General features: G+C 46.3%; 4 protein-coding genes across 6 annotated transcripts; 1 reads left to right on the top strand and 3 right to left on the bottom strand.

Moving 5' to 3' along the window:
• Window positions 1-14,842: 14,842 nt before the first annotated feature.
• On the bottom strand, window positions 14,843-18,858 carry Znf22 (zinc finger protein 22). Its single transcript, XM_028864042.1, has 2 exons — window positions 18,779-18,858; window positions 14,843-17,100 (listed from the first exon to the last, which is right to left on the bottom strand). Exon 2 carries the CDS (start codon window positions 17,011-17,013, stop codon window positions 16,297-16,299), a length of 717 nt encoding a protein of 238 aa, XP_028719875.1. The 5' UTR covers window positions 17,014-17,100; window positions 18,779-18,858; the 3' UTR covers window positions 14,843-16,296.
• Window positions 18,859-36,490: 17,632 nt separating this feature from the next.
• On the bottom strand, window positions 36,491-74,669 carry Rassf4 (Ras association domain family member 4). 3 transcript variants are annotated; one of them, XM_028864043.2, is made up of 12 exons: window positions 74,561-74,669; window positions 60,332-60,425; window positions 59,051-59,126; window positions 47,109-47,251; window positions 45,384-45,475; window positions 44,605-44,762; window positions 41,350-41,451; window positions 41,068-41,119; window positions 39,956-40,077; window positions 39,123-39,220; window positions 37,904-37,960; window positions 36,491-37,407 (listed from the first exon to the last, which is right to left on the bottom strand). In XM_028864043.2, exons 2-12 carry the CDS (start codon window positions 60,391-60,393, stop codon window positions 37,308-37,310), a joined length of 1,062 nt encoding a protein of 353 aa, XP_028719876.1. In that variant the 5' UTR covers window positions 60,394-60,425; window positions 74,561-74,669; the 3' UTR covers window positions 36,491-37,307. The 3 variants fall into 3 exon arrangements, 2 of the variants coding, with proteins under 2 accessions (XP_028719876.1, XP_028719877.1); XR_005091189.1 differs by having other exon boundaries at window positions 37,323-37,407; window positions 37,797-37,960; XM_028864044.2 differs by having other exon boundaries at window positions 36,491-37,960.
• On the top strand, window positions 51,362-53,504 carry Depp1 (DEPP1 autophagy regulator). Its single transcript, XM_028864046.2, has 2 exons — window positions 51,362-51,619; window positions 52,437-53,504. The coding sequence occupies exon 2, from the start codon at window positions 52,439-52,441 to the stop codon at window positions 53,054-53,056; it is 618 nt and encodes a 205-aa protein (XP_028719879.1). The 5' UTR covers window positions 51,362-51,619; window positions 52,437-52,438; the 3' UTR covers window positions 53,057-53,504.
• Window positions 74,670-87,308: 12,639 nt separating the features above from the next.
• Window positions 87,309-110,619, bottom strand: Tmem72 (transmembrane protein 72). Its single transcript, XM_028864089.2, has 5 exons — window positions 110,223-110,619; window positions 96,286-96,352; window positions 95,281-95,352; window positions 93,635-93,774; window positions 87,309-92,304 (listed from the first exon to the last, which is right to left on the bottom strand). Exons 1-5 carry the CDS (start codon window positions 110,290-110,292, stop codon window positions 91,823-91,825), a joined length of 831 nt encoding a protein of 276 aa, XP_028719922.1. The 5' UTR covers window positions 110,293-110,619; the 3' UTR covers window positions 87,309-91,822.
• Window positions 110,620-143,643: the final 33,024 nt, after the last annotated feature.

Below are 143,643 nucleotides of genomic sequence, written 5' to 3'. Positions count from 1 at the left end.
TAGCATGGTCAGGCTTGTCACAGCAATATCTTTCTCCTTGGTACCAATTTCTGTCTTAGTCATCATTCTATTGCTGTGAAGAGACTACATGATCAAAGTAACTTTATTTATTTGTTTTTTTTTATTCTATTTATTTGTTTATTTTTTCAAGACAGGGTTTCTCTGTGTAGTTTTGGTGCCTGTCCTGGATCCCGCTCTGTAGACCAGGCTGGCCTCAAACTCACAGAGATCCACCTGACTCTGCCTCCCAAGTGCTGGGATTAAAGGCATGCACCACCACTGCCCAGCTCCAAAGCAACTTGTATAAAGGAAAACATTTAATTGGAGACTTGCTTACAATTTCAGAGGTTTAGTCTATATTATCATCATGGCAGGGAGCATTGGGACACACATGGAGCTGGAGCAGTAGCTCGGGGCTATATCCTGATCTACAGGCTAAGAGAGGGGGAGGGGCTAGGCCTTAAATCCTCAAATCCCACCTCCAGTGACACACTTCTTCCAATATATCCACATCTATTCCAACAAAGAAAAACCTTCTAACCCTTGAAGTCCTTTCAAATAGTTTTACTCCCTGGTAACTAAGCATTCAAATATATAAGTCTAGGGGGGCATGCTTATTCAAACCACCACATACCATATATATGAGTCATAGACAATAGAAAAATTAAGCTGGTAATTACTTGGAACCTTCATTCCTGATAGATGGCTTTCATAGTGCTAGAAAGTTCTGTGCATGCTACTGGGAGAGAAAAATCATTGGTGGCCTTACCCAATTATGAATCCTGTGAGCTACAGTAGCAACCTACTTGATAAGATATGCCCACTGGTGCAAGTGAGACACACCTGTTATGGGAGTACCCAACCACTTTCTGATCGGCTTAAAGCCCACTCCATAAGAGAGCATGTATACCTCGTAGCATATCTGGGCTAAAGATCCATGGTTGGCCAGGTCATAGGCCCTAGGGGAGAACCTAGTATTAGTTTTCTGCCAAATGGACTTAGTAATAAACTGTCTCCTGAAGTCTTACCTAAATAGCTCTTTATTGCTGCATCTCTCAATCCTTATCAGAAAATCTTTCAGTAGTAAGTAGATGGTAGCTCATGTTGATCAGTCAGAATGGAAGTATGTGGAGTGCTTAGTTCTAGTCTCAGGGGTCATCCAGAAAGGGGGCAGAAATATTGTAAGATCCAGACATAGTCAACATCTGCAGTGAAACAATATCTGATGGACATATCACACACATAAACCAACAGCAGATGTGACTTCATGCTCAAGACTTACACAAGATCAGGCCAGCCAAATTCATGGATGTGGAGGGACTCATGAAGCCCCACCCCTATCTGAGAAACTTTTGGTAATTGATGGCTGCTGGTTGAGGAAAAGTTCGTTTTCTTCAGTGATGAAGACTACCAGAGACTACTCATATTCTAGTAGATGGTTCTATATCAATGCACATGCTAGCAGAACTAAGTGGACTCAGGGGGTTTAAAAGGATGAGAGGGTAAAGTGGCGGAGGGATAGGGGATGAACTGGGGATACAGATTTGGTTAGGATACAATATATGCAAGTAAGAAATTTTCAAGCAAAAAGAAAAAAATCACAAAAATAAAGTTGAGTAAAATAAGTCAGATGTATAAAACCATCCATATCTTAGAAGTTATACAAATTTCAAAAATGCCAAAAGCAATCTATGATGTTAGAAATTAGGACAGTATTCATCTTTGAGTGTGTAGTTACTACTGTTAATGGAAAGCAGAATGTTGATATGAGTCCTAAAAAGTACAGACACCATGCAATGACATAGACATACATGGTCAGCATACACTATCACAGACCACTAGGAGTGAAGTCTGAATAAAGAGGAAGATTACATGGTTTGATCTACTTAATGGTTGTTAGCTGGCATAATTATTAATCTTGCTCCTCTCAAAAGTCCTAGTTAAATAATAAATTATTCAGTTATTCTACCACATACCAAATGATTCAGAAAAGACAAGACAGTGATTGTCAGCATGATTCATAAAATAGCTCCAGTAACGCCAACAAATTAGAAGGAAAAGAGGGTTAGTTCAGAGCTCCACTTGGGATCATGAACTCTATCCTCTAAAATTATTTGTAAGTGAAAGGGTTTTTTGTTTGTTGTTTGTTTCGGCATTTCTTGGGTGAAAGCTAATTTTAGTTGAGATAATGATTAAGTCTCAAAATAACCTTCATAACAGGACTGCTTATATTATAGTGGCTATGAAGTTAAATTTACACGTGAATATTTAATTTACTTTGGATAACTTGCATTGTAAGTGGTAAAGTAAATGGAATACACACACACACACACACACACACACACACACACACACACCTGTATTTCTGGAAGGATAAGTAAAGGAAATAAGAACAAAAAAGAAGGGAATTCATTACCATAATTTGGAAAGCAGAACCTGAAGCAAGAATTTTAATGTAAGGCACAAATAAATGAAAGACATTCATTTCATATGTACAGACTGGCATGGTTGGTTTAGCAATGTTCCTCCATGTTAATCCACAAATTAATGCCATCAGTTATCACTGTAATCAATGGAAAGCAACCCTAAGAGGAGATTCTTTTTTTATAATTAAGAAATTTTTTATTCATTTTACATACCAACCACAGATACCCCTCTCTTCCCTCCTTCTGCTCCCCCAGCTTTCCCCCACTCAACCCATCCCCCATTCCCTCCTCTGGCAAGGTAAGGCCTCCCATGGGGAGTCAGCAGAGCCTGGTACATTTAATTGAGGCAGGTCCAAGCTGCTCCCCTGCATCAAGGCTGTGCAAGGTGTCCCACCACAGGTAGCGGGCTCCAAAAAGCCAGCTCATGCTAGTTGGTGGTGGCACGCGCCTTTAGTCCCAGCACTTGGGAGGCAGAGCCAGGTGGATCTCTGCTAGTTTGAGGCCAGCCTGGTCTACAGAGCGAGATCCAGGACAGGCACCAAAAACTACATGGATAAACCCTGTCTAGAAAAAACAAAAAACAAACAATAAACAAACAAACCAAAAAGCCAGCTCATGCACCAGGGATAGATCCTGATAGATCCTGCCAGGGGGGCCCTTAAACAAATCAAGCTACACAACTGTCTCACTTATGCAGAGGACCTAGTCCAGTCCTATGGAGGCTCTGCAGCTGTTGGTCTAAAGTTCATGAATTCCCACTAGCTTGGTTTGGTTGTCTATGTAGGTTTCCTCATCATGATCTTCATGCTCCTCACTCATAGAATCCCTCTTTTCTCTTTAAGACTGAACTCCTGGATCTTGACCTGGTGATTGGCTGTGGATCTCTGCATCTGCTTCCATCAGTTACTGGGTGAAGGCTCTAGCTTCTCTGGAGATGTGGGTGGTACTCTGGCTATCCTTTGCTTTATATCTAGTAATCACTTATGAGTGAGTACATACCATGTTTGTCCTTCTGAGTCTGGGTTACCTCAGTCAGGATGATATTTTCTAGTTCCATCCATTTGCCGGCAAATTTCATGATGTCATTGTTTTCCTCGGCTGAGTAGTACTCCATTGTGTATATGTACCCCATTTTCTTTGTCCATTCTTCAGTTGAGGGGCATCTAGGCTGTTTCCAGGTTCTGGCTGTTACGAACAGTGCTGCTGAGAACACAGCTGAGCAAGTGTCCTTGTGACATATGATTGATCAAGTTCTAGCACTAAATGCCTACATTAAAAACCTTGAGAAGCTCATGTTAATAGCTTAATGACACACTTGAAGGGTTTAGAAAAACAAGGAGAAAAAAACATCCACAAAGAGATGATAAGAAGAAAAAAATCAAACTCAGGCTATAATTAATAAACTAGAAACAAACAAAAATAGAAAACAATACAAAAAATCCCTGAAACAAATACTATGTTCTTTAAAAAAAAACAAAACAACAAAAAAAAACAAGATTTGCAAAACTATAGCCAAATTACCCAAAAAGTCTCAATAAAATACTTGCAAAGGAAATTTAAGAACACATCACAATATTCTCCACCATCATCACATTAGCTTCATCCTAGAGATACATATGTGGTTTAACACATGTAAATTTCTAAGCACCACCTGCAGCCTAAACAGACTAAAAGACCAAAAATAGAATTATCTCATTAGATGCAGAAAAGGCCTTTGACAAAATCCAACATCCCTTTATGGTAAAAGTCCTAGAGACACTATGGATATGAGAGACACATCTCAACACAATAAAAGGAATTTACAACAACCCAGAGCTAACATTATTCTAAGTGTAGAGAAACTCAAAGCATTTCCACTAATAGAACAATACCAGGTTGTCTAGTCTCTCAATACCTATTCAGTATAGTGCTTTAAATCTTATCTGGGGCAATAAGACAATTGAAGGAAATAAAGGAGAGATACAAATAGAAAAGGAAGAAGTCAAAGAATTCTTATCACAGAAATTATGGTTTTATACACCAAAGACCGTAAAGACTTCACAGGAAACTTCTACAGAAGATAAATACTTTCAGCAAAGTAGCAGAATACAAAATACAAAATGACACACAAAAATCAGTAGCTTTCCTAGACACAGATGACAAATATACTGAGAAATGAAGAAAGGAAAATGGCTGGGCAGTGGTGGCACACACCTTTAATCCCAGCACTCATGAGGCAGTGGCAGGCGGATCTGAGTTCCAGGCCAGCTTGGTCTACAGTGCAAGTTCCAGGATAGCCAGGGCTACACAGAGAAACCCTGTCTTGAAAAACCAAAAAATAAAAGTGGGGGGGTAGAATTTCATAATATCCTTAAAATTATATTTCAAGAACTCTAACCAAGCAAGCAAAAGACTTATATAATAAAAACTTGAAGCCATTAAAGAAAGAAATTGAAGAGGACATTAAAGATGGGAAGACTGCCCATGTTTACGGATCAGTAGAATTGCTATTGTGAAAATGGCCCCCTTACTATAAGTAGTCTACAGATTCAGTGCAACCTCCATAAAAATTCAAACACAATTCACACAACTTGAAAAAAAATCTTAAACTTCATGTGGAAATTTGAAAACCTCGGTTAGCTAAAACAACCCTGAATAGTAGAAGAACTGCAGAGAAAACACCATCCCAGATATCAAGATGTGTTACAGAGTTATAGCAATAAAAACAGCACGGTATTGACATGAAAACATATTGATTAATGGAATAGAATGGAAGAGTGGTATATAACTCCACATACCTATGGACACCTGATTCTTGACCCAAAAAGCCACAAAACACCCGGGAGAAAAGATAGCATCTTCAAGAAATGGTACTGACTAAATTGGGTAGCCATATGTAGAAGAAAGAAAATAGATCCATATCTCACAGCCTGCACAAAACTCAACTCCAAATGAATCAAGAACTTCAATGTAAAGACATGAACCCCTGAATCTGATAGTGGAGAAAGTAGGGAATATGCTTGAACTCATTGGCACAAGAAAGAACTTCCTGAACAAGACCTGCTCCGTTGTTACCCTTTATTGCTGTGATAAAACACCACGATGAAGGTGACTTATAAAAGGAAGGGTTTATTTGGGGCTTACAGCTCCAGAGGAACAGGTGCCTGTGGCCATCATGGCAGGCAGCACAGCAGCATGAAGACAGGCATGGTGCTGGAGTAGCAGCTGAGAGCTCACATTCAGAGCCACAAACAGGAAACAGAGTGCATAATGGGAATGGTAGGAGTATGTTGAAATCTTTAGTCAGTCCCCAGTGATACATCTCCTCCAACAAAGTCACACCTCTAAATTCTTCCCAAAGGATTACGCCAACTGGGGACCAAGTACTAAAATATATGTGTCTATGGGGGCCATTCTCATTCAAACCACCACCCCTGGGCAGTACAAGCATTACCAGCAATAGTTAATAAATGGTAGGTTCACCAAGTCCATTGGAAGGCCACAGATCCATAATTATGGATAGCACAGATTATACTTCATGTTTTTTTAAAGACAAAATTAGATGAGCAGAGAAGGGAGATGGATCAGAAGTGGAGTGGGGGATGAATATGATTAAAATACATTGTACAAACTTCTCTAAGGACTCATGAGAAAGAGGGACTATACACCAGGACCAAATGATACATACTTTTGCAAACAGATGCATTTGTGAAGTGTTTTTTAGCGTTACTTATAGAGAAAAGTGGAGTTTTACTAGGAAGATGTTATTTGGGGTCACAGCTAAGAGATTCATGCTGCTAGAACCAGTAGGCAGAGAGGGAAATGGAGGCTTTTATCACTGTCCACCCATCACACATAGAGTGTATGCTTTGCTTATCTTATCTACTCTGTCCTGCAATTTGGTGCAATGATAAGTTGTTTTTCACACAAAGGAAAATCATAATCTAATTGGTACTAACAACACACACTTCTTGCTCATTATACCATGTCTAGCCAATTACTAACTTCCCACTTGTAGTGCCTCTAAACTTTGGGCATCAGTATCACCTGGAGGGATGTGAAATCATAGGTTGCTTGGTTAAAACCCAAGAGTTTATTTGTCTATATATGGCCCCTAAGAAAGCACATTTAAAACCATTTCCTACGTGAGAAATAGCTACTGACCATAGAGAGCTTGTGCTCAATTTCGTATTCCTTCGGCACTCATTTCAGTCCTCTGAAGTATAAACCAGCCTTTCAAGAAGATTAGCCATGAGGGAAACGAGGCTGAAGAATTAATAAAAGTCTTATGTTCAGGGACAAGGCAGGGTATAAACAAATCAACATACAAGTAAAAGCTGTAACTGAGTGCTTACTCAAGTGGGGATGCTTGCAGGAAGTGTATTTTGGAATCATGAGACAGAGGAGAGGAAGGAGCCCACTTATTTGTCTGTTTCATGCCAACTATTTCTGAAAACCATGAACAGTTAGCAGTAATTGCAATAGAATATTTTAAGGAGGCAATGCCATTCTCTGGGGCTTCCCAAAATCCCATCACAGACTGTTTCACCTCCTAGTCACTACAGTGTGGTAACTCATTGGATAATTAATCCCATGGGAGCTAATTTACATTGCTTAGTTTGACTTGGAAATGTTTTCTGTGAAACACACACCTTTGGGAAATCATAAAATTTTGCTCTCATCATCTTGCCTGTACCCCAAGTAATTAGAGAGGAGATGTAGTTACTAGGTGTTCCTAAAGGATCTTAGTGAATCTAACCTTTGACCTCAGGATAGGTCTATCTGAGACAGGTATAACATATAAGTATTTGAAACTACACTATTAGTAATAGCTAGTATAATATATACAGGCTATTGCAGTTCTATATATGATGAACACTACATGATATAGTGTATATTGAATGTTAGGTCTTCACTGAGGAGGAAGGAGAGAAAGGGCACATCAGAGGAGTACAAAATTAAGTTCCAATTCTAATATTGGGTGCAGGAAAATGGTGTAAATAAAGAGCAAATGAGTAATTGCAGAGCTAGTATCAGGAAATATGGGGAAAAAACATTCTACCCCATTTCTGGATGCAGCTATGAAATGGAATATATGGAGTGGCTACTAAAGCTTTTGAAAATAAAAAACAGTATCAAAAAAAACAGTATTAGGGAGTTTGGGAATAATACCAGAATAAGAAACACTGCCAGCTCAACTGTAAGTTGATTATGGTTTCATCCTGCCCAAGGACTGGATGTGGGCACAAACAGGAGCAGGAAGAAAGAGACCTGAGACCCGTTTCTCTGCTGCAGCACAGTAAAGGGGGAGCACCAGGAAGTTTATGTGCCGAGAACCTGTGATGAGATAACACCTCAGGAAAGAGACCACATTAAAAATTATAAATAGTGCCATCATGCATGATTCAATAGAGAGGTCGAAGCTGATGAGAATAATATTATTAAGACACAAACAGTATTGTACTCTTTCCTCTAGGTCAACTAGGTCTCAGCTATGCCAAGAATGCACTTCATGGTTGACTGACTTAAGAACCACTTCTGCAACTCAGTTGTTTCAAATTGGGCCTAAAGAGTTTATTGGGACTAATTTCTAGATGTCTGTCATTTACCCCCCAACACACACACACTTCCAACATGGGATCAAACTAGACCAACTGAGATGGATCCCATCCTGGCCCTGTGGGACAATGGACAAGAAACCATGTAAGATGGCTAACCATCAATATCTTCAGAGACAAGGGGAGACGTCATCAGAATTGAAATAGTCATGCTGGGCATGGAAGCTCTTCCTGTACTGGAAGCTGAAGCATGGGGTTATAAGCTTAAGGACTGGGGAGGGACTGGGCTTGAGACCTTGTCTCACACGAATGAGATGGAGCTGCTTGTGCCAGCTCTTCCGAAAGCAAGCGAAACCCAAGAGGTTATAGAAAAATGGTTCTTCTACACAGCTACCTGACACTAACTAAATACTCAAACCTTGGTCCCTTCTTGCATCTGGTCACTCCTTGCATTCTATTATGTTTCAGATACAGACATGTTCCATCTCAAGACTGGGGTGTTACGACACAGTAGAGACCTGTAGCTGGCCTGATAGAAATGAAGATAGTCTGAAGACACACATGTGCTCCCAGTCTGGTTATTTAAACAGTGGAGCCCAAGAAATAAGAATTGCCCAAGGAATCTCATGCTGGGAGAAGGGAAACGTATTCACTAGAGAGTGAATATGCCTCTCAGAAAGATTTCACATAGTTCTAATAACTTTTCGGAACACATAGCATGGTTTCACTGAAGCCTAGAAGATGATGGAGAGCAGAGGGTAGGACCACATTTTGACCAGGAATGCTTAGATGCATATGTCCCTGCCCTCCATTTAAAGTAATTAGAGTTTCAGAATTTCATATACGCATATAATGTGCTTTGATCAAATGCACATCGTAGGGGTGGTTGTCTGTGCCTCACCCCTGAAGCACCACCCATAGTAGGCAGCAGGTAACTGCTAGGTACCTGCCCCTGCCCGGGGTGTGGCCAAGACGGGGACCCCTTAAGACCTGAGATGCATGCTTGCTCACTCTCTCTTGGCTACCTTGTGATCCTGGATGCTGGATGCTGGGCTGCAGACCAAGTCAGAGTTTTCCTGAGAACCACGTTGGACTGCGCCTCACCTCTCCTAGATCCCGTAACTGACCCCTTTGCTTGCTGTAAGTTTACCCAAAATAAACTTCTTTTGACTATCAGATAAACTATATGGAATTGCCTCATTAATTTCTATTATAGCACATCTCATCTCTCCCCTCCAGTTTCTCCCTATACCTCCACCACTATTCCCTTCTAATTTCATATTGTTGTCATCTTCTTCCTCTTCTCCTCTTCTTCTCCTCCTCCCCCTCCTCCCCCTGCTCCTGCTCCTCCTCCTCTTCTTCTCCTTCTCATCCTCCTCTTCCTCTTTTTAAATTTTCCTTTTATTTTATTTTACAATATAATTTACATATTATATTGTACATATCAGCCACAGATTCCCTTGTTCTTCCCCCTCTCCCTCTTTTAAAGCACAGAATCCACCGAGATCTGCCAGTGTGTGTTTAGGTGTAGCGCCATCTACTGTAGCATAGGCATCCTTGCAGGGGGGCAAATCCTTTAAGAAAGTTGGCTCTGTCTCCCAGAAAACATCAAGTGACAAGGCTCCTCAGCTAAGAGTAGGACTTCGTGACCATCTCCCTCCTTCACACTGGGATTATTTTTTATTTGATCTTGCTCAGGTTTTGTGCATGCTTTCACAACCACTGTGAGTTCCTATAAGCAAGTGCACTGTTGTGTAAGTTAAATACCACTGTGTATTTGTGTGTTTGAGTCCATGAATGCACATTTAAGCTATGTAAGAAAGCAGCGAGAGGGGCCTCTTGCAAAGCAGGAAGGAAGGCAGGATTCACTAGAAGCCAATACTGCTGAAGCTTTGGACTTGAGCTTTTCTCCTCCAGAATCACAAGAACATCAATTTCTATTGTTTAGTAGAAAGTCTGATATTTTAGCACTGCAAGATATATGGCATTTTTGCATATCTAATATATACAACTGGCCCATTAATGTTCCAAATATTAATTCCATTACTCAATATCTTTTGGCCTCTGGGCACTTGGGCACAAGCACACACACACACACACACACACACACACACACACACACACACACACACACACAAATACATAAGTAAATTTTTTAAAGTACCAGAAAATGGTAAAAAACAAAACAAAACAGAATTTCTAATATTTTAATCCTGTTGCATCAGTCCAAGACTTACTTATACACCGCTGTATTACACATCATAGGAACTTACATGCCAGACAATGTCTATTTACAGCCACTGATGTTACTTTTTAAAAGTTTTATTTATTCGTCTCTCATACCATATATCCTGACTGCAGCTTCCCCTCTTGCCACTCTTCCCAGCTGTCCCTCCCACCTCCCCTCACCCCTAGATCCACCTCACCCCTAGATCTACTCCTCTAATCCAGGCCTCTCAGGGTCATCAAAGGAACATGGCACAAGATGCAATAAGACTAAGCACAAATCCTGTATCAAGGCTGGGCGAGGCAACCCAGTGGTAGGGAAAGAAGCCCAAAAGCAGGCAAAAGAGTCAGAGATACCCACACTGTCAGGAGTCCCCCCAAAACACCAAGTCAACAACTATAATATATATGCAGAGGACCTAGTGCAGTCCCATGTAGGCTCCATGATTGCTACTTCAGTCTCTGTGAGACTCCATGAGCCATACTTAGTTGATGCCTTGGGCCATGCTGTCCAGGTGTCCTCAACTCTTCTGGTTCCCACAATTCCTCCTCCTCCTCTTCTGTTGGATATCTAGATCTCTGAGGGGAGGAACCCAGTGAAGATCTCCAACCTAGGCTCTCTCTCTCTCTGACTAATGTTTGTCTGAGGGTCTCTGCATCTGCTCCTATCAACTGCTGGAGGAAGCCTCTCTGATGATGACTGGACTAGGCATCGATCTGTGAGTATAGCAGAATATCATTAGGAATCATTTTATTTGTTTGTTTGTTTTGGCCAGTTGTGTTTGGTTCTACCCCAGGTCTCAGGGCTGTCCAGCCTCCAGTTCCTAGTCATCCAGGCAGTGTCAGGCATGGGTTCCCTCTCATGGCATGGGCTGCCTCAAATTGGACAGTCATTGGTTGGCCCTCCCACAAGTTCTGAACCACCATTGCCCCAGCGCATCTTACACTGTATCAGGCTCTGTATCCTCCATTAATAGGAGGCCTTGGTAGGGTCACACTCATAAATTCCATGGATTTTCTACTGTATGAGGTCTCCACATCACCCCCTAAATGCCATGCAATTTCAGTCCTTTCTCCAGTCCTCTCTCCCTGCATCCTCCACGACGTGATCCCTCCTATTCCCATTCCCACCTGCCCCCAGTCCAACCACAAAACCTATTCTATTTCCCCTTCCCAGGGAGATCCATTTGTCTCCCCCCTCCCCCCATAGCCCTCCTTGTTACTTAGTCTCTGGGTCTGTGGATTGTAGCATAGTTATCATTTACTTAAGAGCTATTATCCACTTAGGAGTGAGTACATACCATGTTTGTCTTTCTGGGTCTGCGTTTACCTCACACAGGATAATTTTTTTCTAGTTCTCTCCATTTGCCAGCAAATTGCATGATGTAATTTTTTTTTTAGCTGCTAATACTCTGTTGTGTGAGGTAACACATTTTCTTTATCCACACTTCTGTTGAGGGATACACTGTTACTTAAAAAATGTTTCACACTTATTTGTGTATGGGGGGGGCATGTGTAAAGAAGACAATTATGGGAGTCTGTTCTCTCCTTCCATTATGTGGTTCTAAGGACAAAATTCAGGTGGTCAAATATTGGGGTGAGCACATTTACCTAATGAGCCATCTTGTCAGTCCCCCAACATTTTGTATAAAATGTTTCAAAATGCAAATTTATCTATGGTATTTAAAACACTCCAACAAACCACAGCAACAACAAAACAGTTCTCTGCATCCCAGACTGGTCTCAAACTACCTATTTAGCCAAAAGTGACCTTGACCTTCCTGCCTGGGATTACAGTGCTGGGATTCTAGACACGCCACACTTTTTACAGTTTGTGTGGTGCAGAGGAATGACCACTGCACCAACTGGTCACTATCTTGGCCCTCTAAGGATTTTCTAAGGTTAAAATTCAATGTACAGTGTAACTATTAACTCTGTGTCTAAAGCAACTAGCCTTTACAATGTTATTCTGCTCTTAGAAACATTTATATAAATGAATTATCTTAGAAAAGATTTTATTACTCATTAAAGTAATTGCTGTTTTATGCTAATTTTGCCAGGCTTTTGACAACTTAGTATAACTTATCTTAAAAGTTAGTGCATTTAACACCATTTAATACTATAGGTACCTGTGACTGGAAATGTATATCTGAGCTTGATATTATATGGGAGTCTGCAGAATTAAAGACATGTAGTGAAGGTAAAGTGACCCACATTCCCTTTTATACAACAGGCTTGTCTGGATTTTCAACATGGAAAATAGACAGTGGAATTCTTTTGACTTTTTTTTTGAGACAGGATTTCACATATACTGGGCTGGCCTCAAATTCCTCATGTAGCCATGGGTGACCTTGAGATTCTCTTCTCCTGCTTCCTTGAGATTACAGGTGTGCAGCCAGTACTTAAGACACTGTTCTTTTTAATTAGTTCCATTTGGAGAGAGAGACAGAGACAGAGAGACAGAGCGAGACAGAGAGACAGAGAACCTGCCATTTGGCTGTCCTGCCCACGTCTATTTGCCTTATTTTGGTTTTTTACATGAGGCCACCTGGAGATAAGAAATTTGTGTGAAATTTGTGTGTGTATCACTAGCACCGTTCCCTAATTTGTAACAGTCCTAAGGTTTAGTGCTATAGATTTTGGATTTATCGTCTTAGTAAGTCAAAGACTAAGTTTTGCTTCAAAAGTAGAAAGTAAATATGTAAAGGACTTCTGGGTAGTTCTGTGTAATGATGCTGTAGCTGCTGACTCCTTTATACGCTCATGTGTTCTACAAGCCTTCTACGATACCAAGCTTAGGACTCTACCAAGCTGGTGTCCTCTGAACTAGAACTGTTAGTAATAACAATACCCAGGTTTCTGTTCATGTGTTAATTCAAACTAGTTTTCTTTTTTCTTTTTTTGGTTTTTCGAGACAGGGTTTCTCTGTGTAGCTTTGCGCCTTTCCTGGAGCTCACTTGGTAGCCCAGGTTGGCCTCAAACTCACAGAGATCCGCCTGGCTCTGCCTCCCAAGTGCTGGGATTAAAGGCGTGCGCCACCACCGCCCAGCCAAACTAGTTTTCTTAAATATTTTTCTTGTTGTGTTTTATATGCTCCCTGTAAAACTGTGTAACTGCTGTCTGTTGATATTCTGTACAAGTACAACTTCTTTCAAAAGAACTCAACAGTATTTTTTTTTTTTATTTTTTTGAGTTGTAGGAAATTACACACAGGACAGAACTGAATTTAACAAGAGGCTCCAGGTAGACTTGGCCTGGCAGCCCTATCTGCATACCTCTGACATTTGAATACCTCTAGGTGCTTGAATTCGGCATTAATTCATTAGCATCTGTTACTGTTCCACATGTGACCGGACAGACTAACCAAGGTGGGTCTCAAACTATGTGACGATTATCACTGATGTCTTCAGAGTAAAGTGTTTGGGAATGGTGGTCACGCTGGGCCTGGCAGCACTTATGTGTACTTCCGGCACTTGGACGGCTTAAGCAGGAGGATGAATTTAAGGCTGACCTGGGCTTCACACCAAGACCCTCTCAGCACCAACGGAGAGGGAGTCAGTGGTGCAGTCCTTCCAGACGTTATGAAGGCAGCCCCGCTGCACGGGTGCCTCAGGCTCCTAAACTCCATTCCTATTTCTACCCTGCTTCTGCCCTTTGTTTCAGGCCAAGCCACTCTTAACTCCACGCCTTCCTCACTGGACAGAAAACATTTTGGGCACACTTAAAACACCACAGAAAACAGAAACAAAACCTCTGGAGCTTTTCTTATTTTCCCAATAAAGTATGAGGTAGAGGAGTCTGGTGGCGCTTGGTATGTGGCTCAGTGATAAAGCACTCCCCTAACATGCCCTAGGCCACTGGGTCAGAGGAGGAAGATGTCTGCGGTAGGACCAAAACTGTGCTGGCGGACACCGGACCCTGGAAACTCAGCAGAACACAGGGGTTGGGCAGCACACGTTTTACACAATGAATCTATATTCTCGGAGGTGATACCTACTAAACTCACACTAATTTCTATTAGTCTATTTCCTTATTAATTTTACAGTTGTGATCTTTCAATTTTATTAGTTTCTAAAAAGAAACACGAGATAGACTGGTTACCAGAGAAGACTCATAAATCACTGTCTTTGATGCCCACTAGCTTCAGGGGTTTCAGAACACCTGCAAAACAAACTACAGTAAGCATAGGTAGATCTACTGGAGTGTCAGCTATCAAAACTAATAGAAAGGCCTTACTGTTGTAGGAACCACACGGTTGGCAAAAATCAGAGTGGACAAGTCACAGGACGTAAGGAAATGGTGTGAATTTCCCCCACAGAAGCTACCTCAGACACAAACCTCTGACAGATGCTCAACGGGCCCCATGGCCGTGCTCCTGCTACAGTGACTTGCCTCTAACAGGATGTCAAGGATCAAGTCTTCTGTAAAAGATGACTGCAATAGCCTTCCACTTCCAAGACGTTTTGGCTATCCTCTTGGATGTAACTACTGTCCCCAGGTCACATGCCATGGCTGTCCACTCACATGCATGGGGGCAGGAAGCAGGTGAAATTCAGATCTAAGGAAATGGAAATGAGCACAAGAGTCTCCTAAAAGCTTTGATTTGTTTTCTAACTTCCTGAAACAATTTCTCAAAAGAAAAAGAGAAGATAGTAGTATGCAAAAATATCTCATTCTTTATTTTTAAGGATAATTGCCATTAATACAGGAAGAACTGAGATTATAAAAATCAGAAAAACATTAGCATTCAATGAACAAAAATTTGAGCTCAAGGCTGATCAGGAATGTATGTTTGGCATTGTTCTGATGGAAGAAGGATGTATGCTAGTCTTCTTAAACAGCTGCTATAGAGTAAAAAAGTTAAATTCTAACAGGGCTACAGTACACTGGCCAGTATCTTGTGGACAAATATCTGTTTCAGACAGTCAGTGTTATTCAAAGTGCAGTCTATGACATCGTAGTTCTTCAGGCAGAAGCAAGCTGAGGCTTTCTTGGTAAAACACAATTTATTCATGCAGGCGCTGTGTGTAAGAGAACACGGGAATGCCAAGAGGCCATTGGCATGATGTGATGTCAACCCAACCCATCAAGAAAGCAAGTGACAGCGCAATGACGCCATCACAAATGGTCAGGGACAGGAGGTCTGTGGTTTCTCCTTCTGGAGTCTTCAGAATCTCTAGGAGTGCTGGCAAACAAAATAAAACAAACAAAAACCAAAAGGAAAGCCACATGGGGACCTTTGAACCCTCTAGTCATACAGTAGAAGGGAAGAAACAAACATAAATGGCTGTCATTAAAGTCTTCCAACACTACAACTGACTACTATTTGTCCCCAAACAACACAATGACGTTTGGAGAAAAAGGGAGAGAACTGGAGATCATTATGTTAAGCAAAGGAAGAAGCCAGACTCAAGAAAATAACTGAATACATTTTCTCTTGCTTACAAAATCTAGGGTAAACATTTTCAGTGAAAAGGGAGCTGCCTGGGAGGAAGAAAATCAGAAGGGGGTGGAGAGGGTAACAAGGGCGGATACGATCAAAGCACATCATGTAGCTACATCATACACACTGAAGAAAATGAAACTCATGACTTCATACAATATACACTAACACAAAAGAAAAAAATCTATGAACTTGAATGCATTTTATGTCAAATACTGAGTCAACACTTACACTAATGGTTAATAAACTACAAAACATTAAAAAAAAAAAACAAAACCCAAAATATAGTCTGTCCCAGAACTTAAAAACTCATTCCTTTTTCTTTAATGATTTTGTCTACAGAAATTCCCAAAAACAGTAATCATTAGCATACTTGTAAATCATGAAAACATGATGTTTTTTATCAAAACATAGGGAAAGAATTTCAACTGAGGTCAAGGATTATATTCTCACCAAACATATTTTTCAGTTCTTTGTGCTCCATGTCACATAGCTTTATGTATTTTTTTTTTTTTTTTTAAAGAAACGAGGGCAGCTGGACTCAGAGCTTCAGCCCAATGCTCTGAAACTCCTCAAGTCTCCATGCTAGGGAAGGACCTGGTATCTAAGTGCTCTACTATAAAGCATCCTCATTCTTAAGAGAGAGCGCACTTGCCTCCATCTTTCACTTTTTCTTTTTAAAAAGACCTGAAGCGGCACCCTTTACCTGGCGGCGCCCAGCCACTGCCTTCCTTCCTTTACCGGCTTTCCAGGACACTGGGTGAGTTTTCGCCCTGGCATTTTTGCCCCTTTTGTGTGGCAGCTTCTTTTCTTTGTGCACCTTCATGTGCTGCCTCAGATGAGAGCTCTGGCTGAAACACTTGTCACACTCCTCACACTGGTAGGGCTTCTCTCCCGTGTGGGTTCTCTGGTGCTGGATGAGGTGGGAACTCTGGCTGAAGCACCTGCCACACTCATCACAGCAGTAGGGCTTCTCTCCCGTGTGGATCCTCTGGTGCTGAATGAGATTTGAGCTCTGTTTGAACCTTTCTCCACACTCATCACACTTATAGGGCTTTTCCCCAGTGTGGATCCGCCGATGCTGAATGAGGTTGGAACTCTGAAAGAAACTTTTCCCACAATCAGCACATTTATGGGATTTCTTCCCTGTGTGGATCTTCTGGTGCTGAAAAAGAGTGGAGCTCTGACTGAAGCTCTTAGAACATCTCGTGCATTTGTAAGGCTTCTCATCCACGTTTCTTCTCCGTCTACTCAAGCCTGAGTCGAATCGAATGGTCATCCCCCATTTCTGCGGCTGGCGAGATGTCTTACGCTTGTTCTCATAGGCTTTGCCTTGGCCTGAGCTTCGAGAAATACCCCCTTTAGGCTTTCCTAACCTCATGGTGAATAGCCAAATGTATTGTCAAGAGATTCTGCTGTCTTCCCGAACTAAGCTCTCATATCCTAGAGGAACGCAACTCAAAATTTTCTGCATGTAGAAAAAAAGAAAAAGAAAAATACAGATCAACTCAACCTTAACACCTCTTCAATCTATCAAATTGCATCCATATTTAAATCAAAGCACACCTAATACAAATAAAACAAATGCAATTTTAAGAGGCAAATACTTGTCAGATAACTATAACTCCACAAGTTAAACTTAATAAATATCATCATCAATTTGCAGTTTTACTGTGTTGGGACAGGCAAAAGAAAGGATGAAGAAAAACGTCAATGTGTTAGGGAGCAGCAACAGAGAGTATATTGAAGGACTGGAAAGTACAAACAAGATAAAGTCTCAATGGGAAAAGAAAACTAACTCCAAAAGACCATAAAACTTCCTGCCATAGAGTAGTACTTCGTTTCAGTGTTGACTGCTAAATTTCTCATTTAATGGCAGTCACCTAAGACGTTCAAATTCAAAAGGAATGACATACACTACTCTCCCACAGATTCCTACTTATTGTTACTTGTTTGGCTATTTCTGTCGATGACAACCTAGCACACTGTGTTAAAGATGGCAGCTCCTCTGTAAAAGAATTGAAAGTAAGTATTAGGTGAGAAAAATCTGAAGAAATGCTTCGCTCTTCTTTTCCTAGGCTGCACTGAGCCAAGAAAGAAGACAAGACTCTAAGTGTTCAGTTCATTTTATTTACATACACTTAAGGGTGTCTGGTGGGAGGAGCTGGGGTTGCAGAGCAAAACCTTTGTTATCTTGGCTTAGAAAGCCTACTTGCAAGTCAGTAATTAATTGTCCTGAGTTTCCTTGCATACAAGCATATGAAGTAAGTAAATAAAAACACAAATGACATTTTTTTTTCTGTTTTTTTTCTCTTCATTTTGTTGTATAATAACTCTCCAAACGTTAAGAGTGTGCAGGACTTTTTCTGGGTGTTTAATAATTTTATCTCCTGTAGTTGCAGTAACAGAAGGAGCTGCAAATAACACAAAGTGAGAACAATCACAGCCGGTTAACTGTCTCAGTCATGTACAGACCACCCATTGCACAGGAGACACTGTGTGCGGTACACGCTACTCAACAGCTATAATGGAATTCACACATTTTAAGCACATCTTTTTACATGCTGAGGAAGTCACAAATGATTGGAAACTGATGGATTATGAAATCTACCTTATGATTATGAAGTAATCATAATTACAGGTAGCCTGTGTGTGCGATCTTATTTTTAAGGGTTTTGTACAGCTTTATGCCGTCATCTCCGTTTGTGGGTTTGTAAACACAGGCACAAAGCTAGTTTGCACACCCATCCCAACCCAGGAGCCGCCTCCGGGGCCTGTTAGCTCAGTGGCAGAACTAGGGGTCCATCGGCCCCTCCTCCAACACCAAGTCCGGTGTTCTGAATTCCCCAGGAGAGAGGCTCTGTAAAGCTGGGTGATGGAGCCCGGGTGCCGGGAACCTGTCTAGCCGGTATGCACCTGCTTCCTCACCCATCTGTGAGCGCAACAAAGCGTCCACCGGCTCCCTGGAAGTCGCTCACAATGGCCCGGGGCCGCCTAAGCATCCCTACAAGGGAGTCTTTCTCCGCGACAAGCGGAGGAGTCCTGGCCGAGGCTGACCCCAGGCCCGGGCCGCTCGCTGGGCTCCGAGCCCCGCACAGCCCCACCCGACACCCGCCCAGGCCGACCCACAGCCCGGCTGCACTCACCGCGCAGGCCGCCACGGTGCTCGCCTCGCGCCTCGCCCGCCGGAAGTGCGGGCTGTTAGCGGCGCTGCCGGCCGCTCTAGGAAGAGGCGGAGAGACACTCTATGGTCCCCCGGCCCGCAACCCCCCTCCCCCCACACACCCGAGTGCTGCGGATTCTTCCGGTGCTTCTTTTGTATTCCTCTCCCACCACTCGGAAGGCCGAGTCCCGGACCGCACGGCCTGTTACCTGCTCTCTCTCTTTGTAGTCCGATCGACCTACACAGAAACTGGCATTTGTTAGATTTTTTTTTTTCAAGCCAGCCTGCCTAACTTGTAAATTGCATTCTTAACACTGAGTATCTAGTATTGAGAAATAACATCAGCCTGAGGTATTATAGTCATGTTTTTCATGGGTCGCTTTCTATCACCAAAAGGCCCTGTGAATGGGAATTTCTAGAAGGCATTGTCTGCAGAGGCTGACTGATTAAAACTACAGTGGTGAAGAGAGATGGGGATGATGCAGGTCCAGAGCATAATTACTATTTATCATGGGCTGCGTTTAGCCCTTTACACATCCATTCCTTGCCCAGCTCTGTGGAAGTACGTGGAACATCCTGACAGATAAAATACCTTTGGAATGTGTTACACAAACTTCATTCTCCAATCAAAAGGCTAAGAACGCTATCCGATAACATCTACAGCTGAGGTTTCTCCACGGGGCTGTAACCCATCTCTGATGTTTCCACAAATGTATTTCCTTTCACGAAACTAGTTGCAGGTTGGCACGTAGAATTTGGGTGATCTCAAAGTTTGACTCCTGGCCACTTCTTCCTTTTGTTGCTGACTACCAAAGTCTACCAATCAAAAGCCCCCTTTGGTTCATAACATTGGTAAATGTTATTTATGCCTTTGAAGTGAGAGCCCGTGGTTTTGCTTCGGCCACTCCTATTAGTAGGAAACAAATACATTGTTTACTGGACAGGAACCTCAGCTTGGAGAGGAAGTTTGTTCACGTTCACACTGTGAGAGAACAGCCTGGTTTGGAAGGCCCTTGTTTACCTCCTCCCCTGAGAAGTCCTTCCAATCTAAAGACTTCAGATTCATCACCTGTGCTTCAGACTCCCTCACTGGCGACCTCAGGCTGATCTTGAAAGGACCAGTGTGGGCTCAGGACCAAGTTCTCAGCAAAAAGGAGATTTATTTGCCCTGGAGAGGCAAAGGATGGGGGATAAGAGACAAAGACAGAGGGCAAGGGAGAAGGGAAGGGGACAAGAGAAGGGGGAGGAGTATTTGTCCCTGAGGGGAACAAAGGACTGCCTCTGGATAAAGAGGAGACAGATGTGGCCCACAGGAAAATGGCAGCTTATAACCCTAAAGGGGAAAGCCCCATGTTAGGATGAGGTGTTTAATTTTGATTGGACATGTTAATTGGGTGAGCCAAAGGGGGCTTTTGATAGCTGGACTTCAATACTTTGATAGCTGGACCTTGCTAGTCAGCCTCAGGAGGTGGAAGTGGCCAAATACGAAGGGACACTAGCCCACTGGAGCATGTGGCTCTGGCAGACTTTGCCCTTCTCCCATCCCCTCTGCCTTGCTAAAAATCCATTCAATTACATTCCTGAAGCTAGCCACCAAGGTCTGTTCCTTTATTTGGCCAATTCTTCCTCTTGTTGCTGACTACCAAAGTCTACCAATCAAAAGCCCCCTTTGGTTCACCAAATTAACATGCCCAATTAAAATTAAACACCTCATCCTAACACAGGCTTCCCTTTTACCTTTATAAACCTCCATGTGCCATGTCTGTCTCCTCGCTATCCAGAGACAGTCCTTTGTCCCTCTGGGACAAACACCTCTCCCGGTTTTTGCCCCTTCCCTTCTCCCTCAACCCGTCTCCCTTACCACCCCATCCTAGCCCATCCTAGCACAGACCTCCTCTTCTTCTCCTCTTAAAATCACACCTGCAAGGTCATTTACTGCTGTTTTCTGCCTGAGTCAGGAAGCAGCCACCTTTTTTCTTCCCCGCTTAATAAAGGATCTCTCTGTGAAAACAGGTGTTTGGGTATGGTTTGTGCCTAATCCAGGGTCTGGGAGGAAGTCCCTGTTAGAATTCCTAGCCATTCCCCCAGCTACATGACCGCAAGAGCACTGTCCAGGAGCCAGGCAAGGTGCTTAGTCATCCCAGGGCCTTATGGACGTACTATGTAACCTGTGTGCTGTGTGATCACATAATCTATGTGCATGCGTGGAATAGCTACGTAAGTCCATATGTGCATGTGCAGGGGGAACCTATAAAAGTGGGTTCTACCTATTCCTTTCCTCTCTTCCTGCATGGTCTCCATCGGCCTACGCACAACACTTCTGTTTCCTTCTCTTAATTAACTCTTGTAGTGGGTTTCATTGTGCCTTGTGGCTTCTCTTGCATGGTAAACAGCTTAATAAATAACATTGTGCAGCTTAATAAATAACAGAACCACTTCTGAATAGACCTTGGTGGCTAGCTTTAGGGATGTAATCTAATGGTCTTTTTAGCAAGGCAGAGGGGATGGGGGAGAAGGGCAAGGCTTGCCAGAACCATGTTTGCCGTGCTCAAGCTGGCTATAGTACCTTCAGATCCTATGTCTGTAAATGCAAGTTACCACATTTACACACAGTTACCACACAGAAGCCACACCTTCCACTGCACCTGCTGGAGGGCTGGTCAGATAAGTGAACTTCAACAGTTATAGAGAGTTTGCAATGTTGCAGGTCCAGAGCCCAGTTATAACATTTTGGGGGGTATCTTCAGCCCCCTAAATAACCATTCCTCTGCCTACCTCTGACAGAGTAGCATCCTGTGACTAATAGATAAAATATTTGGGGATATGCTAATTTAACAAAACATATTTTCAAAAAACCAAAAGTCCAAGAGTCTTCAGATGGTACTGGGGCCTGCCCCTGATGTTTCTCCACATTCCTGTAACACCCCCCATCCCCCGCCATGTTTCCACTAATTTGTTTCAAAGTGCCTTCATTTATGACTTTCTTTGTTCTGTTACCAAAAGCATCATGAAACTGCTCCCATGTTAGAACATGAGCTTTGGAGTAACCTTAAATCTGTTTTCCAGGTCATGGTCATTTATATTTGTCTCCAGAATAGACTCTCTTGTCCCCTTTGAGGAGAGAGCTATTTTTTCATTAACAGATGCAACATCCCAGAACTTCAGGCTCATGCATCCAGTTGGCTAACTGCGTGGGTCCCCATTTGAATGTTGAATGGTATGACAAATCGAACACGCCCATCCTCAATAGTCTTCAGCCATGCCATGGTTTCAGCTGCTCAAACCCAAATCCTCAATGTTATTGGTATTACTTTCCCCTCCCTGCTCTAAACTTACATACAACCCTCCTGTTACCATCCAGGGGGCTCAGTCGGATTCATTTTTCCTCACCAATTAAAGAATTAAAAGGCAGCAAAGAGATCTCAGACATAACAGGAAGCAACAAAAAAGGTTCAAAAAACCACTTTAGTGTGTGTGTGTGTGTGTGTGTGTGTGTGTGTGTGTGTGTGTGTGTGAGAGAGAGAGAGAGAGAGAGAGAGAGAGAGAGAGAGAGAGAGAGAGAGAGGAGGTGTACAGAGAGAAAGACTCTCCACAAGGCAGAAGGGGGATTCAGAAACCAAAATCCATGTTCCTCATATACGGCTGGAGTTTTTAAGTGTTTTGAGTTGCCTGGGTTGGGTTCCTCTCTCCTCATACAAGTTGACACAAAGCTAGAGTCATTTGAGAAGAGGGACTCTCAGTTGAGAACCCCCCCCCCCAAGATCTGTCTGTAGGCAGGTCTGTAGGACATTTTCTCAATTAATGGTTAATGTGGGTGGACCCAGCTCACTGTAGGTGATGGCACCGCTGGGCAGGTGGCTCTGAGGTACATAAGGTCACAGGCTGAGGGAGCTGTGGGGAGGAAGCCAGCAAACAGCACTTCTCCATTAGTCCCTGTGTCTAGGTTCCTGCCCTGCCTGGGTTCCTGCTGTGACCTCCCTCCCCCTCCCCCATAATGGATGTTACCTGGAAGTGTAAGATTAAATAAAACCTTTACTTCCCAAGTTACTTTCTATTATAGTGTTTATCACAAAAATAGAAACTCTAAGACAGTCAGTTTAGACAGAGAAAGGGGAATTGATAGACCCATGGCTATAAGTAAGCATGCTCAAGATTGGCTTTGAACATATCTGAAGTGTAGCTGGAAGGTTTCTCTGGTCCCACCCAGCCCCACGGTCCCATGTTTCTCTGTCCCACCTGGCCCTGCAGCCACTTATAAAATAATCATTCAGAGGTTTATATTTGTTATTTATTAAGTGACACTGTTTACCATGCAAGAGAAGCCATGAGGCACAACAAAACCCACTATAAGAGTTTATTAAGGGAAGGGAATAGAAAGGGTGTGCATAGGCCTATGGAATGACCGCACAGGAAGAGAGAGAAGGAATAGGTGGAACCCACTTTTATGGGTCTCACACACACACATATGCACATATGCACATATGGGCTTATATAGCTATGCCACGCATGTGTATAGATTACATTGTAGTGATATTTTCATTATACTGAATTGTGATTTTATTTGTATGTTAATAAATAAAGTTTTCCTGGAGATCAGAGGTCATTAGTGAGCCAGGAATAGAAGTCAGGTGGTGGTAGCCCACACCCTTAATCTGATCACATGGCAGGCAGAGTCTCTGTGAGGACACAGATAGGCGCGGTGACCCTTGAGTCTTTAATCCCAGCATCAACCATAGAGACCAGGAGGTCTGTATAGACAGGCAGTGATGAGGAAGTCATGTGGTTAGGCTTAGAGCCAATGAGAAGGCAGAACAGGAAAGCAATAAAACACAAGAGACACAGGAAGATTGGCCAGTAGCTAGGCAGGAAGTATAGGTCTCTCTCTGAGGGGTCTCTCTCTGAGGGGAAGGATGGCAGTGAGTGGCAAGATAAGGTGACCTTGGCTCTTCGCTAGTGCTCGGATCTCTTGGGCTTTTAACTCTGTATTTGGCTCTGTGTTTCTTACTTAATAAGACTGTTTAGAATTTCATCTACATTACGTGATCACTCAGTGCACAGATTATGTAGGACATAAAGCCCTAAGATGACTTAGCATCTTGCCTGGATACTGGACAGTGCATGTGTGATTATGTAGCTGGGGGAGTGACTAGGAATTCTAACAGTATTAATTACCAATTGTATGGCTGCCTATGGCAGGTTTTCGCTAGCTAGCTATTATAACTTAACCCATTTCTACTAATCTATAAGCTGCCACATGGCCGTGGCATTATCGGTCTAATGGCATCTTACTGCTCCTTTGGCAGCAGCTGGCATCTCTCTTTCCTTTCTTTTATTCTGAAGAGACTCGATGACCAAGGCAACTCTTTTTTGTTTTGTTTGGTGCTGTGGGATGTTCTGTATGTCAAATGTGTTGCTCTGATTGGTTAATAAATAAAACACAGGTTGGCCAGGAGCTAGGCAGGAAGTATAGGTGGGACTAACAGAGAGGAGAATTGAGAGAACAGGAAGGCAGAGAGAGACACTGCCAGCCACCACCATGACAAGTGAGATGTAAAGTACCAGTAAGCCACGAGCCACATGGCAACTTACAGACTAATAGAAATGGGTTAATTTAAGATATAAGAACAGTTAACAAGAAGCCTGAGCCATTAGGCCAAACAGTTTAAATAATATAAGCGTCTGTGTGTTATTTTATAAGTGGGTTGTCGGACTGCTGGGGCTTGGTGAGACCGGGAGAGAAAATTCTATAGCTACAGTTTGGTTTTTTTGTTTGTTTGTTTTGTTTTGTTTTTTTGAGACATGGTTTCTCTCTGTGTATTCCTGGCTGTGCTGTCCTGGAACTCACTCTGTAGCCCAGGCTGGCCTTGAATTCATAGAGATCCGCCTGCCTCTGCCTCCCCAGTGCTTGGATTAAAGGCATGTGCCACCACTGCCTGGCACTAAGGCAACTCTTATAAAGGAAAAACATTGTTTTTAGTGCCGGCTTACAATTGCAGAGGTTTAGTCCATTATAATCATGACTGGAAGCATGGCAGTGTACAAAAAGACATGGTGCTGGAGAAGAAGCTAAGAGCCCTACATCTGGATCTGCAGGCAGCAGGAAATGAACTGACTTGAGCTTCTGAGGCCTCAAAGCCCACACCCTAGTGACACACTTCCTCCAACAAAGCTACAACTACTCCATCAAGGCCACACCTACTAATAGACCAAGTATTGAAACACATGAGTCTATGAGGGCCATTCCTATTCAAACCAACAGACTCTGCACATTGCCCCGTTTCTGTTTATGTGGCAGGTCCCTTGTTCAATTGAAAAGAGGTGGAGTTTCCATTCAGCTGGGTGGAATGGACCAAGGAGTCTTGGAGAACCAAGAAGAGAAAGAGTGCCCGGAAGGGAAGAGGCGGTGGGAGAGGTCCAGTGGCTTTTTCAAGCCAGGAAGAGGTGGCTGTAGGGTTTTTCGGCAGTAGCTTGTGACCCACCTCAGGTTTTTATCTTGTATTCTGTTCTTTAGTTTTATAATAAAAAATTGAAAGAAACCAGTATCACCTGGCACCCAATTTCTGGCTTTGCTGTCCAAGCGCATGTTAATATTCTGATCCGCCCCTTGAAATCCCACCTCTTGGCACTGCCTTGCATCCTGGTGTAAAAGCCTCTTTTTAAGGAAAAACTCTGCCCCTTCCTCTCTCTCGTTTGCTTTCCTCCCACAAGGTGCATGCCCCTCTTGCCTCTCCCCTCCTCCAAATAAAACTCTTCACTGAGTGCTGTCTGCATGGCATCTCTGTCTCTCACCCACCGTGGGGCACCTTGGCTCTACCCGCTGGGACCTTCCCTATACAATAAATCATAACAGTGCGTCCACCTGCCATGCCACTCTGCAGTCTGGTGGAGGGTGCACACCTTTCCCCAGCTTTCCTGCCTTCGGGGGTTTTCTGAACCCCTCTCCAGACTGCCAATCCAGGCAGCTCAGCTCACTTTGAGCAGGAGACCTGTTTGTGGCTTGGCACATCGCGGCCGTGGTTACCAAGTCACTGGCAGTTGGCAGGCAAGTCAAGGTGATTGTAATATAGCCAAGCCTCTTAGGCGAATTCTACCTGGCGTTCACAAACACCAGGGTAGGGGCTAGCCCAGCTGCTTGGCCGAACCTACCCAACGCAGGCTCCTCAACAGGGGTCACCACTGTGTGGGCACTGCCAGAGCTGAGTCAGGGCAGCTTCCCTGCACCTGGATCTGCCACTGCTTCCTTGGTGCCGTGCCTGCTCCACCTGCTGGTCCAAAATCGTCACTACAGCTAAATACCTTCACACAACTCTCGCCTCCAGGGAAGACCACAGCCCAACCCTCTAAGGAGCAGCATCACAACAGGTAAGATACTTGGGAGCTGTTAAACTACTAGGCTATTAAATAAATAAACAAAAAAATAAAACAAACAAATAATTTTTTAAAAAGTAAAAGAGTAAGGGGAAAGGACAATCTTAAAGCCTTTCCCATGTTAAAAGTTGTAAATATCACAATGCAGGGAATTAGGACCCTCTTCACTGTTATCATGGACAGGATGCAAATAGGAATCAAGGAGATAAACAACTTAGCTGGGATCCATACTGCTGTGGAATAGTCCTCTTGTACACTGTAAATATTTGTCACTCGTCGGCAGGAACTGACCTACTCTGGTGATGGGATGGCCAGGCACCCTGTTAGTTGTGCCATAAACCCCATCCAAGGAAGGTCTGAGGAATCTGGATGCAGACATCCACAGCTGGGCCCCTGGTGGAGCACTGGGATTCTAATTAGTGAGAAAGAAGAGGGTTTATATGAGCGAGAATTGTTGAAGCCAAGGTTGGATAAAGCACAGGGACAAATAACCAAATGAATGGAAGCACAGGATCTATGAACCAAAGGCTGAGGGGCCCCCAACTGGATCAGGCCCCCTGAATGGGTGAGACAGTCATTTGGCTTGATCTGTTTGGGAGGCAGCTGTGTGTTGGTGCCGGGTCCTGGGCTGGTTGCATGAGTTGGCTGTTTGAATCCTGGGACCTATGCAGGGACGCTTGGCTCAGTCTGGGAGGGGGGACTGGACCTGGCTGGACTGAGTCTACCAGGTCAATCCCGGTCCTCGGGGAGACCTTGATCTGGAGGAGGTGGGAATGAGGGGTGGGGTGGGGGGAGGGGAGGGGGGCGAGAGTGGGAGAACAGGGGAATCTGTGGCTATTATGTTGAACTAAATGATGTTGTAAAATAAATTTACTAAAAAATAAAAAAAAAGAAAAAAGAAAAAAAATATTTGTCACTCGAATTGGTTTAATAAAATGCTGACTGGCTGGTAGCCAGGCAGAAAGTACAGGTAGGGTGACCAAATTAAGAATTCTGGGAAGAAGAAGGGCAGAGTCAGGAGTTGCCAGCCAGGTACAGAGGGAGCAAGATAAGAATGCCGTACTGAGAAAAAGTACCAAGCCATGTGGCTAGACATAGATAAGAATTATAGGTTAATTTAAGAGTAAGAGCTAGTTAATAATAAGCCTGAGCTACCAGCTGAGCATTTATAATTAATATAATCCTTTGTGTGCTAATTTGAGAAGCAGCTGCTATGTATTTGGGAGTTGCTGGCAGGACAGAAACTTCTACCTTCAGATTCAATGTCGGTCATAATTATTATCACTTTAATTCATATTTTATCCTTAAAAGAATGGCTTGATAACTATGCCAAAAATGAGAAGCTGACTGATAAGATTCAAGCTCTAGGAAAGGCTACTACTGGAAATATGCCAACCTTACAAATCATTACTAAGGAAAATAATACAATTTTGACCAATAAGGTAAAAGCTTAAAAATATGTACTGACAAAGAGAATAAAAAGATGACTGATAATATACAAACCTTAGAAAAACTTACCATTCAAAAGATACAAGCCTTAGAAAAAGCCACTACTGAAAATATGCAAGCCCTACAAATAATTACTGAAGAAAATAATACCATTTTGACTGATAAGTTAAAAGCCTTAGAAAAATACATTAAAACAGATAATAAAAGTATTCAGACACAGACAGAAGAATTTAGAGGAGAACCAACCTCACCATTACACTATGAAATTAGAGAGGCACAGTCCAAGGTTATTAGAAAAGCAGCGTTAATTTATCCAGTTACCATTCAAGAACAGCCACCAGATGATAGGCATCCCCAAGGCTATTCAGAACTTAACTGGGATCCTATAGAAATGTTAGATTTGAAGAGACTTAGGAAGCAATAGTTTCATATGTTATACATTTACCTTTTGTGAAGCAGATGTTAAATTCATGGGCCACTTGGAACAAAATTATTCCGCAAGCCTGGGAAGATTTAGTTACAGCAGTGTTGGAATTTAAGCCTCAGTTACAGTGGACGACCTGGCAGAGGGGTGAAGCTAGGGCAGTTGGACAGCAAGGTAGGGTTGGAAGTTATGAGATTTCCCAAGACCAAATCCTTGGTGAGGGCTGCTGTGGATATCACTCTGTATAAATAAGATGCTGATTGGCCAGTAGCCAGGCAGGAAGTATAGGCGGGACAAGCCAAGAAGAGAATTCTGGGAACAGGAAGGCTGAGTCAGGAGATGCTGCCAGCCACTGCCGTGACAAACAACATATAAAGATACTGGTAAGCCACAAGCCATGTGGCAATTTATAGATTAATAGAAATGGGTTAATTTAAGATAGAAGAACTAGATAGCAAGAAGCCTACCATGGCTATACAGTTTGTAAGCAATATAAGTCTCTGTGTGTTTACTTGGTTGGGTCTGAGTGGTTGTGGGACTGGTGGGTGAGAGATTTGTCCTGACTGTGGGCCAGGCAGGACCAGAAAAACTCCAACTACAGAGGGCCATTATGCTGATGAGGAAGACAGATTACATTTGATGATCATACCTTGGTCCTATGCTGTACAGCAAATTTGAATGCTTGGGACAAGAGTCAAGAATCAGAAAAGAGAACTGAATCATTTACTAAAATTATACAAGGCCCAATTTACAAAGATTGACTTCAACTATAAATAGAATGATATCAGATCTAGAAGTTAGATGAACATTAATTGAATCTTTGGCTTTTGAGAATGCTAATTTAGCCAGGCAGTGGTGGCACATGCCTTTAATCCCAGCACTCAGGAGGCAGAGGCAGGCAGATCTCTGTGAGTTCAAAGCCAGCCTGGGCTACAGAGTGAGTTCCAGGAAAGGCACAAAGCTTCACAGAGAAATCCTGTCTTGAAAAAACAACAACAACAAAAGAAAATGCTAATTCACAGTGCAAAATGGTAATTGGGCCTTTAAAGGTAAGATCAGCCATGCATAGAGGAATAAATCCAACATATAGTCAATACTGAATCTCATAACCATGATGATTCTTAGGAGAGGTGAGTTCCAAAGGCTTAAAGAAAAATCAAAATGTCAAATGTTTTAATTGTGCTAAACAAGGTCATCTAAGAAGGAATTGTAAGCAGGGCATTCCTAGAAATGATGTTTATTCGAGAGATAATCCAAACAGAAGGCCCCCACCTTCTGGAATATGCAGAAGGTGCAACAAAGGCCCACATTGGAACAATGAATGAAGATCAACAAGGGACAGACAAGGTAACCCATTGCCATCAGGAAACACCTTGTGGGGGCTTTTACAGGCCCCCATGTCATATTTGGTTTAGTCATTCCCTGTCGCAATGGGGCAAGCTCCTCTACAGAGCAATTAAAGGGCCCAGTGCCTTTTCTAAAAGACCCTACTGCTCTGGATGACAACAGCTTTAGAAGATAAAACAAAAATTTCAGGAGAAACCATAAAACAAATATTTTGGCAACCTTCTATAAATGATCAAAGACCAAAGTTAAAAATAGGAATAAATGGCATTGTAGTTGAGGGTTTGGTAGACACAGGGACAGATGTAACAATAATTGTATCAGAATCTTGGCATTCAAATTGGCCTCATCAGGAAGTAAATCGTCATTTTGTAAGATTGGAATTTTATTTCAGATAAAGCAAAGCATAAGATGAGTTGAATGTATAGGGCCAGAAGGACAGAGAGGAAAATTAAAGTCTTATGTGTCTAGCATAGCAATGAATTTATGGGAACGTGATTTGTTACAGCAATGGAATGCACAGATAAATATTCCCCCAGTCTCAGAAACAAACCATAAACTAACATATACTTCTGGGGAAAATATTGAAAGGTATTATAAAGAACAACCACTAACCATTCAGATGGTATATAAACAGGGCACAACAGCTGCTAATCTTTCAAGGGTACTAACAGCCCTACCATTAAAATGGTTAACTGACAAACCTGTCTGGGTAGAACAATGGTCTTTGACATCAGAAAAATTACAGGCATTAGAACAGCTGGTATAGGAGCAGCTAAATGCTCAACATATTGAGGAATCGACCAGTTCTTCAAATTGTCCTGTATTTGTTATTAAAAAGAAATCTGAAAAAGAGAATGGTAACAGATTTAAGAGCTATTAATAAGGTGATTCACCCAATGGGCTTTTTTACAGCTTGGAATTCCCTTGCCTTCTCTGTTACCTAAAGGATGATATATTATAGTGATTGGTTTAAAAGGTTGCTCTTTTACTATACCTTTGCAAGAACAGGATAGAGAAAAATTTGCCTTCATAGTGCCTACTTATAATAATTCCAAGTCTGTTAAAAGATATCAATGGAAAGTTCTTCCACAAGGAATATTAAAAAGCCCTACCTTGTATCATTATTTTGTACAACAGCCATTGGAAATAATTTGTAATCAGTTTCCTTTCTCAATCTATATTTTACAATTATATGGATGATGTCTTACTAGCTGATTCAGATGCAGATACCTTAGAGAAAATGTTTGAAGAAGTGAAAAAAAATGCCTTATTGAGGATTACAAATTGCTCCTGAAAAAATACAAAGAGGAGATTCTATTAATTACCTATAAGAGAGGTTTATAAAAAATTCAACTACAAAAGTACAAATCAGAAGAGATAAAGTACAAACTCTTAATGATTTTTAAAAGTTGCTGGGAGATATTAACTGGCTAAGGCCCACAATTGGATTGACAACTCAAGAACTAAGTAATTTATTTCAAACCTTTAATGGTGATAAGACTTAAATAGTCCAAGAATATCATCAGCAGAGGCTGAGAGAGAATTGGCCTTATCTTATGTTCTGTTTTAGTTTTATATTAAAATTTAAAAAGAAATCAGTATCACCTAGGGTAGTTGTAATGTAATTGGTTCCCATAAGCTCATAGGGAGTAGCACTATTAGGGGGTGTGGCCTTGTTGAGTAGGCGTGGCCTTGTTAGAAGAAGTGTGTCATTGTGGGGGTGGGCTTTGAGGTCTCCTATGCTCAAGATACACCTAGTGTCTCAGACTACTTCCTGTTACCTACAGGTCAAGATATAGGAATCCTAGCTCCTTCTCCAGCACCATGTCTACCTGCATGCCATTGTATCACACCATGATGATAATGGGCTAAACCTCTGAAAATGTAAGCCACCCAATTAAATGGTTGTTTTTCTTTATAAGAGTTGTCATGGTCATGGTGTCTTTTCACAGCAATAGCAACTCTAAATAAGACAGACCCCCTTCCCTACCTACCTGCCTGCCAAGGATTTCTCTAGCTCCTCATCCCTTACTTCTACAAATCCAATTCTGCTGGGCCTATCTTCACAATATGTTCAGAATCAAGCCCCTTTCAATGCTCTACTACAACCTCCACAGAGCCTCAGTCCCCCAAATCTGGATTACTGCATTTGCTTCCTGACAAGTGTCCTTTCACAGCTCAGTGTGAACCTCTAAAAACAGAGTTAGATCATACCTTTCATGTGTTTAAAACCTTCCAAAGCCTTCCCATCTCAAAACAGAAGTTGACGGCGACCTGAGTTTGGCATACAAAGTCTGACATAGTGTGTATCATTCTTTGTTGTATATGCAGCACTAAGAACTGTGCTCAGCAGGCAGCAGGTTCTCAGGACACATTTGTCCCGTGGACGAGCCAGGAAGGTGCTTCTTTGCTTACAAAATGCCTTTACTTCAATGTTTTTGCATTCATCTTCTTTCTACAGTCCCACAAAGCTGGGATCTCCATGTCTGTCATGGCAGAGAGTTAAGTGGAGGCCAGACAGTTGCTTCAGTTCTTATCTCTGATCAAAGGGTTCTGCTCAGCAGGGGGAGTGCTTCTGCAGATGACAGACAACTGGGCTTAATCATGTTTGCATCATGGACATCAACTCAATAAGCCAGACGTTATCTGAACTTTCTTAAAGATGATATGAACTAATGAACGGCTTTGTCTTCGTTAGCTTTAATTGCCAAGTTGACACAGCTTAGAGTCATCTGAGAGGAAGGAAGTGACTGAGGAATTTACTGCATCAGATTGGCCTGTGAGCATGTCTGTGGGGGGATTGTCTTGATTATTATTTGATGTGGAAGACCCAGCCTACTGTGAGTAGCACCATTCCCTGGGCAATGATCTTGAACTGTATAAGAAAGCTAGCGAAGAACAGGCCTGTGAGAGAGCCAGCAGGCAGCATTCCCCCCATGATTTCTGCTTTAAATTGCTGCCCTGAGTTCCCTCAGTGATGGACTGTGTCCTGCTGGCTGAAATAAGTTCATTTCTCCCCTAAGTTTCTTGCAGTTAGTATTTTGTCACAGCAATAGGTGTGAAACTGGGCCAGGAACTTCGCAGAACACATGAGAAACATGATCTGTTGTTAATTTTCTTACTAGATTGTTGTGACATGTTGCTAGTGGTGAGAGTGGGGTAGGAAAAAACAGTTGTAGGTGATAGTGGGATAGAAAAAAATTCAAGAGCAAAAATACACTGGAAGTACCAGTCATGAACTATAACACTTTCAATGCCTCACTTAAAGATAGATTGTTCCTTTTTCCTGTATAGAAAAACTACTGGGCCAGCTAGCTACAGAAGGCCTACAGGTGTTCAGATTTGGGAGTCAGTCAAAGGATGGTGGAGTTTTGAAAGGAGAAAAATGTCAGGAAAGAAATGAGCTAAGTCACTGCAAGTGGGTAGAATGGGGTGTGAGAGAGGAGAGAGGCCCAGGAAAAGACATGGGACAAGGGGAAAGAGAGAGAGGGCTTGAACAATCAAGGTTCCACCCCTTCGAGTCATGTGTCAGTGTCATGATAGTTTATTGAGTGCTACAACAGGAGGAACTGCTTTAGGGTCACAGCATTAGGACGGTTGAGAACCTAGTAAGGGATGTGCGCATCTACAGATAAGGACTTCTCAAGGGGACTTATGCTGGCCAAGAGCAGGAGTGGATGCAGGGTACACGGTGGCCCAGAAGCAGCCTCGAGACACATGCTCCTGCAGTCGCTCACACTTCAATAATTACATGCCCCAAGGAGCCTGGGACCCAGGATGAGAACACATGTGGAACTGAGCCATGTGAACACACCATGGCCACTATATAGTCCCACAACTTTTGAGAGAAGTAAAGTCTCTTGTGCTGCCAAGATTTCTGTCGTTGTTTGTTACTGCAGTAAAGTGATGACTCTCATCCCCCTTGAGATAGGAACCATTATTACCCATATTTCACTGATAAGGAAAGTGAGGCAAGCAACTTTTCCAGTATAGGATTCAGTTCGACATGACCATAGGCACGTTCACCATAACCACCAAGTTGCCTACCAGCTGACCTTCGCATACATCACCAGCCCCGTAAGACACACAAAGCTATTAAGATGCTCAAACATTCTGTGTTTGTTGTAGAATAATCTTCTTGTACTCTGTGAAGATGTATCTTTGCCAAGGTGCCTCCGGATTTGTTTAATAAAGAGCTGAATGGCCAATAGTTAGCCAGGAAGAGGTTAGGACTTCTGAGCAGAGAGAGAGAAGAGGAGATGAATTGAGGCAGGGGAGAGATGAGAAGACAGAGAGGAAACAGTAGATGCAAGATAGAAGAGAGGTAAAAAGTCATGAGGCAAAACATGGATTAATATAAATGGGTTAGTTTAAGTTGTAAGAGCTAGTGGGACCAGCCTAAGCTGTAGGCTGCGCTTTCATAATTAATAATAAGTCTCCATGTTGTTTTATATGAGCTGGAGGCACAAAGAAAAATCCATCTACATGTGCTGATCACTGACACCTAGTATTTTTCTTAGCTGATACTGGACATGCCAACAGTTTTGGAGAAAGACCTTGTATACACTGGCTGGCTGCAGCCCATGCTTATCTGGAGCAGTTTATAAACTTCTTACTCCCACCTGAGATAGGAGGGTCCTTTCATCTTGCTGCTGCTCAAGTCATGTAAGCCTGTAAGTCCACGACAAGTCACACTCTGTACTCCCAGGTCTATCTGTACCTTTCTTTGGCCTCATGGCACCTTCTGTCTTTGGCAGCCAGATCTCATACATGAGGATGGGATTTTGTGAATCACCCAAATGTATACATTTATAGAGTCAAGCTTTGGAGCCATGTCATGTTTAAGTAAATTAAATTATCAAGAGCAGTCACATTGGCACTTAGACAAAAGGGAAGGGACAAAGGGTAAGAGGAGAGGCCACAGCCCCAGCACCCAGCAGATCGTTCTGGGGAGTTAGGTGAGAGAAGCTAGACTCCTTCGGTTGCTGTAGCTTCTTTGGAGAGCCACACCATGGGGGCCACTCATCCCGAGTGGGTTAGATATTTAAAGAGTACATTCTAGAACAAAAAAAATCACAACAGTACCACAAGCTGAGAACACAGCCTAGCAAGGCAACTTCCCTTCCTATGGTTTGTTCCTTGGACCTTGTTTCTTCACATGTGTGTGTTCATGCACACACAGGTGCACATACAGGCACACAGATAAGCACTGTACCAATGGGGGTGCTGCTGTTGTTGGTGGGATTGAGCCACAGTCCAGGTGCAGCGGGGTTGGTCACTTGGATGGCCTGAGTATAGGCACAATCGTCTATTTATCCCAAAGTGGGTCTTTCCACACAGCGCTCTGAACAATGACTCTGTCAGATAAGCCTGAGGAGTTGTTTTGTTTCCGTTGGGCTGGAGGGAAAAGGAAACTCTGGGAATTCCCCACTCCTGGACCTGCAGAAAACCTGTTACAGCCCTGCTGGAAGGCATGGAGCCCCGCCTCACACCCCGTGAGGCTCCTAGCGCGCCAACAGCTGGCTAATACCCAAGTGCAGTTCTTGGGGCCTAAATATAGTACGTGTACCTGTTGTTTTTGTGCTTGCTACTGCCTGGCTGTGACCTGCCAGGCTTCCTGCTTGCCACTGATGAGAGGCAGGGGGATTGAGGACCTGGTCATCACACTCCCCTGATAAGGCTAGCCCATGACCTGCTCTGTCTGCAGCTGTGCCCACACAGCACAGCTGGCATCGTTCCAATTCCCTACCAAATCACCTGGGTAGACTACACAAGCCCCTTCTCCTTTCCCTGGGACCAAGGAGCCAGATGCATCCTGGGAGAAGGCTTTGTTTTGCCACTGAGAATGTCTAAAGGTTATTGCTTCAGAAAAACAAGTCGTCCCCCCACCCGCCCCCCTCTTGTTTTTATCTGTTCGGTCATTTGTTCTGGACAAACAATCCTGTTTATCCTGAACTCGGGACTTTTGCAATCAGGTAATCATGCTGATTTCATCCTGTGCTGTTTTTATTCTGAGCTCTGAGGACAAACCTATTTTGGAAGACAGCGCTTTCTGACTGGGATCTTCACTTTATCTCTAGATACCTTTATTGTCTGAGATTCGGAGGAAGGCAGGAGAAAGGCTGTGAACTCCACAGCAGACGATACCCCTAACGCACAGGGAAAGCACAGCCTTGCAGGCTGACATTCGCCTGTTGCTATGCCCTGCCTGCCAAGGCGAGTTCTCCAGCTGCCTCTGAAGAGCAAGTGGGGCACTGTCGGTGTGGCATTTGTGAATGCTTCACAGGGTGCAGCGGAGGACGTTTCTCCTTTTCTTTGCAGCTTGCTAGAATTTCTCCTGACTCTGTTACCCAGAAATTAGTTTTGATAATATTTCAAGAGGAACACATGAAAGGAAGCCTTACATAATATTTTGACAGCTGTGAGATGCCACCGAGCTGGCTGCAGCCCCCAGCGTTTCCTGTTTCATGGCTGCCCCAGCACTGGAGTCCCTGCCTCAGAGATGGAAGATGTCTCTAGGCCTTCAGCATCACTTAGTCTTAGCTATCTGCTCAATATCTGGCCTTCTTCTCAGGTACTTAACTGTTTCCCCATAGTCTGACTGCTTCTCTGGAAGAGGAATCACCATGGTTCTAGCTTTGTTCCTCCAGGATCCACGACAGGCCTGGCATAACACAGTCCAGTTGGTTAATTACTTCTGAACAAAGGCCAGGCAGATGTCTTAGACCCAAGACTATAAATCCAGGCAGCAAAAACACCTGGAACTCCTGCTGCATTTGTTTTTGACTCCTGAGCCCCAGTTAGAAGATTCCTGTTACAGTTCTGATGCTATAGTTCTGCAATTCAGGGTGATGCTGTTGCTCAGGCTACCCATGACCATTACCAGTGAGACCTTTCCTGTGTTTAAGGTAGGGCAGCCTTGCCTCAGGCCTCACACCAGTCCTCAGCCCATGCATGAAGTGACCGAGTTCTTAATGTTAAGGGTGAATGGTTTCTCTGCCAACTACAGCTCTTCATAGTGGGGTATAAGAGCTTCGGAGATCAGAAGAATGGGTCAAGACAGTAAACACAAAAGGAGAAGGCACAAAGAAGCTTGGCCCTTGCAGCTTCTGTTCAACGCAACCAATCTTTATTAAGCACCTAAGAAAGAACAGTGCCAAAAGGGAGAGAGGAGGCAGGAGGACTTAGCCAAGTCTCTTGTGGCAGCTAAGTATCTCCATGGAGACAGAGCTGGGTCTGGAAGATCCAGATGTGATATCTACCCTGCCCAGGGGCTCCACACTGCACAGCTTTTCTCAAGTTCCACTCTTCAGGGTTCCATGAGCAGCTTCCATGGGCACAGCATGGAAGACAGAACTCCATCTTTGCAGACCTTCCTCATACTTCTCTTGAAATACGTTGTCCGAAGACCTCGGGGGAAGAGCCTGCCTTGAGTTTGCGCTGTTACACAAACACTTCCATGGCTGACAGAAAATGGTGCATAGTTTTACAAATGAAGCTTTCTCATTCACTCCAGAAATTTCCATCAGTCAGCAAACAAATTGTTCTGTATCTGGTCTGAGGAGTTAGAAGCCTTGGTCCCCAGAGATTTTCCCTTATTGCCAGGCTTTGATGGGAAGTATTGAGAGCCGTCTCTACCCACTAGAGAGAAGCTCAGCCCCATAGAAAGGAAGAGGCATGCAGGCATCCACAAGATGGCAATGAAGGAAACAGAGCACTGCCTTCTGGGGCCACTGGCAGCCAGAACTGTTTCAATGTTACAAAGTCAACATCCCAACATAATTCAGTTGACATATTTCTTGAAGACAGCTCCTTTCAAGGATTTCTTTGGATCGCATTCACAAGTTAAGGCTGATTTCTGCCAAGAGCTGATGGGATCTTGGTAGTCCTAGTCCTGATCTAACTTCTGGGACAGGCATGTTGGCTACGAAAGGAGGCTTGGAGGCCAGGACACCATGGCAAAGTGGTGGTTAGAGTCAGGACATGTTTCACAGCTGTTGGCAGTTCCTGCTCCGGCAGAGTTCCTGAGTAGCAATAAGAGGTAAAGGAAGGCAGGAATTTCATGGTTCACATGGATGACAAGGGCGGGCAGGGACTTGTGGCCATGCAGAAGCTCTGGGACAGGCACTTGCACAAGCAGATGAAGCCCATTCTCCAGGGGCTGGGTGTGATACTTCTCTCTCAAGCTGGAAATATGCATGAGCAAGGCTGGCTACGCTCTTCAACCATGCAGTGTGGCTGGTACCGCAGTTCCAAAGCTCTGTACTACCTAGACCGGCTTTGCACATAGATCCTACCTAGCAAGTGCCTGGGTGTCCCCGTGCATGCTCACTAGGGTGCCAAGACTAGAGATGTGGGGTGCTATGTAGTCTGTGGACAGGCTAGAAGAAGCATGAGTATTGGAGTCCTGTACCATGAGTATAGCAGCCATTGGTCAGTAATCAGTTAGGGCTGGGTCCCTGGAGCTCCATGCATGCTTGCTACCACAGGCATCCCCCAAAGCAAGCACTGGCTAGTTACTTGGCCTCCACCAGCTGCTCCAGGCGCTGCTGCATGGTCAGACGCAAGGCTTGAAACCTGGAGAGAGAGACAAAGCCAAGGGGTCGCACGAAGGCTGGAGGGTAGGGAAACGAGAGCAGAGAGAGCAGAGACCACTGCTCCTGGCTGGCTGACCAGAAACTGCCATCTCTGTCCTTCACCAAGGATGCTCAACAGGGCTGCAGATTGTGCAGAGCCTCAAAGACACATGCTGGCAATTTCATTCCAGACTCTCCTCTAGGGACAGGGGGTGTGTTGGGATGCTGATCAGGACTATAGATCAGGTTTCAAGAAGACAGGGTCCCAGCCAGGGCCATGCAAATAACCTGAGCTGCATCCTTAGCCCAGGCCTCAGATTGCTCTCCCCACACTGAACCTACTGGCCAGGTGATTTCCAGGTCCTGTCCATCTTGAAAACCCTATAGTGACACCACCAATGGGCAGCTCACTCTAGAGTCTTCACTGAATCTGAGGGAGGCCCAGCTGCCCAGAAGGAAGCCTGGGGGTAGATGTGGCTTTCCAGGGATCATTAGTATGAAGCCAGACTCCAAACTGCCCCCCTATGCCCAGGCGTGTCCCAGAGTAGAACAGCATGTCCTTCCCTGCCTAGCCCTCATGAATGTTCTTCATACACCCTGCCCTGTGCCACACATCTCTGAGGTACAAACAGATCATTAGGACCCAAAGCATCATTCATGTCACAGCCTGTCCTGATGCAAGCTTCACTGTTGACCCTTGTCCCCCTCAACAGCAGCCCGAGCTTGAATGTCAATAATCACCGCTTCCCACTGGGCTGAGATTTCCTGCCAGTACAAAACCCTTGGACTAGGCTGAGCTCCACCCAGCAGACTCAGTGTGGTTGCTTTTTCCAGAACGTGGTCATCAGTAGAACTAGAAACCCAGGCCCCACCATGCTCCTGCCTCCACCTTCCCTGCCCAGTTTCTTACGGCCCAAGCCCCTCACTGGACAAGAGGCCCAGGCGGAATGGGTGTATCCTCTAGTTCAGAAAGCTACCACCCCAGAATGCTATCAGAACTGAGGAGGTGGGTAGGGAGACAGTGCTGGGCACCATGGTCAGCAGGTCTCCCCACTGCACTTGGTGTCCACAGAAGGGAGAAACCTGCCTGCTTGGACAGAGGTATGCCCTGCAGACGTCCTCTAATGGCCAGGACCATGTCCGGCTGATGAAGAGCTGCTTACTTCATGGTCAGTTTGATTATTTCTCTTTCCTCCTCTTCTTTTAATTTTTCAACAAAACTGTCCAGCACCGGCATTTCAAACTTAATGTACTGGGCCACCTAGAAAATCCAAGAACATTAAAACTTGCTTTAGCTGAGCAGTCTAAGATGTGTTTTCTTCTCCTGGTGACTTCCATAGCCTTCCAGGCCGGAGCCCTGTGTGCACAGGGGCTGCCTCCCTTCCCACCCTACTGCTCACATTGCTCTGCTCGGCGTGGTGGGAGAATGGGATCTGCTCTTATCTCAAAGGCAGCGACCGTCCATTGGAGGAAATGCTGAGCTGAATATTAGGAAAAGCATTCAGGCCTGTGCCATTGTCACACGGAGTGTTCTTGGCATGGGTGGGGAGTGGGAATATCATTGTGTTTAACAATGGAATGAAGCTGGACCAGCCCTGGGAAGCTGGGGGAGACAGCCACAAGGTCTTCTTGGGGACCCATACTCCATAGGCCCTTTTGTTTAGGGTCTGGATATATGCTTATAGTTTGACCATTGAGACTTAGCGGCCCTGAGTTGGCCCCAGTTAAGGAGCCCTTCTGTGGGTCTTTAACGTGATAACAACAAAAGCATGCTACACTGAAGGAAAGGGTTTTAGTTATGAGGAAAAGGGCAGGGCTGGGGTCTCCTAGGGCCCCAGTCCTTCGGTTCTCTAAGCTGACAGGTCAGCTGTGGGGACCTAAGATACACTGCCTGGGAGGACTCTGGCCAAGAGCTCCTTCAGAGCCCTGAGGAGTCCCCCTCTTTGCCCCCCAGTCCCTCCCCACGGAGCAGGCTTTCAGCTTCAGCCCCACTCACATCATGGGGCACTTCCTCGCTCAAGTCGGCTTCCATCAAGAAGATCTTGACAATTTTCTCACAAGGTCCATGCAGGATTCTGGATATCAGCGGGTACTCAGAGTCTTTTAATTTTGTCTGCTCTGAAACAGAGGGCATTTTACAAAATTAATGGGATGTTCGGATCACCCATGGCCTTGTTTGTTTATTTTACCAGGACAAGGGCATGATAAAAAGCAGATGTTCAGGGACTCTTTCTCAGACCTCCATGGGTCTGCATCTTGGGAGACGTGTGATCTCGCTGAAGGGCAGAACTGACTACCCTTGGTCAGCTCCCTGGACTCAGGATTACGCCTGGCTAAGGCAAGTGAGAAGAAACAGATGCCTTTCCTCACTTGTCTGACAAGACATAAATCTGTTGAGGCCTCTCATCTCCTTCCAACCAAGGACAGAAGTTAACCACCAGACACAACTCTAGACCCCTGTTAGCCCAGAGGCAGTGACAGAGAAATCCACACAGTGAATGCTGCTAAAAACTGTCTTCACCATCTCAGCCCCAGACACTTGGCCTCCCCCTTGTCACCATGCTGGCTCAAGGCCCCTCCCCCCCTCCTCGCCATCTTCTCATTCTCTAAAAGCTGATTTCCTTGCTATGGCAAAAGAGTTCTGGGCACTCCTTTGAGTAATCCATCTCTTCCATGGTTATGTGCGATGACCCATTAACAAACTAGTTTGTGTTCCTCCTGGAAACCTGCATTTGGTTCGTGTACTTCGTAGGCCCAGCCAATGAGCGTGAGTAGAGGGAAGATAATTGTCCTGTCCTATAGCATCACTTAATAAAGGCTCAGCTCAAAGAGGAGGGGCAGAGTAGACACAGACTTGGGGATGCAGGAAGCTCTGCCCACGGACTGCAGAGGGGCCCAGAGGTTCCACATGAGCTGATCTAGGTTGCAGCCAGACCCTACCTTCCTAACTGAGCTACATGAGGGTTCACTAATGGGAAGAGCCCTGGGAGGGTTCATCTACACTGTTTTCGAGGGAGTCTCAGAAAGGAGCCAAGTTTGATGGTGGAGAGGATGGTGTGGCAAGAAGATGGCAAGTTTGCCAAATGAACACCAGAAGCCAGCACTTACCCCCAGACTCATGGACAATGTAGAGTGCGAACTCACTGGGGCCATCTTCTACCTGCACAGGCAGGCACAAGAAATCAGACCACAACATTTTTAATGAAAGGAAACAGACCGCCCCATACCCTTCCTTGCCTAAAATCCCAGGGACACTGGCTCATCAGAGGAAATCTTGCTAGATTTTCCCTCAAGAGCCAAGGAGCCAATCGAAGCAATCCCCATCCTCCCACCACTCATCACAGCACTTCCTGCTTCTTAGCAAGGCCGCTCCCTTATGGTCGCACTCACCCGGAACTTGTTTAGCAGCAGGGTAAGCACCTGCTGGGTGGTCATGGTGCTGTTGACCCGGACATTGGTCACGGACCCATAGGCAGGAGTGAACACGGAGGTCTGTGTAGAACAGATGGATAGCTCAGGGCAGGCCCAGAAGAGACACAGGCTAATGTTAAAGTTCTGAGAAGACCCAAGCAATGGGGGACTGCTTCTCAGAACACCCGTCCCTGCCCTAGATCCGGGGACACTCAAGGGAGCAGTTACAGTATGTGTCCTTAGAGCACTCTGAGGAAGATGCTTAACACTCTACACATCTATCCATCACAGTACTCTGGCTCTTGGAAACCATCCCGGAAGTAATTCACTGGGGCAAGACATGGGGCTCTCCTTCACTCTTCGTGCTGGCTCCATCAGCACCACAAACATCTGTGAACTTAGGCTGAACACTTCCAAATCTACCCACTCTTCCCCGAGTGCTGTCCAAGCAGAGGCCTCCGTCACACTGTGCAGCTTACCTGTAGGCTCCTCCCTCTCACCTTCTAGCCTCTTCCAAACACTGCTGCCCATGGAACCACCTTTTAAAATATTCCAAATAACAAAGCGTGGCCTGGCCCAGCTTCCTGCAGTCCCACCTTGGTCCTCCTACATCTCTCCTTCTAAAAGAGACCTGCTGATTCAGAAACTACCTTTGGAGAAGAATGCCAGGCCTGTAACCTGTGTAGTACAATAGCAGAATCCCCTTTTATAAAATGTGCAAAGGCTTCCTTCCCATGGCCTGAATAATGCCTCCGATCATCAACTCTCACTCCTGGCACAGATGATGCCAAGACCCCACCACAAGCACCCCGTACTCAAGCCACGTGGTTCTCTTTACAGTTCTTTATGTAAGCATCCGTACATACTTTTTGAGACAGGTTCTGACCATACAGGCCAGGCTAGCTTGGAACCCAAGACCTTCTTGCCTTAGCCTCCTGAAGACCAGGATTACAAGTGGGTATCACCATGCTAAGCAGGTAACTTTTATTCTTTTGTGGTCCTGGAAATTGAACCCAGGGCCAAGCACTTAGAGGTACTCTACCACAATGAAGTACATCCCCAGCATTTTTTTTTTTTAATTTTAAATTTATTCTTAGGAAAGGTCTCCCTGTGTGGCCTTGAACCAGGTACACAGCTGGCTTGGGACTATATACTGTGACTTGGGAGCTAGATACACTTTCACTTCATGCTTTCCACTTATGATGAGCTTATCAGGACACAACCTGACAGCAAGTCAAGGGCTTCTGTGTAGGAAATGAACCAGGACACCGTCTGAGCCTTGGGAAGCCTTATAAGCACTACAGCCATGCCCTGAACTTGGAAGCATCTTACCTACACTCTAATTCTCACAATGGCCCTCTGAAGTACCTACAACTGTAGCTGTTTTCTGAGAAAGGATATCTAGGGTTGGAGGTTAAATACCCAGTCAAGCTCACCCATCTGGAAAGAACAGTGCCATGATGAAGGATTCTGCAATGCTTGAAAGCTTATGTGCTACCTACCCCGTTCATGCTGGTGCCTCCCAGCCAAACTGACTCCCCTGCAGTGGGCCTGCTAAGTCTAGATGAAACCCAGAAGCATTCCAGGTTACAGATTGTACACGAAACAGGCCCTTAGAGCAGTGGTTCTCAACCTTCCTAATGCTGCGACCCTTTAATACAGTTCATGTGGTGGTGATCCCCAACCATAACATTATTTTTGTTGCTCCTTCATAACTGTAACTCTGCTACTCTTATGAATCGTAGCACAAATATCTGTGTTTTCTGATGGTCTTAGGCAACACCTGTGAAAGGTTCATCTGATGCCCCTCAAAGGGTCACGACCCACAGGTTGAGAACCACTGCTTTAGTGCCTAAGAAACATGGAAAGTTCATTCAGCTGCTTCAAGGAGAAAAACAGTCTTGTCAACAAGGCTGTGTTTGTTCTGCGCAAAGCCTGTCTTGGACATGAAACCAACCAACCAAGTAGAAACAAAGGTCCTTGGACTACTTTCTTATCCCAGTGGACCACATCTGAATCCATGTAGCCATGGCAAAGCAGTGAGAATACCTATGATTTGATAGGTCTGGGGATAAAATTGTGTTGTTAGTCATAACAACCTGGGAAAATGCTAGCGTGAAGTACTAGCACACAGTCCTCAGAAATACAGTCTGGGACAAGTACCTCAGAAAATCAAGGCTGGGAATTAGTAATTTTCATTGTCATCTGTGGCTTAAGGAATCTGTACCCCAATTTCTAAGAACATGAATTGTGTATAGAGGTAAAAGGAAGTGAAAAACTGTGCTTTTGTTTTGGTTAAAGACTCTCTCCGCAGTCTATGTGTCCTTCCTGTGAGTCACCCTTTGAGAAGCGCAGCTGCTTCAACTGGAAGTTTCCCTCCTCATCCCCAGCATTGCAGGATACGGCCTGTCACAGAACACTCCAGGCGGGGCCTCACCCGGCCGGCCGGCCATGAATTCCATTTTTAGTAACAATCAACTTCTCCTTTTATAGCTCATGTGTTAATGGGATGATGTAATTAGGGGAAGGTGATCTTTTCCTAAGGTCAGTACAACACATACTTGCACAAAAGGTGACCTGCTGGGAACTCGGAGATCCCCAGGTTCTCTGGGAAGAGACACGCAGGCTCTGGGCACACCTCAGCAAGCCAGCTTAATTACCCAGGGAGAGGGGCTGCTGGGTACGTGATGTTCCCGTGGAATGTTCAAGTGACCCCCGAGTGGAAGCCTTACAAGGATGGGCTCATTAAAAATAAACTTGGCTGGCTGGGCGGTGGTGGTGCACGCCTTTAATCCCAGCTCTCGGGAGGCAGAGGCAGGCGGATCTCTGTGAGTTTGAGGCCAGTCTGGGCTACAGAGTGAGATCCAGGAAAAGCGCAAAGCTACACAGAGAAACCCTGTCTCAAAAAACATAAACAAACAAACAAACAAATAAGTAAAATAAACTTGGCGTTATTGTCTGCTTAGGACTTTCTTGCCCCAAGTCCATACAACTTAAAGGAGTCAGGCAGTGGCTGTGTGGGGGAGGCCCTGGCTGTGGATAGCAATGCTGTGCTGTTGTGGCTACAGCTAGTCACCTTCTTGAGCTTTCAGCACAGGCCACCAGCGGTTATCTTGAAGGCTATTGGCGGGTTGGGACTAATGCCCAATGTTATGGGGGCTGCTTTTCTGTGCTGGGAAATAATTCCTGTTCTCTCTGCCTCAGGGCCCAGGAAAGATCAGATGGAGACATCACCTTGTGGTTATAAAAGTGCCCATTGATGGAGAAGCGGTGCCGTCGTATCTTCTGGGCTTCATGGGGGGCCCGGGACTTGGGCCTCCTCTGGATTATACAGCTGGCATCACTCTTGGTCCGCATAAGCTGTGGGACCTCCTCATCCTCCTCTACGGGTCCTGCAGAAAGAAATAGACGAGAAGGTGGGAGGGTGGAGGGTGGTGACAGCGAGTGTCGTGGCTCCAGCAGTGACACTGTCTGTTGGGTTTTGTGGCTCCCTGGAACCCTGTAGTCACATCACACTGTAGTGCATTGTCCTGGTAATGCTGATCCTTGGTTGGACGCTGGGCTTCTGTCAGTGCCACTGTGCATCTTATGGTACCCACTGAGGTATGTGGTCACTCTAGCCTTGTCCTCTGAGCACTCCATCAGGGACAAGTCTTTCACTAGGTGCCAAGGAAAGGGGACAGAGACCACAGATGCATGATCACTGATCTTAGAGTGTGAAGATGAGGTCCTAGAGGCTTGGGACAAAGGGGAACAGCATCCACCATTGGGCCCCTTCCTTTTTATATCGCAGCTCTTTGCAGGAGACTCAGGCCCACGACACAAGGTGACATTTCTACAAGCCTCTGCTACCTTTTCCATAAAAGGAATGAGTAAGAGTGTGCCACACCTATTTCCTGCTGACAGATGCTTAGCAAGGGTCTCTCATGAGACAGCAATTCTTCCACATGGCTGTTCTTCCAAGACTGCATGCACCCCCTGAGACAGGCTAGGGTCTTCTGGGCGTGGCTTACCTGAGCTATCCCTGGAAACCTCAGCCTTGTTTGCAGGCTGAGCTCTAGGCTCCTCCGTGGTGACCTTGCTGTCCTGGGGTGAAGCCTCCTTTCTGAAAAGAGAGAAGCGTAGTTCTCAAGTGGCTGTGGACAGAGAAGAGCCCCACTGCTTTTACAGGCAGGCCACAAGTGTGGAGCAGCAGAGGTTGAGTGGAGTGTATCAGTATAAGAGAGAACTCCTCACAGCATCTATTGGAAGGACTGGGAGCCTGGCCCTTGGAAAGAGTGGTTGTTCTGGGCTGTGTCACAGACCATGTGCAAAGCCTGTGCCCATGTATTCTTGGGATGCAGGCTTAGCCAGGTTAGTGCCTGCACAGCTGTGTGCCATTATGAGCTTGCTGGGTTTGTTGAAGGTGTTGTGAGTCTAAGGAATCAGGCAAGGTTAACCCTGGGGATCGAATCTCCAGGCCTCTTGGCAGGAATGATTCTCACCCCAAGTCAAAGAAGGTAGCATCAAGCTAGGGCAGGCACAGGTGTAATGGGAGGTGGGTAGCATTCAGTACAGAGGAAGTGGAAAGAATGAGAAAAGAGTAGTTTGGACAACTGGGGCTGTGGCTGGGGTTGCTGATGGGACTGCTTTTGCCTTGAGGTGGTGAGGGGAAGCATGGGTCACACTTGCAGCCATTCCAAGGAACCCTTATGCTTTAAGTCTATGTGGCTCAAAATTTTGTAGCAGTGACCAAGGACACCTGGTTATAAGAGCTGGAATGTCAGCATGCTCCATGTTCTCAGAGTATTCATTTCATCTGCATGTATTATCTTTTAAGATCTATTTATTTATTTAATGTGCATGTGTATTTGGCTATGGGAGTTTGTGTGCACCACGTGTTGCAGGAGCCCCCAGAGGCCAGAAGAGGACACTGGATTCCCTGGGACTGGAGTTATGGGCAGCTCTGAACCACCACATGGACGCTGGAAACTGAACCCAGGTCCTCTGCAAGAGCAATAAGTGCTCATCACTACTGAGCCGTCTCTCCAGCTCCTTCATTTATGATTTTTTAAAGTAGTATCTTAGTATGTAGCAGAGCCTGGGTTCAAACTCATAATCTTCCTGCCTCAGTTTTCCAAGTGCTGTAATCTCAGGCAAACCTGTGTCACCATGCCTATCTTACCTGCATATCTGACAGGAACCAAATTCTAAATGTTTGCCTCTGAAAAGCCATTACACGAAGAAGCAAAACACAGACTGCCTTCCTCCTGGTGGTAAAATAAACCTGAACTTAAATTTTGGTAAGATTATCCAAACAGAATCTGTCACTGATGTAAAACAGTAGTAGCGAGCGGGAAGATAAATTTGTGTGAATGCCTAACCTTTCCCCTGAGGAGATAGATCCCAGTGGGCTGAGGACATAGCCCATTGGTATAGTGCTTCGCCCTGGGTTCAGGCTCTAGTGCCGTAAAACAGGTGTTGGAAGCATGACTATTCTGGAGGAGGGAGAACGGTCACATAACCTAAACAGGGAGGGCACCCTAAGTAGGACTGCAAGTTGAGGTGGGCAAGGTTAGAAAGGACCGAGGTAGCCACCGAATATGAGAGGGAGATTGATTTACTCCCATGCCTAAGCTCCACACAGCAGTAGGGCATCTACCCCAAGGCAGGGGATACTTCACATATAACCCCTGTGGTGCTCATGATAATGGGTGTCATGGAGGCCCCTGGCTTTGCCCCACCTGCCAGGCACTCACTGGAGGTAGCTGGGCCGTTCAGGCATCCATGAGGCAGACGGCAGGTGCACTCGCTCCCGATCATCCTGCATCTGGAGCCGGATGGGTCGTCTGAGTCCCCAGGCGATATTGAGGAGTCCTTCGATGATCAGAGCCCCTTCTTCCTGTGGGGCCCACAAGGGTCAGTCTCTTCACGAACAGCAGCTTCCCTAAAGGCTGCTGTTCTTCCTCCCTCTGACCCCTCAGAAACAGCAGGTTCCAAGCCCCAATTACACTTCTCCTCCAGGGAAGAGCGAGCAGCGCGCACGTGCTTCAATGCATGAGGGCAGGGACCCGCAGGAGGAAGCAGGAGGTGTTCTTTCCGCTTCTGAGCCCAGGCCCGGCCATGGGCAGAGACGGAGCCAGCACGGAGCTGCTGAGTCAGGAGTCCCCCAGGACACTGTAAGTGTCTGGCAGGCACGTCCACACTGCCGGGAGGAAGCATGGCCTGGGGAAGCATGGCCTGGCCACTTGTGCTGGGCGAGGCTCCTTGGCTCAAACTGTACCGGGACAGAGAATCCCTCAGTCACCAGGTTCTACTGGACAGAGAATCCCTCAGTCACCAGGTTCCCTCCGTGTGCCTTGCCTTGTTCTTCTCTCCACACATCCAGACAGGGCAGCACCAGCTGTCCTGGACTGAGCTCACCTCCAGCCACCCCACCTTTTTTTGCTGGTGGTGGGTGCTGGTTTGCTTAACACTTCTGGGACATTCCCGTGGCCAGTATTTCTGCAATAGTTTTCATACTGAGACAGACCCAGGCCTGCTTTGACTTCCTTAGGTCTGCAAATGAAACGACTGCTCCCCAACCCTCATTCACAGTATTCCGCTCCACAGGCACCCCACCTGTCTCTGGCTCAAACCCCTTATGTCCCTGGTTGATTGTCTCTGTCATATATCCTGCCTCTGTCTTCATGGGACTATTCCAGGCTCTCTGTACAAGCTACTCCATGAGAAACTGAACTGCCAGTGACCTACCAGAAATCTCCAGCACCTCTACAGAGGCTTCAACCTCTCAAAGCCATCTCACCCAGTATTTTATTACTTTACTTGTATGTTTCCTGCTAAGAACATTTAACGTAAGAGTCCCCCATGCCCCTATTCTCCCCCTACCTCTTTTCTCTTATTCTCTCCTTTCTTTTGGGTATTTATTCAGTGGTGTTCTGGATCTAGTTACCACTTAAACCATAATTAACCTCTTTCCGTATCTATTTGCAACATGGTTCCTGTCTTGGATTTCGAAGTCAACAGGGATGCCTGGTAACTATGATTCATGATGGCACACATGCACTCTGAAGATGCTTGTGAACACAAAGGATGATGGTGATGGTGTGGGTCCTGATTAAGGGTTCAGGGTGCAGTCGGGCTTCCTGACCCATGGAACCTGAGTCCTAAGCAAGGCCTGGGATTAGTTTTCTCCTCTGTTACAGAGGGTCCATCAAAGAGTGATTCTCAGCACAGTGGTGAAGGGCGTGATTGGCCCACTAAGTGAGGGCTGAAGACTCACACACCTAATGAATGCGTACATGCACAGTGCAGAGTTGGTTGCAATGGGCACGGCGCTGCCCTGTGGACCTCTCAGACTCCTGCAGCTTGAACTGCAAGCTTTCACTCATCTACAAAAATCCCCACTTCCCTACCTTCACCATTCTTGACAGCCATCCTTCTTTCTGCTTCTGTGAGCTTGATTGATTTTGGATTCCACACAACACTTAAGTGAAAGCATGCAGTTTCCCTCCCCCACATTCTGCTTCTCTCTTCATTGTCATGGAAAGTCCCCGTGAGGACAGCCACGCCATGAAAACTCATTCGTACATCAGCTGTACCTTCAGTGTGGGTCTCAGGGTCCCTTAACAGTCACGTCCAGTTTCAAACACCTCACTGCCCACAGAAACAACAGTCTAAGGCTATCAAAAACACACACAGCTTTCTGATATGCAGTGTTTGCCTTAACAGACAGGCAAAGGGCTGGAGATGGCTCAGCAGTTAAGAATACTTCCTGTGATTGAAGCGAACCCAGGTTTGATTCCCAGCACCTGGGTGTTGGTTTGCAAATATCTGTAATTCCAGTTCCAGGGGATTCAATTCCCTCCTCTGACCTCTGTGGGCACTGCATGCATATGGTACACATGCAGGGAAAATCACTCACACACATAGAATAAAATAAATAAATATAAAAAATGCCTTAAAAATCAGGCAAAAAAAGTAATGATCAAAAACAGGCTCAGATGTGAAACTCAACTCCCATAAATAAAAGGCTGGCATCAATCTACAGTTTAAAGTGTCTCTAGGGAGAGTAAGAAAAGCATACTTGGAAATTCTCAGCACACAGCTCTTTCATGGACACTCATCACCCTTAGTCCCACCCAAGGCTCAGAGACGGGAGGGATGAAAAAGCCATGGCTTCAGTATGAGTGGCTTACAGTGAATGCAGGAGGAGCACTGAGGGGGGTGGAGGGGTCCCCTGGAAAATGCACTGGGCCCTGGATGGTAGTGAATGGGGGTGAGATGGAGTGAATAGGTGTCCTAACAGCAAGTCTAGCCTCAGCAAATGGAAGAGGCAATATGACAGCCTGAGGACTGTGAAAGCTAGGAGCTGCCTGAGATAAGAAGACACCCTGGAGAGAGAGGCCAGGGCGGAAGAGTGCAATCAGCCAGCTGCTGACAAGGGTCTCTAATGAAATCAAAAGAAAGTTGAGGCCGGGCCAGAGCTGCCAGGATCCAGCACACAGGCGGGGTCTGCTGCTCCTGTGGTGTGGCCAACCAAGAGAGCCTGAACTCACACATGAGGCAAGCCTTCTGGGCAGTAAGCGCTTTCCTCTTTAGTCCAACCTCTCAACTCATCAGCCAGCTGCTAAGAAATTCTGAGAGCCAGAGAAACAGACACAAGTCCTATGGAGTCCTTCAGGTGTGAGCTGGGAACTGCCACCTGACTTAAGCGCTGTTCAGTAGCTCCAGTGTCCAACGCCTTTACCTGTGGCATTAATGCCACACCTAGGATACATGGACAAGGGACCAGCAGTTCCCCTTGCTGCCAGAGTCTAGGGTCTGTCCAGCCCTCACATATCAGACCTGATCAGTCCCTGTCCCCTCTGTGGCTCCCCTTCTTCCCGCTCCTGAGGGCAGGAGACAGATGTGTTCCAGGTGAGCAGAGGTGCTGAGGCCTGAGAAATGCACAGCCGGCTTCTTACTGAGAACTTTCCCAGGGTTGCTCACCTTGCCTTCAGCGGCTGCTGTGTTGGTGACACCCCTGGAGTCCCTTAGTTCCCCACAGCCACCGTCATTAGCCTGAGCATGGCAGCTGGCAGAAGCCGCACTGCAGCCCTTTATTTGAACCCACAGTGCCCTGCCATTGTCTTGGTATCTTCTGACCGGCTCACCTGGACCATGCACACAGGCTCCCGTTGTGCCCTGAGTATGCTGAGCACATTATCATCCCAGGGCCTTTGCATGTACTGCCCCATGGTTTTCAGATATCTGCACCAATGTCACCCCTTAGAGAAGATATTTCTGACAACCCCACCTACAATAACAGCTTTTGGTCCTGCCCCATAACCCTACTGCACTTCTTTTTTTTTTGCAACCATGGTGAGTGCTGGGTCCCTGCAACTGCCCATCAGTGACTTGTTTCTCTCTCTGCCTGGGAAACAAGCTCCATGGATCCAGATCTGTCCACATCATTTGCTATACCTTGAGCAGTCACTGGCACACAGTAGTACCACCACACATCTGGTAAACAATGCGTAAGCAAATTTCCCCTCGAAAGTGTCCCATCTGAGATGTTTCTAGAACAGGCCAGATCCCCAGGCTGCCCTAGTGCTTGTGTAAGGAGGTGTCCCACACCTTGCAGCAGACCCAGGAAGACTCCAGGCTAGAGCCCTGCAAGGCGTATGTGTCATCAAGGTCACAAGTGCTGGCCCCAGCACTCAGCAAAAATTAGAAGAAGGCCAGCATGTCACAGGATCATAGGAGCTGGTGTAACACACAGTAAAAAATACTGTGCTGCACCAGACAGGGCTGGCAGACCTCTGGGCTCCCTGTGAGGGTCCCGTGGTGCCTTCAGGCTCTCCCAGCACCCTCTAATCTGGCTTTGGTCTCTACCTATAGTGAAACTGTCTCTAAGCCAAGGCCAGGCGGCTGCCCCACCCCTCACCCTGCAGTGTAAACATTTCCCTGCTTCCCACAGGCACACACACAAATGCCAGGCTGGCAGCTGGGCCAAGCCCCGCCCTCCACCCTGTTTTCCTCTGAGAACCTTCCTAAGCGCTGCTATTTTGAGCTTTCCTGACAGTGATTGACGACTGGAGGAAACATTTAAAAGCAGCAGTGGGTGTCTGGGTTTGCCAGACAGCACAGGAGGAGAATCCACGGCACATCGCCCTGATTGTTCGGGAGCTGGCGACGCGGCTGTGACTGCGCACCTCTGGGTGCTTCCTTTGGATTAGACAACCTTTACTCATCAAGACTCCCCGCCGCCCTGTCTGCTGACCCACAGGTAAGAGGAGCGACTGTCCTCTGGTTTGACGCTAGTTTGTATCTGAGGGCATTTCTCACCCTGAGCTCTTACAGCCTGCCTGGCTCCTGGATAGAGACCAGGGTGGTGGGTGCCACTGATGGCTAAGATAATATGGTGTTTGCCCAAGGCTTTCATGCTTACAAAGAACTCAAGAGCTGTGATGTCAAAGCTATGATTTCATGCATTTCCCATAATATCCCTGCCAGTGGGCTGTTAATAACCCTGTTTTTCAGATGGGTAAGTAGAGGTGACATTGTCAAAGGTGTGCAGCTCATTAAGTGACTGAGATGGGTTTAAAACCTGGGTGTCCTCAGACCCCAATTAGCACCCTCAGTTCTCTTATTTGTTCATTCTTTGTTTTAAATTTTTTAACTAATTTATTGTACTTTATATGTATGAGTGTTTTGCCTACATGAAAATATGTGTACTACATACACGCCTGTTGGATCCCTAGGCACTGTATTTATAGATGGTTTGAGCCACCATGTATGTGTGTGCTAAGAATTGAACTCGGGTCCTCTGCAAGAATAAGTACCCTTAATTGCAGAGCCATCTCTCCGGCCCCAATTATCTACACTACACTAGCAATGAAATCTTAGCATGAGGGCTTTGATATCAGAAAGGAAGAGCTGGGGGATGAGCCCTGGTCTCAGATCCACAGGTTTCTTATTGCTTTCTGGGTACCCGAGTCCTGTGTAGCTTCTACAGTGACGGGAAGGAAGTAGGAGGGTGTCAGGATGGCATGGTAGGCCACTATTTTCTCTTGGCCAACAGCTTGGTTTTGCTTTGTTTGCAGCAATGAGGTCCCGGCTTCGGCTGCCCGTGCCCCACTTGCCAACGATTCGGGAAACTTCAGAGGAGTTACCACATGGGGCACCTGGGCAGGAGCCCCCAACCTCTCCCAGCCTGGATGACTATGTTAGGTCTATCTGTCAGCTGGCACAGCCAACCTCAGTGCTGGACAAGGTCATAGTCCAGAGCCGACCCCACAGACCCTACCGGCCAGCCTGGACCAGAGAGAAGAGGCGCCAGGCCGAGTCTCTAGAAGACAGTTCTCCTTGCTTCAGCAGCCCACAGCCCACACTGCCCTCTCCTGGCACTGACAACCCTCTGGACTGGCTCTTCGGGAAGTCCCAGGAACAACAGACAGATAGAAGAGACCTGCCCAATGGGACCAGCTCTTTTGGCCACGGGGGTGTACACAAGCAGATGGACAAGGACATGGGGAGGCTCTGTAAGGCCAGGGTACCCGAGTACGCCCTGGGAAGAAAATCAGGGCATAGGCAGCAGACCTCCAACCTGAAAAGCTGGACTTCTAGAAAGTCTCACCAGGCTTCAGCCTCCGTCTCCGGCTCTTGCCCCGGCAGCCTCCTTAGTACGCTCTACCTGCATCTCCCAGTGATCCAGGAACTCTAACCCCTCCCAGCCAAAGTTCATGAAGAATGTGGTGGGTCCCTGTGGCCTCCCCCAGCTTCCCTCTCCTGTGGACTCCTCCTGGCAGGTCTGCAGGGACTGGGCAATTCCTAGTGAGACCCAGCGTCTACAGAGTACTGACAGTCTGGTTCCCACAATGCAACCTGACTGGTACCATCTGTTTGTCACCAGCTGGCTGGTGACCAAGGAGTGACTTGGTGTCTCTATTCCTTGGTTTTATCATGGTTAAGATGACTGTGAGCGGAGTGACCACCTCCCAGATCGTTCTAACGAGGAAATGTGTGCTGTACTCTGGGTGTCCGCCAAAGTCTCATGTGAAACCAAGGGTCAAGGACCAAGGGGGGGGGTGGTGTCTCCGCTCCCTAAAGCAGTGGTTTTCAACCTTTCTAATGCTGTGACCCTTTAATATGTTCCTCATGTTGTGGTGACCCCAAAACATAAAATTGTTTTTGTTGCTATTGTAACTGTGTTACTCTTATGAATCATAATATAAATGTGTTTTCTGATGGTTTTAGGTGACCCCCATGAAAGGGTTTTCTGACCCTTAAAAGGGTTGCGACCCACTGATTGAGAACCACTGTCCAAAAGGCTTCCAAGTAAGGGCCTGGTCTCTATCCCCCCCCACACACACACCTTGAGGTGCATATTTCCTGAGGCCCAACAAAATACATGAGGTCTCAGCAGATTTATCACTGCGTTTCCTACAGACTGTCACCTAGGCACCTGGGGAACCTGCTGTTTTGGCTCCAGTGCCTGAATCTCATTGTGGTGCCAGAGACATGCTCAGGGCCAAAATGGAATCTGCAGCACACAGGCTGAAGGCTGCCACATGCCCGGATCTGGCGGCCTAGTCTCCACTTGCCCTTTAGTGTACCTGACATCTTCACCTGAGCCTCTGCCACAGGAAGGGGTTCCCAGGGGGAAGTTGTTCAACCACCTTGTTCTAGCTAAACCTGGATGTCCTAAGCCTTTGGACATCCGGGCCAGCACTGGGTCCCCACAGCCCAGAGAATGCCAGTTCCTGGGGCATCTACCAAGCAAGAGGGTGAAGAGGGGGAGTTGGTGATGGAAGGATTTCCTTTCTCAGAGAGGCAGCTGTGTTCTCAGAGAGCAGAAAAAGAACTCAAGGCCCAGCACCCATTCCCTTGTACTAGGCTGGAGCCAGCTGACCACGCTCGGGATAGAAGTGTCCAGGAGAGAAGGGGAAAGCTGGGGTGCGGCTGAGCTTGCTTGGTGCACTGCCAATCTCTCTCTCTCTCTCTCTCTCTCTCTCTCTCTCTCTCTCTCTCTCTCTGTGTGTGTGTGTGTGTGTGTGTGTGTGTGTGTGTGAGAGAGAGAGAGAGAGAGAGAGAGAGAGAGAGAGATTTTAACCACTTTGCTGTCCTCTTTTGCATGTATTTTCTCAGAAACAGAATGTAAACCACATTAAAAAAAGGAAAAAGAAAATGTTTCAGACAAGCAATTTGTTCAATTTCCTTATTTGTAAAATGCAGGACACCAACATCATCCTTCACCCTTAACAGGATTGGGAAGCTGGGTAAGTGGACATGGACAGAGAGGCAGTATGCATCTGTCAGCTTGCTGTGTCTCCTTAGTAGCCTCAAACTGCCGTTCTATAAGGCAGCCTTTAGACAAAATGTCCCCATGTGTGATAGGAAGACCGACCTACTGCTCAGTGGGTACCTGTCTGGAGACTAGGTGGGCAAGGCTTGCTTTAGCCAGCCTCTTTCTGTCCCCTTCTGCCAAGCAGTGTGAAGACTGGGCAGGAGGGAGACACCTGGCATTGGCATGGCTCTAGTGGATATCCCATGTGCTCAGAAGTCAGGCTGCTGCACAGTCACGGAACTTGCTCAAATATTCCCTGATGTGAAAGATGCTAATTGTCGACTTGAGACGGTGCTCTGCCCCACCCTACACCAATCTATACTATCAAGTCCATTAACGATCTGGGGAAGGCAGTGCCCCCAAGCTGCAGAGACCAGGGCAGTCTAATAGACACTTTGCAGCTCCCAGGGGACAAATATTCAGAGGGTCAACTATTTACTCCAGGGTTCCAAGAGAGGGGGCAGTCCACGCTTTCTAGGGAAGGATCAGAGTGTACAAGGGGGAGGAACATTGAGTGTTTCACACACTGTAGCACACAGTAGAACTGGATGCAGTGTGGCACACAGCCACCAGGGGGAGACCGTGAACCACTAAAGGTTTAGTTTCAAGGCTGGTTGGGAAAACCTGATCAGACACCATGGGTGGTGTTAGTATATCTGCTCACACTGACAGGTTTATACATCAGCATTTCCAGAAAAACCGCCAACTTCAAAAGGTACTGATTGTTCTTAGAAGGTACACTTTTCATTGTGGCAGAAGCAAAACTACCCCAAAGGCAGTTTTACAGTCAACTGGCTGACTGTCCTCTAGAGAGCTGAATTGCTTCCTCTGGTTCTTAGTAATTGGGAGAAAAGTCATTGGGAAACAGTTGTCCCGGGGCGTCCCCCACCCACAGATGTACCTCATCTCTCTACAGGCTTCCTACGTGCAGTGAGGGAGTTTGTCCCCAAACTGTACACCTAGGCTGCAGTTGCTATGAGCAAGACTTATGACAACCGGGAGAGTCTCTTCCAGGGCACACCCAAGTGGTGAGTGCTTCAGGAACTTGAAGGTACCTTATAGCCTGGGGCTCAAGAGTAACAAACTGCCCGGTGAGACCTGTTCAGTGAGCCCCCATTCAGGACTCCAGTGAGTTCTAAACCTTAATGCCAGAAATGTCCACTCTGCTGTTCTTACCAGTGGCACTCAGGCTCTGGAGCTGTGCCAGCCTGCCTCATTGACTCCAAAGTCCTGTGAAGTGAACTCTCCCCTCCAGGAAGGAGAAGGGGAGGCTCAAGAGATGCCGGAAGTAAACAAATTGTGCATGGCTGGGAAAGCTGAACCTCAAGATTCCCCAGGTCCCTCCCAGGACTACAGATGCAGTAAACAGCTGCTGAGGAAGAGGCTCGGCAGCCAGCTGCCGAGGGGAGAGTCTCCCTACCTGTAAGCTGTGCAGAGCCTCAGGAATCGTCACCCGTGCTGGGGTGGGCTTTCACTGCTCCTGTAAGTCACCTCTCACCCACACTCCTGTTAGGATACCCCAAGTTCACCAAACTGGACTTGGGTACAATTGTTACTTTGATCAATAATGGATTCCTTTTCTGGGGTGAGTAGGCATATGTATGTGCTGTATCTCCTCAGGAAAAGTTGCTAAGACAATACAGCTAGGCTGCAGGTCTGAGACCCTTGTACTGGGTGGTAGGTGAATCACAGGGACTCTGTGAGATGTCAGTGGGCATGACACCCCAAGGAGGCAATCATGACTGTCTTCCAGAAATCTGAGATTCTGGACCTGCAGGCTTGCTTCTGTGGTGGTTGTTACCTTGAAGAAGCACACACTTCCTCAGACTGCTCGCTCCCGGAGTCTGTGAATGCTGTCGAAGGCTCCGGAAAGGTAGTTCCTGGTTCCACTCAGGTCAGATCAGTTTGTCCCATGGGTTTAGCAGGCAAAGCCCCTACTGTGGTTAGCTCCCTGCCAGGAGAGGCTGTCAGGGATGAGTTTTGCCAGCTGCAAAGTTCACTGATTTTCAATGTGGACTGTCCCTCATAAAAAACCCTGGCATGCTCAGGGCTATCTAGCCTCTTCCCATACAGCTGCTCCCACAGAAAGGATTGCCTTGAGGAATCCCAAGTCTTGCCAAGTGATTGTCTTGAGGAATCAGGGTCTTGTCATGTGGTTCAGGCTGACTTGAAACTTACTAGGTGTCACAGGCTGGCTATGAACTCATGGCAATCCTCCTGCATCAGCTTCTGAGTGCCAGGATTAGAGGAGTGTGTTAACTATTCTCAAACTTAACCTTCTATCAGAATGCCCTGAAAAATTTGCTAAAACACTAATGAGAGAAAGAAAAGTTTTTGTTTTGTGTGTGTGAGTGTGTGTGTGTGTGTGTGTGTGTGTGTGTATGTATGTGTGTGTATGTGTTTGTGTGTGTGTGTATGTGTGTGTATGTATGTGTGTGTGTTTGTGTGTGTGTGTGTTTGTGTGTGTGTGTGTGTGTGTGTGCTCGCGCACATGAATGGGCATGCACACACACGTATGATTTCTGTTTCCAGTCAGTTCCCTAGTGATATTGAGGAGGTTGGCACAAGGACCACAGCAGAGAACCACCCCAACCTTAGTAACATCAGTCCCAGAAACATCCAAAGCCAAGGAAGGGAAACCCAGCCAAGACCCACCCACCACACTCTGTGCCTATGCCAGGGATCTGAGGTAGGCACAGCTCCCTCACTTAGTGGCACAGGTCAAAAACCCAAACCTCTCTAACCCCATTTTTCTGCCTCCCTCCCTGGCTGTCCATCACACTGGAGCTTGAGACTTGGGATACTTTTCTCCTGAATGGCCCAGGTCTACACTGTGGGCCGTGTACAAAGCCTGACCTGACACATGCAGAACCAGGGGGGCGGGGCCCAGTCCCAGCTCCCGGAAGTTTATCACTCAGGTGAGAAAAGAGCCAGTGGAACCTGAGATGACAGGACTCTGGGACCAGAGCCAGGTCAGAGAGGTAAGAGGCTAGGCAGAGCTGGGGGGCCTGGGAGCGGGCAGGGTGGGACAGCACTGGAGAGCCCTGCTCAAAGGGAAGAGGATGAGAGAGAACTGCAAGGTACCGGAAGCAGGAGACAGAGAGGAGAATGAGGGATTGGCGCTGGTACCAAAGCCCCAGGCTGAGGAGACAGGAGGGCACAAGAAGAAAGGCAGAGCACAGGGGTTTTTGTTGGAGATGGCATAGATGGCCCTGGCCTTGCCTGGACTAGGAACCTACGGCCTCTCCCACTGCACATGAGTGGAGGTACCAAACACCGCTGTCCTGGCCCGTGGCCTGCCACGCTGCCTGCTTGACATTGGCCGGCTCTAGTCTAGGACCACAGAAGGCTGTGAGCTGATGAAAAAGCAAGACGAGGGTGGTTCAAGGACCCAGCAGCTACCTCCCAGCAGAGGCCTCTGGGAGTTTCTGCTGGCCCTTTTCAGACAATGAGATGGGCACACCCAGCAGCTAGGTCTCATCCATGGAAATCCCCCAAATAAAACCTTCCACCATGAGCCTTCTCATCAGACTATAAATTGTATAGGACTAGACACAACTAGGGACACAAAGCCACAACTGAGGTACCCTTGTGAGGTCATGGATGGTGGAAGTCCGGGCATGGCCTGATTTCCCTCAAGTAGATCCCAGCCTGGACCCTGCTAGACACTCCCCAGGGTGTTACAAGGTTTAATAAATCCCTCGTGAAATGCCAGATATCTAGTCTCTTTTGAAAAAAAAAAAATCAGTCCCCACCAGGGCCACATTTACACATTGTAGGCATGGGTTCCGATGCGTGGCTGTCACCTAAAGTTAGGATCTGCCCTCCATATGCCCCTTGTCATATGAGCTTGTACCCCAACATCAGTCAAGCACCACTTCTCAGGAGAGGGTGCCACAGTGAACGAGCACAGGTGAGAAGACCCAGGACACCTGGTCGGGCTGGTCAGGTGAAACTAGTGTGGCGCACTCATTGAACTGAGGGTCAGCATGGGCTCAGTGGGAGCTGGCACACTGGCGTCTGTGGAGTGTGGGAAGCGCACCGAGGGACCAAATTCCCTCCGCTCTCTCACGGAGTGGTGTGATGGGCAGAGGAAGAAGGGGCTAGACAGGCCCCAAGCCTTGACACCCACAAGCCCAGCACTACATGTGGGTAGAGGTGATGTCCTTGTTAGGACATGGACACTCCAACCCTGCCTGCTGGTAACCTGGTTCCTGGCCAGGGAGTGTGACAAGAGCCAGCCTGGAACACATGGAGAGTGAAGGAGCTAGGTTGCCCAACTACCCTGGAAACAACAGACGCACACCTCCGCAGTCCACACGAGCCAAGCCAAACGATGACCCCACAGGCGAAAAGGGTTACAGGTCTCACCTCACGGTGCCTTAGCTGGAAGCTCCTGCCCTCATGGTAGCAGTTGTAGGTTTTGAGCAGGCTTAAGAGTTCTGACCTAAAAAGACACAAGACACTTGTGTACACTTGGGGGGTGGGGAGTGGGGTGGGGTGGGGCTTAGACAAGGCATGGCCACCACTGACGTCACTTTCTTTATCCATAAAATAAATATAGAAGCATATGTTTTTTTGCTAACCACATATAATCACCCAAGAGACCGGATTGTCCCATCGTGACACTTGCTCCTTCATCGCCCAGCAGCCTCTGCATCCGGGCCCTTGTATGAGTTGGAGGAGGACAGCAGTCAAGATGAGGTGCTGAGAAGTTAGCGAAACTCCTCCCAGGGAGGTTCCCATCCCACAGGCAGCACCTAGTGTGTGTGTGTGTGTGTGTGTGTGTGTGTGTGTGTGTGTGTGTGTGTGTGATGTGGAGATGTTGGGAACCAACAGGCAACAAAGTGCAACTTAGAGACAGCAACAAGCCGGGAGGAGTCCGTTTTGCATTTGTCCTGGGCCCACAGATATCTAAAGGTTGGACACAAAATTATTGGGAACTACACAGGCATGTGAAGTTAATTGTGCCTCATTGTAGAAAGTATTCAAAATGCAAGATAAAATGGGGGGAGACTTTAAAAATTAAAAAAAAAAAATGCTTCTCGGCTGGCAAGATGCTTCAGCGGATAAAGGTACTTACTGCCAAGCCTGGTGAACTGAGTTTGATCCCTGAGACCAAGTTGTCTTTTGACCTCCACATAATTACTGTGGCAGGCACCCCCTACCCCAGAGACAGACAGACAGACAGACAGACACACACACACAAATAAGTAAATAAATAAGTATAATAAAAAGATGCTTTTCTTTACTTCAGAGAAACTATTCCATGTAGTTTTTATGAGACAGAGTGAATAAAAATAAGCAAAGTTAAAATGTATCAATAAAGCACACCTTTTTCATTAAAACCCATAGCCAGATTTTTAAACTGTTTCATACAGGAAGAGTTTTCATATAATTCTAGTCTTTAAGCAAATTAAATACTGTCACTGTGGAGTCCCATGGACACCCCCTTCTTGCTCAAATCCATATCCTGAAGAATACCTTGATCTCCAAAGAGGGGTAGCCCCCAACAAAAGCACCCACCACTGTCCCCAGGGCAGTACCACATCTAAAGAGTTCTAACACTGGCATCCTGGCCTCCATGCAGGAAAAGGCCACAGGTGGTTGTAGAGTGCCCCCCCCACACACACACTGCACACTCAAACTTACTTCAGAATGGACTTGCTGTCGCTGATGGGCACATGAGAGCTGGAGGGGCAATCTTCCTTCATCTTCTACTCTTGTCTTCAGACCCAAAAGTCACCTGTCAGAAAGACAGCAAAGGGTCTTAGTTAGGGTTCCTACTGCTGTGATGAAACACCAGGACCAAAGTGACCTGGGGAGGAAAGGGCTCATTTGGTTTACACTTCTGTATCATTGTTTGTCATTGAAGGAAGTCAGGACAGGAACTCAAGCAGGGCAGGAACCTGGAGGCAGGAGCTGATGCAGGGGCCACGGAGGAATGCTGCTTACTGGCTTGCTTCCCATGGCTTGCTCAGCCTGCTTTCTTATAGAACCCAGGACCAGCAGCCCAGGAGTGAACCACCCACAATAGGCTGGGCCCTCCCCATCAATCACTAATTAAGAAAATGGCTTACAGCCGGATCTTATGGAGGTATTTTCTCAATTAAAGTTCCTTCCTTACAGATAACTCTAGCTTGTGTCAGGGTGACGTGAAATTATCCAGCCCAGGTGTGCTGATGGGGAAGCCAGGAGGAGCCCCAGCCAGTGTCGTACAGGCATCCATAGCCCTGGTATGAGAACATTTATCCACACTAAGGTCATACTTGTTCAAGTACAGGGTGGTTAACATTGGAAGTGTCAGGTCAAGGAGTTAGGTCATCTGTCCCTCTGGAAAGTTCTACAGGCTCTCCAAGATTCTGGATCAGTTCCTAAGCATTTTAAGTCACATACTCTTTTCTCTTGGGTGAACATTCTGAATGATGGCTTCTTCTTGGCTTTTCTGGAGTTTTCCAAAACTACTCTGGTCCTCTCTCTTCCTTTCCCACTGAGCTGGGGCAATGATCTATCAATTACTTTGGAGTCTACTCCCTTGGGCCACCTCTTCCCATGAGGACTCATTTGTATCACATGTATTCCTTCTGGACTACAAGCAGTTCTATGAATTGTCTAGTCCTTATAACAAAACAATGATGCAATTAGAGTTTTCCTGTCTCAACCACTGGCTCCAAAATAAATGCGCAGAGACTTACTATTAATATAAGTGCTCGGCCAATAGCTCAGGCTGGCTTACTACTTGCTAACTCTTACATTTAAATTAACCCATTTCTATTAAATATGTATTGCCACATGGCTCATGGCTTTCCCTGTCCTTTAGCATGTCTTGCTTCCTGGGTGACTGCCCTGACTCTGCCCTTCCTCTTCCCATCATTCTCTCTGTGTCAGGCTGTCTTGCCCACTCTCTTCTTGCCCTGATAACAGCCAATCAGTTTTTTATTAACAATGAGCATAATCCACAGCACTGTGAGGCTCTAATCAATATTCCCGCTTTATGATGAGCAAAAAGGATAGAGGTGAAGCCCCAAACCAACCAATGAACAGGAGTAGGACACTCTTCAGACACAAGAGTCTGGGTGCCTGATTCTGGCCTCTCGACTCTTCCACTCTATATGCTCTTGGCAAGTTCTTAATCCTATAAGCCACGTGGATCCATGTCCAGCATCCCGTTTCTGTGGTGGATTCACATTTGAAGCTCTCTGTGTCTCCCTCTACCCACAGTCAGGAAGCATGCCGGCCTTCAGGTCTGCCCATACTGCTTTCATGGAAGTACAAGAACCTCTCTCTGTCCTTTTGGCATCTTCTGAATTATAGTTATCCCTTAGCACACGCAGAGGTGTGTTTCCCCCCGTGGGTTCCTGAGATTGTGAAAGGTGCCACACCCTATGATTGAAGGCCTTCTCAGCTTAGCTATGCATCTGTCTGGGTTGTGGCCACATCTTGTAGAGTTTCAGGTGAAAACAAAACTCACATGGACTCTTTTTCTGTCAGAAAACTCACAGGCAGCAGACTCATTTTTGCTAGATCTGAGCAACATAGCACATTACTATTTCTTACTGAGTGGAGAATTTGCTCCCTTTCACTTGTCTTTGGTGTGTCTGTCCAGACAGCATGACTGCCTGTGGAGCATTCAATAACCACGTCATTAAATCAAACAAGCAAAACAAGGGCTCCTTAACCCAAGCACTGATGCTTGACAGTCAGCCTGATGACATGATGGCTACTGAGTGACTCTAACAGACGTGTAACGCACTGAGGGTGTCTATGAGGGACACAGGGATGCTTCGTGTCTGGGCAGGGAGAGTTCATCGTGCTCCTCAGGATGGCATTCAACTTAAAACTTACCAGCTAGTTATTAAAATTTTATTTCTAGAATGTTCCTCTTAATAATTTCAGACCAAGGTTGCCCCTGGTTACAGAAAGTAGAGATAGGCTAGAGCTACTGCTTCCTGGCTGAGGGCCTTCCCTGAGGGTCCTTCCTATTTGCTGGGCAGCAAGATGAAGCCCAGTATACCCTCAGTGCTGATACAAGCTCTACTCTTTAATCCCTCTGATCAGTCCAGTGTGCTCCTCCTCTCTCCCTGCCTGAAACCCACAAGACAGATATCATCCCTGAACAGCCATTGGTTGATTATAGATTATAGCAGGAGAATTACCACTGGCCAGGAGAAATGAAGGATGTAGGGGAGATTATCAGAATTTCCCCAGGGGCCTGCCCTGAGAAAATCCCTCCCAGGGTCCTGGGAAGACGCTAAGTCTGGTGTGGGGTTATCTGAGAGAAAAGAACCTAGGTGCACCATGTTCTTTTGTCCGTTTACTTTTCTTCTCTAAGACAAAGATCTATCTCCACAGCTTCTGTTCCATCTTGACACTCAGTTCCTCTTTGTCCTTTCTATTTCTGTCCTCTCATAGCCTAATAGTAAGCTCCTAGCTTTCAGTCTCATATTTATCTTCAGTTTCTCCATCCATGCTCATTTCTTCTCTTCCTTCTCTCTTGACCTGACCCAATCCTTATTCTCTACAAAAGATCTGCCTTGTTCCTTTCTCTCTGCCCATGTGACTCTGCCCTACCATCCACAGAAACTCTGCCTTGTTGTCTTCCCTCTGGCCATGCCACCCTGCCTGGGCCAGGAATTCTGCTCCAGTCTTTACTGCACCTGGTTATGCCAAAAGCCCTAGTGTTCTGAGTCAATCACTCTGCAGTACAACTAGGTCTGAGGGAAAGGGATGGTCTGAGCTTCATTTGCACAAGAAACAAAGCTGTGCATCTATAGTCCACCTGCCTCCTAACTTCTGTAGGGGTGTTACCTAGTAGATCAGCAGTAGGTCTGAGAAGCTTGTTCTGTTTGTCATATGGCCTAGTATATGAGCGCACAAGAATTTCATAGCAGAAGACAGCTGATAAATATTAAAAGCTGAATAACACCAAATATTCCTCGATAAATGGCTTCCCTCTTGAAGAACTCTTTGGTCGATCAAGGTATAGCTTATTATATTCAGCTGGACTTTTATTTCATATTCTTGTGGCCTGTGACAGGAGATGTGCTGAATAGCAACCTTAGAATGATCTCATCAACACAGCTCTACCCATTCTAAAGCAAGACCAGCCATGGCCTGCAGAGAGGCCCGGCCCCTTGCAGGGCAAGCTTTGACCTATGTAGTGATGCAGCACTGCCCCTCTGGGATCAGAGCTGGGGACTCCCTGTGTATTCTCGTTGGCCCAGCAACAGGGTTTTCAAAATAGGGCTAGGTTCCTCATGCTTGGCTTGTGGAAAGAATGGATGTACTCCATGTCTGGGTAGTTAGTTCCTCAAACTTGCCAGAGCAGAAGTGTTCCACCCAGGGGAATGCCCGGTGTTGGGGTTTCTGGGTCGAGGCTGGTTCCACAGGCCTATGGCATAACACTGTGAAGTTTTGAGCAAACTCCTTACAGAACGGGCTGCAGTAACTCCAGGATGATGGCAAGTGGGGTTTTCCCTTACTGTCCTCTGCATCTTCAGCCGGCTTTTGCCCCTTTCCTTCACGAAGCCCCAGCTTTGCCCAAGCTTGACACGCTTTCCTTTCACAGGGCTTTGGCTGTGTTCCAGGAGTCTTCCTCTCTGCCTCTCCTTAGCTGCCCCAGCAAACCAGTTGCAAAGCAAGCCCTGGCCAGGGTGGGGTGAGTGGGAGGAGCCTCTCGCCCGGGGCCCTTTCGGTATTTATAATCTCAGCTGACTCCGTGATGCTCCTGGGGGCACCAGAGCACAGTGGGGTGGTCGTCAATGTCTTTCTGCTTCACCTCTCGTCTCTGTGACCAAGAACACCTACTTTGCAGGGAGAAGTGAGTACGAGAGTCGTTCATAGGCTCCCCCACAAGTCAGTTCTTTCCGAGCTGTACATTCAGCAGTATGTAAGTCAGGCTCAGCCCTGTAACCCCAAACTGAAACAGGGGGGTTATTGCAAATTGAAGTTTGGCATGGACTCCAGAGTGAGAGTATGTCTCAGAAAGAAAAAAAATGTAACTGTGTCCAGGGACTAAGGGGGTGACTTAGTTAGGGAACTGTTGTCACAGAGGGAGTTGGGGACACATTCCTCTTTTCAAAGTGTAGATCTTCTGGTTTACTCAAAGGAAACAAGAAATCTGGGGTTTTATGAGTACTTTCTACTTAAAGCTGGGTGCTTCAGGCAGAAACCCTGGCTGCCCCCAGAATGATTATGTAAAATGATTAGTAATCTCCCCAACTCCCTGAACGTGGGACCATGCTACCAATTCTGGCCTTTCTGCTACAACGGGACATGTGTGGATCAACTTCCTGATGGCATTAGCAACCAGTTTCCTGATGCCTACTCACACTCACTCCACCATGAGTCTGCACATGTAAAAAGTAGAAACGAGGTTCTGCATAGGACAGCAAAGATGTAGCACCTGTCTCCCTGAACCTGGGCCACCTCTTTTAATGTCTGTTTTCCAGTTCTACCCACTTTCATGAGAATCCCCACATATACTGGGTTTTAGAGGCTGTCATGAGTGGTGTCTGGAACCTCTCTGGTTTCTTCCTTGGCAAGTCTGCTATGGTTATATAGAAAAACCACTGACCTTTTATGCCTACTTTTTATCCCGTTACTTTGCTGAGAGTGTTGATCAGTTCTGAGAGTTTTCTGAAGAGTCTTTAGTGTCCTTTAAGGACAGGATCACGTCGTCTACAACTGGGAACAAGTTGGCTTCTTCCTTTCCAATTCGTATCCCATTTTTTTCCTTTCACTTTTCTTACTGTTCGTTGGCATCCTTGTCTTGTTCCAGATTTTACTGGAAATGCTCTCAATTTCACCCCATTTGGTACAATGTTGGTCATAGGTTGGCCATCAAGGATTGACCAACCTATTATTCACAATTATTTCACAAAAATTAATATTGTGAAAATGGTTATATTACCAAAGATGATATACAGATTCAACACAATCCTCACTCAAATCTCAATGACATTCTTCATAAAACTAGAAGAAAACAATTCTAACATTTATATAGACCAAAATAGCCAAAGCAATCCTCAGCAGAATGAACAATGCTGGAGGTATAACTGCACTTAATCACAGTATATCACACAGCCACTGCACCTGTTCACAGTATCACACAGTCACTGCACCTATTCCTAGTATATCATACAGTCACTGTGCCTGTTCACAGTATATCACACAGCCACTGCACCTGATCCCAGGATATCACACAGTCACTGCACCTGATCCCAGTATATCACACAGTCACTGCGCCTGTTCACAGTATATCACACAGCCACTGCACCTGTTCACAGTATATCACACAGCCACTGCACCTGATCCCAGTATATCACACAGCCACTGCACCTGATCCCAGTATATCACACAGCCACTGCACCTGTTCACAGTATATCACACAGCCACTGCACCTGTTCACAGTATATCACACAGCCACTGCACCTGATCCCAGTATATCACACAGCCACTGCACCTGTTCACAGTATATCACACAGTCACTGCACCTGTTCCCAGTATATCACACAGCCACTGCACCTGATCCCAGTATATCACATAGTCACTGTACCTGTTCACAGTATATCACACAGCCACTGTGCCTGATCCCAGGATATCACACAGCCACTGCACCTGATCACAGTATATCACACAGTCATTATAACAAAAATATCAGAGCAGATGTTAGATCAAGGACTGGAATAAATGACCCGCAATAAGACACACAGCCATGGCCACCAAAATTTTGACAAAGGTGTCTGTCAAAACCATATATTACAGAAAAGACAGCCTGCCTCACAGATGTGCTCAGAAAACTAAATTCTTCTGTGTAGAAGAACGAAACTAGCCCTTATTGAGAGCCTGCAACTTGGGAAGTGCTAGAGAAAAATGGGAAGAACACCTCATGTCTCAGACATAAGCAAGGACTTCCTGAAAAGACTTTCCAACTGCTTATGAAAAAACCCCAGGAACTGACAGATGACATCACGTGACAAAGGGACAGCTGGTAGAGCGGAGGGACCACCTACAGAGCGTGGGAAAATCATCGACAGCTACGCATCAATGCACTGATATCTAGAACACATAAAGAGCCAAGGAACATACACAGAAATCTTAATCATCCGATGACTTAAAAGAAGAAATAAAAATGGTCAATAAGTACTTGAAAAAGTATTCAATGTTCTTGGCCATTGGAAAAAACACAAATTAAAACTGCCTTAGAGTCCCTCTCACCCCAGTTAGAACATCTGTTATGAAGAAAACAAATGCCGGCAAGGACGTGGGGGAAGGGAACTGATACGCCACTGTTGGGATGTAAATTTGTGCATTCACAAGGGAAATCAATATGGAGATTCCTAAAAAAATGAAAAAAAGCAGTAGCATATGACGTAGCTACGCAACTTCCACGTATATGCCTGAGGGTCTAAGTCACATACCCATGGATGTTGTTGCTGTTGTTAACATTTTAAAGAAAAAGAACCAGCTCCTGTCTATTGCCATGGACCATGGACACAGCGGCACACGCAATGGAATTTTATTCAGCTGTAAGAAAAAGATGAATCATGACATGTGAAGAAAATGGATGGAGCTGGAGACCACTGTGTAAAGTAAATGGAGCCAGACTCAGGAAGACAATTATCTCAGGTTCTCTCAATATGGAGCCTAGGTTTAACTCTCTCTCTCTCTCTCTCTCTCTCTCTCTCTCTCTCTCTCTCTCTCTCTCTCTCTTTCTGTGTGTGTGTAACTAGAACAGGGATCATGAAGTAGAGAAAGAGATCACAATGGAGGGAGTGTACAGAAAAGAGGGTGATAGAATAATGTGATATGAAAACAAAAGGAGAGGGGACTATCTGGAAGAAGGAAGGGAACAAAGGTGGGTGGGGGCAGGAAGCACAAGGGAGGACAGTGAGGAAGGGGAAGAGTCAGAACAAAGTATAACGGCTTATGTGCTTAGAGATGCTACAGTGAAACCTGTTACCTGATGTGCTAATGTAAAAATTAATTTAAATTTTTATTTTAAATGGTCTCTCTCGATCTCCTCTTCTCTTCCCCCTCCCTCTCCCTCCACAAGAGGAGGCTTTTCCAACTTTCCATAGGCCATAGGCCTCCTGGGGGAGGAGCCTCCGGTCCTTAGAAAAACAGCCTCTGTACTAGAGCAACACATTATTTCATTGTCCTTGTCAGCCAGGAGGCCTTGGGTGAGTCACTTGGTATCCCTGGCTGTCAAATGCCTCCTCCCCGGTGGGTAGAGTGTACACCATTCGCCACTGAGCTCCAGAGTTTGAGCTTTGGGGTGTCCCACGGAATACCCCCTCCTCAATTGTTTAACCAGCCTTGCAGAAATGAAGACATTCTAGAGAAACTTTGTGACTTTCGATCTGACTATAGGACTATTGAAACAATGGACTCCAAATAAATGGGAGTTTCCCCAGAAATCTCATGTTGGGAGAAGGACAAGACAAGCAAAGGGGAACTTGTCTTCCGGAAAGAGATTTCACCTGGTCCTCATAACCTGTCTATTACATACAACCTTACAAGATCAGACAAGGTTGTGTCAAAGGTAGGAGGGACCACACCTTAACCAGAACTGGCTAGATGTGCATACCCCTGACCCTCTATTTAAATTTCCACTGCACTTCAGGGTCCTGGAGATGTTGTGGGATATTATTTTAACTAGGCAAAGATGTGTTGTATTTTTTTTATACTGCAGAATATTACTTTAACTATGTGAAGGTGTGTTACATTTGTTTCTGCTGCCTTTGTTATTGATGTAAAGATGTGTTACATTTGTTTGTGCCGCATTTGTTTAACTATGTAAAGATGTACTGCATTTGTTTCACCTTTCTTGCCTAAGACACCTAATTGATCTAATAAAAAGCTGAACAGTCAATAGCTAGGTCGGAGAGAGCTAGGTGGGGCTGGCAGGCAGAGAGAATAAATAGGAGGTGTGGTGGTATTGTGTTCCCAAAAATATTGTGTACCCTAATAAACTTATCTGGAAGGTCAGAGAAGCAGAAAAGCCACTAGATACTTAGGATAGGCAATGGTAGCATACACCTTTAATCCTAGCATTCCAGAGGCAAAAATCCACGTGTTCAAGGATACAACCAAGCATGGTGACTCACGCCTTTAATCCCAGAAAGTGAGCCTTTAATGTGATGGCAGAAAGCAGAAAGGTATTTAAGGCGTGAGGACCAGAAACTAGATTTGGCTGGTTAAGCTTTTAGACTTCTAGCAGCGCAGTTCAGCTGAGAGCCATTGGGATGAGGACACAGAGGCTTCCAGTCTGAGGAAACAAGACCATCTGAGAAGTTGGCCAGGTGAGGTTAGCTGAGGCTTGTTCTGTCTCCCTGATCTTCCAGTGTTCACCCCAATACTTGGCTCCGGATTTGTTTTATTAATAAGACCTTTTAAGATTCCTCCTACAAGGGGAAGAAGTCTAGAGAATGAGAGAAGGGATCCCCCTAGGGTCAGAAGCCAGGCAGTCACCAGCCAGCCAGACACGAGAAGCAGTGAATTGAATAAGATATACAGAAGGAAAGAAAGGTAAAAGCCCTGAGGCGAAAGGTAGATGAAAAGAAACAGGTTAAGTTATAAGAGCTAGCAAGAGATAAGAGCTAAGCTAAGGCCAAGCATTCAAAACTAATAATAAGTCTCTGTGTCATGATTTGGGAGCAGGTTGGTGGCCTAAAAGGAAGTCTGCGCCATTGGAGGTAAGAGGGACTTGTGGGGTCACTGGCCTTCTTTGTCCCTCTTCCTAGTGTGACCACATTGAATATATCTCCTTTTTCTGTTTTCCACTTTTTTTTTAGGGGGGTGGTTCGAGACAGGGGTTCTCTGTGAAACAGCCCTAGCTGTCTGGAACTTCCTTTGTAGACCAGGCTATTCTTGAAGTGACAGAGATCTACCTGTCTCTGCCTCCCTAGTGCTGGGATTATAGGCGTGTGCCACTGTGCCTGGCTTCTGTTTTCCATTTCAATTTGGCTCTTTTAATTAGCTTACTCAAGATGGGTGGCCAGATCTGAGTTGGGGTACAAGTTGTGACTACCACTTTGGATAATAATGTGAACATTGTTTTGCCTTTAAGATCCTTTACTGGGTTGATCTGAGCCTGCTGTTGCTCATTCTTATGCTCACAGGGTCTTAGTGAGTTGCACAGTGTACCTAAGGAGTGTTCTAGAGACTTGCTGACAGGGAGAGCTTGAAGAGAGACACTTCCACTCCTGTCAGGAAGCAAAGCGGAGTGTCTCTTTGGGTTGTTTTTCTGAAACTGATTCCCTAGTGCCGAATCTCCCTGTGTTCTGGGCAGGGTGTCCAAAGGCAAGCATCTTCAGTGGTCTACTTTTAATCTTTTACAATCGAAAACTATACTCATACTCTTAGCTGGAACCGAATCTGAGGCAGAGGTTCAGTGTGCAGACAGATGCTCCTTGGGAGAAGTAGATGGGGAGGAGATGCAGCTGGCCTGGCCTGGCCTGCCACCCGGGCAAGTTTGAAAAGCAGCCACAGATGTAACTGGACAGCCAGAGTCAGCAGGGCTACTCCTCCCTCTCCCCCTCCCCCAGCAGCCTTTGTCCTGGTCTTGCGCCCCCACCCCCCAACACACAAAGCTCAGACCTCCAAGCTCACTTCCCTGGCTGGTATAGACGCATTCTCCGCTCCTCAGAGGAGCCTCAGGAGGTAGCATTACCTGGCTACCTTCCCTCAGTGAGCAGACAATGAGTGAGTTGTCCCACTTTCCGCTTCAGCGACTGCTCTGTTCTGCCAGGCCTGTGGAGGCATCGACAGCTGGCACACAGCCTGCTGTACAGTGACAAAGGCCACGGGAGTGTTTACATCTCCGAGGTCTAGGCCCTTGTCTTTTTCTCTTCACAGAGGAAGGCCAATTCCGATTCTTTGGGTCACTGTGGGACTGGATCGGTCGCAGAAGGAGCAAGCCAGGGAGGGACACCACTGGAGTGGAACATTCAGGAAATAAACTTGAGCGCACCGAACAGCCTTTTACTGTGAGCTGCTGTGTGACCTGCTTTTCAGTCTTAGAGGGTCCTTTCCACGCTGGTGAATGGAGATGGTTCTGTCCTTACTTGGCAATACGGGCAATGGGTCAATGTTGAAAGTAAAATGTAAGTTGGTCAGTGAAACCAGAGAGCTTGGCTGCCTCTGTTTTAACCTTTCCTGGCAGGATTCATATTTAGGTGTGATTCAAACCAAAAAAGAAACAAAGTGGCTTGACCCGCAAGACCAAAGAGGACACAGCCAGGCACAGCCAAGCTCCTCCAGCAGGGCCGCTAGACTTAGAGAAGGCAGGTGCAGGCTACACTGGCCTACACAACTGGCTTCTCATGCCGGCCCCGGAGCCCAGGCTCTGAAAACAATGAGCCTCTAAAAGGCCCTCCCAGCACCTGTCAGCCTTCACAGGCCAGAGCTTCCCCAGAGAGGAGCCAGCTGTCTGCTGAGGGGATCTGGCTGGACACAGGCTGTCTGGTCATAGCAATACAGTCACCTAGATCGCCAGCCACTTAGCAGCTGCTGTCCTCTCCTGTAGTCCAGTTCCAAGGTCTCCTCCCGTCCCCTGCCGTTACCCACCTCTGGCTCAGCCATATTCCTTCCTGCTCTAGTCCTAGGCTGTTGAGTCCCACCAGCTGGGGAGCCCCGAGAGGATGTGTACAGTGCCAGCTGGGGGCGATGGAGGTCCAGGGAAGGCAGACAAAACAGACACACAGACATCGACATCTCCATTCCTGCCTGACCATGGCTGACCACCCTAGCCAGGCCATCTCTGCTACATGTCCCCTCCAGTCCCGGTGACTTTATATGAACCTGTTCTGCCAATATCGGCCTCCTTGGCAATGTTCCCCTTCCTCTGAAGAGACTGGTCCTTGTCCTTGGTCCCTGTGCAGACTATAGGCCAGCGTCTCTCCTCCCTTGTGACTTCCTGATGTAAACTGTAGCCCAGAGGCAGCGCTTCACCCACACACCTGCAGTACAGGTTGCCCTCCAGTGTTCTTTCCTGTAAGCTGAGGCAATAAATTCACTTCCAGCCTCCCACTCCTCCTCATGTAATATCCTCACACTTCCTGGCTCTGTGTCCTCACCACTTCCATTCAGGCTCACTCCCGACCTATGGAAGGGAGGATTCATGGAAACTGTTATCCACACAGCTTTGGTTTGGGGGCCAAACAATCACTCCAATGACCTGGGCCCAGCTAAGCAGACCCCCTGACTACTTGGTGCTAGCTGCTGCCAGGTTGTCCTGGGCCCTCTAGTATCTGCAATACCCATGCGACCTTTGCCCTAGCCTGGGCGACATGTGCAGCTGCTGGGAGTTTTTTTCTGGAGACAAGGTGCTAGGTCCTAGAATCCTTTGGGACATGAATTCTTCTGAAAACATAACATCTTCATCCCAGACTGAGAAAAATGTGTGTGATTGTGCTCATGTGTGCATGCAAGTGCACACATAGATTGTCATACTACTATAAGTGGATCAGGATGCCTGCTTCCACTTGCCCCAGATCCCAGGCTGAAAATGTGCTGTATCCCAGAAAAACATTCTGGCTGAGCTTTTCTTTGAGCTGGTGTGTGACCCTAACCGTTCTGCCATCACTGGATCTTGAGTTAGCCAGTTGTAATGGCAGCTGGTCTAGCATGTCCTTCCGGCTCTTCTCGGGACTGAAGCTAGGGGATTATACCACAACCCACATCTCTGATACTAAAGGTCAGGCAAGGGCATGGGCGGGGCTCTGATTCTGTCTCAGGGTATGTCCCAGAGGAAGTCCCTTTCGGCAGGCAGGAGATTCAGGGAACTACAAGTTTGGGGAAACTGCAAAAGCTTTGGGCCAGCAGCCACTTCCGAGCTGTTGGGCGGTTACTTTTAAACAGTTTCAAGGGCCAGCAAGGTGGCTCTGTGTGTAAAGGCACTTGCCACCAAGCCTGAGGACCCAAGTTCAATCCTCAGAACTCATGGAAAAGGGGATGGATGGAGATAAACGACTTCACAAAGTTGTCCTCTGACCTCCGCACGTGCAGCATGGCATTGCATGTGACCCACAGCATGCACATGAACATGTGATTCATACACACACAAAATGATAATAAATAATAATAATAATAAAACAATTTCAAAATGTTTTCTTCAATGTACTTTTAAGAGGTTAAGCAACTGAGCCTTTCCAATGTCTGGGCTCAAAGCTTACCCTGCCCCGATGATGGCACAGACCCTGTCAAACCCTTTCTATTTTTGAACTGGAGTTCCTCACCAGTTAAACAATTATGATCTGAAGGGTTCATCCATAACACACACTGCTGACATTGGGCTTCAGGCGCCGGGGAGGTAGCAAGTTCTAAGAAGGGAATGTGGGACTCAAAGAGAAATGGCTCCTAAGAGTCAGGAGACAGGTGGAATTTAGCCCTGGAACCCGGGCTCAGGTCCCTAGGGGCTGTGGGCTCCCTCCCTAGTGCAGAGGGCTTCCCGGGAGAGCCAGTAGTCAGCCTGTCTCCTCCGAGACTTGTCTGCATGAGCTTCTACTTCCACACTCGGTCTTGTTCTCCACCCCACAGTCCAGCTGGCTCTGACTCAGGGAGACCTGACTTTAATCCTGTCCTCAACCTCACGTCACCCTCCGACCCTCCTGGGTGTCGGATGGACTCCAATCTCTGCATCAGCCTTGTCAAGTCTGCGAGCACTACCGAGAGTTAGGACTCCAGCTGTTAAACACACACAGCAACGTGCTGAAACACACCCTAGCGTAATTTCCAAAAGCAAGCAATAGTTTAACCCAAGATGAATTTCCTCTTCTCTTTTCTCCCTTCCTCTCTCCCTCAGCCCCTTCCTTCCCGCTAAGGTTCCTCTCCCCACCACCTCCAGCCTCCTGGGGGAACAGGAAGCCGCAGGTAGGTCTGTGTTTACCTGTCCTCCGGTTCCTCAGTTGTGTTCCTTTCCCACGGCTTCTGGCGGGGCTGAGTGATACCCTCGTACCTGCAGGCGAACTGCAGCAAGGGTTGCCCCTGCCAGCGCAGTGTGTCACTTTGGCGGATAAGCTGCCTGGGTTCAATTCCTGGATCCCGGCCCTCACCTGCTGTGTGGCATCCTTTAATTCCCAACGAGGTGGGATTTCTAAACTCCCTTACAGGGGTTTTAAAGGGGTCTGGCTGTCTTGGCACGGGCAGTCTAAGAGTTGGGACCACAGGCGAACCACAGTCCAAGAGATGAAGTTAAAGAGATTTGGAGGTACAGTTCCCCAACGTTCTACCCCTCAGCCCCCCTTCCCTGCTTTTGTTATGCAGCGCTTGGGATGGAATCCAGCCTTCACGAGTGCCACACAAGCACGCCACCAGCTGAGCAAGAGCCCCAGCCTGCGACGCGTCTAGACTCAGTTTCACATTTGAAAATGGGGATAAAGAAAGCAATATTGTGACCGCGCAGTGAGGGGTGAGTGGCGTATTGTGTTAAAGCCCTTTGCTCACGGCCGACCGTCACAAACAGCGACAGAGAAACAAGTGCCTCCGTGGGCTATCATCCTGGCGTTGGGTTTCCATCTGTGAAATCAGACCGTTTTGCTGGAAGCCCCCTTCCCGCCTCTGAGACCACGTCTCTAGGAGACTGGCTGAGAGGAGGGATGAGGTGAGCATAACTGTAGCCAGCAGTTTGGTCCACGTGTCCTGTTAAGATTTAGCCCCTAAAGTGTCTTATCCTAGGAGATGTTAGGCACAATGCCACTCTCAGCCCCAGCTGGAGGCCCCCAGTGCGCCAGGCTGGCAGGGGGAGGAGACTCGCGCACAGCGGCCGAAGGGCACAAGTGCTCAGGCTCCAGCGCTCTCTGCCTGATCGCCGCCCCAGAGCCGAGGGTGGAGTGGTCTAAGAACGTCCACTACCTCTGCAGCCTAGGCATCACTCACCGTCCAGTCATCGCATGGTCCAGAGGCCACCAGCAAGGCAGTCCCTCCGCCTGCACCAGAGTTGTGCCTGCACCCGGCTTCAGAGCCGGGCCTCTGCTGCAGGGGGTCAGGTCCGCCCCTGCCCGCCCTAGACACACCTCTTCCCGCCCCCGGACACGCCCCTCTTCGCCCTGGGAACGCCCCTTCTCCCTGGTCAACAGCATTGCCCATCAGTCCATCTCTTCCCTCCTGAGTGCTTGCTACCGTTGCCCCTCAAGAAGACCCCGGGCATCTGCCCCCTTGCTTGATCTCCATGGGCACCACCAAGTGTTCCGCGCGTCACTTAAGTTCCCAATCCTCGAGGGCGCCTCAGGAGGCAGAGAGAAAGCAGCCGGACTGGGCCCTAGGGGCCAGGGATCCTGGGTAACGCAGATCCTTGGGTTTCAACAAAGGCCTCTGCGCAGGCGCTGCAGCTACAACTGTGTGCATCTTGGGGAGGGTGGAGTGTGTGTGTGTGTGTGTGTGTGTGTGTGTGTGTGTGTGTGTGTGTGTGTGTGTGTGTTCGCGCGAGCGTGTGAAACTCGCAACATCTATTTATTGTCCAGGTGGCACCTGCAACCAAAGGCGTGGCTTCTCAGAACGCTCCATTAAGAAATCCGAGCTGGTGAATTAAAAAGTTAGCTTCCTCTTCCGGGGCTGTCTGCTGAGCACAGATTTGCCAATGCAGAGGCAGAGCCTCAAACTACAGGCCACTGTAGGAACTTAGGGGGGCTGGGCGGCTGGGGTGCAGGCTGTAGGGTAGGGGAGCCTTGCCGGCTCTGTTTTATGTCACTATCCCCAGTCCTGACCTCAGGACCTCTTGGCTGCCCCTGTAATGTAAATCAGCTCCACTCAGTCCCTGGCTTCTAATCCTCTTAGGGTCACAAGGCCATTTTAGAGTGTGGTGTGGATCTTCTTAAAATGTGAGGTATTCAACATCTTTGAAAACCAGCCTGGGATTTGAGTCCTGGGACTCAGATTGAGCGAATTTTGCTAGTTATTGTGGCTGGTGATTGTGAGCATAGAGACTGTACTTTGTCCTTCCCTTCCTGTGTGCAGACTCTCCCTGTCTACTTCCCTACCTGCAGGGGCCTAAAGGTGACCGGCTCAGCCTTTGCTTGTATTCTTCAAGTATGATCCATTCCCTGCCAACTCGGGGTTCCTATGGTTGCTGTTGGAATACATGTTTCTTTCCACAGTCCAAATGCTGGGCACCATTAGAACTGAGACCAATATGTGAGTGCTTCTAAAAGCTTTTACAAACCAAATGCATGCAATTCCACCGTAACTCCCAGCTTCTCCAATCCACTACCGCCAGGTGAAGAGGTAAACAGCACGTGAGTGGATAAGTCTCCCTGGGGCTCTCTAGTACGAATCATGCTCTCTGCCCAGTTCATGCTGTGGTCTCACCTGGTTTGGACATAGGCCTGAGGTGCCCTGAGCACTCCTTATACCTTTGACATGTGCTGCTGATCTGGTCCCCTGCGGCTCCTCGGCCTGCCCTCAGCTGCACTGGTCACTGTTTATACTTCATCTGGAGTAGGAGGGGCTGCCCTGCTGCCCAGTGTTGGTGGGTACTGTGGGTTACTGCCAGTTACCTACTGGACGCCCACTGTCTTGTTTGGAAAAAGGAGGGAAGGAGAGAGGGGGAGGGGAGGGAGAGACAGTAGAGAGAAGCCTACTTATTAGGAACAGCAGCATGCTAGTCCCTAGTGACGGATCCTGACTGCCTGTATTTTTTCATTCTACACTCACAACTCACAAGGGGTGGTATAACTAGAATTTAAACAGGTAACTGATAAAATATCAGTGTACAGTACACACTGTATGTTGTATTTTGTAGAACTTTGGCTTTGTTATTTATGCTTCAGCTGCGTGTATTAGATTGTGCTATAAAATGTGTACTTCAGTGGGAAAAATGAAAACAGCAATTTCAGCCAATCTTGACAATCCTTGTCATGGCTTTCCTAAAGCTTTTAAGGAGTGGCCCTCACACTCACTTCTGGGCAAAGAGGGGAGAAAGAATTCATGGAAGAATTTGAGGGGAGGGTGGGGAAAACTTTAGTTTTCTTAGTAGAAAGAAGAGCTGCCCTCCCCCTTCTTGTCTCATGTGGATATAATATGCAATGTCTGGAGCCCTGGCAGCCAATTTGAGATCAGGACACAATATATCCACATGCGAAAGCTAGTGAATTTATAAAGGAAAAAGGAAACTTGGTCTTTATAAAACATCTTAGAGTTTCTGGCCTCTCTTCAATAAGGCTTTGCAACAGTGATGGTGCAATATGTGTGACACACAGGCCAGGGTGACAGTTCCTTCCCAGCTGATCTTGGGTCCCTAGTTTCCTCCTACCTTCCTCCCGCTGGTCTGGTTGCACTGAACATGCCTGTTCATTTGTCCCTCAGTCTCTTCTCCAGACACTGCCAGGCTGACTCCTCACCTTCTTCGGGTCTTCACTCACTGTCTCTTCCAAACCTTTCCTGGCCCCTACTATGGCCCTCCCGACCCACTCACACCCCTCTGTGTGTCCCATGTCTTCATCTTGGACTCCCTAACCGAGGGACGCTCTTCCCTCAGCTGCTGAGCGCCTGGGCTGTCATGGTGGTACACTGGTGCCCAATGTGCTATTGATTTTCCATCCCTTAGCCAGACCCAGGAAAGATACAGACTCGCCTCTCAGAGGCCCTAGCCCCATTCCAGGTGAGGCAAGAATAATGTGGGATTGGGGCTCAACTTCTGCCAGCCCTCTATTGAGGAGTGAGGCTCGAAGGACCCCTTCAGGTCTCAGGGGATGAGGCCTCCCAGAAATCTGTAACACCACAGCAAAGGGGGCTTTGAGGAATTCCTGTAAGGAGCTGAGCACTGTTCACAGTGGGAGGCCCATTCCTACAGCATGTGGCCAGCAGGAAATCTTTAGGCAATGTCATGATTTTCTTAACAGCCCAGGATGATTTGTAGGGCCTGTAAAAGGCAAATGGATAAGCTCCTGGCCCACTCCTTCACACAGGAGCCAGGAAGAAAGAACTCGGGCTCCATTTCTAAGTGGGGAGTTTAAGCCACCAGGGAACTGTTAAAACCCACAGCAAGGTGAAGCCGCCACCCTGGGCCTGCCCTGCTCTAGGCTGCCTGGGGGCATCTTGGCACCAGGCTCTGTTCTAAAGTAACTGGGGAATTCTCTTTGTTCTCTGTGCCAGAGCTCATGTGCTGAGATATAATTTAGACAGACACATGGGTTCTGAAACACAGGCTAATAGATTTTCATGTAAGTGGTGTTAAGATGAAAATCACTTCAATTTTTTAAAGCATTTTATTCTACATTTATTTAGTGTGTAACACACACACACACACACACACACACACACCCCACTCGTATACATGCATGGTCTACCACACACCCGTGGAGGTCAGAGGATAATAGATGAGAGCTGGTTCTCTCCATCATGTGGGTCCCAGAACTTAGGTTATGAGGCTTAGTGGCAGGCCCCTTCCCTGTGAGCCATCTTGCCTGCTCATCCTCCTTTCCTGAGACAAGGTCTCATATAGCTCAGGCTGGCCCGGAACTCGTTTTGACTGTGTAGCAGGGTTTGCTCCTCTTGCCTCCGCCTCCCTGGGATGACAAGTGAGCACCACTGTGCTTGGTTCTGAGAACCGCTTTCAAGGCCATTTTTGAATTAACATTAGCAGAGATTTCCTGAGGCCCTGGGCATGGCTTTGTGTGACCCTTCCCCCTTATCTCCAACATGAGGTTCAGAACAAGTGCCTTTTCTGAGCAATTGCTCAAGAACTCAGTGTTCTTGTGATCCCAAAGGGACTTCTGTGGCTGGTGACGGCACCTGATCTGCTGGAGAGCCAGTCACACATCTCTGCGGGTGCTGTGTGCTTGGGTGTGGTCCCTCTGTAATAAGGGCGTTGTATGCTCTGAATGTACAAGAGGCTTTGGGAGGGCTTGCCCTTAGATTTCAAGTAATGGCTCCAAACTTTGGCACACCACCTGGCCACCTGTTCTGTGTCAAAGGGTCTCACCGACTCCATTTGTTGAATTGCAGATAACAACTCTGGGCGCACATAAGAGGCTCTCTCCCCATCTCAGAGCCAGGCTGGAGATGATCGTATAGTCCCCAAATGGACATAAATTTCAATGGCGTACGCTGCACAACTGCCTTCTCATTAAGTGCGCACATGCTGGAAGATGTGATGGTGCTTTGTCCTTTACAGTAATGCTTTGGGAATGACTATGTACCCCAAGCTGCAGAACTCCTAAGTGCTAGCACAGGGTTTCCCAGGAGCCTTTACCAGGTCACGTGGCTGGAAGTGCTGCTGAGACTTGCTTCAGAGCAGAAAGTCCTGTGTCCCTTGGGCCCTTCCCCCATCTAGTCCTGGGGGAGGGGACAAGTGCGGAACCAATAGCTGCTCCCCAAACACATGGGAGGACAGACTGGCCTGAAGACACCCTCAGAGAGCACCTTTATTAGCTGTTCACTTTTCTCACCTTCTTATCTTCCAGAGACTGGAAATGCAGCACATGGAGGGAGAGGCTAGCTCCATCCAAGAGTACAAATTAGAAGGCGGAGGAAGGATGCCATAGCTTTCTGAGGCTTCCCCTGCCTTCGAAGCCCTTGCCCAAGACCATCTGAGACCCCCAGCTCCGGACCACCTCCTCACACTTTGTGCTACTTCACCAGGCATCCACACTCCCCCCCCCCCCCCGTGGGCTCCTGGAGGGCTCAGGCAGTGGGGAACTACTGAGTACTAGTATTGACATTGCTATTGCTGTGAACTGCTGTATCATAAAAAGGAGATGCAGTAGTAGCCATGCATGTCTCCCCAGTGTGCTGCATTTCAGCAGAACTATCATTTGAGTGGCTGCAGAACGTGACTTTATGTTGTTCCATATTTCTATGCCTTCTACAAACCACTGGGCTCAGGGAGTCACAGGAAACGGTTCAAGGGTGGGAAGGTTTGCAGGAGGACACTGCTCTTCACAGAGATCTTCAGAGAGGATTGTTCAGTGCCCCACAAAGAGCCTGGGGTTGCCTGGGAGCCCTAGTTCCTGAGAATAGTGAGCTGCTGCCAGAGAGACACAGGAACCGGGGTCTTCCCTCAAGCCAGGATGCGAAGCCGCCAAAGGAAGCAGAGACCTCCCAGAGGGAGAGACAAGGAGCCTCAGGGAGCACAGAGCACTTACACACACAAGGGCCATCTGTCCAGCTCTGAGTGTCTCCTAACACAGAGCATCCTGGGGAATTCACTAAAATTAAGAGTCTTCTGAGGAATGCAAAACATTCCTGGGGCCAGGGGCAGGCTGGCCTCTAGCCTGTGGCCTTGACATGGGAGCCTTGCGACTAAAAGAAATAAAAGATGCTTCAGTTGGAGTTGACCTCCCTTCTCTGGCGCCAAAGCCCACCCCCCAATTGCCTTTTGAGTCTTTGGATCCCAAAGACTTGTGTGTTGGGAGAAGGCTGGAGCCATCGACTTGCTAGACTTCTAATGCTTTGTCTCCCTTTTGGAATGGGCCCTGGCTTTTCATTGCAGAAGCTCTCTGGGTGAAAGGGGTAAAGGTTGGCATTACAGCGGTGAGAGCAGAATAAGCAGTGTGTTCATTAGGCTTCCCCACAGAAACAGAACGGCTAAGACATGTATACAGCTGGTGGTCAGTGTGTGTCCTCCACGTCTGACTAGCTGGAGTTGCAGGGAAATCATTGCAACTGTGTGGAACTCTGTCGGATTTCCTCTGTTATTAGTCCCTATGCTTTACAGCGTGAGAATTACTTATATCATGCTCACACTGCGAATGGGGTCATTCAGAGAATGTAGAAGCATACACTGTGAATGGGGTCATTCAGAGAATGTAGAAGCATACATGTGACTTACATGGAAACACCACATTCATTAAGGGTTTTGAGTATCTGCATATTTGGGTATCCATAGTGGACTGGAACCAGTCACCCAAGAAAGTGGCTCAGGAGATTATGGGTTGATGAATGGAATGTCTGTTAGGCAGGACCCACAGCTGGAGATTAAGATAAGGGTTGATGTTGCAATCTGAAGTCTGCCCTCCACTGAGCTGAGAATTTAGCAGACTCCTGAGCAAAATGGCAGGCAGAGATGTGATTATGTCATAAACCTCACTCAGTGTTCTCTCTGAAGGCCATAAATTGATCAAATGAGACCCTGCCCGCATCACAGAAGCCAATCTCTTTATTCAAGGGCCTATTAAGTTACATGTTAATATCGCTTAAAATACCTTCACTATAGCAACTAGACTGGAGTTTGATCTGACAGCTGGGCCTTTGGGCCCATAGGCTAGCCAAGCTGCTACCTGAAATTAGCCATCATAGGCAATGATGACCTATTCTGGAGTGTGACCAATATTCCACATTGCCTCATGTCCCCATGAGGACAGACTCCATGCAGAGAGTGTATGCCCATAAAAGGCCTTCCAGGATTCCAGGATGGAAGCAGCCTCTTTTCCTTGTATGTTGGCTAGAGTCTTATTATGTAGCTCAGGCTGTCCTTGAACTCATAATCAGGTAACCACATGCTGCTGGGATCTCATGCTTTAATGTACCTGTGTTGCCTATGGCAATTCAGGGGACTTTTGTTCTTCGGACTCATGAGTCTGTGTTAGGGCTTGCCAAATATTTTCTGTGAAGAGGCAATGAAATTGTTTTCATATTTTCAAGGCAACGCATACATGTTGCAACCACTCAAGCAAAAGTAACCATAGACCATAAGGCAATGAATGGGTGTTGCTTTGACAATAAAACTTTATATAACAAGCAAAAAGCCTGATTCTGTTCATTTTTCTCTCTGCCAAACCTTTGGAAGGACACATAAGCTGCACTGTGGCTAAAAGATTAGGCAAAAAGAAACAAAGCAAAGAAGACTTCATTAACCCACGTAATGAAAAGCCCAGATACTGATAGTCTGAAACCTAGTTTATTTGGTGTCTCAAAGTCGTCTTTAGGGACTACAGTCTGTCGTCTGCCATCTTCAGCATTTTTGGTTCAGCGACTCCTGCTGCTTGCCACAAGCTTCTGAACTTCTCCAAAGACACATTCACATTTTGGGGGGCGGGGTGGAGAGAAGAGCAAGAGAACACTGTGGCAGTCTTCCTGTTAGCATTGAGGGCATCTTCCAGAAGCTTTCTTTCATTACCACTGGCCAGAGCTAGGGATGGTGGGTCACTGAGGCTGGGTCAAGTACACAGCTACCCAAGGGGTGGGTAAGTGTCTGGTGAAACTTAAGACTCCACAAAGTAGTAAAAGCTGTTCATGAGAAGAAGCCCAGCCTGAGACGAAGCTGGGAATCATGTTGTGCTGAGCAAGCAGATGGTGAGGAGAGAAGAGAACAGGCTGAACAGACAGAAGTCTCGAAAGGTACTCCCTTTGCAGATCACCATGCCCAAGGAACACAGCTCTAGGGAACTGAGAGGCTCCTAGCTAGAGAAAGGCCATACGACCATGGGGCACTGCCAGCCACCCACAACCACAGCATTAGGAACTGAAAATGCCTACAGGAGAATGAGGAACAGCCACTGGGGTGAAGGGGAGGCTGTTGGGGTGGGGGTGGAGGCTAGTCTCCTCTGGGGCAGGAGCATGCGGTCTTGGAGATGCTGTTTAGGCTGGTGTCTCTGTCAACTTTGCTAGAGATCCCAGGCCTTAGAAGCTGCTTCTTACAGGCATAGGACTGAGGAAGCCTTGTGAGGCTAGGTTCTTATCCCAGGCTTGGAGATGGCAGGAGCGAGGTCTGGCGTAGTTGGTACAACACTTTCTGCCCATATGAGAAGGGGAGGAACACCAAGCATGTGAGCACAAGGAGGCTCATAATGAGAGCAGGTGGAGGTCTGGTTCTGCTTGTTGGGGTGCGGGCTAACAGGGGCTCAGCACGGCAGAAACACAAAGGGCTGTGAGCCGAGTTCCCTAAAATGTCACGCCTCTGTTGGAGATGCTACAGACTGACCAGCTAGAACTCCATGATTGTGGAGTTTGGCTGTCGCAGAACCAGAGCCAAAACGATCCTGGGCTGTCCGTAGTTTCCTTACCACCGGCTCATCTCCCTCCTCTGTGTCTGGCTTACCACCACTTACCGCCATTATTGGGAGAACCACCTGTAGTCTATAGTGTGACTCTATCGTCCGCAGAGGTGAAATAAGACAGAAGCCAAGACTTGTTCGGAGAGCACTCGGCATGCCTGCTTCTCCCCAAGCTGGCCTCCCAACCCCTCACTTCCCTCACCCTCCTTATTAATTAACCATTTCCTGTCCTCTTCTCCTTCCACTCCTTGAGAAAAATGGGGCAACGGGTAATTTAAGCAGAGGGGGAAGTGTCTACTCTGGACTGAATGTTTGTGTGTCCATCTCCCCTCAAAATCATCTATTGAAGTCCTGGTCCCTAGTGTGGTGGTGTTGGGGGGTGGGCACTAGAAATGACTGGGTTAGTTGCATGGAGCCTGCATGAATGGAAAGAGTGTCACAGGACGGAGAGACACAAAGAGATGGTTTTTTACCTTGGAAGCCGTGTGAACCAGGAAGCAGGTCCTCCCCAGCCCCTTCCCATGCTGGAGTCCCGATCTTGAGCTGTCAGAACAGCGAGACGTCAGTGCGTGCTGCTTAAACCTGCTCTGCTCTGTTTGTCTCTGCTGCCCAAGCCAAGACAGGACATTAGGCCAAAACTCTCCTCGCTTGGAGATGAGAGCAAATGTCTGCCCACCCCAGATAGGATACCAATGGCAGCCATAGAAACAATTCCTCCAAGTCTGGACTAGTGAACCAAGCGAGTGTATAGGGGTCATTGGAGTGTGGACTCAAAGCCCAGCCTAGCATCCGTGATGACTCACAAAAGCAAGATGGCTCCTTGCACAACTTGAAGGCAGATTCTCCTCCCTGAGCGCCGCTGCTTCCACAACACCGGGGAGGGGCCTGTGATCCTGGAACTCAGGCTTTCTGGTCTTCCAAGTTTCCTTAGGCTCTGGGCCTTAGGACCCCCAGCCTCCCAGCTAGAAGGGAGTGTTTCAACTCCAAGGAGACACCTTCACAGCAGGAGGGGTTTCTGAGTGGGCTCTGGAGCCACCAGCAGGTGGGGTCTATGACCAGCCTCAGCCTTTGGTCCCTTGCTGATGTTAGTACCCTTGCCCAGAGCCCAGCGCGGAAGACGTGGGACCGTTTTCAGCCGCAGGCCAGTGAGCACATGACTAAATTCTTCATGCTTTGGTTTCCTGTCCACAAGATGGGACTGGAACAGACCAGGACTTCTAGGGCATGAGGACTGAAGGAGTTGACATGTTCAAAGCAGGGCACACACTGAGGGCCCAGTTCTGTCGGTGGTTATAGTCCTATGATTTGCCTCATGCTTACTCCACCTCATGAGGAACTGGCTTTGATTTCTGAGGAAGACTCATCTGAGTGCTTCAGAGTACTGCCTTATGTCCACACTTCCCCGGCCTCAGGATTGGCGTAACTGACCCGAATGCCTCTCTTACACTGGAGGAAGGCCCAGGAAAGGCAGGAAGGAAAACTTTTCCAGGGCCAGGGGAGCTGAAGCTTAGGCGATTCCCAGGGCTCCACTGCAAGCTTACACAAGCAGTTAACAGTTGCTGTGGACAACACAGGCCTGGCAAACCAAACTGCCTGCATCTGTGACTGGGAACTCCAGAGATGCTGCTCTGATGAGTCCTCACGCATGCTAGGGTGGCTTTGAAGTGATGCAGCCTGCTTCTGAGTCATCCATGCTCCTGCAAGCAACTCCCTCCCTGTAAGTAAACCCAATAAACCCACTGACTCACGGGGGCTAGAACTGTGTGGCATCGTTAGGTTTGTCTGTTGGTGGTGCCCTACCTGGAGTGAAGAGACACTTGTTCACCTCTCACCAGGCAAAGCCACACAAGAGATACAACCCAACTCTCCATCATCCATTTCCAAACTGCCCAAACTTATCACTCAACATAGCACTTGTGACTCCTTGGGAGGCCCTATCTGCCTCTTGTTGGCAGGGTGTTCAACTTAGCACTTAGTCCCAGTGCCTCATGGGATATGTAGTCCACATAATAAGTACTTGATGATATTTGCGATATGTAGTCCACATAATAAGTACTAGATGATATTTGCGATATGTAGTCCACATAATAAGTACTAGATGATATTTGCCGAGCTAAACTGACTCCTCTCTTTAACACTGTTCTCGGAGCTTATACTGACCCTGACCATCTAAAATAAAGGAACACGCTTGTTCCACTCTGGAAAGAGGAACCAGTGCTTGGGGCCTGAAGATATCTAGCCCAGTTTCCTGGAAGCCGGACACTCAAATGATAGTGGTCTGGAGGTGGGGGTGTAGCCTCAAACAGAGCAGCTGCTTAGGAACAAATGAGTCATCTTTCACTTATCTGCTCTTTGAAGGGTAGTTTGATTTGAGACTCCTGGGTGCTTCCATATCTGTGAGCGGGTAAACGTTCCCTTCAGGACTCTGGAATCAGCCCCAGAATAGTGTCCACTCTTACAGTTTGTCTTAGGAGATTACCCAAAGTCCCAGAGTTCTTGCTATTTTAAAAAAAAAAAATCACAGTTTATGCTGGACTCTGGATGCCTCCTGGGCTTGCTCTGTTTCCCAGTCACAAGTTCCTTATTAATACCCACAGTTGGACCCCTCAAGCAGTAGAGTGGCAGGCCCCTTAGGGATGGTCTCATATGAGGAACGACCTAAGGCCTCGACTCTTAGCAGATTGCCTTTGGGTGGCCCAGTCTCTCTCCAGCTGTTTCTCTCTTGTCAAACGGTGGAACTCAGACTCTAATATCCACTTAACTGAAATTCCACTTCCTATTTCCATGGGCAGCTTAGCTCTTCCCTTTTTTCCTACGACAAGACATTTGGTCACTTAGGTAACCATGAGCAATCTGATTCCAGCCATCATGGGCAATCCTTTACCCTCCAGATTTCCCCCTTTCTTCCACCTCCAGCCTGTAAAATACCCTACTGTCCAACAGCCGGCCAGCAGCTGGCCCCAGAGCTCTAAGGGTCAGGTGGCAGGTGAGGCAGTCAACACAGACAGCTTGTGATTCTGTGTCCATGGGGTATGGGATGAAAGGTTCTTCCTTTGAGACGTCAGCCAGGAGCAGGGTGGGAGAGAACCCAGGAAGAGAGGAGCAGCTACTCTCTCAGACAAACACGCCCATTACTGGGATAAAACCAGTACATGGAACTTGATAGGAAAGCCTTGAAGCCTAGAGAGACAGCGGTGGGCCAGAGAGCTGACCAGCCAGCTGACCAGAAGGGAGCGTATTGTCTGAAGACTCCCACATCCCAGGAAAGTGGCAATTGAAAGCGGAGGGATCCTGTGAAGACATCACTCGTGTTACTGTATCTAAGCCGCTGCCAATCTCAGGGAGAGAGACTACAGTGAAGCCCCCTTTACAAAAGGGGAGGTGGAGGCTTAGAGGAGATCCATTCGCTCTGGCTACATCACAGATACAGACACAGAGCTCAGGGATAGGGCTTGTGTGTATGATGGGGAAATCCTCATCAACATGCTCCATGTTCTCACAGTCATAGAAATGAGCGAGTGAATGAGTAAGTGAATGAATGAAGCAGCTCTCTTGGACTCAGAGTAGCTCAGAGCACCCTCTCCCCAGAAAAAAATAACTGTTTAATGTAATATGCTTTGATCTTGGAGAAAACCTGAAATATCAACCATTTAAATCTCTAAGAAAGGCAAGGGTGCACAGCAAATGGAAAAATAGTCACAAGAGGTCAATGACTGTTGAACCCTGACTTTCTCACAATCTGAGGGGTGTCTATTGCAAGGTCTCATGTATTCCATATCCAGCTAGACTGGAGATCATTATACAAAGATGAGGATGACTTTGAACTCCTGGTCTCCTGTTCCTGCCTCCCTAGTGCTGTATCATAAGCATGAAGCCATAGTCTTGATTTTATTGAAGCCCTGGGGATTGAACCCATAGCTTCATGCATGCTAGGCAAGTACTCTATCAACTGAGCTACACCCTCAACTCCCCAGGTCCCCCTCTAAGCTGTGATCCCACTCTGAGAGGAACAAGATGCTGTGTCCTCCATGTCTCTTGTCTCTGTGCTTCTGAAGTTCCATACCAGGAGGTCTAGCAGGATGGTGGAGCCTCCCTCATAACCCAATGCAAGGGATTCACATCTTGGTGAGTACAAAGCCAGACAACCACAGCCAAGACACAGAGTGGAGAAAGATTGGCTGCCTGCAGCAGGCAAGGAGAGCATCAGAGTATTCCAAACTCAATGCCCTTCTCAGACCGAGGGACCACAGGACCTTACCCAGGAAACATACATCCATTTACATAGTGATGGACTCATTCCTGAGCATGCTCACTTTAAGGTCATGACTTAAGAAGGAAAAGTAGAGCCAGGCAGTGATGGCACACGCCTTTAATCCCAGCACTCGGGAGGCAGAGGCAGGCAGATCTTTGCGAGTTCAAGGCCAGCCTGGTCTACAGAGTGAGATCCAGGAAAGGTGCAAAGCTACACAGAGAAGCCCTGTCTCGAACCCCCCCCCCCAAAAAAAAAAAAAAAAGAAGGAAAAATAGTAGATCTATTTTTAGGGCATGTGTAGTTCAAGGCCGTGGTAAGGGCATTTGTGACCTTGAGTTAAACCTTATTGCACTTCTTTCTCATCCCTAAACCCGAATGGTACACCCCATAAGTTCACCTTGCAGTTTCATCTGCATAAGGGACTTCTTTATCATGAGACAAATAAGTAGACCAGTTTATGTGTTTTATTTAAAATTTGAACTGCTTAATTTTTAAACTTTGCTTAATCATTGAACGCTGCTGTAAATGACGCCCTTTGAGCGGTGTGTCTTAGAGAGTGGTGAGGAGTCCTGCCCACGGCCATTGTAAAGATGCTCAGGTGGGCAGTGGGGTGCTCCGTTTGAGGAGCCCACAACCATCGTGTATCAGTTACGTCATGTCCCTTTCCTAAGACAGTCTCTCCCTCACCCTCTGCCAACACGTACATATGCGTGAAGCGTGAGTCTGCACTGTCCTCATCTTTAACGAACTTGGAAACTTTGCTCCACTCTGATTTGTCCCGAGATCCTTTACCACAGTGAAGTCAGTATTCTGGCTTTACCTGAGTGGAAGCCCAGAGCGAAGGCACCCCCTGGAGAGGGAGCTAATAGGCCAGGACTAAAGCCCTGAGCTGTAGCGCCTCCCCCCAACGTCCCACTGTAGCACCCGTTTAAAGGGTTAAAATGACAGGAGTGGAAATACTTCCCAGCACACTCAACTTGTATCATAAAGTCTGAGTTGAGAATAAAGACGCTTTTTATACAGAGCATGTTTTAATATAGGAATTCCCCTCTGCTGCTGCTGACATCACTTCGTGGGTCAGACCTTCAGAGCCCCCAGTCCTATCCAGGAACCTCTATTGCAAGCTCAATAGACTTACATTGTGACAGCCTTGATGCCCACCTCATCCGACTCCTATGGTGGAGGCTCCACGCTGGGAAGGACAAAGCAGGGCCGCTGGGGCCTGCTTCCTCCTATGCGTACCCGTCCAGGGAAGGTACTCCCCAGGGAACCAGGCAGCCGGCCATCACTCCTCTGCATGGCTGCGGAGGGGTTGTTACCCAGGAAGAAAGAATGAAAAGCTCAGAGCTCTGCCTGGGGGAATGACCTCGTTCAAAACAGGATGTGAAGAATTCCATTCACACTGAGTTCTCAGAAACATTGTAAACACAACTTGGAAAGAATAAATAAAAGGGTGTTCAGAACTCCACGGTGCTGGTAGCAATAAACAAAATGCTGAACCCTTACTTAATAGAGAACAGAGAGCCCAGGGGAAGCCTCTTGGGAATCATCATCCTGTCTTGGGAGCCCGGGATGCTGCTGCTTAATGAAGTCTGTACCCGTCCTGGAGCAGTCAGGTCAAGGATGTGTGTAAGCTCACAATTATCCCTTCTGCACGCAGATCCTTTAACAAAGGGGCTATGCTCCTTGGACTCAAAAAAGGCTAAGCACAGTCTCTGACCAAACATAGATTAGGAATAACTCCTGAAAATACAAATCTTAAGTCTAAACTGAGCACTGTCCGACAGTCCAGCACACAAGGCCATGTCCTCTTAGGAGGCAGACAGAGGCCACAGAGCTCTCTGTCCCTGACTAAAGGCAGGGGCAAACATAAACTTGATTTATAACAGATGACTCCAATCCCCCTTCCCTCCCCATTTCAGCGGCAAAGGGTGGCTAATTGGTCCAAGGGATTAACCATAACTATTGACCAATAAATGAGTTTTGCAGACCCAGGAGAAACTCTTAGGTAACCACTCTAAAAGATCAAGGGAAAAAAATCCAGGTAGGGTTATCATAGGTTGAACACTGTGGAAAAAATACATTGACTTCACAGAACTAGTCCAGCCAAGTTAGTAAACAAATGGATAATGACACCAGATACCAGGTGGGGAGAAGGCGGAACCAGGCCTCAGCATGCAGTGGCCACAAGGTCCAGGAGCTGACAAAGAACTTTCAGGTACACAAAGAACAAGAAAATGTGATACATGATCAGAAGAAGAGGACGAGAGACAGAGCTTTTAAGAAGCCTCCGGTGTTGGGCACCGTTGACCAAGACTCTAAAACTACCATTACACCTTTGTCCAAGGAACTAGAATAAATCATATGTAAAGACCCAAAATAGAGTGGTGCAGAGAGAGAAAGCCAACAAAGACGCTGTGAAAGAAAAGGACAGTGTTGTGGGGTATTATGTGCTTTAAATCATGAGTGCTCAGAACAGTAAGCTTTACAAAGATACAAGGCAGATGAGTGCTCATTTGGACAGAAACTGGGAGGTGAGGAGTGAGTCTCAATGGCTACTGCGCTGGGTTTCATTTTGGGGTGTGATGAGCATGTTATAAACTAAAACTCAGATTATAAATATACTAAAACCCATTTGACTGTATGTTTTAAGATGGTCAATTTTCATGACAGTGAATTATATTTTAATAAAGATGTTTAAGAAAAGTAAAACCAGTTAACCAACCAAGCAAGAATCAAAGATTTTTAAAAATATGTAAGAGCTGACATAATGTCACCCATAGGCTTATGTGTTAGAACATGTGTTCTCCAGAGGGTGGCGCTGTTTGGGAGGAATTACAGCACCTTTAGGAGGTACAGCCTTGCTGGAGGAAGTACATCACTGGGGGTGGGTTTTGAGGGTTCATAGCCTCATGTGGCTTCTTGTCACACACAGCCCCATTTCCTGTGACTAGCTGGCTTCTAGCTCCTCCTGCTGCTTCCCAGACCTTCTCTGTTATCACGGACTCTAGCTCTCTGGAACTGTAGGCCACGCCCACTCTTTCTTCCTTAAGATGCTTTTGGTCATGGTATTTTATTGCGGCAACAGAAAATAACTAATACAGAGGCACAGGAAGAGGACACCAAAACCTGGCTCCTCCTGGTTACGGGATTTGTTCCCTCTGGCCTCTGTCTTCTGTCAGTTGGAAGCTCTGTTTCTGGGGCTCCAGCCCTGAAAGCTGGAGTCAAGGTGGTCTCTTGGGTCTGTACTGGCCTTGCCTCAGACTAATTCAGGGTGTCGTGCTGGCGTTTCCTTGATCTTTCCTCACTATGCGGTCCCTGTAGTAAAGGGACACACCCACCCACACCCACATTCCCTATGTTTTGTTCTCCCCTGACTGACTGCATTATCTGACATCCTTCGTTGACGGAAGTCAAAGAAACAGCTTCCGTGCCCCTGTGGTCAAGGGCTCATAGTAACCCATCCGACGTCTAGCTTTTGACTAGAGATGGGTTGAGTAGCTCTCACCTGCCTACTCCAGCCTCCTAGCTTGCTTTCTGCCTTTGGTTACACAGTCTGAGCAAACACATTCTTACCACAAGCAGCCTCCTGCCCGCCTGAAGCACTGGCCGTGCTCAGCGCCAGGCGATACCACCTTATCTTCACACACTTCTAAAAAAAAGAAAATGACCTCATAGGTGCTGAAAATTATACAATGAACATGTTACTTATCTAGACTACAATGTGTGTGCTTTGATACTCAGCCCTCAGAGAACCCTGAAGTGAGTCCCAGACACAAACTACAGGGCCCTTCCTTCCGGTTGCTCATGCGCTATGGTCGGCTATGAGGAATAACACATCAGTTCTTCCTAGCAACACTCCTGTGGACCACACATACTGTGTAGAACTAAAAGGTGTGGTGCAAATCTTTTTACTGAGAAATATCTGACTCAACTTCACCGTCACCTCGGTAGCCCCAGATGGAGAGCATGCCTGCCTGCTCACCCCCCTCTCCCCATGTGCCCTTCTTTCCTCTTCCCCTTCCCTCCTCCCTGTCTAGAGAAGACATCTGTTTATCACTCATCCTAGTCCCAGGCACCCTAGCATAGCGGATGTACTTCCCTGTGCGGTGTGGCTCTCTGGGGGCAGTCTCCCTGGATCCTGACCTACAGTGAACACTCTATGCTACGTCCCGGTTAGTCTTGCTGCAGGCTCGCAAATGCTTTCAGCTTACACCATCTATTTGGAATCTGAACACTGCCCATATAGTGGGGGGTGGGGTGGGAGGAAGCCCTTAGCTCTCCTTCTGGAATGAGAGATGCTCTTCTGGCCAGCTTTCCGGGCACTGAGCACAGAGTGGCATTGTTTCCCTGGGTGATTCTGAAATGCCTGCTACCCAGACCAGGCCCAGAGTATGCTGAGAATGCAGCCCACTGCCAGGCTGTCCTCACTTGAGATCCGAAGCATCCTTTTCCATATCTACCCTGAGCAGTCTTGCTCAGGATTCATGGCCACTTCATCCAATACCTTCTGTTGAGGTGCTTATACTGCTGATGCACCCCTAGGCCTTTAGCACCAGTACGCTGCATCACACGCAAAATGCACCATAGGGTCTTTGCTGAAGGCTGAACCCTTTGTTGGGTGCAAGGGAAGCTGAGCTGATGTCTTCTGTTCCTTTGGGACTTAGCAAGTTGGGTCTGCGTTCTTGTGGAGAATGGAGAGCCATGATCTGTTTTCCCCAGTCTGGCCAAGAAGGAAGAGCCTGCGTTGATTCCATATGGCAAAGCCTCATTTGTGCCATCCTGGAGGTCTCCACAGATCTGACTTGGTACACTGTCTCATAGTTCTGAAGCCCAAGTCACCACTGAGATGTGCAGAGCAACTGACCAATGAGTACCCTGAGTTCTCTACAGGGACCATGGCTATTAGGAGTCCTCTGGCAGGTCCATCCATCTGTAGACCTCTAGCTGAGGAGCTCAGAACAGGTCAGTGGCCATGAGAGAAGGCAGAAAGAGAGGGGTCTGGGAGGGAGGAGGGATGATAGGGGTCGTGTCAGAGGCAGTTTCCTCTGGTCCGCTGTCACTGTCATCCAGACCTTCCGTGAGGGACGGGACGATTCTGACCACATTGTCTTCAAAGTGTACCTGCTTCTTCTTGGCCAAGGGGTCAGCTGGCTCCAGCGCCAGCTCCATTAAGGTATCTTGGGCCTGCAGGACACGCGGCTTCTTGGTCCCCTTCAGGATGCTCTTCATGTGGATGAAGAATGAGCCAGGCCCCTCCTTGAGGGCCCCCTGGAAAGTATACGTTTGCTCAGTGTCCCCAGAGCCTGTGGTGCTCACAATGCTGCTGGACGGGTCTGTGTACTGCTCTGTGGGGGCCAGCACCTCTGGGGCGGCCTTTCTTTTCTTCCGCTTGCTCAGCAGGAAGTAGGCCAGGCCAGTGATGATCAGCATGGAGCCTGGAAGAGATCTGGGAGGTCAAGATACTGCACAGACATGCCATGGAGGAAAACTAGAGGCTGAGCAAGCTTTTGTCTCCACAGAGCCTCTGCTGTGCCATGTTGTACAGCCATGATCAGCACCCTAATAGGTCCAGCCTTCACATAGCCACATTAGACTCAGGCTGACATGATGACATGATAAGGCTAAAAGGTTAAAACAGGTCCAGCGCTATGGGGCCAGGGTACCAAAGAGGGCTCTGCCTGCCCCTTGGGGGATCATTCTGATCTCTATGCCCCAAGTCCCCTCCCTTCACATGGAGAGTTGGTCTCGATACTGACCGCCCGACTTCCATCACTACTCTTAGCTTCCTTCTCAGGGTGGATTCTTGGGACAAAGCATGTAATGGCTTTGCTAGATATGGATGCTGCTGCGGCTCCTGAATCTGTCGGATGTCTTCTCACTCCTAGAAATGTGGAGACTCCCCAGTTCCCACCCAGGAATCTTGGGGAGACGTGAATCTCCCATGTTCAGTAGCACAGAGAATACCGGCCGTGGCTCATCCGTGCTACCCTGCAGACTCTGCTGTGGTCTCCCACAAGGAGCACAGCCCACCTGTGGGAATCCAGGGACCTGACTGCCAGTTCCAGGGTTTCTTAAGTCTGCCCCTTCAAGGGGCGGGGCTTATGGCTCACTCAGTGTCAGGGTGAATCCTCCAGTGACTTTCTTCAGGGGCCATGGCATATATGTTAAAAAAGAAGACAGCTTATTCTCCTTTGGTTTAGTCTGGGGAGGTTTTTTTTTTTTTTTTTTTTTTTTTTTTTTTTTTTGTATATCAGAAGGGCACAGTGCTTATAGAAATAAGGAGGAGGAAGAGGAGGGTTGTAGAAAAGAAGGTAGGACACAAGTGCAGAGGCGAGGACGCCACTTCTGGGGTTAGAAATTGAGTCATTGGGCAAGGCACTAGGGGGAGGAATAGGAGATAAGGTTGACATGCTGTTTTGGGGTCCCACAAAGCCTGGAGCTTAGAGCTGAAAGGGTAGGTATTGGGGATGTGTGGAAGGGTCTGGGCTGAGAATTAGCCATCCTATTCTTTGAAAGTGGTCAGTGAGAAGACAACCCAGGGTCCCATCAAGGGTCCAGCCTCCAGATGGCTGTGTCTAGAAGGGCCGCACCTCAGGCTGCTGCTGCTGCTTGGTCAGCACAGTGGACCTCTGACAGTCCCTCTCACATCCTGGGTCAGAGAGAGCGGAGGGGCTGCTGGGGCCTGTGGGAGGCTGGATCTGATCCTCCTGCTTAGAACACATCTGTGCAGGGCCCACATGCTCCCATTACCCCTGGTGCTCCTACCTGGAATGGTCACATGCCAGACCAGGACAGGGTGGAGGAAGCAGGCCACAGACAGCAGCATGTAGGCTAGGAACTTCTGGAAGCAGCCCAGCCAGTGGGCCTTCTCCCTTGCTTTGTGTGCCAGAGATCCTGGCTGACACCTGGGAGAGGGGATTAAGGTTAGCAGGTTAGTAGAAATTATTCCAAGGAAGTCCCGGCTCCGCAGAAGGCTGTGGGAGCCCGAGGCTGAGCCCTGCACTGTCCAACCCCACAGAAGGCTGTGGGAGCTTGTGGGGCCGAGTCCTTCAGGATCCAGCCCCACAGAAGGCTGTGGGAGCCTGGGGCTGAGCTCTGCTGTGTCTATGATCTCTGCAGTAGCTGCTGTCTGAGTATCTGAGAGAGGTTGGAGCCACAGAAGCCCAGGGTCCTCACTGTGGGTTCTGTGGTTAGAGCACTTTCTTGAGTCACCCCAGAGGGTCCACGGGGTTTCTACAGGCTTCTCTGGCCCTTGTTTTTAGCTGTGGTTTTGGCCAACAGGAAAGGAAAGTTGATGGAAGTCTCAGGGCTTTTTTGGAAGTCTTCAATGGACTAGTAATGGTGTGCAGTACAAGAACCACCCTCCTGGGACCACTGGGGGGCCTGAACACTGCACAAAGGACAAGCAGGTTGAGATTCAGCTGTACCGTGCTTGCTGGACCTTGCCAGATGCAGGACAGAAATGGCCTAGAAAAGCTTCATTTTTTTTTAACTGACACACAGGGACCACCAGGGTAAAAGTGGAGCCCTAATATACTGAGCAGATCTCTTCAGGGATCCTGTCTCCAGGTTTCAAAGTAAGACAATGCCTGTCCTCTCAGAGCATGAAGGTCCCCTGGCACTAAGCCCTTGCCTAGTACAGCTCATTGGTGCCCTCTGGTGTCTGTCTGTGGATGTATGTGTACATGTGCACACATACAAGCTGACATGTCCTTGTGTGGTGAGAAATGATGTAGAGAGGATTCTGAGACTAAAACATCCCTGCAATGTCGAGAATCCTTTGATGCAGAATTCAGAAGAAGGGGGACGGACACACTACCGCCCAAAGGCTGAGCCCGGGAAGCAGCTAGTGCCCCCCCCCACACACACACACAAGGTGCTAGGTCTAGCTAGCTATATCTGAGGTCTGACTCTCACTGACCATTTGGGGACCAGACTATCTGAGTTCTGCTAGCCACAGTCCAGGTTCTGAGCCCTTACCACACTGATGGCACACAGAGCCGTGCATGGCCAGCAGCAGGGCCTTTGCAGTGTGAATGCTGGAAGAGCCAGTTCTTACACACTGCTCTGTTCCCCACAAGCTGCCTCCTGCAGGGTCCTCAACCTGTAGTGGACAGCATGGACACAGTCCCAGAAACTGAATGTCCTGGAGTAGGGAAAGCTGACTTTGCCGGGGAGTCTGGTTAGAGACAGGTCCTGACTGGATCTGTCCAGCTGAACACAACAGAAAGCTGGTGACTGGGCTGAGCTGATCTAAGACCTCTCCAGGCTGGGGCTTGATGCTTCTGGAAGGAGAACCAGTCCACAGTGGCCTCAGAAGCAGGGCAACCTCAGCCATGGCTCTGTAGGTGAAGTATCTATCTGGGACTGGGACAGGAAGTTTGCAAAGATCACTCCTGGAGGCTACTTACTTGAAGCAGATGGCCAACAGTTGTGCCACAAAGTAGGTCCCTTCACACACGGAGATGGTGACTCCTGTAAACCTGTGGATGAAAAAAAAAAAAAGGTGAGGGAGGGCTCCCTTGGATTTGTCAAGGTTGTCTGCTTGCAGCTCCTCTGATTCCCAGACATCTCCACTGGCTGACACAGTGACCATGGTCTCCAACCCCATATATTCATGTTTACCAGACATATATGTGTATGTATACATGTATGTATATATATATTCCCTGATCATATTTACATATATACATAAATATCTATGACTAGTGAATATGTATGTATGTACGTATCTATCTATCATCTATCTATCTATCTATCTATCTATCTATCTATCTATCTATCTATGTATTGGTGTTTTCTGAATAAGGAAATGATTATAGGGATGCCTGGATATGTGAATGTGTGGGTAGATGGGTAGATGATGCATAGAGTTAGTGGATAAAAGGGTGAATGGATGGGTGTGTGCGCAGATGGATGGGATATATGGATGGATGGATGGATGGATGGATGGATGGATGGATGGATGGATGGATGGATGGATGGATAGATGGGGGAATAAGTGTTTAGGTGTGTGAGTGAGTAGGTAAGTCTGTAGATGGATGAATGGGTAGGTGGAAAGGTTGGTGGGTGTTTGGCTGGCTGGATGAATGAGTGATTTGATAAAGGATAGATGCACTGGTACGTGGTTGCATTAGTAGGTAGGATGTATGGATGAGATATATTCATGGGTAGGTGATGGACAGGTGGATGTGTAGAAGGGCAGGCAGATGCATGAGTGAGTGCATGGAAGGATACTGGCTGATTTATAAGGTCTTCTCAAACCAGAACTTAGAAGCCTCTGTGGCTCCACTTCTGAGATGAGGTGGAATTAGTAAGGGAAGTGGATTATTCTGTGTTACTCTGAGTAGTAGACAGACATGGAATGAGCTAGAAGAGAGCAGGCAGGCAGGGAGAGCACAGGTATACATACTCACAGCAGGTAGAAGGCCAGGCTTTTGAACTGCCCCCGGAGGAAGGTCTCGGTGCCCACTCCAATTAACACTGCAGGGGAAGAGGAGAAGGAAGAGTCTGGGTATACCACTCCACAGCATTGTCCTATGAGCACACTTGGCTAAGGCAGGAGTTTCTTCCTGAGGTCTGAGGACCAGGGTGGTCCCATTCCATGTGTACTGACAGCTGTGGCTACATAAAGAGAGCAGGAAGATTCCTGGGTGGTCCCCGAAAACCCCAGGTAGAGTCCCAGGAATACCACAGAAACCACCGTCTGTCCATGTGCCCTAGAGACTGCCTGAACTAAGGGCTGCTAGCAGCCCTCCAGGCTCATGGCTATTCTCTATGATGGCTTCCAAGACTCTTGCCATCCAGGCCCAGGCCAGGGTATGTGTTTTGTGCCTTGCCATGGGTGAAAGCTGCCTCAATTCCACTCTCTTTCTGGGATCACTGAGCTTGTGGCTGGTGTGCAGCAGCCATAAACATAAGATAGTCACCCTAAAATCCAGAAGGTGCTCAGCCTAGAATTAAGGAAGTATTCATTCTGAAAGTGGCTCTCATAATCAAGACAGCACTCACTCAGAATTTAAAAGGATGCTCACTGTGAATTTAAGGTGATATTTACTCCATGTTGGTCTGAGCCCTCTGAGCCCCTACAGAGCGACAGAGGGTGATACACAAGACATATTGAGAAGGATGGGACTTTTGGGCTACTTTATACTGTCACAGCTTCAAGAAGGATCTGAAATAGGAAAATTAATGAGCCACATCAGTGAATGGGGAAGGATTCTTTACCCACAGTGAGTACATGTGTTAATGAAGTAAAATATGAAAACAGGCATGATCTTTCCTCTCGAGAGGGCTGATAAGGATAGACTAGCTCTTATCATAGTTCCATAGTTCCTCACAACACTCCATCAGATATTAAAACAGAATGTCTGTCGCCACCATGACACATGCTGTTTGCCTTTTCCAGAACAGAGCAGAGATGTTGAACCAGTTGGTGTGCATTCACCAAGATAATAAGGTTTGTTAACACAGAGGAAGTTGCAGAAGATTCCAAGCATGGCCGGGAGGCTCCCTGTGTGCTCAGGTCTACGCAACAGACATAGGTGAGCCAGGATTGAGAAGCAACATGGGAAAAGGTCTGAATTTGTGGTAGAAACGTCTGGACACTCAGTTGGAAGAGATTTCAAGGAAACCTTGGTATTTATTGTTTAATTCTAATCAGTCTGTTTGGGGAGAATTTTCCCATGGCAGCAGAATTCACCCATTTTGTACTTGATCATTTTTTTTTCTTTCCATTCCATTTTTCCCCCTGTGTTTCAGCCCTGGGGAGCAAATCTAGGGCCTTGGATATGTTTGGCAAACTCTTGGCCACTGAATTACATTAGCGGACCCAATAGATTCTTTAAATATGACCCACAGGTGAAAAACACCATTTGAGGTATCTGTTTTGGCTTTAGCTGGTAACAGTTCCTATGAATAGATTACAATTATAGCTCTAGCCCTACGCTCCTGTTGGTATCCACACCCTTCATTTGTGATTTCACCATCCCTTGTCTGTGGCAGAGAGTTGTCTCTTTCTGACTCTGGGCTCAACAATGTGACTTTCTCTGAGCAATGGGACTTTCTAGACACAATGCAAATAGAGACATAGAATGGACTTGAGAACTTGGCCTCCTCTCTTGTGTCTCTGACACCACCAGTCTTCCCAGTGGAATGTGAGAGACCCAGGGAGCAGAATTGCCTTATCATCCCAGTCAAGGCCAGTCAGCCATCAGCTGTCTGGCCTCCAGGCAGGGAAGCATAGGCAGCCAAGATTAACAGAGTTGCCTAGCTTACTCACCAGGATGTGAGAACATTAAGGCTTCCTGCTGTATGCCTCTGAGGTTTTCAGGTGTTTGAGGACATTTTAGCAAGATAACACATGCACTTTCAGTGACAGCTTTAGTGAGACATACTTGGCCTCCAACAAATTGCCCATGTTTAAAGTGCAGTTTGGTAAGCACTGACATATGTCTTTACTCATGGAAGCATTGCTACATGAAGAAAATGGACATTATAATTATCCAGAAAGTTTCCAGGTACCACATCAGTGAGATCTTACCTTCTCTTTCCTTGGCCCACTCCTAAGCAGCTGGCTATCACTAGAGATTAGTTTATGCTTCCCATGAGTTAAGATAAATAGCATTGAATAGTATATACTCATGTTTGGCTATTTGTTACATTCACACAGTTATTTCCAGATTTTTTTCCTGTAGTGTGCATTAACAGTTTGTGCCAATCTATGCCTGGCTGGTATAGTTGACTAGGTGGGGAACACACCTCACTTTGTTTATAATTCTCACACTAATGGACAACTGGATTGCTTCTAGTTTTTGGTTATTATGAATTGAGCTTCTATGGGTGTTTATATGCAGCTTTGCATGGCTATGTGCTTTCGTTTCTCTTGGGTAGATAGATGCTTGGGAGTAGGATAACCAGATCATATGGCAGCTGCACGTATAGCTTTTGAAGAAACTGTCAGACTGTCTCAAAGTGAGTGCACTGTTTGCATTCCCACTAGGACTTGGGAATTTCATAGCCTTGCCAATGATCCAGTCATCCTAATATACGTGCATGGCTTCTCATGATATGGATTTGCATTTCTCTAAGGACTAATGATGGGGAATGTCTTTTCATGTTTGCCATCAGTTGTATTTTGTGTTGGCTTCCAGTACTATATTTCAAAGGGAAATGTTTTAAAATTGTGATGGAGTCCAATCAGAAGAATTTTATTAATTCTTTTATTATGGACTGAACTTTTGGTATTGAACTGAGAAATCTCAGCCTAACTCACCACAGAGATTTTATCCTATTGGCTAAGAGTTTTATTGCTTTAAGATGTACTTTTTAGATCTATGATTTATTTTGAGCCCTTTGAAAATAAAATATAACATATAGATGGGTAGTTTTGTAGAATGGATGCTTAATTGCTTATGTATTATGCATTAAAGAGGTACCTTTAATATGCTAGCTGCCTTGTGCTTTGTTCAGGTTTCCTTGGCAAGCTGTACATTCCGTCTCTCTTCATTGCATTACTGTGCTGGCTGGAGCTCCATCATGGTGCTGACTCTAGGTGATGAGGCTGGACATCCTTGGCTTGTTCCGACCTCAGAAGAAAAGCACCTAGCCTTTAACTTTCAGAGAGCTGCATGTTTTTTGTTTTTCTGCTTTTAGATGCATTTTTTTGGGCCTTCAAGAAACATACCTAATGACTACTGATAAACAGCATTTTATTATAAAAGGATGGAAAAGAGTATTTCAAGCAAATGGAACTAAGAAACAAGCAGGCTATTATAGCTAACAAAATGGACTTCAAACCCAAACTAATCACAAGAGATAGGAGGGATAGATAGTTTATGCTTATTAAAGGAAAAAACCAACAACAGGATGTTACGATCCTAAACATAGATATGCTGAATAAACATATATTTCTCAATTTTGTGAAAGAAAGACTATTCAATTTAAAATCACAGATTGACTCCAACAGAGAATGACAGTAGGTGATTTCAATACCTCATTTTCACCAATAGACAAGTCATCTGGAAAAAAAAACTAAATAGAAGATCTGGGGAGTAAGTGACATGATAAATCAAATGGACATAATGTCTACCAACAGAGAGCATCCCTACTGACAGAGCATCCCACCGGAAAACTACGAATTAAGAGAATCCCATCAGTAGCCCAAGGAACTTTCTACAAAATAGACCTCACTTTAGGACAAGAAACAAGTCTCAATAAATACCAGAAAACTGAAACCACATCCTAAATATTATCTGACACCCATGGATGCTGGATACTAACAACAGAAGAAATAACAGTAAGCACACAAACTCATTTAGGCTAAACAACACACTACTGAATCAAAATTGGGCTAAGGAAGACATCAAAAAGGAAATGAAAAATGTCTAGGACTTAATGAAAATACAACATACGAAAATCTGTGGGACATGATGAAGACAGTCATCAGAAAGTTTATAACATCATGTGCCTACATAGCAATTTTAGAGAAATCTCAAATGAATAACTTAATGATGCACTGAAGCCTTTGAAAAACAAGGACAACCAATACTCCAAAGTAGTAGATTGGAAGAGATAATCAAAATCAGGGATGAAATTAATGAAACAAATGCTCAATACAAAGAATCAATAGAATGAAGAGTTTGACAAACCTTTGACCAAACTAACTAAAAGAAAAGAAACTAAAAAAACTAACCAAACTAACCAAAAGAAAGAGAGAGGGTGGTCCAAATTAATAAAATTAGAGAAAAATGGAGATATTTTAACATACCTGAGAAAATTCACAGACTTATAAAGACATACTTTAATAATTTATATTCTACCAAACTGAACAAAAATCTTTTAAAAAATGGATAAATTTCTAAAACATATGATGTACTACAGTTAAATCAAGATGAAGTTAATACTTTAAGTAAACTTATAACATCCAACGAGCTAGAAGAAGTAATTAAAAATCTCCCAAATTAAAAAAAAAAGTCCAGGGCCAGATGGGCTCAATGTAGAATTCCACCAGACTTTCAAAGAAGAACTAGCACTAATTCCTCAAACTATTCACAAAATACAAAACGAAGAAACATTTCCAAATTCTCTTTAGAAAACCAGTATTACTCTGATACCAAAATTAAACAGCTAACAAAAAGAAAATCATAGGCCTGTAGTTTTGATGAGCATAGATGCAAAAATTCTCAATAAAATGCTTTCAAACTGGCCGGGCGGTGGTGGCGCACGCATTTAATCCCAGCACTCGGGAGGCAGAGGCAGGCGGATCTCTGTGAGTTCGAGGCCAGCCTGGGCTACCAAGTGAGCTCCAGGAAAGGTGCAAAGCTACACAGAGAAACCCTGTCTCGAAAAACCAAAAAAAAAAAAAAAAAAAAATGCTTTCAAACTGAATTCAAGTACACATCAAAGAGATTATCCACCATGATCAATCTTCGGAGATCCAGTGATGGATCAATTGCCCTGGAGGAGGTGGGAATGGGGGATGGGCTGGGGGTAAAGGGAGTGGGTGGGAGGGGGGAGAATAGGGGAACCCATGGCTGATATGTAGAACTGAATGGTATTGTAAAATAAAATAAATAAAATTAAAAAAAAAAACAATCTGTATTTCTACAGCAAGTTTCTCTTGGTTGTAGCGTATTATTCTTGTCATGTATTTTTATTTTGTTTGCTATAGTTGTTCAGATGGTTGCTTCTGTGCTGATGCAGGAAATTGGTCTCTAGTTTTCTCGTAACATCTTTAATTTTGGTGTCCGTGTTGTTCTGGTTTGATTTCTGGTGATGTTTCAAAAGCAAGACCCAAAAGAAACTTGAGGGGAGAAAGGGGTTTATTTTATCTTACAGCTTGCATAGCATCACTGAGAGAAGGTGAGGCAGAGAGTAAAGCAGAGGCCCCAGAGGAAGGCTGTTTACTGGCTTGCTTTTAGGCTCATGTTCAGCTATATTTTTCATACAGCCCAGACCCATCCACCCAGGGGCTGTGTTCTCCTACGTCAATCAATAATCAAGAAAGTGCCTCCCAAAGCCAGGTGGTGGTGGTGCATGTTTTTAATCCCAGCACTTGGGAGGCAGAGTCAGGTGGATCTCTGTGAGTTCCAGGCCAGCCTGGTCTACAGAGTGAGTTCCAGGACAACCATGGCTACACAGAGAAACCCTGTCTCAAAAAACCAAAACCAAACCAAACAATCAAACAAACAAAAATGCCCCCACAGACATGTCCATAGGCCAGTCTGATGGAGGCACTTCCTCAATTGAAGTTCCCTCTTCCCAGGTGTGTCAAGTTGACAACTGAGATTAGTTGTCGCATTGTAAATGCCGAGTCTATAAAATGGGTTGGAAGTCACTCCCTCCTTTCAAATTTCTGTAGGAGTTCACCTGGAATGCATATTATGTCTTCATTAAATGCTGGCAGAGTTCTCCTGAAGGTATCTGGGCTGGTATATCAGTTTTTGGAGATGAGACCTCTGTATGAGATCCTGTGTACTACAGAGGAAATTATCTCCCATTAGAACACCATCTTCCTTGTGAGGACTCAGAAAATACTTTCTTTTTGGCCTTGGCTAGGAATACCTACAGTGTATATACTTCTTATTTATTCTGTGTTAAAAGACAATGTGTCTATTTGCTCTTCCGAATGACAATTTTCTTAGTGCTGGAAAATAATGATTGTGAATCTACAGCGTTGACATCTTCATCTGACCTTCACCTTATCTATCACAAGGCTTTCTATGCTCTCTCCTCCACCTTCGGGGCTGGTGTGCAGCTGCAAACCTGCTTTGTTCAGACAGCTGAAGGAACAGCCAGCTCAGGAAATGCAAATCCAAACCACATGAAGATTCTATCTCATCCCAGAGAAAATGTCCATCATCAAGGAAGCAAACACATGTTGATGAGGATGTGGGGAAAGAGGAATGCTTACGTACTGCCAATGGGGATTGTCTTAGTTAGGGTTTCTATTGCTGCGAGGAGACACCATGACCATGGCAACTCTTACAAAGGAAAACATTTCATGGTGGTTTCAGAAGTTTTGTCCATTATTGTTATGGAGAGAAGCATGGCAGCATGCAGTAGACATGGTGCTGGAGAAGGAGCTCAGAGTTCTACATCTTGATGTGTAGGCAACAGGAAGTGACCTGTCTACTACAATGGCATAGTTTGAGCATATGAGACCTTAAAGCCTGCCCCCACAGTGACACACTTCCTCCAACAAGGCCACACCTCCTAATAGTGCCACTTCCTACAGGCCAAGCATTTACATACATGAGTCCATGGGGGTCATTCCTATTCAAACTACCACAGAGATGTAAGCCAGCAGAGCCACTGTTGAGATTAGTGTGGAGGTTCCTCCAAATACCCCAAATAGAACACCATGTGTCCATTCAGTTACACCACTGCTGGATCTACACTCAAAGACATTCAAAGGAACTAAGTTAACGTATCACAGAGGTGCCTGTCCACCATGCTTATTACTGAACCACTCACAGAAGTCAAGATATGAAATCACTCTAGGTGTCCATCCATAGATGAACAGTAAAGAAAATTTGGTACAATTGCATATGGATTTTTTTTCGATCTCAAAGAAGAATTACTTGTGTCATTTGTTGGAGACTATAATGTTAAGTTAAATAATCTAGGCTTAAAAAGAGAAATATATTTTCATATGGGGGATCACACACACACAAGCACACAGACACAGACACACACACATACACACACACACAAAATCGTGAGCAAGCATGTGCACGCATATACTAGCACACCTACATGCACAGTATAAAAATAGAAGGAGGAATATATGGGAAAATGTAGGGGTTCAGTGAGGATAGAGAGGGGAAGACAAGAGAGGCTAATAGGCAGGTGGATATGGACAAAGTATATGATATATATACATATATATATATATATACATATACATATGTGTGTGTGTGTATATGATGTATGTGTGTATTAATGTTATGATGAAACCATCATTTCGTGCAATGAATATAAAGGGGATAAAAAGAACCGTAAGCCCATGACAAACAGATCAGAGCCACCCTCCTCTTTCTGGTTTGCACACTGCACCTGGGGGGAGGGGGAGGGGGTGGCACACCTCCCAGCACACAAGTGTGATTGCCAGAAATTCAAGTCCAGCTCAAGCTACATAGTGAGTTCCAGAGCACCCTGGACTACAGAGTGAGATCCTGTCTCAAAACCTGCCACCACCCTAGCTCAAGATGTGATGGGACGTATACAGCTGGATCAGGCCTTTTAGAGCCCACCCTCACCCTCCGTCCAAGTCTCCTGGGTCACTTGTTGCCTTGCTTCTTTCATTTGATTCCTTCTCATCCTTCAAGAGGGGCTCCCTGTTCACAGACCTTGTTTCCTGAGCAGGCTTCTGGAGTTGGCTTGCTCTGAGCTCAAATCGATGGCAGCGGGTTTCCTTCTGAGTCGTTGCTTCACCAAAGTCTCCAGGTAGAGCCAATGGCTGTCCCTGCTCTGCAGACAGGAGCCTGGAGCTTAAAGAGTTTATGTGGGAAGGGGCGATACAGGTCACAGAAGCGTGAGGTGGTGGGATGCGTTTACTAACAGTACTTCCCTGGTCAGATCACACTCAGTGCCCTGGGGTGGAGGTCTTGGCTCCTTCATGTATGGGGACATATTGCATAAGATGGAAACAACAAACTTTTGCAGAGGAAATGAATCATAAGTAGTTTTCCATATTCCAATTCTAAATCAAAAAAGGAAGACACAGGTGTGAAGAAAGTCCCGTTGAGAGGCGGGAGAGAGGGAAGGGGGCAGGAAGAATATTCATCAAGACTATCAGACCAGAAAAGAAAAAGGGGGTTCATTTGGAAAAACCAGAAACACGTTTTAACCTCACTGGGACAAAAATCCCCTGCAGACATGTTGGAGTACATGATTTCTTTAATGGCAGAGGTGGTCATGCAGATCTGCATTTAGAGATGGCTGCAATTAGCATGCAGTGGAGGTGGGGGAGGCTGGCAGCTAGGAGCACTGGCAGCTTTAGCAGGGGACCGGGACTTGGGTTCCCAGCATGCACACAGTTCCTTACAGCCTCCATTTCTGTTCTGGGGATACCCTTTTCTGACCTCCACAGGGACCAGACACACATGTGGTGAACAGATATATATATACAAAGCTAAACATTCATACAATAAGAGTAAACAGACAATTTTTTAAAAAATTTAAAAAAAAGAAATTAGCATGCAAGGCCCTATACAGTTACTTAGAAAACATTTACTTTTTTTGGAATGCTTTGACTGAGACTGAGTGGATAAACTTTCAGCATAAACCTTGTTGGACCATTAAGAAATGAGAACACCTGGGACTTAAATGCTGCTTTTGTCTTGATATATATTAGTAAGTTATTTGTATATTTGAAGGGTACGTGGTAAGGAATGCTGCTATTTAGAATGTGGCTATGTCTACTAAATAGATAAGCAGGTTAATAGGTTATAACAAAACAAACAAATAAAACAAGCCTTAAGTGATGCCCAGATTGACTCCAAACACTTGATTTGGGAGAAACAGGATATTAGTTTGACAAGTAAGTTGCCCGCAACAGCTTTGCTTGGCTATCTCCTCAGTCCTTTGGTTATTCTGCTGTGTCCAGTCCTTAGAAGGCCTTGTATTGCTGCTGTGTGCCTGGGTAGATTGGACCTCTGACGTGCCAGCTGAATAGTAAGTCTCAGTTTACCCAATAATTCAGCACTACACTCCTCAGGCATTCACGGGTGTTGGCAAGACAGTAACACTAAAATTTGCTAATATATACCTCTGGACATCTAAGTGGAGGTTCTACAGCCACTCGCCTTTCTGGAAAGATATGCACACAGGGCCCAAGAATGGACTCAGCTGGAGATCTTTGGGGTGACCAGATGAGTCATGCATGCAGACTATTCAGAGTGGAGAGCCAGCAGATAGCTTAAATGCCAGTGTCTTCAGCCTCAGGAAGGACTTGGTGTACTTGACTGTATTGTTTGCTGCACTCTAGTCACGCCCATGACACAGCCCCACTCCCAGCCTGAGCCTGTGCAGTCAGGACTGACCCAGAGTAGACAGTGGAGGGGCTCTGACTGGGCCTCTCTACTATTCTTTTTCTTTTTGTTTTTCCTACATCTTCTTAGAGTCATTAAAATACAGAGATAGAAGACTAAAATTGGTTGGGAAATAAAACCACAATGCCTTATCTTGAATTGCAGCTGCTTGTAAAACTGAAATCTGCCAATGAAGAGAAAAGTCAAGACTAATGCTGCACTGCTTAGCTATATCCCACGTATCTGCAGCTGGACAACTGAACATTTTGGAGTTTACTCCCGAGTCTGCCAGTATGCATAAGTTCCTCAGATTCCCCACTCAGTCTCTGGTGCCTGTTCTGAGCGGCGGCGCCCGACTTTTCCTATTCCATTTCCCGAATCACACTAACCCTGATTTAGGCAGAGGACCCTGGTTAAAATTGGGCTCCCATCAGCCGTACTCTGCCTCCCTGTTTCAGTTCACCAAGCCTTCGTTTCCCCCGATGTACGATGGTTACGGTGACGAGCACAGTGAGGCCTTAATGGATACTGCAGAGGATGGGATGAGGTTTTGCACCGAAGACAAGTAGCACAGAGCTTGGTCCATAGTGAAGACTCCAACTACCATTACCCAGAGACTGGAGGGTTCAAACAGAGATACGAATGGGGGCACACGTGCACTTGGGGGTCGGAAGTGGCAAGTGGAAGGCCGGGTGAGGGTGGTCTGAGGGTCTGGGTGGGAGTGGGTGGGAATGGAGGTGAGGGTGAGTGGATCAACTTTTAACCTAAACCTTTTGTTCTGAGGTAGGTTGGGAGGCCCTAGCAAGTATGGAGAATGACATCCCTCCTTCCCCCAGGGGACAGAGCACTCTTGGGAAAGTCCATGCCCGTTTGTGTGTGTTGACAGCCAAGAAAAGGACTTCCTTCCCAGACACAGGCTCAAAGACAGGATTCCCTTCCTTCTCTGAACTCCATGTCCTGGGGACTGGGCAAGGCATCTGTGCATTGCCTGGGGAGCACTTCTCCTTTTTGGGCCTGTTCAGGGCTGAGAAGACATGAAGAGTCATTGGAGATTTCCCTGAGAATAAGTACACAAGTTCAAAGGCAAATAGGTCTGCCTTTCTGTCCAAATGCTGGGAACTAATCTTATTAGACAGCCATTTCTCATGAGGTAGAAAGAGTGCCCTGCCCTGCTGAGTCCTGCCCACTTAGTATCTATTTACCAGGTCCCTTCTGATGCCCAGCTTGTATTAAAAGCAATCACACCATGGGTGAGATGGTCTACATCCCAGAGACTAAGATAGGAAGGTGGCAAATTTGAGGCTAGCCTAAGCTAAATATAGGGCCTGCCTCAAAACAAAAACCCAACCAACTCAAACAGAACTGTTTATAAGGTATCGCCTCCACTGAGTCTCTAGTTCTCACACAGGATATGTTTGCCACGTTTCAGGCGAATGCAGAGAGTTTGCTTTCAGAGATGGATACACAGATGTTCCCACATCTGCACAGGGTGGGCAGGGCCTCTTGGTCTGTGCACAGTTTCTTAGTGTGTCTGCTTTGAGGGCAGGGTCTTACAGCACATCTTGGCAACAGGAGTACTTAGAGGTCACACTCACACATTCACAAACTGCACACACAGCCTTCATGCGCCTATAACCTAGAAGGCCAGGGAAGCACTCTATAAAATCATGTTAGAGTAGGGTGTGTGTGTGTGTGTGTGTGTGTGTGTGTGTGTGTGTGTGTGTGTGTAAAATGATTAACAAACCACGTGACAGTTCCAAGGAGGTGGGGTTTTCTCGTTTTGAAAATGCTCTGGTTAGGTACTGTCTGTCTCTGTGGCTTGTTTGCTCTGGGTTGGCTGTAGTGTCTGTCCTGGAAACCACTTAGAGTAGAGGGCTTGAGCTCTGTGTCAGCAGCAAACCCCATGATGCCCATCAAGGGCATCAGGTGGAGGCAGCAGTGTACAGAGCGGTCCTCTCTGCAGGGCGTGCCTCAACCACAGCTACAGGGCTGCTGTCTTGTGAGAGCCCCGAGCCTGTCTCCAGGTCCACAAAGGGGGGCTTCTGGGGCAGAGGCTGCCACCTCCCAAGATCTGCACAGTCCCTGGAGGTGACACACTGGGAGGCTTTGTTCATATCTCTGCCTAGCATCTGGACAACCCATGTTGTCTATCTACCTAGGGCACCTCATATGCCCGACTCCCCTGGATTTCTGCAAAATGCCAATCTCTATTTCAATTCTCATTTTCCCTTTCGCAGCAATATTCCTACAATGGGGCCTGGACTTTTCAACAGGAGGATTTCAACAAAAGAGGCTTAAGGGAATGAAGAATTTGCAAATCTTATGTACTGGACAGAGGCCCGGAGCCAGTGATGTTAGGAGAAACCTAAGATCTGCCAGAGAGCACCAGAGCCCTCTCTAGCTTTTCACTTGCTCCAGCACTCTGGAGAGCCCAAGGGCTGTTCTTTGAAAGCTTGGCCCTAAACCACCACCTATTTTTAGTCTGGATCTTGTAGGAAAGCCAAGCAGGAGGTCCATCTTCAGCATTAGCAGCAGCCTCTTTGCAGAGGTAAAGGTTGTGGTTAAGATGTGCAAGATGCCTCGGTGTGCACGTGTGCTGAGGGGTGTGGAGTGAAAGGCCCCCCTTAGTGGAGATAAACTCATTATTCCATCAGAAGGACAGATATGTGCATCTTAAGCAGCATCCTGGCAGGATGGAGGTAGTAGCTCTGTGTGAAGTATGACTGCATTCTAGACGTGAGATTCCTGGTAGCCTGATGGGTACAATGTATGTATTTAAAACTCGAGGTGCAGAGGGAGCACAATGGACTTGGAGTGGCAGGGGTGGATAGCAACTCACATTCTCACCATGGAGATGCGTTTAGGATTGATTACCTTGGGGCCTTTGTGATCATTGCCTATATGTAAGAGGAGTTGTGGTTCTGAAGGAAGCTAGAGCTGACTCTTCCAGCAGACCTATCCACACCGGCCTGAGCAGATAACTCTTTTGCCTAGGGAGTCAGGGAGGGCTTTGTCCAGTGCTGTTGGAAAAATCCAGGAACCAATGTTTCAGGCTATTGATGCTCCAACTTCTTGTGTGACCTTAGCAAGGTCATGGCTCCAATCTGAGTTCATTTGCTCCAGGAGGGCTGGAATTTGACCTTGCCTGCTCTGACTCATAGCCCTGGTGCCAGACGAGCCCAACAGCTGATTGACCATGAACCCAACCTAGTACTCTAAGAATGATCTGGATCCCCACTGACACTGGAGTATATCACAAGGGCATCTACCAAGGACCTCTGTCCACATGTTCTTTCACTAAGCACCGCATCTGTTAGAACTCTTGTTCAGCAGATCCATCACCACACTGATCAGGAAGCACAGCTTCAAAGCTCTACAGGGCTGCACCAAGGGTATACATTCATGAGAGGCCTGAGGCTTGGCTCACATGGCTTTGGTTTGAACTGGAGGAGCCTTCCAATTGGGAGAGAATCTTGAGAAAGGTTTTGTCCAGATGCAAAGAAGGATTTAATGTGAATCTCTTCTTTTCCCCCCAAGGACCCTGGAGTCCAGGGCTAAGGGCTCAGAACACTGCTATTCAGTTCCTCAGCATAGATTCTCCCCTTTTTGGATTGATGGGGCTAAGGTCAGGGTTAGGGTCAGAAGTCAATTCTTTGCTAACCATCTGAAATCCCAGTTAGCTGAGCAGCTCAGGTGGTTTCCAGGCCCCTGAGCCCCATGTCTACTTTCCTGTGGATGGTTCATAGCAAAGGGGCTGGTTTTCAACCATGCATATGTCAGCAGGGTGTGGGAGGGTCCTCGGAAGCCTGCAATCTTCATACTCAGTGCATCTCCTAGGACAGAGCTGCCCTGTCAATGGGATTCTCTCTGACTGGATAGGCCTATTGTTGAACATAGCAAGGTGAGTTTAGGTGACATTTTCATAACTACACAATGGTACAATTCTCACAGTGTTCTAGCCCTTGATACCTTCACCTCCAGTCCCCATCTCAACCTGCTATCCTCATAACCCTCTGAGAGCAGGGGGCAGAGCCCTTAGCTCATTGTAGGGTACTGAAGGTTCCCACAGTCTCACGAGAGTAGACTGCCACTGCATCTCAGCACCAGACCCACGGCTCACTCTTCTTCACCTGCTTAAGGCTTACTCCGCACCTGCCACTTTCTTCCCACAGTACAAGGTTTCTGAGGGTCTTAAAAGAGAAACAGAAGGGCAGAGGTTGCCAGATGTGCCCACCATCTCCTGACCAGAAACCATTTCTCTAGTACCTTTCCCTGTCGGGCCTCTGAACAAGGAGGTGGTAGATTAGGTCGGATCTTACCTGCAGCAGTGGTGATGCCCAAGAGCCGGCAGGTATATTCCAGCCCAGTCCAGAACACCTGGAGCTTCATGGTGCCAGAGGTGTGAGCAGAGTCCCAGAAGGGCAAACTGCAAAGATTCCTCTGGATCTGAGATGCTCCGGATGCTTCTCACAAGCAGGAGGCTGTCGAGAGTGGCTGGGGGCCCCTGGGTCTCTGGGCTCTGCCCTCTGGATCTAGTTCTCGCCGCCACAGCCTGGCTGAGGTGTGAATAGGGCTCACCTTCCTAGCTTAGCAACCTGTGCCCTTGCCAAGTGCTGCTCAGCTTAATCATTATCTTGGAAGAATGCTCTCCTTGCTCCACACAGCCCTGGCCTGGAGCTGCTTCAGCCCCAGCGCAGACTCCCGAGATCATGCCGATTAGGGTTGGGCTGGAGGCAGCCCGGAGCTGGCAATTAACTGTTTCTGGCTGGGAGGAGGGAACGGGAGAGCTAGGGCCCAAGCCCTTCCTTATCAGACTGTGCCAAGAAAGTCACACCCACACCTCACACCTGCTGGGGTCCTAGAGGAGACTGGGCATCTGCAGATCTGGGGTGGGAGAGAGAAATAATAGAGATAGAGACAGAGATAGAATGGCTATGTTTTTAAATCACCAGTGGGAAGAAGTTTTGAAAAGAGTTCTAGGCTTTTTCCGTCTGTGTAGAGGTGGACTGAAAATGTTTCCTAATCTGGTAGATTTGAACACTGACAAGACCTTCTTAGCTCAGACCACAGCACATAGAGACCCTCTTCTATTTCTTACAGGCATCCAGGATATGAGACGTGGGAAATCACTGTGTATGCTGTGTGAATAATTAACTGGGTGACCTTGGGAAAACCCAAAGGTGTCTGGCCTTGGTAACTGTGGCAAAAAGTAAAGAAGAAATCTAACTGTACTGGGATTCTCAAAACAGAAGATCCTCCAAGCGCCCTGCTGATGTGCTTGGCCTCTAAGATTGGTCCTCGGTGGCCTTGGCTGACTTACTTTACAATTGATCGAGTGGATTGAACGGTACTGTGTTTTAGTCTTCGGGTTGTTGTTTCCTGACGCCTGTTCCTTGTCTGCTCATGTGGAATGAAAGACAAAAACAAACGGGAGAACGGACCAGCCCTAACAATAGCAGAAACCCTGGTGTCATTCTGCATCTTTCTTTGCTGCTTAATGAATAGACATCTTTCACATATTAAAATCATTATAGTTTGATCATTACCTTGTATTCCAAAACCCACTCTCTCTTGTAAGAACCTCTGTGCTCATATGATGCTTAAAAGGAGGTGTAGAAATGTATCATTCAGTGCTTATCATGTGTGGGACCCTGGGTTCCATCTCTAGTCACACACACACACACACACACACACACACACACACACACACACGGGGTGGGTGGGGAGCACTCACTGAGTATGACTTGGTATATTTACTTCTTCACTGAACAGACTGTTTATTATCAGATCATTTGCCTATCAGCTGAGTATTTATCTATTCCAACCTTTTTGAAGTGTGACATGTCTTGGCAGCCAGCACCCCATGCCAGATACAGGTTAGGGTGTCGCTGTGGCACACACTGAGTTGACCTGAGGAAGGAGCTGGGGCCTAGGCCACAGTAGCTCTGTGGCTCACAGCCTTCTTCGAGAACTCTTTTCCTCTAAGGAGACTGGAAAGCCCTGGTCACACCGCAGCTGTCACTTGCCTTTCCCCGGCCACAGTGGCTTCTTTTGCTTTGTGTCTCACGTCCCTGTGCTCAGAAGACAGGGGCACGTGGGCTTCTTCCAGGCCTTGGTTGGTGAGGACGGTTTAGTCCACTGACCATGGCCATGGCCTCCCCTTCCCAGTCAATACTCTAGGAATGAGGAGGTGACCCAGTTCTGGGCCAACAGCCCAGAAGAAGCACGTGCTTCTGGAAGCCCCACTTACATCTAACACGGGACTCAGGGGCTTATGGATCTCCCAGTCAGGATATGGCGTGACAAGGGTGGGGTCCGTCCCATGAGACACCCAGCAACAGTGGGGTGGCTTAGGGAGCAGCTAAACTTTCCAGAGCTGCTTTGTCATGTGGTTACAGCAGGCTTCCGGTAGTCACAGTAGGCTTCGGGTTACCGCGGAACGCACTTTGCCTGACAGAATGGGTGGTTTCTGAACTGGCTCAACTCAGAGCTTATTCCTAAGTAGGGTTTTCTCTGTGCTCTAAGTTCACAGCAGAGAACTAAAGTTTATAAAGTTAGGGTATTCCTCAAAACCCAGAGGTGCCCCATTTCACTGCGATGCCCTCTTCAGTGGTCTGGAAAATGGCACCGAGCTGATGGTGTGAGGAAAGCAGCAGAGTCCATTTCAGAAGCAAAATGGAAGGGGAGCCCCAGTGTGAGCCCCTTGAGAAGAAGCCACAAAGTAGGAATACGACCATTAATCCCATTTGTGGAGCCCCATGGGGCAGAGAGAAGTCTATCTTGGCAAAGTTCCCCAGAGCTCTTGCAGTTTAGAGAAAAGACTGCTGGGAAGCAGTGGCTAGACCCTAAAATAGGGCTTGGATGAGAAGGAAGTGAGGCCCTAGACACGCAAGTCTGACCCCGCATCACTAATGTGGCCAGTGGAAAAACAGAGCAGCGTTTCCTGAGCACTTAGCGGATGGCCCAGGAGTTTCACTTTCAACTGGCTAGTGAGAGGCAGAGGAGGGAAGGACAGGAGGAAGGCAGAGGAATGAAGTGAAAAGGGATTCAGGACCCTGTGTGGAGCCTGGAAAAGCCCTCCAGATGACAGAAAGTCTTCTTCAGCAGGAAGTCATATGGAGTGTGCCAGGCAGGGACCCCATTGCTCAGGACAGTGTGGATGGGGTTATAAAAAGAAAGCCCAATGTCAATTTTGATTTTGTCCTGTGGAATGCAGTGGGTGGAAGTTGAACCACAGAGCTCTAAGCTCCAAGCAGAGAGAAGTGTTCCAGCACCACATGACCCAGGAGTAGAATAGGCACTGAGAGGTGATGAGTGGCCTGAAGCCCATATGAATGCTAGGGTAGGGATGGGTGGATGATTCATGGTCTCCAGATCAGAGTGAGAAATCTGTGGTTCCTAATGACTATTTCCTGAACCCAGGTGAATGCTGTGAGGAGGACTTCCAGGAGGCATTTTTTCAGGGCCCTTGGAATATTCCAAATATGAGATCTAGGCTTCTCCTCTTCTCCTGTTCCATCCATGGTCCCTGGATGCCAGGCCAGAAAGAAGTGGTGTGGGGAAGTTGAGAGGTGGATATAGATTTAAAGTCGCCCTTGTAATCTAAGCATTGGGCAAAAAGCTGTCCTGTTTCTAGGGCTTATGAAAGGAGCTGGGAGGCTGATGTTTGTAGCGAGAGCTGGTGCTTGCTCAACACACCTACATTCCAGACTCAGTGCCGCACACATAGACAATCCCATTCTCACTCAGCCTTGTGTCCAGTTAGGTGAAGGTATTCGACGTCACCAAGGAAAGAAGCGAGGGGACACTGAGTCTGGTCCAGTCTCTGGCTCAGACAATCTGCTGCTCTCTCAGTTTTTGATTTATAGATGCTTTCATCATGATGCTGCCCTGTGAGAGGAGATTCTTCCAGGAGCTGTGGAGATGATTTACAAAGATTTTTGTTTGAAATTAGCATGGGGAGCCTCTCTGCTTCTAGATTTGAGGAGCTGGAGGCTGATTCATGGAAGGCTAGCATCTTCTCTGGAGGTGGTCCACAGGAATAGTGTGCTAGCCGTCAAGCTGGGGCTCTCCCTTGACTTTGTCTGGAGCTTCTGTGTGTTACTGTACAGGGGTGCTTTTCAGACACCCCGGCCTTATGGGATGGACATAAATTGTCCATCACTGGCAGAAGCATGGAATTTCCAGATGCTGGGAATGGCCCTGGGGAATCTCGAGGATGAGGGGAAGATGAAATGTGAGTATGTGCTACTCTTTGGCCACTGGGCTTGAGGAAGCTTCCTCAAAGTGGTAGAAAGATCATGGGCATAACTCAAACCCAGAGCTGTCCCTGGAGTGGTGTCTGGGCTGATTTAGATGACCCCTTGATGTTTTATATCCTTCCTTAAGTTTTATTTCTGTGACCCTCAGCTGGGTCAGTAGAATCACAAGTTCAGTAGCCTAATTCTGTTTCATTTGGCTCCTCCCATTCTTAGACTTATTAGTATATCAACTCTCTCTGGAAAATCATCACATTTACCCTGTCCTTTTGTGTTTTGCATTTCGTTTTATCTGTGTTTATTATGGAGTCTTTGTTTGTTGTGTTCCCGTCTAGATTGGCTGCTTCTAGATTTCCTTCTGTGGTCCCCTCTCTTATACTGGTTGTGCTGTGTGACCCACGGGGTAGAAGTAGTAGTTCATCAACCCTGACAGGTTAGAAATGCGCCCCCTGCCCCTGAGAGTAAGGATAAGGGTGCATATGTGTGCAGTACTGACTCCCTGGAATGCAGGCACGTTGAGCAAGCACACATCACTGCTATTTTCACAAAGTCCTAGAGGCAGAAAGAGAACCTATCCTCTCAGAAGGAAGCCAGATACAGTGTAACAAAATGGAAAACTGAAGCCTCTTTAATGAGTTCAGGTGCAAACTCTGGTCCTTGTCAAGTCTCAGATGATTCCAACCCTTCCAACAGCCACCTCTCTGGAGACTACGCATGGGCCAGCCAGGCAAGTGGCTCTCAGAAATTGTTCCAATTTCTAGGTTTTAGAGTGATCTGTTACACAGCAACTATTAACGCATCACAAACAGTCCTCCCTTCTCCACGTTCTGTCTCAGATCCCAGCCTCAGTACCACCCTAGTCCTAAAGCTGGGAACAGTGGAATCAGGATCGCAGCTCCTCACCTTTCCTGGTTCTGTCAGCTCCACATTAATATCTCGTTGGTCACCTTCTCATGTCTGCAGCACCCATCATCCTCTAAGCCTCTGATGGTGCTCCTCTCTCATCACCTGCTGCCTCAAGTTACCTAGCGGAATGTAGACCTCTGCAAGTTCCCTCCTAGTTTAACTTCTTCAAAGGGTCTCCATTTCCTACAGAATAAAGCCCGAATTTCTTAGTCTAGAATTCCAGGCCTTAGTAGCTGCCCAGGTCACTTCTTGGTCCCCTGCCCACTCTGATCATCAGGCCTCTCAGCCTTAGACATGGTTTCCTGCTCTTGTTAACTTCTCTTGGTTACATCTTTTCTCTTTCATAGTCTCTTCTTATTTCTGTTACACTCATTATTCAAAGTCCAGCTTAGACTCTTGGCTCTGGTCACTTGTGCACATCTGGGTTATTTCTCTTCCAGCCTCCAGCACTCATCTCATGGTATCTGAATTCCCTACATCAGTGTTAGCATCTCCCACCAGCTGTCAGCATTCCTAGGCTCAGGCGTGGTGTATGATTGGATAAATGAAGGGGACTTTGGGCCTTCTTGTCCTTCAGGTCTCTAGGATGAATTTAGTTGACTTACAGAGAGTAGGCAGGCTACATGCCCAGTGCTGGGACAGGTGAACATGGCACATTTCCAGACTGACTGCATTCGTCCCCCATCTTTTCCTCCTTGTCTGAGGTAGAGGTGATCCACATCTCTTCATACAGTGAAGGATGAATCCAAGGTCTGCATAAAACTTGTGTTCCCAGGAAAAAAAGAAGGACCATGGTTTGTTTGGTTTTGTTTTTTCAAGACAGGGTTTCTCTGTGTCGCTTTGGTGCCTGTCTTGGATCTCGCTCTGTAGACCAGGCTGGCCTCGAACTCACAGAGATCCACCTGGAAAGGCCATGTTACTGAATGTGGTGACCCCAAGAACTGTACCACCAGCTGTCTTTGCTTCTCAGGGCACTGGAATCTCCCCATGTCTCCCAGTGTTTGTCTGTACGGAGCTGGGTGTCATGAAACACTGTCTTTAGTGGGGCCAGGGGATCCATGGAGCAGTCATTTGCCACCTTGGTCCCAGCAGATTGATGGTGCAGCGGTCATCTTGCCATGTTCCAGTTGATGCTAGTTGTCAGTGTGAGACTGGACCACCATGTCTTTAGAATATCAGTTTTGCTGAGTTTACAGAGGATAGTTGGGCTGGTTGGATCCATGTGAATCACAGAAGCCAAGGTGTCTATTACATATACTCTATTTCAGTTAAACTGTCTTGAGAGAGAAGACTGACAGGGTGAGAGATTGCCAGGCGAGGGAGGGATCGGCAGGAGACCAGCTCTTTGCTGAGCAAGCCGCACCAGACATTCCTGCCCAGCAGCTTCGTCTCCTGCAAGGAGTGTCAAGGCACACATTTGCACTGTGTGTCCATGGGAGATTTTCAGCATCCTCTAGGCCTGACCCTCTGGATGAAGGTAGGTGTTTAGCCACTGGTGTCTAAACTTAGGCCTCATGAGGATATAAGGAGACTAAATAGCTACACAGGTTTGCAGCATGCAGGGGGTTAAATCCCCAATGCTCAGGAGGAAATTCCAAGATAGGGAGGAAGCAATATTTCAGTGACAGATAGCAAGTCACTGTGGATGGGAAGCCCCTCTGTTATTGCTATGAGGAATTGCTTCATCAATCAGAGCCTTGAAGGTTACAAGAGCCTGACTCAGGGAAAAACCCAGGGTGCTGCATGAGGGTCCTGGGTGGATTCTCAAGGACGGCATGTGGCCCTGGACTTGAGGACTGGTGTAAAATTAGGCTGTGCCACAGACACTCTGTGCCAGTATTTCCTCGATGATAATTCTGATTACTCTCAACTTTTGGTTTAAATTAACCCTCAAATAACTCTAAGGTTCTATCTAGAGAAAAAGAAGAATTCCATTAGTAAATTTTGGAAAGATGTCAGTCTAAGGGTTAAAATCATGTTCCTCTAAGTTTATTCAGCCACCATTGTCCATTGCTAATGCACATCTGAAAAAAATACAACTTCCCCCACCAGCATACCTAAAAACAAAATCAAAACCAAGCTTTATTTTGAAATCACGGGGACTTCTAGATAAATGCGGCTGGTGAGTGGTAAGCATGCTGGCTCCTCCTCAGTGGAAAGGTGTGTGAGAGTTTGGAGGAGGGTACATTCTAGGGACACAAAAGATGGTGGGGGTAATCCTGGTGAATGAGGATGGACGAATGATGGCAGACTCTGCAAAACTCAGGAGGTTCCTTCACCTGGCCTGTGGGGGTGGTGCCTGTGAGCTGTGAGGGCTGTACATATCTGTATGCATCCCACGGGGCTCAGCACCAGGGACACCAAGAAATTGGGAGCCAAGATCACATGGGGCTAAAAAATGGGAGAGAGTTGAGAGTCTGGGCAATGGCTCCTTCTTAAGATGTTGACTTAGGATTTTCCACCTCTGCAATGGTGTGAAAGTCAGACTCACATTCAGTATAAGTGACTCTGAATTTTGATTCTTGCTAGTACACCTGGTCTGTGGTATCCTCAGAGGACCAGCAACTCAATTTCTTCAGAAATCAGGCTGCTAATACTTGTAAGGTAACGGGATCCAGAGGATCAAGCAATAGGAACTGAACAGCCTCCAGTGGCTAGCCCCCTGAGAAGCTGGCTGCCCCCCTCCCAAAGCATGGATGAAGGGGAGGCACCAGAGAGAGCTGCAGTGGGGATCAAGTGGTGGCTTTCTTCAGAGCAGGATACAGGACCTCTCTTCATGGGGTCCATTCTGCAGGGCAGAAGTCTTGACTCTGGGGAACAGTATCAAGGCAACGTTGCAAATGACTAGTCTACAATGGCTCCTCATCAGCATGTTAAAATCAACAGGAAATATTAAAAAAGAAAATAAAACGAAGAGCTTTCCCAATCCACGAGTCAGAGTTGAAACTTAAAACCCTGTCCTCAGGTGCTTCTACTGAGGCCAAGCCAGCCTTGAAAGTCCCCAGGCTAATAGGCATAGAAGCTGTCTCCTGTGACCGTGTAGAGTCCCTACCATGCAGAGTCGAGACAGTCAGTTTTAAATTGCAATGCCTGGCAATGCTTGCCTTGTCCTCTACAAACGAGATCTTAATTGTGTCCAACTCTGAAGCCTGAAACAGAAAGAAGGGGTTAGTCCCCATGTATAAGCCCCAAGTGTCACCCCACAGGTGGCCTGGGTAGCTGAGCTTGCCTCCGGACATTTGGTTTGAGATGGATCTCATCAGATAGCCTGGGCTCATCAGGAACTTCCTGTGCTGTCTAGGCTGGCCTTAGGCTTGAGGTTTTCTGGCATCAGAATCCCACATGCCTGCATCCCAGATCTGAGTCAACACATTCCACAAGAAAGTTTTGTTTTTCTATTTTGTTTTTCTTGTGGTGCTGGAGACCAAGCCCCACGGCCTTGTGCATTCTAGGAAAGTGCTCTGCTCTACTACTGAGCTGTTGTGTATGCTCTGCATTCCCAGAGATATTCTAAAGATGAAAGTCTGACACGCAAATTTAAAATTTGAAAAGTGAGTGTCCTGGTGTCCTTTTGTCTTGCAACTCAGGTTGCCCTGTGTGGCTCACACAGAGGAAATGATGACCAGGTGTTTAAAGAGCAGCTGAGGCCATTGATTGACATATTAAAGGGCCTTAGGAATTGGGCAAGCACCAAGCTGAAAGTGGCCAGGGGCTCTGATAAAGGAGGAGGAGGAAGAGGAGGAGGAAGAGGAGGAGGAAGAGGAGGAGGAGGAGGAGAAAGAGGAGGAGGAGGAGAAAGAGGAGGAGGAGGAGGAGGAGGAGGAGGAGGTCTTCATTACTGGACCTGGAAATGAGGCAAAGAAATGACATGGTTGTTTGAAGTGAAGCAGGAGCTTCATCTAGAACATTCCTTACTTCCAGGTTTCTGGTTAATTATGTTTAAACAGTAGACTGTCTTTACTGATGGGTTGTTAGTCTCTGGCTGCCCTAAAAGATGGCTTTTTATACTGAGGGTGTTTGTTAGCTATCACTATATTAGTAAAATCTGATACAATGAACTCAGAAACCCTTATTTTTGCTCACAGTTCTGGAGCCTTTATATTGTGCTGGAATCATTGCTGTTGGGCCAACAACAAGGCAGCTCATCCTGGACAGCTTCTCCGTATTGCACATCCAATGAGGCATTCATCCCTGGGAGATGCTAATTCTCCTCTCTCTGAAATCATTAGCCGCCTGTGGTTCTCTGTCCAGGAGTGGGTCCCCGTGAGATTTCCCTCCTCCCACATCAGCATCTCTATTTACATTGCCGTTGTTCGGATATTGATCTTGGTTATGCAGCCATTTCTGTGAGGGACCGTTTCACAGCAGACAGACAGACACCCTGGTGTCTGGCTCTTAGAATCTTTGGTCCTTCTTCCTTGATGCTCCTGAGCCTTAGTTACGGGAGCTGTGATGGAGATGTATCCACTGGGGCTTGGATCCTCATGATCTGTTGATCTCTGTCCTGTGTCCAGTTGTGGTTTTCTGTCACGGTCTCTATATCATGATGTAAAGACAGGCTTCTTGGATCACGGGGGAGAGCTGCATTTATCTGTGGACATAAGGATAAAATTTAGAATGTAGTTAGGAATTATGCTGGTCTAGCGAAATGGCCCCTTCTCTCGTTAGCTGATGAAAGATACTTGATGTTTTCTTGCTCTCAAGCCTCACCCAGCAGCTACTGTAGTAAATCCAAGCTAGGCTGCCTGAGGAAATGCCTTTCTATCACTGTAACGAAATACCTGAGATAACCAACTTAAAAGGTAGAAAGGTTTATTCTGGTTCACAATTGTAGAAATTTCAGTCCATGACCACTGAACCCCTGTTTTGGTCCTGAGGCAACATAAAGCATCATAGTGGAGATGTATGGTGGAGGAAGTCTGTTTACCCCACAGCATCCAGGAAACAAAATGAGAGTGGAGGAAGCTAGGGTTTCATGATCTCTTTTAAAGATACAGCCCAAATGCCTTTATTTCTCCCAGTAGTGCCTGCCTCTGAAGTGTGCCACCATTTCCCAGTAGTTACATGACACAGGGACCAAGCCTTCAAACCTGTGGGATTTGGAGGGCTTATTTAGTATACAAACTATAGCATACGAGGAAGCAATGACCTGTCCCATCTGTGAGCTTCCACTCTAGGCTTCCACTGCTGGATATCCAGAAGATATTCAGGAGTCACCGCATAGCTGAGCCTCGCTGAGACCATCAACCACAGAATTGTGAGTAATATTGTCCCTTGGCATGTGTGGGGAATTGGCTCTAAAACTCAGGCCGCCTGACGATCTCCAAATCTCTGAGGGCTAAAGTACCTATATAGCATGGTGACGTGACTGTCACCTACTCACATCCTCCCGTGTCTTTATATTATGCCTAGGCTATTTGCAATGCACAGATGATACAGTCTTATGCCACATCATTTAGGGAGTACCAGCAGGAAAGCCCATGTGCTCAGCACAGACTCCAATCTTCTGAAGGGACACCTGCTTCAGTTTAATGTAAAAATGCGGAACCTGAGGGTACAGACCACTAATCACAACTGTAAGTCATATAGCTTTAGACTGTTTGTTATTCAGGGCAGGCTGCTGCAAAAGCTCCTGCCTCTCCAGTCTCTGCACAGGAAAGATTCCTAGCTGCTAAACCTTGTAGAGAGAAACCTCATTTCCCCACAGAAACAGGAGTGCCATCTATTCTCTCCTTCACAGGGACCCCTTGTTCACTCTCAGCCTAGGCTGCAGTTAGCCAGCTAGAGCCGAGAGGGGCTGTCTGTCTTCTGGGTTTTGTGGGACTTCGTTGTTCTCTGGTCAGGAAACAAGGAGTGGCCATGCTCTCAGGGTAAGGGACATTACATAGGTCAAACTCTGGAGTCCCTACTGTGTGAAATCAGGCACGACTGCCAGATGAAGCAGGGCACGGTGCCTGCCTGGGGCTGGTGAGTGAGGAGTGACTGTGCTGGTGACTGGTGACTGGTGACTGTGCTGGTGACTGTGCTGGTGACTGGTGACTGTGCTGGTGACTGGTGACTGGCTTCTCACTGTTCCTCTGTCCACACAAGATTTCTCCTGCCTAGTGCCTCAGCGGCAGGGACTGATAAAGAATGAGCAGGGGCCAGGGACTCCTGCCCACCAGGGGAATGAAGCTAGATCCAAATTCACACCCCCCTCAGCCCCCGAAGGAGGGTTCCTAGGTTCTTCGGGAGTAAGTGCTTGTCTGCTGTCACTGGTTCAAAAAAAAATTCTCTTTCACCTTAGACAAACTGGGGTGCTTATCATTGGGGATGGAGGGGCTATCAAGACCCCAGCATATCTAAATCTTCAGACAGTACTGAACACAATACATGCTATGTTTTTTCATACACATAGACATACACTATGTTTAATTTATAAATATTAAAAACAGTGCAAAAAAGCATTAATGACAATATACTGAAATAAAATTGCTAGCACAACAATTTTTTTGTGGCCTGGAAGTATTAGTGGGTAAAATGAAACTTACTTGAATAAAAACATTAATATCACAGCAGTCAATCTGATAACCAAGATGGCTGCTAAAAATTCATGGGGCAGTAGTGCCTAAATGTGGATACACAGGGCAAGGCGGGGGGGGGGGGGGCGGCAGGGGGGAGCAGCTCGTCGTGGGGACGGGACTGAGAAGGATGGCTATGACTTCAGGATGTTACTCAGAATAGCACATGACTTACTGGCTAGGAGCTGTTTCTGCAATTTTTCATCTACTATTTTGGCCTGTGATTGATTATCAGTAATTGAAACCATGGAAAGTGGAACTGCTTCTAGAAGCCTGCAGCTTGGCAAAGGGAGAACATGGGATCTAAATGGCCTTGTTATGGGGTGATGGTGAGTTTGCCTCATTGAGCGTCTTCGTATGATGCAGAGCTTCAAGGAGTGGCAGGCCTGGTTCCCCAAGACCATGGGACTCAGTATCAGTCCTCTCAGGACTTTCCTGATTTGAGTGAAACAGAGTGGACTCGGAGCAGAGATGGGATGTTGCTTGTGTGGCTGTGGACCTCCCCAGGGGACATTCCACTTTCAGTGTGCAACAAGCTTGAGGTGTGCAACTGTGTGTGCATGGGTGAGCAGGGGATGTGTGCTCTGGCGGAGAAACCCTCTGCAGGAGAAGTTTCTCATGCCTTGCTAATCCTGCCTGACTTTCCATTGAGTTCATCATGTTTGGTTTCCATCTTTGAGACTGCTAGGACACAATGGTATATTTCATATTTCTGCTGCAAGGGTATCCCACATGAGCCCCCGCATTGCATTGGCAGACTGACATTTTGTTTCTGCCAAGTAAATAAGCTGGGATTCAGAAGTCAGACTGTGAGCAGACTTGTCAATTGAAGTCTCAAAGTCCCACATTTGAGGAAGGACAGGTGTACGTACTCCTTAGTGTGGAAAGATGAGATCCATGGGCCGTGGGATTACTGTGCAGCAGAGCTTACAAGAGTCCAACATCCCTGACCCCTCTCAGTTATTAAATGAAGCACTTACTGTAGGACAAATAATCCATTAGCAAGGCTCTAGGAACCTTCCCGAATCCCCTCTGAGCCTTTGCTGGAGTCCCTATGGGCCCTTTTTCACAATGTTTTGAGATCTGTTGGCATGTAACTCATTAGCCAAGGAAAATACCTTCTTTTTCTTCTCAAATGGTAGAATGTCAACATAAGAACACGCTGGGATTTATGTCCACAGCGTTGACTGCTGTTTGGCCCTTGCTTGGGTTTCACACTGTAAATTACACTTTTGAGTGTGTCCTGCTCCAGGAGTTGGCTAATTTATTGTTTGAGGTTATGCTTCATGGAGGATCAGATGTGGGACTCTGTGAGTCTGGTCAGGGACATTTTACAGAGCCCAGTATTCTTGGCCTTGCTGTCCTCCTTGGCTCTGGTTAGGGCATTCTGGCCTGGGGCGCATGGGTATAACAGGTTGGGATAGGCAGGCTGGTGGTGGCATATTGCTGCTGGACTTTACCGGCAAATAATGATGAAGGTTTGTAACCAGGCTAACAGCTTCCTATGTCCTCCATTTCTGTGGAAGGAGACAAAGACACTTAAAATAGATTTGTTGAAACTGTATTTGGCAATGTCTATAATTTTCCATAAAGTATGGAGGACAGTCTGGTGTACAGTACAGAAACGAGCATAACACACAAATGTATATTATACATGGACAACAGAGAGAGTGCTGTGGTTTGGATATGATTTTCCCCTAGAGGTTCATGTGCTAGAAGCTGAGTCTCCAGTGTGGTTATTGAGGTGGTGGGAACTTTAGGATGTGAGGAATAGTAGAAACAATTAGCTCATGGGAGCTCTACCCCTTAAATGGATTGATACACTCTCAGAAGAGTTAGTTATTAGCCGGGCAGTGGTGGCACACTCCTCTTTAATCCCAGCACTTGGGAGGCAGAGGCAGGTGGATCTCTCTGAGTTTGAGGCTAACCTGGTCTACAAAGCAAGTTCCAGGACAGCCAGGACTACAAAGAGAAACTCTGTCTTGAAAAAAAAGTTAGTTATAAAACTGAAAGGCCTTGTGTCTCCTGTATGTGGCTATTTCCCTGATGCTTCTCTGTGATACAGCCAGGGACCCTCAACAAGATGACAGTTGCTGTACTATTGGACCTTTCAGCCACCTGAATCTTCAGACAAGCCTTTGTACTTCATGACAAGTCTCAGGTATGACAAAGACACAGAACAGTTGTCCTAGTTGTTTTCTATTGCTGTAATGAAACATCATGACCAAAGGCAAGTTGGGCAGGGAGGGGTTGTTTGGCTTATACTTCCAGGTCATAGTCCATCATCAAAGGAAGTCAGGACAGGAACTGAAGCAGGAACCTGCAGGCAGGAACTGAAGCAGAGATGTGGAGGAACATTGGGCTTTTTTTTTTTTTTTTTTTTAAATATGAGCCAGGACCACTTTCCCAGGGGTGGTGTCACTCATAGAAAGTTGGGCACTCCCACATCAATCAACATTCAAGAAAATGCCCCCCCCCAACTTGCCTACAGGGCAATCTGGTGGAGGTATTTTTCTCAGTTGAGGCTCCCTCTTCCTGATGACTCCAGCGTGTGTCAAGCTGACAAAAAAACTAACCAGCCCAGCAAAGCAGGTATTAAATGGATACATATGTAAGATGTAATTCAGCAATGTTTTAAATTGCAGTAAAAAAGAATAAAAGACAACTTCACACCCATTAGTACGGTTATTATCAGAAAAATGGGAAATAATAAGTGTGAATGAGAATGTGGAGAAATCAGGGTTCCTGTACATTATGCATAGGAATGGAAAATGGCACAGCCACTGTGGAGGAGCATGGTGGTTCCCCAAAAAGCTAACCAAAGCATAGCATGACACATTTTATGCTATTTTGCCACAGTATTTACCTATGAGAAAGTACATGGGATCACCTGGCCTGTAGCAGCTCCTAGCTCAGCCCATCTGTGCTTCCCCATGACACCTTTGGGTAGGCAATGCTTGGTGATATCATTGGCTACATTTTAGAGATGGGTAAACAAAGGCACAGGGACTGTGACTCCTAGTCTCTCATCCCCATTTACTTTCTTTGTGGCATATACATAAGTACTGTCTTTAATTTGTCTGCTATCACTTATCTCCCACTGGCATATGCACTGTTCTCAAGACAAAAGGCTTGTGGGGCCATTCGTGTCAGTATTTCCAGGCACGGCACACATAAAATATTTGTACTGAATGAGAGGAAACGACCTTCTTCACACGGCTAGCCTTTGAACTGGCAAAGAGCAGACATCCTCCCGCTCCTTGTCGTCATCAGTGCTCAGAGTGGGTGGATAATCCCATGAATGTGAGGCTCCTTCGTGCTCCTGGGACAAATGGCCACCGAACAGCTATGGTTGAAGCAGTGGAGCCCCTCCTGAGGTCACCCTATGTTCTTGGCTGGAACTCTTCCCAGCATCTCATCTGCATCTCACCCTACCCCATCTTAACCGTTGCCCCAGAGACAGCAGGTGAATCTGGGCAGGTATGATTTCTCCAAAAGATGTTCTCTGGACTATATTCCACCTCCATTTCTCACTCACTTTTCCAGCACAAGGTGCTGTCCTGAGTAAGCTTCTGCAAGGAGCGTGATGTATGTACACCGCCAGGGCTCTGTGCCAACCGACCTAGCATCCCTCCTGCTCCCTAGCAGCTCCCTCAGAGCTGGAAGGCAGGACTCTGTCCTGTATCCAGCAGCATGGAGTGGTCAGGACAGCTGGGGCCTGCGCTCAGTGTCTTATGGCATCCTGCAGCATGGCACACATAATACCTGACCTCACTTAACTTATTTCTCAGAAGAAACAGGAAAAGGACACCTGAAACAAAACCCAACCTACCCAAACAAAAGAATCATGGGGTTGGCACATCAGGACAGGCTGTCATCCAGGAAGCTGGGAAGCTGAGTGACTGGAGAAAGGAAGAGGGAAGGGGAGGGCCATCCCACCACTGCACCTGTTTATACTGTCAGTTTCTTGGAATGCAGCGGTACTTATTTGTGGAGTCAGGATAGTTGGGTCCCAGTGACATCTACACCAGTGAAGTTCAAGTGGATTAAAGCCTCTAAACATGTGGCTCCTTGATCTAACCTTATGCTTGAGCACATGTGGGAAAGCCACACTCTGATTTGGATTCAGTTCACAGAGCCAGGGGAACATCCCGGAGTCTGGGAATCCACAAGAGACCATCTTCCAACGTCAGAGTGGAGAGAGCTATCCACAGAGTTGGAGTTCAGAGCATCGCATGCTCAGCGTTGAGTCTTGGACTCAGGCATCTTTTTTCACTTATGGAAACCAGAGAGCAGATGGCTTTTGAGAGCTCCTGGAGTCTGATAAAATGTCACTCAGTGATGGTGCTTTGGTTTCCCATTATAAGAAATCCAAGGAATTGCTAAGATTTATGGTAAGCAATATGAAGATCATTGCCAAAGAATTTTTCTTTGTAATCAACTGACTGTCTCTGTTATTCATTTCAAAGACAGAGTTGAAATGGGAACAGAGTATTTTGCTGGAGGGGGAAAAACATAGCTTTTTGTTTTGTTTTGGAGTTAGGATGGCAGTGTAAGCCAGTGACTTGGCTTGACCTTTGGGCCAGGATTGAGTCCTTGGCACACCCCCTCAGTGCTCCAGAAGGGTTCTGACGCTTAGGAGACTTTGAAGGCTCTTTGCATTAGGACAGACATTTCCCTTCTCTCTGCATTTTGTATCTTTGCCCACTAGCTTGCACATCGCCACACCTCTGAGCCCTTCCTAGGGTATTCCAGAGACAAGGATGCTTATCTTCTGTGTTGTCAGAGGACCCTGTCCACAGTCACTTGATCACCTTATCTCATGGTAGGTGTTACTGGTTCGTCTTTTTTTATTTTGTCAACTTGGTACAACTAGAGCTAGCTGGGAGGAGGGAACCTCAGTGGAGGAAATGTGAAACGTCTATCAGATTGGGCTGTATGGCATCTTCTTGAATGTTGATTCATGTGGGAGGCCCAGTATGGTGATATTTTATTTGTGCCGAAATGTGATTTTATTTGTATGTTAATAAATAAAGTTGCCTTGGCATCAGAGCTAAAAGTGAGTTGTTTAGCAGAAGTCTGGCTGGCGGTGGTGGCACACGCCCTTAATCTGATCACATGGCAGGCAGCAGAGTCTCTGTGTGGTCAAGGACACAGCCAAGCGGTGACACGAACTTTTAATCCCTGTACCAACCATAAAGACCTGGAGGTCTGTATAGACAGGCAGTGACGAGGAAGTCATGTGGTTGGGTTTAGAGCCAACGAGAAGGCAGAACAGAAAGGCAATAAAAAGACAGGACACACAGGAGAAGGTCTCTCTCTCTGGGGAAGCCATGGCAGTGAGTGGTAAGCTAAAGGCTCTTCGCTAGTGCTCTGATCTCTTGGGCTTTTAACTCTGTATTTGGCTCTGTGTTTCTTATTTAATAAGACTGTTTAGAATTTTCATCTACAGCCCAGTCCCCTGTGGGTGGTGCCACTTCTTGGTGGATATAAGAAAGATATTTGAACATAAACCTAGAAGCAGTGTTCCTCCATGGCTCCTGCATCTGCTCCTGCCTGAGTTCTTGCTTGATGATCAACTGTGACTGGAACATGGAAGCCATATAAACATGTTGCTCCCACGTTTCTTCTGGTCATGGTATTTAGGACAGCAATAGAAACAAACTAGGACAGCAGCCTACTGTCTACCCATAGGACAGCAGTAGTAGAGACACCATTTCTAGATACAAGGAGCACAGGCACCAACTTCTGAATGCCCTTTCCTTCTGTTCTCTGAGCACATGGTGGATAGGAACCACATTTAATACATTTAATCTCATTGTTCATTGCATCCAGATTAATAGAAGCTTGATTTGTGATTAGGACCCTAAAAATACTTGTCAGAAGTTGCATGAATTAATCTGTTACCATGGCATTTACAAAATCAACTTTGTTTTTATTACTACTTGAATTAAATGGCTTTAGCTGTTTATCCTTTGCAAGCACACCTATCTTTCTGTTGGAGGTCTACCCTCCCAGAATAAATGAAGAACACCCATAGGACACTTGCTATGTCTTCAGCTCAGCTCCTCCTGCTTTTCTGTTGGGCAAAGATTAGAGGATACACTGGAGAGTTGTGAGCAGAAGCTCCTTTGTGTTTGGTGACCTCCCTGACCCGGGGGGACAGTCATTGGATATTTCTCTTGGTCCTATAGGCTCCCCTTCAAGCAGTTCAGAAATTACCCTTCTGTTATCATCATGCTAAGTGGCCATCTGGTCTATTCCTATTGCCATAACAAAATATCTTGGATCAGGTATTTAATAGAAAACACAACTTCATTTCTTACAGTCCCACATGCTGCAAGACGCTGGCAGGTTCAGTGTCTGGCAAAGCCTACTTCCAAATGACACCTTTTGGCTTCATCCTCACATGGAAGAAGGAAGGGCTGCACCGTGTCTCTTCACATGGCAAAGTTAAAAAAAAAGGGGGCAAACAAGGTTCCTCAAACATCTTTATGAGGTTTTTAATCCCATTCATGAGGGTGTCAATCTCATGATCCAATCACCCTCAAAGGTCCTCTTTATGCTGCTGCCTTAAGAATTAAGTTGCAACCTGATTTTTGGAAGGACACGAGCGTTCACATCATACTGTTGGATGTAAGTAAGTACCCAAACGGCATAGACTAAGTTTAAATACTAAAATTTTAAAAAATTGCTTCCATATATCCTCATAATCCATGTGGAAGAAATCATCTCTGACTTTCTGGCTGAAAATGTGTTTCTGTCACTACCCCTCCAGCTCTAAGTAACTCTATCCTGTTTTAAAAGTTTTAGTGGATGTTGTCGATTCTCAGAGAGCCGGAGTCTCTTTGTACTGCTAGTATAGATTACTCCAGACTGTTATCAAGAACAGAACTTTATTTCTCGTACATATGGAGATTGAGAAGTCCAAGATAAATATGACAGCACTTAAAACATAGTCTGATTCCACGGTGTTGCCTTGTCTCTGGGTTCTCTGGATGAGGGCTGCCATGTCTTCATGTGAAAGAGCAGAGTCCAGTCCCACAAGCCCTTCACAGGGATAGAACACTGATGATCTAGCACTTCCCCAAAGGCCCTACCTCTCAGGGCATTTTGCCTTGTTTCCAACATAATAATTTTGGAAGGAACCACAAGCAAACCATAGAAAAAGCTGGAGAATGCCTATCATGGGGTGTTTCACTTGTCCCCAAAGGGTCTCCTTCAAGTTGTTAAAGGATGCTGGAACTACACAAGCACTTTTCACCCTGACCTATAGGAGAGACTTTCCAGGGTCTGCTAAACAGGTCTTTGGACCCGTGTCTTTGAAGCAGGAGTTACAACCTTCCCACATTTCTCTCCTCTCTGGATTTCTCTGCAAAAGTTTTGGAGAAAGCAAAAGAATGATGGATAAAAGAGAACTTTATGTGGGTTTTTAAGTAAATAATTTCACACAATTCCATACATGATTGTAATTTCTTACAGAAAAGGAGAAAGATAAATGAGAGAGATATAGAGATAGATAGATAGATACATAGATAGATACATAGATAGATAGAAGAGAGAGAAGACAGAATTGACCGTTCTCCATCTTCCTCATTTCTACACTTTTTACACCTCCTGAGAGGGCTTTGCATGCTTTTCCCTTCAGTGTATGGTAAGAGAAGTCCATTTCTCTCACACCATCATTGCATAATAACATGCTCCACGTAGCTAATTCATGCTGATTAACCACCTGGGTGCCTTGCTTTTTATTGGACTTTCTGGGTCAGCTGGTCTTGGTGTTGAGTACTCAGTAGAGTGCCTTCTTCATAGAATGCTTACAGTATGCCTGCCCTAGCCAGGTGTGGGGATTCCCAGGTGAGTGATGGAACTTTCTGTGTTTGGGAAGTTTTCATTTGTGAGTCTGAGCTAAGGAGAGGCAGAGAAGGTGATGATTTAAAGGAGGAAGTCCATAGATAGTCTCTGGCTGAATTCAGAATTGAAGTTACAGTTATGCCCACACAGGCATCAGAGCTCCCTGAACAAGCCACAGGCAACTAATTGAACTCCAGAGTTCTGCATCAACCTATAGGGTTGGAACATGGGTTGTATTTGATCTGTTTTAGCTCAGGAATGTTCTTCCACCCTCTATGTAGGTCTCAGGTCTCTGATCTTCACTGAGAAGAAATTTGAACTGACCAATTAAATAAAGATACCTCTGCTATTGGTAAAATAAATGTTTTAGCTACCCATTTGGAGAATTTTGCTAACCACCTTTATCTGTAGAAGCTTTATTAGAAATGAAGCACAAAACACCTTAGGACTTCAGAAGAGATGCAGAGCCCTCCTTTGTCTCTTTCTAGCAAGGTACCACACAGTCATCTTACTCCTGCATCCACACATCTATCATAGCATCATTACTGTTGCAGAGTGTATGTGGATGCACTCACTGTGTGTCTGGATGGGGATGGACTTTTGTGTCTGGCTTTTTAAAAACTTAAGATTCGCTTACTTTAGTAGTTATTTATTTGTTGGCATAAAGATTTGATCATCCATTCCAGGGTCATCTCCAGAATATTTTGTTTGTTTGTTTATTAATATGAAGAAAGGCGCTATGAATATTCAAGTAGAGTGTTATTTACAGAGGCAAGGTTTTTGTTCTGTGGGGACCTGAGTGCAGACTACATCTTAATGGCTCCATAGTGTGGAAATAGTGGCTTTAACACCGTGGTGTGTTGCTTCTTTGAGGCTGTGTGTTGCTTCTGGTAACTATTTCACGGAAGTATCACTTGGCTACATTTTGAGTGTAAATTCAGAGAAAGGATGGCTCTTCATTTCACTGTGTATGTTAACAATAACACTGCCTGTCAAGTACCAACCACTAGACACCGACTGAGAATAACTGACTCCCTAGAGTACACAAAACAAAACCTATCAGTATACATAAGGGCGTATTATAAACATGTCAGGAAACAAGCAAACAGGTGTAAGACCCCACGGAGCATAGCGAACTGAGGCAGACCAGCACCCTCACAGTGACCCGTCACCTGACTACCTGGTATATAGTCAAGAGAAGGACAGAGGACTTCTGACTTCCCTCAGGGCTTCGGCACAGCCTGCTCTCCACTGCTGACATAGCCCACTTATCCGTTGTCTCATCTATTCCAATCCTGGGTTTCACCCTCATGGTTCCTGTTCCTTGTATCACGGTTTCAACTTAGTCCTGTGGCTCAGGATCCAGCCCCATGGCCCTGCAGCTGCTCCAATTCCCTAGAAGCTCTCTAAGTGGTTCTTTATTACCTTACCCACCCCACCCTCTCCTCACATCTGTATGAGCATCTGCCCGTGCCTCTTTTACTCCTTGAACTCTGGTGGGGAGCCGCGTCTTAACTTTTGTGTAACTTTCATGGATGTATCTACACACAAACACATGCATACATATGTGAGTGTGGGTGTGTGTTAGTTTCTGGAATAGTGTGTTTACCACGGGGCTAAATACCCACAAGTGGAATTGCTGGGTCAAAGGGCACATTATGCTCAAGTTCACAGAAGTTAACCTACAGTGCTCTGAAGTGGGAAGACCATTGAACAGCTGGGAGTTATGTTCTAACTTGAGTGTGAGTGGGTGTCTGTTCTGAGAGCCAGTTTGCCCAACCAATTTCAACTCAGACTTGTTTAGTACCTCATCGAGTGCCTTTCACATAGTTGGGCCTTGCTGATGTCGTGGGCTGTTTATTTTATGGAGCGGGAGCTGTGGGTCAGGGTCAACTGGGTAGCACAGGCATAGGCCGCCAGTGTGCACCTGGCTCTGGCTGTGGGATAAAGAAGGTGTGCACCCACTTGGTCTTTGTCTTTTGGGTGACACCCGTGGTTTCCTGCGGTGCTGGACTGTCCTTATCACTCACAAGGAACTCCCTTTGATCTTCCCAGGTTATGCTAATGAGCTGTGTCATGGTGGGCCCTAGAGAAGATCAGGATAGGAGCTGGCCAGATTTAGTCTTATCCACTGACCTTTCAGGTGGACACATAACCAAAGGGGTTAACAATTTTTTTTAAATAAAGAATTTAGTTTTATAATTTCCTATGTGTATACACATGTATTTGAGCATATTCATCCTCCATTATCTCTTATTTTCTCTCCATTCCTGCTCACCCCTTCTTCTTCCGCCTTCCTCCTCCTCCTTCCCCTCCTCCTCCTCCTCTTTCCCCTCCTCCTCCTTTGTGACCCACTGAGCTTAACTGGGCTGCTTGCATGAGCATGAGTGAGGGGTCATTTACCAGAACATGGGCAGCTTACCAGTGACCACAAAATGACTCCTCTTGGCAGGTAACCATTAACTGCCAAAAGCTCCTTAGAGAAGAGTGGGATCTCATGATCCCCTTCCCTATCCTGGGTGGGGTGTTGAGGGGTCGATCTTGGGCAGGTATCCATAGCCGCTATGTGTTCATATCTAGAAGACAGCATTTCACAGCACCCCTTCCCTTCTTCAGGTTCCTCCTATATTCTTTTCAAATCCTTCTTGCCCTGTATCCCCTTGGGCCTGAGAAGAGATGTTATATATGTCCTATATAGGGCTGGACATTCAACATCACTTATTTTTAGTGCTTTGACTGTTGTCAATCTCTGCATCAACCACTGCCCACTACAAAAAGACGCTCATTTGATAAAGCCTGAGAATGGCACTAGTCTATGTGTATAAGCATAAACATTTACAGGCAGGTTGACTACATGTCTATTTATCAAAGCATCAGTAGCAAATTCCCTCCATGGTTGGTGACCTCTCCAGATGTACGCTATTGATCGGGTTTATCATACCAAGGAATCCTCTTATCCAATAAGAAACTCAAATCCAATAAGAAACTGGTTTGTTGACCCCCAAACAGTCATGCCATTATTTTGACAATGAGCATATCTTGTCTGGCAGTTCCAGGTTGTAGCATGCAGGGTTCATAGCATGGACTTTGAAATGTGTAACAGGTACTTGTTTGTGGTACTGAGGGAAGCTTGGAGGCCAGACTGAGCTTTGATATGCAAATAGGCACCACAGGTAGCCACATGTTCCTAGGTAGCCAGAGCTAAGGGAAATGACTTCTTTTGGTAGAGGGGAATCAGCTTTACAAGTTCCAGGGGAATGCTGGCTTTTATTTAACCACCAGAAGTCCTCATAAAATCCACTTGAGCTCATTTCTGGATCATATTTGGACTGCCTATTGGAGTTTTCTCTGGGCCTGGCTATGTGCACCTCTCCCAAGTGTTTGTTCATTTGCATCCTCGAAAGTAAAATTATTATAATTAATTGTAGTCATCGTGTTGAATAATTTTATCAGTCATTCTAGTAAATTGTCAAACTTAAGAACAGTGGGAACATCTAAATTTGTTGTCAGCTAAGCAGAAGCGCAGGTAGCCTGAGGACAGCCTTTGTGTCTGAAGTGGGGGCAGGTTTGTGATTGACTGCTCATCTCATCTCGTGGGTTCTGTTCAGTTTCTGGGCAATTGGTGTCAGCATGCAATTGTAAAGACACTCAGTTGGTGTTTGAGAACGGGTGTTTGTGTCAGGGAAAACCACATGAGTTGACCCTGAGCTCTAGGTTCCTCCTCCACTTTGTTCCTGTGGGACCATACCAAGTTGTCCTTTAACCAACCAGACCGACAGGCATTAGGACTTTAGAGGCTACAAGAAATGTGTCGGTGCTTGTGTGAATGCAGCAGCCTCGGAATGTGAGCCCCGAATCGGTGGGTTTGCCAAAACTTCTATAAATCTTCTTATGACGCATACAAAGTCTAAACTCCAAATTGTGTCACAGAGCCAAGGAGCCAAAGCAGAGCATACATGTTGCCAACTATGAGCAGAAAGATGTGACATTGGAGAAGTCCTGAGCAAAGACTTTAATGGGTATGTAAATATCATAAATGAGCAATACTAAATGTTCCTGGAGCGATAATTGATGACTTTAATGAGTTTTGTTTGTGTATTCTAAATATGTCTCATAAGAACAGAGTCTCTATTTTGGTCTCATTATTATTTAGGCAGAATAAACATATCCATTATAGTCATGTGGAGATTTTACATATGTTTTCTAGGGATCTGGCAGTTTCCCTCTACCATGCTGAGTTGCTGGGCCTGAGGTCTATGAACAACAGAACTTCCAGCTGACTTCATCAGGGACACCAAGCTACGAAGGTGTTTGTTTCCCCTGCTTTGCCCCAGAAAGCAGCTGTGAGGACTCTGGTGCATTGAGCCCGCTCAGAAACACCAGCACCTATTGGAAAGTGCTGGAGGTTGGGCACCCAGTTCTGCAGATTTTTCTAACAGGTATCTCTCTACCCCATCTTCTTGGCAGATGGGAAGCTGAGTTTTGAGCTTAAGTCCTTGCATAAGTTCAGCTGATCTCCCATAGAAGTGTGAGGGCCATGTCTCTTTGAGTGTTTGCTGCCCTCTGGGATGAAAGCTCCAGGATGAAAATCACCCCTGCAAAGAAATGAAAGCTGGGATGTCTTAGGAGGAGAAACGCTGCACAGCACTGAACCAGCACCCACCCAACATGGGACAAACACCCAGAAGCCCCTTGAACAGAAGGAGACAAGGCTGAGTGCAGTGGTGGAAGCCCTCTCTGGTCAGGGACAAGCTGGTGGGGAGGCTGGGGGAGGGCATGTCTATGGTATGACGTGTGTATCATGTTCTGCCCTACGTTGGGTCCAGGTGGTTGGCCTTATTCTTAGTATTCAGTGATGACCCAGTTTGGTTTTTTTTTTTTTTTTTTCCTACTCTGGTGTTTCAAATCATTGTCAACTCTACTTTATTTTAGTCCTTGATCATCCAAAGACCATTTTCCCTTTGTCCTGTTGGAGATGTTCAAGCTGGCTCTGGACTATATATTGCCATTTTCTGCAGTCTTCATTGGAGCTTAGACAAAAGGATCCTACACATTGAACATTGCTGGCCCAGGATGATGGCACCCAATATGGCCCCCTGAGTACTGGGAGCACTGGCAGCCTCATCTTGGTCTAGACAGTGGTGCCATTTCCTGTGATATCAGGAGCAGTTGGCACTGTATTATTGTGTACTCTTTATCCTTCACAGACGTCTATCATACTGGGGTCTGAGGAGTCTCTTGATCTATTAATTAGCTGCTCTTACAGCCACCTAACCGCTGTCTTGTCTTCTCTGTCCCAGGGCCAGAGACCAGGGAATGCCTGCCTATATTCAAACTTCCTCAGCTTAGATTCGCATCTGAATTTCTAGAGAGAAAAACCAAGGCTCTGAAAGGAATAAGACACCACACTGAGTATCTGTTCAAGTTTTTGCATGGCTAGAAAGAGAAAGAAATCTGTGCCGGGTTTCAGAATGTGTTGGTTTGGCTGTTCCAGGAGGGTTTTCACAAGATGATTAGTAAAGCCCCTTACCCAGGACCTCAGTTCCTCCTGTTCATTCCTGGAGATGCAACAATGATCTATGCACTGACCCACGTGACCTGTCTGACCTTTGGGTATTAATCTATGCTCTCAAATTCATCATGTGTACAGCATCCTTGTCATATATGGATGACATACTCTCACAGCAGACATTCGGCTCTTACAATCTGCCCAACTCCCAAGTTCTGCAATGCTCCCTGAACCGTGGGTATAGGTGATGTATTTGAGATGCATCAGTTGGTGCTGGGTCATTTGTTCTCTGTATTTTGGTCAATTGTAGCTTTTCTGTTAAGTTCTCTGTTTGCTTCAAAAAGAAGCTTCCTTGATGATGGGTGAGGGTTACACAGTCTTTTCTTTGCCTTGACCTGGATTGTCATCTTCTTCCTCCTCCTCCTTTGGTTACTCATGGATTTGGTCATTTTCTAGTATCCCAGACTTCCTGAATGTTTCGTCCCAGTAGTTTTTTTATATTTAACATTTTCTTTTTTGGGGTGATTTATCTTCAACTTGTCTTCAAGACAATACCTGATATCTCTTCCCCTTGATCCAATCTTTTGGTGAGACTTTCCTCTGAGCTTTTTGTTTTACTTACTTCCTGAGTGAGTTTTTCATTTCAAATTTCATTTTAGTTTGGCTTTTCTTCAGAGATGTTATCTCTTTATCAAATACCATCTTTATATCTTAAATTGTTTTCATTCAGCTGTTTATGTTTTCACTGTTCTCATTCGAGGATTTATTCATATCCTCTTTGAGTTCCTTGGAAATATTTTTAATTAATATTTTGGAATAATTGTCTTGTGGGTTAGCTAAGTTGCTTTTCCTAGAGAACATTATAGCAATGCTGCTTATTTCTGGAGAAGGAGATATGCTGCCTTTGGCATTCTTTGGAAGACTCCTATGTCTTGTAAGTTTTATGATCTTTCTAAGCTTTGTGAGTTTCATTAGCTCCCTATAAGCCACCCTATTCCCTTCAAGAAGGAATGTTTCAACTTGAGGAAATAGATATTGCATGTTGTGATACCAATGCAGTCAATCTGATATCTGAGATTGATACTGAGTGACTACTGAGTAGATAGTGTGGATACACAGAATAAAGTGATGATCATTGCTAGGATGATCATAGTGGTGTATGACTTTATCATGCTTTTCAGAAGAATTTATGAATTGCTTACTTGTAGAATCTTACATGTACTATTTCAAACCATGATTGACTTCAAGTAAGAAAAACTCCTAAATAAACAAACAAATAAATAAATAAAACTGCAATGAGAACAACCACAGCTTGCTTAGAACAATGGCCTCCATATTCAATATTCGATTCTGAGGGAGAAACAAGCTCTAAGTTTTCTTAACATGTGCAATTGCTTTGAACATGAGAAGATGTTTTGGAAGTGAGAGACTGTATAAAAATGTTGCACTTTGATTTTATGATTGTGTGTGTGTGTGTATTATCCCTCATCTTTTTTATGGTTTCAAGATTGAGCATATATATATATATATATATATATATATATATATATATATATATATATATATAATTTTACAATACTATTCAATTATCCTTCATTTTTAATGTGCTTTCTCTAAGTACATGCAATCAAAACTTATCTGGGCCTGACTACCTCACCTTTAAAACATGATCTCAGCACTGTGATATAAAAAGGAAGTAGAATTACAGTGGCAGAATTGTCATAGGTCACACAGAGCTTTAATTAAGCCATTTGGAAGGCTGGCATATGGGGCACACAGCACACGGCAAAAGATCTCCAGCCCTCCTTAGGAATGTCCACCGTGGTTCTTGTTGGCATGGCCTCCTCCTTCTCTTTCTTTCAAGGATGACACCCCCTTTCTTAACTCTCTCAAGCTTATGGTCTCATGACTATGTCCTCCCTGTTACAGCTCTCCTCTGTGTGCATCCGCACCCCAGCTCTGAGATCTCCTTGAGTGGACATCATAAGCATTCAGGCTCAAGTACTGAAATGAAGTAGGAGAAAGGTGATGAATGGTTTGCACTGTGTTTAGTGTTTTTACTACAGACTGCAATCCCATAAAGCGCCGTTTGGACCACATGCCCTGAAGGTGTTGAACACCATGAGAAATTGTCTGTGAACATTCTTTGTGGCACAAAGTTGGGAATTTTAACCTCATTTAGTGAGGAGGAAACACGATTCTGCAAAGAATTTGATCTGCCCAAATTATAGAGCCCTTGGGGTACAGTAGAGAGAACACCACCCCATCACAGAGTCCTCAGGAGATAGTAGAGAGGCCCCCCCCATCACAGAGCTCTTAAGTGTAGTAGAGAGGTCCCCCCATCATGGAGCTCTTAGGTGTAGTAGAGAGGTCCCCCCATCATGGAGCTCTTAGGTGTAGTAGAGAGACCCCCCTCATCACAGAGCTCTTAGGTGTAGTAGAGAGGCCCCCCCATCACAGAGCTCTTAGGTGTAGTAGAGGGGCCCCCACTTTTCTTTCCTGGCTTCAAGTTGAAGGTCAATGCTCTTTAACTCTTGGATAAGAATTGAGTATTGGAGTTGATCTCTAAGTCCTGACTGGCTCAACGCAAATCATAGTTTCATGGCATATAAAGGTGATTTGTTTGGTTACACAAATTGGTGGCATTTCCTACTGATGAGGGATGAGCAGGGCGTTTGAGCTTTCCATCAGCTGACTCTTGTCTCACCTGCACCACCTGAGCTCACACAGAATGTGATCTCTGCTCTAAGATGGCTGTTTCTCTAGTACCTAAAGCTGCTTTTCTCAATGGAATGCAAACCATCCCCTCACATGGGGCCCTGCCAGGCCTGGAAGGATTCAAGGTGACATTCAGTTCCAGATTAACTGATGTGGGAATGGTTTTGCTGAAGATGAAGAGAACTTCAATTTTGTTGTTTGTTTATTGATTTATCCATTCATTTATTTTCTGGAACTACAACATAACCTTAATGACAGCTCTGAACCGTTGCACATGGGGCACCTGAGCACTGTGGCTATTATTTACACAACAGGTCTTGCAATATTTTTTTTTTTTTTGTTTTGTTTTTCGAGACAGGGTTTCTCTGTGTAGCTTTGCGCCTTTCCTGGAGCTCACTTGGTAGCCCAGGCTGGCCTCGAACTCACAGAGATCCGCCTGGCTCTGCCTCCCGAGTGCTGGGATTAAAGGCGTGCGCCACCAACGCCCGGCCCTTGCAATATTTTTAATAACAATGGCACCATCACATATTTTGCAAAGATTTTTGTCTACAATTTAGGTCTTTACTCCTGGACAGCACTGTCTACTGTTCTGTGTGGAACTGAATCAGGTAAAGAAAGACCTGTGTAGAAGAAAAACGAAGTAGGAGACAACCCAAGTCAATGCTCCCATTTCATAGGTGTAAAAACTGAGGACTGATGGATGTTAATAAAGGAATGAATGTACCTGACTTTTTCCACTTGTACAAATTATGAGAATTGTGAACTCTCCCAACCCAGATGGTCCAACTCCTAGTGTCGTTCACTATATTTAGTCATTCCTAGGCAGGACAGGGTGCCACGTCTGTATTACATTGGGATATAACTTTAAATGTATAAGACTATATTTTTGAAATATAATCTTATGAGGAGATCAAGGCTGGGTAGATATTTTTCTGAAGGTTCAAAAGATTGCTTCTTGTTGCCAACTCAGAAGTTAGGAAATCTTCCCACTGTCATGCAGAAGAGACAAGTAAAAACCCTGTATCTCTGTGCTGATTGTTCGCGTGCTGCATGTCATCACTTAGGGTAGGGTAATGATGACACCACACAGTGGAGGTTCTTGGCTCAGCCACTGGTCCAAAGCCAAAGCCATCAGCACCAGAAAACTTTCACCAAAAGTTCTCCTATTCTCGAAGTTAGGGATAGCGTGCTCCAGGGGGTGCCATACAAGCTCAGTTTGAGACCTGTCACTATAGGAAAACAGCCCTAGATATTTGTGGGAGATTGGTTCCAATACTTTTCAGTACTTGAAAGTAAATGCCCCTACCCAAAGATACTGTATTAGTTATTTTTCTATGACTGTGATAAAACACCATGACCAAAAGCAACTGGCAGAAGAAGGAATTCACTTGACTTCTGATTGAGTCCATGATGGTTTGGGGGTCTTGGTAAGCGTGGCAGCAGTAGCAGGAAGTTGAGACCTCACATCTTTAACTCCAAGCATGAAGCAGAGAGGGAACTGGAAGTATGGGAAGGCCACGGCATATCAAAGCCTGCTCCCAATGATATACATCCTCCTGTAAATGTACCACCTAAATCTCCCCAAACACTACCATCAACTAGGAACTAAGTTTTCAAATACCGAAGTGTATGAGGACATTTCTCATTCAAAGTATCACAGATGCTCATCATTTACATAAAATGATGTCATATTTGCATGCAACCTGTGCCAATTCTCTTGTGTATTTAAAATCATTTTTAGATTAATTACATTAGCTAATAAGATACAGATGCCATGAAAATAGTTGTACTCTATTATTTAGGGGATTCTGACAGGGAAGAAGGTCTGTGTATGCTCAGAACACACATAGTTTTCAAATAAATATTTTCAGTACATAGTGGGTTAAATCTGGATGCAGAGAGCTTACCATTCTGCCTTCCTGGTCTCTAATGGTGTGATGGTTAATTTTATGCATCAAAATGGCTAGGATATGAAGTTCTAGTGATTGGGCAAACAGTGGTCTATAGGTTGCAGGGAAGGTATATTTTTCAAGATTTAAAGCAGACTACTTTTTTATAATGTGTGTGGCCTCATCCAGTCCATTGATGGACTTAACAGAAATGAGGTAGTCCTCTGGGGAGAGCCTCTGCCTTCAGACTGCCCTCGTGTTCAAGACTGCAGGATTACTTCCTACGAAACCTCGAGTACCCTAGACTGCTTCGCAGGGTAGAGCTTGCCAGTACCCACAGTGTATAAGCCACCCATCTCCTTTCTTCTCATGCATACAAGTATTTCCCAGGAGCTCTGTTTCCCTGGAGATCCATGGGGTAACGTGAGATCCTGATCTCTGAGGTCTCCTCACTTGCCTAAGCTCAACTGCATGACCTGACTCCAGCTGGGCCTCAACTGGCTGCTGTCCACAGGCAGGAATTAGCACAAACATGAAAATTAATCTCAACCTAGGGCTTAGAGAATTAGTGGAGGATTTGGCGTTTCATAGATACAACTGATTTTCAACAGTCATTTAGTTGTAGATCATTCCTTTTCATTAAGGCCACTTTATTGAAGAATTTGAGCTTTCAGTGGGCAGGGAGAAACCAGATGGGCTTTAACGTAAATCCTCACACTGTTGTCCTCTGTAGACTTTGGGGAAGTCACTGCGCCCTCACAAACTATGCTTTCCCTGTCAACAAAACTGTGATTTTTCTTTTTCTGGCTTTGTTTCAGATAGCATCTTGCTACTTGTTCAGGCTGGCCTTGAACTGGGAATCTTCCTCTCTCCGCCTCTTGAGTGCTAGGAGCACAGGTGTGTAGCACCATTCCTGTATTTCTAGGTGGCATATCCAAAGTAATTGTTCCCACAAGGTTTGTATAGGTGCTGGGCAAGTGGTAGCTATTGTTGTTGTGATGTCACGTAATCATGGGCACGCAGGGAAGAGATTCTTGCCAACTGGTGTTTGCTAACTGGTGTTTGGGTGACGATTTCCTGGTTAATTTTAAATTTATGCTAATGTAGCAGAAATAGCAAAACCAACAGCAGTCAATATGTCAGTATGCTTATTCTAGGAAGGAGCTAAGTACAGACTGCAGGCGGTAGCCATAAAGAAAGGAAGGAAGGAAGGAAGGAAGGAAGGGAGAAAGGAAGGAAGGAAGGAGGAGCAAAGGAAGGAAGGAAGGAAGGGAAGAACGAAGGTAAAAGGAAGGGAGGAAGGGAGGGAGGAAGTAGGGAAGGAGGGAGGAAGAGAGGAAGGAAGAGAAGAAAGAAGGAAAAGAGGGAGGAAGGAAGGAAAGAAGGAAAGGAGGGAGAAAAGAAGGAAGGGAGAGAGGAAGAGAGGAAGGAAGGGGAGAAAGAAGGAAAAGAAGGAGGAAGGAAGGGAGGGAGGGAGGAAGACTTTCAAGGGGACGCAGGCTTCACAGTCTGTTGGAGACTTGTAGCTGTGTGTAGTTCTGGATGTTAGAAGGAGTGGCCAAGCTGCAGTTTCCTGTCACTGCAGAAAGCTGCCTGCTCAGGGAGGCAGAGCAGAGGGTGAACAAAGCCAGCGTGGCACTGGCCCCTTCCAACTACTTAACACTAGCTTAAGGTACAGTTCTCATATATTTGAAATATAAATACAATGAATCAAAGTTTGGACCAAGAGTCCAAGCTGATTTCCTAGAACCTTCAGCAAGCCTTCAAGTGGGAATTATGTGCGATATTCTCACCTTATTCTTCTACTTAGAGTGAAAGCATTCAAGGTTTTACAAATAATTATAATTTGAATAGATCTTTTTTAGAAATCTTTTTTATTAGATTCAAAAAGCTTTAATTCTAGGTTTATTTTTTATGTCAGAAAAGCTGTTAACATTTTGAAGAGTCTTTCCTGTGTTATTGCGATACCTGTGATTTTTCTTTAATTAGAAGAACATAATGAAAAACATGGGTGGATTTCAGGTTATTAATGAACCAGCCTTGCATTCTTGGGATTTACCCCACCTAGTCATGATGCATTGGCTTCTATATTGTTGGATTTAACTCACTGAAATTAGGCTTTAGGTGCATATGTGTGTGTACATACACTTAAGTCCATGCTCACGGGATGGCCAGCTGTAGTTTCCATTGCTGGTAATATTCTTGGTTGTGTTCATGGTAAAACAGTCTTTTCCAATGATCTGAGAAGTAGTCTGTCCTGTGCACATTCCTGGAAGAATTTGTGTGGACTCAATATTAATTATCCTTTAAATATCAGGTGACTAGGCCATCTGACACAGATTTTCTTTGTGGGATTTTTTTTAAGTGTAATGTATAAGAATAGAGATAGCATTATTCATTTATTTGTGATTTTTGTTTTTATTTTTGTTTTGTTTGTTTTTGAGACAGGGTTTCTCTGTGTAACAGTCCTAGCTGTCCTGGAACTCCATCCCAGCCTCAAACTCACAGAGATCCTCCTGCCTCTGTCTCCCAAGTGTTGGGATTAAAGGCTTGTGCTACCCCCACCTCTGCCCCCACAAGAGAGATAGGATAATTTAATGTAGTGTGTTTCATTTTAAGTACAGTTACTTCTTTCAAGGATTTTGCACCCTAATCTAATTTATCAATGTATTAAGTTTTCCATAACATTCTCTCGTTTTCCTCTGAGTATCTGTAGACTCTAGTGTGCTGTCACCTTTGATCTTCCTACTGTTAGCAACTGGACCATTCTTCCCTCCGTCCTTCCCGTCTCTTCCTTCTGTCCTTCCTGTCTCTTCCCTCTGTCCTTCCGGTCTCTTCCCTCTGTCCTTCCTGTCTCTTCCCTCTGTCCTTCCCATTTCTTCCCTCTGTCCTTCCCGTCTCTTCCCTCTGTCCTTTCCATCTCTTCTCTCCCATCCTGTCTCTTCCCTCCCGTCCTTCCTGTCTCTTCCCGTCGATTCTTTCCATCTCTTTCTGTCACCTCTATCCTCTCCTCCAACAGTCTCACCAGGACGTTATCAGGTTCTTTGTTTGTTATTTATTTTTGAGACATGGTCTTTCTGTGCATCCCATCAATTGGAGACCACTCTTACTTTTAGCCTAATTCGGGGCTATAATTTTCTTTCCAAGATTTGTTTCTCACCCAATTGTATTATGCTATGCTTTGGCAATCAGTTCACTGAGCTTCCTGCTCATTTTGTCCCTTGGAGGATGTGGATGCTTTTTTTTATTGGATGCTATACATTAATGCTTTTTCCTTATTTTGTGTTGGCTGTGTTTTGCTTACACACACACACACACACACACACACACACACACACACACACGCACACGAGCTTGCTGTGAGATTCACTTTTGTCCTGACCACAGATCACTCCATCCAGGTCCTGCTGGTAGGATTCCTTAGGGGAGTGGTTCTCAACCTGTGAGTCGTGACCCCTTTGGGAGTAGGAGGACCATTTCACAGGGGTCGCATATCAAATATCCTGCGTATGAGATATTTACATTACGACCCATAACAGTAGCAAAATTACAGTTTAAAGTAGCAACAAAAATAATTTTATGGTCACCACAACACGAAGAACTGTATTAAAGGATCATAAGTAGCATTAGGAAGGTTGAGAACCACTGAGTTAGTGAGGATCTGCGTTTACTGTCAACTCTCAGCCTTAGCTGAAATGAAGAGTTTCTGATGCTCCAGGGGCCCTGGCTGGAGGAGAGAGCCTCCGTTTCTGCCCTGGCTTTCTGAGTCTGGCTGAACGTGGGTTCTCTTTCCCTCTTGTTCTTTCTAGGCATCCCCTCTCTGGCACTTACCAAGCAGTTCAGCGCTGGGGTTGCAGAGGCTTCTGCATTTCCCGGCGTCTGCGTGGCTGACCAGGTTCCCCGCCCTGACCTGGTGGGTGCTATGATTTCCGATTTCTGAAGCTATAAGCTCTGTCGCAGTCATACCCTCTGAGCTGTGGATTTGATCGTCTCTGGTCAGCGACATGGCTCACTAACGTGGCTCTTTGTCCGTGTTATGATTTAAA

The sequence above is a fragment of the Peromyscus leucopus genome, chromosome 3, assembly GCF_004664715.2.
Source record: "Peromyscus leucopus breed LL Stock chromosome 3, UCI_PerLeu_2.1, whole genome shotgun sequence".
Classification (NCBI taxonomy): Eukaryota; Metazoa; Chordata; class Mammalia; order Rodentia; family Cricetidae; genus Peromyscus; species Peromyscus leucopus.
Note: the sequence above shows the minus strand (reverse complement) of the source record. Positions and strands in the feature narration are given on the sequence as shown.

Bases quoted from the DNA above. Each gene is read 5' to 3' on its own strand.
- Depp1 (XM_028864046.2), top strand. From the start codon at position 52,439: ATGAGGTCCCGGCTTCGGCTGCCCGTGCCCCACTTGCCAACGATTCGG.
- Rassf4 (XM_028864043.2), bottom strand. From the start codon at position 60,393: ATGAAGGAAGATTGCCCCTCCAGCTCTCATGTGCCCATCAGCGACAGC. The intron at 41,452-44,604 runs GTGATGTCTCCA...TGTTCTACACAG, and splicing joins GGCACTTTTATAACCACAAG to ACCTCCGTGTTCACTCCTGC. The intron at 40,078-41,067 runs GTAAGTGCTGGC...CCTCTGTTTCAG, and splicing joins CATTGTCCATGAGTCTGGGG to AGCAGACAAAATTAAAAGAC.
- Znf22 (XM_028864042.1), bottom strand. From the start codon at position 17,013: ATGAGGTTAGGAAAGCCTAAAGGGGGTATTTCTCGAAGCTCAGGCCAA.
- Tmem72 (XM_028864089.2), bottom strand. From the start codon at position 110,292: ATGAAGCTCCAGGTGTTCTGGACTGGGCTGGAATATACCTGCCGGCTC. The intron at 96,353-110,222 runs GTAAGATCCGAC...CTTCCCCTGCAG, and splicing joins GGGCATCACCACTGCTGCAG to TGTTAATTGGAGTGGGCACC. The intron at 92,305-93,634 runs GTAGGAGCACCA...GATCTCTTCCAG, and splicing joins CTGGCATGTGACCATTCCAG to GCTCCATGCTGATCATCACT.